We start from the raw sequence: 124,185 nt of genomic DNA, 5'->3' as shown, positions 1-124,185 counted from the left end.
ATGAAATCAAGTGATTATAATAAATGGCTAATTAAGGTATGGATGGATAACCATCAATAAATGAGCAAAGTCGCATCCCTTGGAAAAAGTTTCAAAACAGGCCAATACAATCGGTATGTTGTAGTACTCCAAAATAATAATTAAAAAAAAAACAAAGACAGACCAAACACAATCTGACAATGATAGTATTAATTGGGAAGGGATGATATGCTCAAACGGATTTTACATATTCTGTATCACTTTGCCAGCCTTTCTGTCAAACTAAAGGCGAATTTGCGACCCCACACACTGTTGTCATAGTACCACAGCATAAACCAAACTAGTACAAACCCATTTGATTAAGATGATTTTTTTTCCAGCCATCGCATTTTCACATATGGTTATTTGAATATGAGATGTAATGTGAAGCGTTAGGCCAAAACAGAAGAGGAACAAGATACATCTTCTGTAGTTAAAATATTAGAATTCTAGCAAAGCCGGCAAATTTAGCAGCAATTATGATTAGCACTTTGATACGTCGAGAGTCGATTTTATTTCCTCTCTCTCTTTTAGCAAATTGGGTCACCATCTTTATACAGGTATCTTACCTTCAACATAACTTTACCATTACCGTAAGCATCCAGGTTGTGTTTATTGTCAGTAGTCTTTTGCAATATATAGTCTTGAATAGGTTAAAGTTGATGCCTATATCATGCGCTAAACGTCCAACTCTTCAATCATTGCCAAATTACAAGTCCTATAGATCCAACTCCTATAGATCCTCCGGCTACAAGGAAAGGCCTGAAGTACGTCATTGATTTAAAATGAAGTTTAAGTACGTTTAGGCCAGTCACTTGTCGATCTCCAGTCGGTTCCGGAAAACATTTACCACATTTACTAATTGAAAGAGTTATTTTAGCATTATCAGAATTGAACAGAGGTTGAATCTGGTCATTTTGGGTTGAATATACAAGTACGCCACGATCTTTCGTTTGTTTAAGAGTTTTCGACTCGATCTTTTAGACAGATGTGCAATATCCTAGGTACGCTAACTCTGATATGACTAGATCCCTTGCAGTATGATGGCAGTCACCATGATGCTGAATATTTGTGCATTTCAATCTTGACATTTCTGTGTGAAAAGTACTTTTGTTTCATAATCTTTATGTTATCAGTGTGAATGTTGTAACAGCAGAATAGCCATGTCGAAGCAATTTTATTTCTTATTTGTCTTAGATTGTCTGGCAAATCAGATACAATATAATTATTTCGTGAGTAAGAACATATTTGGTGTTGATTATTAGGCAAATTGTTCCACACCTCAATATTCACAAGACAAGGTCCCCTGTTATTTGGCGTTCAAACGCATTGTGCAATATTCCCTACTTACACTGCATTAATATGTAGTTGCAAAGGTCATTGACTACCATGTTCCCCAATGCCATCTCATTATGATAATTAGTGAGGGCCTATAAATGGCAAGATGATAATAGTAATAAAGAACAGCATTTTTTTTTTTCAGACTGTCACCACGGGCAGAAGTCAGCGAAGAACTATAAATTATGATGAAGTAATGCATAGGCCACAACGTTCAAAGATAAAGTGTGTTTCTTTGATTTTTTTTTTCAAGTTAACTTACAAGTTGAGCAGAATCTTGTGCCGTCATTTTATTGAAATAAAGTTATTGATGATACAAATATTAACATAATATTGATTATAGAGTTCGCAATAATTCATTTGACAAGATGTCAAGCCCGAGTGTCAAAGCTATGAGGGGGGAAAACTCTAAAACCCACACTAACTTTGTCAGACCCGGACATGGAAATTCCTCATTGTTTAATCTGAATTGTTTAAACTCAAGGGCCCGAATTCACGAAGGTGGTACAAATGAAACCATGGAGCGCAAAGTGTCGCATGGAATATTTCGTTATGAAATCAGTCATTTCGTCGATGAAATGATTATTTTGTAACGAAATGACAACATTTTGTAACTAAATAAACATTTCGTCCACGAAATGATAATTTCGTTAACGAAACGGTCATTTTGTCGACGAAATGACCAATTTCGTAAAGAAATATTCCGTGAGACACTTGGCGCTCCACGGTTTTTGTCCATGGTTTAAACCATGGTTTCTTTTGTACCACCTTCGTGAATTCGGGCCATTGAATTTGTAACAGACGACCGGTCACCCCCCCTTTGAAAAATTGAAAGGTCGTCCTCTGCTGTATAGTGGCAAGTATCTGCAGCACGCTCAACTCGCGCGTACGCACATGGATACAACAGGTTGTCCTGATATCTGCCTGCAAAATTTTCAGGGAAGTGATGCTCATTATCATTAGAATGTATAGGCCCATTCCTTGGATGGTATTTTCATCTTGAATTATGTGTAACGTAAATATTTGCGTTAATGCGCAAAATGATGAGTGATCTGGAATCGTTATTATAAACAAGAAATCTTTGTCTTAAAAAAATAATCATTTTTGTGTGTGGTTGAAGTTGTATGTCCTGTGAAATGAGTGAGTCTTTCCACTCAAATTTGAGTGAGTTGTTGCATAAATAGGTGCTTGGTAAGTGACAGGTATAAAAAGTATTAAAAGTGTGTAAATGTGCTTGATTACGTGCCCTAAAGACGAAGAAAATAAGTAAAAAATAGCCAAATGGAATAATGTATTTGCAATTTGTTCCAAAGCGAATTGAATAGGAAATTTCTAGAAAACAAAAGCCCAAATGGTTGTTATGAACATTTCTAGAATTGATGGCTATGTAGCACGAAGCGATTTCAAAGAGACAGAAGAGAGAGAAAAAATGGCGGAGAAAAGAGACAGACATACACAGGCGTAGAGTTTGACCACAAAATAGGCTAAGCGCCATTTTAGAATATCTTAAAGAGATGATACAGTATTGGTGGAGATGAAAATTGGGCTTCAACTTTTTTTGCGAGATACCAAGAAAACACCTATGAAATAGTACACAGCATACCATTTTAAGAGGAATTCAAAGTTTATTTGATGAAAATCGCGTGTGGAATAGATGAAACATCCAAAAACAAAGTAAAACAAAACGATCGTAATAAAATGTGGGTCCCAAATTTTATTACGATCACTCTGTTTTGGATATCTCAGCCATTTCAAAATTAATTTTCATCAAATAAACGTTGAAATCCTCATGGAATTACATGCTGTTTCATATTTCATAAGAGGTTTCTCACTATCTCACCAAAAAATGATGATAACCCGAAGTTACGTCTCAACCAAAACTACACGATCCATTTAAAGTAAGTCCATCATCACAAAAAGCAAAACGAAATCTCTCCAGTGGTACCTCACTTGTCACTTTAACAAGGATATCCCTGAACTATGATTAAATATGTTTTGTATTTACTTGTATTTTCTTTGTGTGTTTTTTTTTTCGCAACTTTAATCGCAGATATCCTATATAACTTAACAGGAGTAGAGTTAACTCATTTTAGGAATTTGAAATAGTCTGATTATGATTGCTACATGTGTAAGTCCAAGACCTAGTTTGATATTGAACGTGATGATTAACCATTTCAGCTTGCCTACGTAAGCACGACAAGTAGAATGAGTGCTACTGATGTCATTGCGCTCGTCCGTGACCAAATCTGTTGAGTGCGCTGTGGCCTTGCTGCGTTTTTGCTGGAAGCGGTGTGCTCCGAGTGACCCGCAACCTCGTGAGCTCGCCCGTATATCCATGCCCCTGGTCGAGTTTCAGCCACATCTTGGAGAAGTGGGGTGAATGTACGCGGATCTCCGCAGGGAGCCTCAACCCGGAAAGTGCTCCTATGTTGTGAAACTTTTCAAACACGTCAAAGTACATATCTCTTATTCCAGGAAAAGCTGACTATTGCATATGGTATCTATGAAGGGTACAGTTTCACGCAAGTAAGTAGCTCCTATATAGGGTGAACATTTCCCATACACAGTAATCTTTAGAACAGAGCTCTAGGAAGACAGCGTTTGACACAGAAATAGAGAAAAATATAGTGTAGGATTGCTAGGGAAAGAAGGGTGCCAAGGCAAACCACGCACATAATGTGACCTTCATGACAAAACGTCGCCAGCGGTGGATTTTTAGATAAGGGCCGATTTTGAAAGAGCAAACTGTATGCTTCAAAGTAACATGTACTTAATACAAAGGGATTTTCTTAACTCAACCTAATAAAGGGACATATGTAAACACTCTGGAAAAACGTGAACTGAGAAGAGACTTTGAAGTTTAGGGTATTATCAATTGCGCATTTCACCCCGATGTGTACTATGCAATGAATGGAATAAAGGACAGGATATAAAGCTCAATGGCAGGCACTATAAAAGGATCATCAAACTAAACTGAAAGTTTGCGTATCATTAAGTACATGATATTCTTGACCGACACTAACTTGCAATTGCATCATCCTTTCAGAAGTTACTAGAGTCGAAAAGTGAAAGTGCTACAAGGATTTCTTATAGTGCTCCTAATTCGCAAATCTGAGAAAGCCTACGTCCGACCGAATATAAGTGTTTTAGAAAAAATGGAAAGAAATAATTTTTTATATTCGCTTTATGATCCCAAAATTTAGAACCCCACATTGAAGAAGAATTGCTCTTTCAGAAAATATCAAAAAAACTAAACATTGATTATGTTTTCATTCATTGGCGAAGGGGTTGTTGAAATCTGTACCATTTAAGATAGCAAGTTATGAGTCAAAAATAAAATCTATCTACGAACAAGAGATAAAATGGACTAATCAATATCAGATTGATGATTGAAGCTTTAGTAAACCTTCAGTCCTGCATTTTCTTTTATACAAGAAATCCTTCTTATTAATCTAAATAGGCCTATAATATTTTCATCGTACTATTCATATTATTCGTTTTTATCTTTTGAATCACGACAGAACGGCGTGGATGGAATCATCGTTTAGAGACATGAGTTCTACATAATATTCTATCTGCATTACAAGAAGTGAAATCCCGGCCAGCTGTATAGAAACACACACACACACACACACACACACACACACACACACACACACACACACACACACACACACACACACACACACACACACACACACACACACACACACACACAAACAAACAAACAACACCCCAGATAGCTTCTAGCGCTGTAAAGTGTACACGCATATTATGTGTCATTACTCATAAACGTATACATACTCACATCTATTTATGTATGATATTATATTATACCTGGCATGTAAGTCTATAGTACATGTATGTGTGTGTGTGTGTGTGTGTGTGTGTGTGTGTGTGTGTGTGTTATGTGGGTCAAATCATGACATCATACAGACAAATTAAAGTGGGAAGTACTTTATTTACAGACTTGCCGTTACAACATGCAAACAAATAACATTGCGGAGCAATCTATTCATAAGACTTTTTATATCATTAAAGTAGATAGGTATCACGGAATAAAAATAAAAAATAAGTAATTGCTAAATCTGTGCTTTCCTTCCAAACAAGCGATGGTCAATATTAAAAATTTTCTTTCCCGATCAAAAAAAAAAATGCCGATTTCCCACTTTAGTGTGTATTTCTTTGAAAATATACATTGTACCTTGCATTGTTCATTTCTCAAGCTCGTTTTATTTGTAATATCAAAGGAATCAAAACATCGGTTGTATACAAGTCTTTACGCCGTGAAACATCAATACAATGTATAATAAGAGCAAAGTAGATAACATGATGAAATTAAGGCCATGTACATTGGTACATCTATTTACAAAACATACACTCCAAAGAAAATATAAAAACTCATCTTTTGAGGGTCTTCTTTCACAGCTTAGACTGATCATCAATGCCTTAGAACTGAAAAATCTTGCGCAAAGTAAATATCATTTAGAAATATGAACGAATGAGCACATCGATTATCATCGTCGGCTGCCCGTACAAAGTGAGGGAGGATATTTTTTGAATATTTGTTTTGTGTGTATGTGTGTGTTTTTCTCTTTTTTTTTTTTTGGGGGGGGGATAATTTCGAATATTTGTTTTTACTTGCATAAACAAAAAGAGTACATCGTTTGCTTTCCGATGATGTACAAGCTGAGTTATGATATTTCACATTCTAGTTGATAGTGCACGCTCTTTTTTCAAAATTTGCAATGAAAATATGGTTTAAAAATGTCCCAAAATTACTTTTTCTTTGTTGTCGTTGGCAATTGACGTCTGTAGTCACACCATTAAGTCTTGGTATAAAGTGGCGTTAAATGATGATATTTACATGAATTCCAATATATCGTAAAAGCAAAGACTCGTATTTAAAATAATGCCATCCTGTTCCTTATCTCTTTCAAGTATTCATGATGACAGTGTAAGCAACATCACATCGTCACAATGGAATGTACTCGAATCTCTGCTCTTTAACAAATTTTAATTTTCCTCTGCTTTCTTCTCTTGCTTTTCCCCATTGCTCTCTCCATTTTTGTCTTCTATCTCTTCTTCTCTTTATCTCTTGATAAACACTTGGAAGTTCCTGCTTCCTCAATTCTTTCAAAAACATCAAAATCGATGTCTTCGACTGAAAATTAAAGGTTTTCCCACTCAATTTCATCAGATTTGCATTCGACTTCATGAATAGGAGTTCAAGTTCAAACGATTTTCGTAAACACTCTGCTCTTGTGGTTCATTTTCATTTGTTGAGCATTTAGTTTCGTTTCATATCATTCTTTTTAAAGTCTATTTCATTCACTTTAGAGATGAATTCATTCTATTAAATTATCTAAGGGAAGTTGTCATTCAATTTCGCGCTACCTAGATATAGACGTTGAATTTCGTCCCAATACTGATTTCAATTTCATTAATACACAAATACCTTCTTTGAACGTTCGAATTCAGTCAACATAAACAAATTCTGTAGTTTTATGCAATTCTCGCCGATTTCCTTCATGTTTAATTCCCCCTTTTTACTGCTTGTAATTACAAAATTTCATGTTTATAATACAAAGCTAAAATTCAAAAAGTTTAATTCAATCATATCTTCATGTTTTTCTTTCTCATTCTTCTTCCAGTTACACTTCATTTGATAATAATATGGATGTATGGTTATAACTAACACAAAATGGCCATAACTCATAACTTTTTGCATCTGAACACCCATTTTAACATTTTGGACCCCACCTCTTGGCAGCTTGAACCCTGCCCGTGTATTTCTCTCGAAATTGAATGATCGCGTCGTTAAACCGAATGCAACTCTGACAAAATTGAACGGGAAAACTTATATCACATCAGTGATTATTATGACAATCTCACGATTGCTGAAGTCATTATACTACTAAATCTATTCAAAAATAACCAAGTAGAATTCTATATACAAAATATGTCTACACTACACAGAATAGTCTTTAACACTGACGGGGAAAGTGTCGTTGCGTGAGTGTGTGAGCTGTTGGTTTTTTTTTTGACATTTAACACAATATTATGCCAAAGTGATATCAAATAAATGTATGTATTCTGATAAATGCATATTCTGGTGATCGTGACCATGGTGACATATAATGATAAAAGCACTTAAACCTAACTCTGATATTGTCCCGCAATATACGCACCTCAGAACACTCTCTGATGTTAACATGATAAGCCATTATTCTTACATGTATATAAGCATACTATTAAAGTAAAATAACCACATAAAAAAGGTGCTACTGGTAGTATCAAGTGTACGTAAACACTGTCGTTAACCTTACTGTTGTTTCTTACTGTTGTTGCGTCGGTCAATGTATAAGCAGCACGCTGGATGATACATTGGGTTTCAGATACATTATCATCTCATTAGATCCTGTCATAGCTGTGGTTACTCATCTCGATGAAGGATTGACTCATTGCAATGATCCACATCGACTTATTCACAACAATGTTTCTCTTTCTAGTATCCAGTTCATTTTGGGTTCTAACGAGTAGAAGCTGTTTCGTTCTTGGAGGTGCGCAGGTTGGTGTTTGACCGCTGCTTCTCCAGACCTGTGGATCTGAGGATGAACTTGAGGAGGCTGGTGGGTTCTGGAATCTCGTCGTACTCAAAGTGCACCATGTAGTGGAAGACCATCTTAAAGTGGGGATGCTTGAAGCTGTAGATGAGGGGGTTAACGCACGAGTTGGCCATGAGCAGGACGCCAGCATACACGTCAGCAACGCTCTTGATGGGAATGGTGAGAGTGATCGGATAAGGGAGGATGCACACAAAGAAGGCGCACACCACGTAAAACAAATTCTTGGTGATCTGAATCTCGCGCTTGTTGGCCTTTCTTTCCTTCGTGTCCAGGGTCGAGTTGTGTCCTTTCTCTTTAACAATTCGAGAGCCGGAGGATCCAGTGTTGTACACCACCTTCAGACGGATGTTATGGCGCCTGACGTGGACGTAGATTGTCGAGTAGCAGACGATTATGACTATGAAGGCCACAAGAAATGTGGCAGCCACGATGTAGTCGTTGATGTAGTAGAGTGGATGTGTATCGTCCCAGAGACACACCTTGTAAGGATGGGAGTATCCGAGGCGACCGATGCCAAGAGACGGAGGCAAGGCGAACGCCATGATCGGGTAGAGCCAAGCGAAGAAGACCATCATGCCCAGCTTGATCGGTGTGTACAGCTGGCGATAATGCGTGCGCGGATTCTTAATCAAATAGGCGCGGTTGAAGGCAATGAGCGCCAGGTTGACGACGGTAGCGCCCAGACACACCATGGTGATCCCACCCGACAGCGTGCAGATACTGTACGACATCGGCCAGCCAGTTCGGCTGAGCATAGACACAGAGTTGAAGGGGAGAAAAAGACAGTTTAGGAAGTCGACGCAGGCGGTGTTGAAGACGAAGGCGTTGGTAGCCGTCTGAAGTTTGCGGGAGAGGTTGACGGCGATGATGACGAGGAGATTTCCTGCCAGGCCGAGGAGCGAGATCGTGATGAACAGGATAGCAATGAAGACCCGCTGTCCGTAGTCGGTGAATTCCCACTCCGTCATGTTCGTTGGAATGGGCGGTATGTTTGACATGTCGCCGTCTGTTGTGGCATTAGACATGGCCGGTCGTCGAGTAAACCAATTCAATACTCTCCAGGATTATACCTGTAGGGACGAGGTTACAAATCAGGATACCGTTATGCCCAAATTTCATTAAAATAACGATGTCTATCATGTCTGCTATCATCATGAGCATTTTATTGAATTACATATCTTTGATATCATACCTTGTAAGGTACAAATATTAAACCGTGCAGGGTAGTGCCACGGAAAATGAAGCGCTTTTTAATTCCACTTCGTTAATTTGTTGGTTGTTTGCTTTGTTTTAGCGAGGGTGGGGATAATTCCTTTGGGATCTTGGGAGACGACAATTTGTAAAACGAGTCTGTTTTCTTCATACCTAATGTAGATTAATAAAAGGTGAATTTCTCAAATGAGAGGCCCAGGGGATCCGAATGCCATTCACACTGAGTAGTCATACAGTATGCCACTTACTGTTACTTTATGTCAAAGTTTAGAGAAAACGTGGAGCACCGACGCGAAGTCCTCAAAGACAAAATGGAATAGAGTTTCAATACGAGAGGAAACGCTTACTTGTATTTCCTTCGAAATCCCCGTTTTACATCATCACATTATCCCATATTATGACTGTGAGATTAAAAGTAAAAAGATTAGCAGACTACAGGTTTCAGGTATGTGGAATAAGTGCCCGGGAATCGGAAAGAGAAAATGGCAACACTTACCAAACTTGGGTCAGCGAATTGTTACCTTTGTGCCGACTCCGAAATCGATTTTAGATAGGAGACCTGAGCGATGCTTCTGGCGTCTCTATCACAAAGTGAAATGTTTTTCGGTCACAGCGCATTTATGACGACCACATCAGAAACTTTTTTCCCATTTTTAATGGAGGGGTTGGCTTTGGCATAAAAAAAAGGACAACTTGAAACAACAATTCTCTCCCTACCAGCAACAGAAAAGTGGCAGAGAATAGACAAGCATGCTATCAAATGTCACTGGAGGAGACAATCGAAGCAAAACTCGGGCTATCATCCGACGGGAGAGAGCTGGTGTTGATTGCAGTGGGGTGAAGGGTACTTGTGATTTGTTTTTCCTTTGCTTAACACCCTTAACAGAATCGAGTTTCGTTTTATGTGTGTGCCATTTCGTATCATTTAAAACTGTTCTTCCTTTGTGTGGAAGGCAGAAGCCTTACTATACTATCGCACACTTTTGCCCGATTTCAATTATGTGGTACTAGTGGTAGTCTAATTCTAGATCATAATAATGTCCATTCATTTGTCGATGGCAAATAAACAAAAGCAGTTCTCAGCCTTTCCTTCATCAGTGTTAGTTTCTTAAACTGAGAATATAGTATATCTCAAATCATGGTTACAGATGAGATACTTTGCAACTGATTGACAAATTGTCCTACATTGACGTAAATAAGCACTGAATTAGTCAGTGTTTCGGAAGTAGCCATGACAAAAATCATGGGCGTACATAGTCGAGCAGGATTCAAACCTACGACCTACAGATCTGCGGACAGGCGTCTTATCCACTACACCACAAAGCTTCCACCCGACAGCCAGTGCTGGTTCTAATCGTTATAGAATGCAGCGGGTACTGCGTAATTATTGAAATTGATGAAATTCTTCCGTAGATTTCATGTTTTTATTGCAACTGATTGACAAATTGCCCTACATCGACGTAAATAAGAATACTGCTAAAAGTAATTACATTTTTATATTTGTAAAATTATTCATAGCATTCCTAAAAACGTGTTTTGTAGGTACATTGTACCTAACTGTATCTCTCAAGGGTCACTACAAAACTATGCTATTTGTTTTCTCTTTTCCCCTTCGCTCACATTAGTGTTTGTTTTGTTCCCTTTTGGTTCACTCCTTCCACTTGCCTTGCTTTTCCACTCCCTGTTTGGAAATTGTTAAGTGAAAGACTGCGTCTGCATGGATTTTTCAGACTGTATGTACTTGATCATGGCTCACTTAATGCAATACTATTACAAAGTATGTCCATAACATCATATATATATATATATATATATATATATATATATATATATATATATAAAGATATACATATAGATATAATTTAATTTATAATTTAATTTTAAAAAGCCGAAAAAGAAAACAAAAGCACATCTTCATCAGTATCACAGAACTTAATCAATCAATGATGATAAACTGAAAGACATAATAAAACTGAAATATACAAATATATAAATACATAAACATGCAAATATATGAAAATATGAATATATAAACATATATATATATATACAGATAAAGATATATATATATATATATATATATATATATATATATATATATATATATATATATATAGTATACACTGTATATCAGACAAACAAACACACACACAATCATAAAGGCAGAAGCGATATTTGGTCAACCATGTCTGAAAGAATGGGAGAGGGACCGAGAGACTTGCAAGCAAAAGTTGGTTGCGTTGTCCTTGTAACTGGGGCTCAGGTTACCACAACAAACTACTCCAGCGGGCTTGGCGGGGACACACACGGCCAGAGAACAGAAGAGTACAGGTTGTGGCATTGATGGTATAAAAATCAGATTTGATAATCACATAACTGACAAGGTACAAAGTACTACAAACGTCATGCTGCTCAGGTTTTATTTCAAACGGAAATAATGTGTCAATTTACTCCCCTTCATTTTTTTTTTTCATTCAAGAAAGAAACAGATATTCACGCTATGGAGGTGTCATTCAATTTCATTTTTATTTGTTTTTGTTTTCTTCATCTTTACTCCCCTTCAGGACTCGTTGACTGTGATCTGGTGGAAAGATACACGTGAAATAAACAAGATAGAATAGTGACATGCTGTAAATTGAAGGGTACACACAACCTTATGCATTATTTCTACTATTCATAGACTTCAAGCTCACTTACACTGATTTGTGTACAAGGAAGAATATACATCTACAAAGGTAGGATTTTATGCAGTAATACAGAAAACTCTCTGCATAATTCATCATATGATTAACAAATTACAACTGAAATCTAGTTTTTCTGGGTGCTCTGTATTATACACAAATCAGTATCAATGAGCTATACATTCAAGTCTTTATTGAAGATGGTATTTTTGTTATAAAGTATCTTATTGGCTATGAAGCTAGCATACTATTAAACTTTAGTGTTTGTTTGTTTCTTCTTTTCCATAGTATAATAATTACGGTGTTCAAGGGATGTATCACAGCCAGGTATCACAGATAACAGTCATTTACATCTTATTTTATTCCTGCAAATACTCGTCACAAAATAGAAGGCCACTTATCATTGAGAGGGATGATGCAAGAATGGTGCCAGGCACGAGCTTGGTACCCTCAAATTTACATCATGAATCTTGCAATGCATATCATTGCTATATCTGTCACATTTATTTTCATCTTGAAATTAAATATTTGTTCATAAAAAAATGTATATTTAATACACAGACTGAGAGGATGCAATGCTAATAATCTCCAGCAAATTTCACTATCAACATGAATTGAGTAGAGCTGTAGGGGAGTGCTCATCACTTCCAAATCACAACCTGAAGATTCAAAATATACTATAAAGGTTGCTTAAGCTTGAAGACATTAATATCTTGTATATTTAGGGGTATTTGCAGAAATTGTAAGATGTACTTCTATTAATATTGCTATGTATTTGGTACACAATCTCACTCTTGAAACAAGAGCACAAGTTCACACATAGTTTCATCTTCCCCTGCTGACTTTGTATTGGAGGTGGAAAAATATGTTTTGCAAAGGGTAATAGACCCATGTCCTTGAACTTTTACATCATGGTTGTTTTTTTCCTTGAACTATAATACAAATGTTGCTGCCATATGAGCTATTGAAAAGTTCTGCAATGAAACAGGACATTGAATAATCAGAATTTGCAAAGATACCATATCTTAGGCTTGAAATAAGAATATTAGGACACTGTCACTTAATTTTATATGATATTTCATTCCAAACACATATTACTTTTTGAGAGTTCAGGTGCTGCCATGGCATATGTCACTTTTGAGTGCAACATGGTTTTGGATAAGTGAGATTTTGATTGCAATCGAACATGTTGCTTAAAAGAAGAAAATGTTGTCACTTACAGCGTATATATATTGTAAGTCACAAAATGCTTTTATGTTGGTGAATTTTGCACAAGCACACATATCCTTTTTTTTTTTGAAGGATTTCATCAATTAATTGATCTGCTACCATGGCAACATCACTGAAACATTTACCTATTGTCAACTTAACAGCAAACAGACTGACTATGATAGTAAAGTTAAATAAGTTAAAAAGAACATATTGGAAGATATTGTGTCAGAGAGAATGAGTTACATTTAACTACATCACTATCAGCACATTCAATTATTATGGATTTTGTAAACTGAGCATATCTACTTAAAAATTCCCACAATGATGTTGCCAAAGCAACTGTTCTATCAGGCACAACTGTAACCTTAACCCTTAAAGACTAGTCAAGAGTATACTCAGGCAGGTGTCTATGAAAAATATGTACTGTATACACCAAGTATTTTGTGAGGTTTTTATTTTTGCGAATTTTATGAGTCAGCTACTATTCGCGAAATTCTCCATCTAAAAACACATAAAAATATTGACTCTAATGCCAATATGAATGTGACGTATGCGTATACATTTCTCTGTTCAGTACAGGACTCCACGATCGCGAATTTAACCACTTGCGAAATTGTCGGGAAGTCCTGATTTGCGAAAATTTAGACTCGCGAAATATATGGCATTATAGCAAAATCAGCTCATCTTCAATGGGTAAAAAACATACATGCAGATTCAGTCAGTCTCGGAGCAATGCGCACTTAGTCGTTCATGGACTGAGTCATTTGTGTTATTGGTTGACACAGAAATGCTCTGTTTTCCTCAATTTCTACAAAGTCATTGCCATAGCAACCACTATGCAATAGAGAAAATATGAGTTTTCATGGCAAACATGAAATAGACATACTCAAACACTTCTTTCATGTTTTTACACTGTTTCATTGTAAATGTGTTAGTTTCTGGAAAGTCAAGCATTACCATGGCAATGGACAAATTCCAGCATTCCAATGACCTTGAATGAGAATAGGATTTTGATTTCTATTGAAAGGCCGACCCAAAATCTTTGAATATATTCACTCTGATTACATTTCACTACTGTAAAATAGGAATAATAATTGTTCCCATGGCAATGGCTGAAGACAGGATATATCAATTTGGCAACAAGCATATTTGTGTTCAGGACCATCAAAATAGGGGAAACAGGACATTGTCAAATTTTACAGAAAGTTTTAAGTATTATTGCAACTCCCTATATACCATTACTAGTGTCATCTTGAAAACACACCAAAAAGTAGTAAGAAACTGTGGAATGAACCCAGATATCCACACAGGGTAATTATAATGACTTCATAACTGCTAAATTGCGTTTCCTCCTTCTACATATCCAATTATTTTTGGGTAATGTTCATCATTCATTGGAGACAGCTGTATTAACCCGTTGAGGACAAGTCCCAAACATACTTGGGCAGGGGTCTATGAAAAATGTGTATTGTAGCAAAATCAGTCCGACTTCAACGGGTTAAAGAAGGCTCTGAAATCACAGGCACTGGGCAACAGAAAAACAGCAACATGACCCTGGGTTATACATTGATGTGCAACTGTTTAAATGAACATGAAAGCCACTGAAGGGATAATACAATTCATCATCACAGAGGTAGAGATGTACACGTATGGCCAGCGTCATGTGAGGGCTTCCTTTACTCGGTCAACAATTGTCGAAACCTCAGCCATGGCTCCAAAACCTGAATGGCAAAGAAAGAGAGAGAGAGAAGAAATACAATACAGATGTACCAAACAAATACAGGATTATGCTCAAGACATGAGGGCAAATGCTATTAGGAACATTTATTCTATCCACATGGAAAACAGTGTGAAATAGTAGGAATGAAAGTGTAAACTGGCAAAGAAGCAGAAAGAATATGAAAGAGACAGCAAAAGACACCAGTTCTTTGTCACATTTAAAGTGTATTGTTGTCCATTTTAAACATGATATTGGCAAAAACTGAAATAATAAATGACATTTCATTGTAAAGGAAAAGTGAGAATGTGAAGAAAGTGGATTTACACCTTGTAAGTTCTGCATGAACTTCTTACATGTGTACATGCTCACCTTGTCTTTTTCATTCCTTTCAAAATGAATGAGAAAAAAACAACACAAGAATGAGTAGAAGTACATCGTATCTTCTATCTGTTCATTCAACAAGCTAGTCATTTCATACCATCAACAACATGAACAAGACATGACCTTTGTGAAAATGAAGGTTTCTTCATTCATTGTTCATGCAGACTTTGATTTTGATGCTTTTGTCTGCATTAACAACAAAAGAAGACTTTAATAGAAGACAACTTATTTTTGGTGGGACAATGTGTATATATTAATTGTATAATGACCAAAAAAAAATGAGAATGAATACCACATTATGATCCAGAGCAGAAGGGGGAAATTTTGCAAGAGTGCTAAAATTATCATCAGGGCTTATTGGACTCTCTTAGGGTCCTGATTACCTTTGGGAGCAGTGATTTAAAAAGTGTTCAAGATATCACATTTGATGCATGTAGGTCTGTTGTACCACAAAACATCTTACCATATGAAATTTTTTGCAATAAGGCAAGGAAATATCAGTATTTTTCTCAATAAACCGTAACTGTAGATGGTTTAGTCTGGAAACATTTTTCATATAACTATTGTTCACATTTTGTATATTCATCAATACTTACCATCTATTTTATTACTTGAAATTTTTACATTGCTTGTTTCTATCCCTAACTCCAACATTTTAGAACTACATTGTATTTTAAAGCACTAATGCTGGGTTTTTGTTTCATATGCAAATGGTAAATTATGTCTTTAACATGAACCAATCAAACAATTTCCCTTCTCAAGCAGCTCAACGGCCTTTACAGCACACAGTCAAAATGTTGAAATACAACGTGGCACTCATAGAAATTTCCCCAACAGATGTCATCCAATATCAAATAATGGCAAGGTGTATTCGTGCATCCTACTGGCACGGCTATTAGAACAGATGCTTAGGGTTGTGTTATATCAAGTAGGATTGTTTTACACATTATTTTTGCCAAGTGCAAGGATACCGGGGCACGTGAACATTCAAGGCTGAAAGCTGAAGTGGCAACGCTGTATCTTTTTATTTTATTCTCCTCCTCGTGGAATTCAATGGCCTCTTGTGAAAGTGATGTAAATGTATGCTGGTCTGTCCCACAGGCAAGAGCATAATATTTCACCTGATTATAATCACGTAGTATACTCCCCAGTACAACTGCCAAGTGTGTATCTTCAGATAGAAGATCTCACACTACATTAACTAGTACCGTAAAACCAGAAATATTCATGGCATAAAATTTGTGCGAATTGGAGCCAATGGTCTTTTTTTTTTTTTTTTTTTTTGCAGCATGAAATTTCGCAAATTGTCACTGGCATTCAATGCATTATGTAAACAAGAACTTCTGCCTGCATTTGATTTTGCAAAGCCTGGCTCCTTGTGAAATTAGCGAAAACTGATTTTTCTTGGGCAGTGAAAGAGCACATGACCATGCTTCCCGCACAAAATAGAGTAGAAATAGGAATTAATATTTACCTTAAAAGATGTCATTACCCGGGTAGTTTCATGACAAACAAGGCTTATGAAATTACATTTATAGTTTCATAAAGTCACTCCACTTCTGTCACACATGGAATAAACATTTTCCAGTGATCCAATAATCTTTCTGAATTTGCATGGATAAATCAACATATATTCAAATTCATGAAATTCTTCCGTCGAGATGTTTTCATTGCAACTGATTGACAAATTGCCCTATACATCGACGTAAATAATAACTGATTTGTCAATCAGTTGCAATGAAAACATCTCGACGGAAGAATTTCATGAATTTGAATAACAAAGCAGTACCCGCTGCATGCTATAAGGATTAGAACCAACACTTGCTGTCGGGCAAAAGCTCGGTGGTCTAGTGGAGATGACGCCTGTCCGGTGATCAAGAGGTCGTAGGTTCGAATCCTGCTCGAGTATGTACGCCATGATTTTTTATCATGGCTACTACTAAAACACTGATCAATTCAGTGCTTATTTACGTTGATGTATAGGGCAATTTGTCAATCAGTTGCAAAGCAACATATAGTTTGGGATATCTTTCCCTTCAACTATTCCACCACACATGAGTCACTTTTATCTCAATGCAATGAAGAAAATAAAAATAGCAAAGCTTCTGATAACAGTTATCCTGCTCTGTACCAGTTGCTTTCTATTAAAGGCATAATTCACCATTTGCAGATGAAACAAAAAACTCAGTATTAATGCTTTAAAATAGTTGTAAAATGTGAGTCAGGGATCGAAACAACCACTGTAAAAATTTGAATCCGTATAATCGATGTTAAAGGGTGTGTACAGTTCTGGTCGGGGTGAGGATTTAGCTTTTAACGTTTTGCGAGATATTCAGAAACCACTCTATGAGATGTCAAAAGAGCATGCAATTCTAAGGGGTATCAAAAGTTTATTTGATGAAAATCTGTTTTGAAGTGGCTGAGATATCCAAAAACAAGGTGAAACAAAGAGATCCTAATAAAGGTGGGGCATGTCGCCTTTTATTATTATCACTTTTGGGGATATCTCAGCCATTTGAAAACCAATTTTCATTAAATAAACGTTGAATCCTTCTTAAAATCACATGCTCTTGCATATTTCATAAGAGGTTTCTCCTTATCTCACTTAGGAATGTTCAAAACATGAATCCCCACCTCAACCACTACTGTACAGTCCCTTTAAGTGTTGTTAAATACACAAAATGTGAACAGTAGTTATAATAAGAATGTTTCCAGACTAAACCGTCTACAGTTACGGTTTATTGAGAAAAACACAGATATCTCCTTATATTTTAGGCTTTATTGCAAAAATTTTATATGGTAGGATGTTTTGTGACACGACAGACCTGCACATGTGCATCAAAGGTGATATCTTGAACATTTTTGAAATCACTGCTCCCAAAGGTAAACAGTACCTTTAAGGTTCCATGACATTTGCATCTTTGACAATAAGACCCCGTTTACAGTGCGAGGCTCGGCTGCGGCTCGGCCGCGGCCGAGCCCAGCCCCGCTTCAGTGTAAACGCGCAAAAGGCCAAATGCGAGGCCAAAATTGGCCTCGCATTTGGCCTCGCTCTGGAGGTGGTCTCGGCCGCGGCCGAGCCGCGGCCGAGCCCGGCCTCTTCTTGGTGTAAACACAAACTGGGCCAAATGCGCGGCCAATTGCGCGGCCAATTGCGCGGCCAATTTTAGTCTGGCTTCCAAACCCTCTGCCTGTATCTTTCGCTATTCAGGATATTAACCCCCTCAACGTCGAAAACTAGTATAGTTTAAGGTGGTTTTGTCCTGCAAAGTATTTTTTCCTTCGGCAAAGGCCTTTGCCCGAACGGCGACTTCGTCGCCACGGAATTCATTTGGCAAAGGGTCTGAAAACCAGACAATACCAAATTGCTTTTGTTTACAAGCAGAGCGCCACTACGACAAAATATTGAAAGGTTTGAATCAAAAGCGCGGCCGAGCCCAGCAGTGTAAACGGACAAAATTGCGAGGCTCAGCCGCGCAATTGAGGCCGAACTCGGCCGCGGCCGAGCCGCGGCCGAGCCCGGCCCCGCACTGTAAACGGGGTCTAAGCCAGTTCGGAGTTAGCTCATGGGCACATTGGTCTGAATGACCTTTCTTTTTTCTCAGTCGGTTAAGGGGCTTTTCACTCGTTTTCAGAGCGACGTAATGCATAAGCTTTACGCAACGATTTATGGTATTCATCAATCCTGCTTAAACAAAGAATGAACTGGCATAGACCAGATGGCCAGAATGATCTGTCAATCAACACTTGGGAAAGCATCCATTTCATTATCTTACATTGAATGTAAGAACAACCTCTTTCTATCGATATTGCCAAATACCACTTTTGCTGTCAGGTGGATGTGCTGGCAAGCAGCATTCATAAGGATTACATGAATAATCATTATACATAATAATACATCACTGACGCTTATCCCAGTGACTTTAAAAACCAACGTGCCTGTTGGTCCGAATGACCTTTTTTCTGCTCATGCGCAGAGTGGAACTCTGAACTGGCTTATTGCTTCCATGAAACATCTGTACGCAAAGCCGAACATAAATTCTACCAACAAACATAACCCTAAGCCTAATCCTAATCCTCATATTAAACTAAACCTAAAACCCTATCACGGCCCTAACTCTCTAACCCAAAGTCCTGGGAGAAAATAAGACCAGAGCAATTGTCACAGGAGCAAATGTCATTTCACTGCTTTCTAAACACTTTGAAGGGATGGTATAGTATTGGTTGAGGCGAGGATTCAGCTTTTGGCTTTTCCATTTTATGAAATGTTCAAGAACATAAATTCTAATCGAATTCAAAGTTTATTTGATAAAAATCAGCTTTGAAATGGATAAGATATCCAAAAACAAAATAAAAAAACAAAACAAAATAAAACAAAGTGACCCTAACAAAAGGTGGACCTTTTATTAGGATCACTTTGTTTTGGATATCTCAGCCATTTCAAAACTGATTTTCATCAAATAAACTTGCGATTCTTCTTAGAATTATATGGTCTTTTATATTTCATAAGAGATTTCTCATTATCTCAAAAAATCATCATAAAAAAACATGAGAAACCAAAAGCCCAATATCAACTGAATCTGTACCATCCCTTTAAAGACATGAATAAAGAAGAGAGATGATTATCAAGACACACTAACCTTTATCACCACAGGCGAGAAGTTTCTCCACGCAGGGAATCTCAGTGTATCCCCATGACGACAGCTCAGCAACCTGTCGGGCCGTAATGGGATGCTGCCACATGTGGGTATTCATGGCGGGACAGAACAGCAGGGGGCGACTCACATCCCACGCCCGCACCACGCAGGTCTGAGGTTTTGACAAAAAGAAAACAACAGCAGCAGTAAGATCAAAAGCTTTCCTCTCTTAAAGGCATAATTTACCATTTGCAGATGAAACAAAAACCCAGCAATAATACTTGAAAATAGTTCCATAATGTGAGTTAGGGATACAAACAAGCAATTAAAAAATTTGAATTAGTATAATCAATGTTCAGTATTGTTCAATACATAAAATGTGAACGATGGTTAAAATAAAAATGTTTCCAGACTATACCATCTACAGTTACGGTTTATTGAGAAAAATAGTGATAACTCCTTATATTTTAGGTTCTATTGCAAAATTCTTATATGGTAAGACGTTTTCTGATACAACTGACCTACGTACACATATGCATCAAATGCGATACCTTGAACATTTTTAAAATCACTGCTCCCAAAGGTAAACAAGACCTTTAAGTGCGATATAGTGTATAAATCAGGATTAAAATCAGGATTAAAACTGAGAAGAGAATTTAACTTTTGGCAATAAAAACTGTTCTTTTTACATACAAGGTACAGCAGATTAATTTTCTCTGTGCACATTATGGGAGACATTGTGTGCATTTACTATGTATGATAAAATATAGTAAAGCAATCAAAAACTTTTAGTTACACTCAGCAATGTCAAAACTCAATGGCCCGAATTCACGAAGGTGGTACAAATGAAACCATGGTTTAAACCATGGACAAAAACCATGGAGTGCCAAGTGTCGCATGGAATATTTCGTTACGAAATCAGTCATTTCGTCGATGAAATCATTATTTTGTGACAAAATGACAACATTTTGTAACTTAATGAACATTTCGTCCACGAAATGATAATTTCGTTAACGAAACGGTCATTTCATCGACGAAATCACCAATTTCGTAACGAAATATTCCGTGCGACACTTGGCGCTCCATGGTTTTTGTCCATGGTTTAAACCATGGTTTCATATGTACCGCCTTCGTGAATTCGGGCCAATATGTCTCAAAAGTGGATTGAAAAGAAAAAAAAAATCTAAAATAATGGCTAAAGAGGGCTTGTGTGACGTCTCTATCTAAGCCAAAATTGAAGAGAAAACTACATCTCCCCATTGAAAATGAAAGGTCTGGTAAAAATTGATAGATTCTAACAAGGCTGATATCATTGATATTAACCCCTTGAGGATGTGCTGACTTTGCTACAGCACACATTTCCCATAGACACCTGCCCGAGTATACTCAGGACACATCTTTAAGGGGTTAGGATGTGATGACAACATACCCAGGCTCTTATAAAGGTAACTGTGATTCAGAGAAGTCCAAGCATACACTGGTGAAATACAGAACTGTCCCAGTCAAAGACTTTTGTAATGACTAGAGATTCTATGAGATTTAGCTTTTAGAAATAGATAACACACTCATTCAGTTTCATTATGTTTTTTTTTATTGTATTGTATTATATTGTATTAGTTTAGTTGTTGTTTTGTTTCCTGTTTCCTGTCTCTATCATAATGTATTGTTGATTTTGTAACGGCGTCTAATCTAAGTTCTGTTTTGATATATATATGTTTCACTCAAAACTGTGATTTTAAATTATATTGTAAAGGAAATCTCCATTTCCAAGCCCTAGGCTTTTGCATGATTTCCTCCTTTGACTCACACATCTATGTAAATATTTTATATGTGATTTTATGAAATGAATAAATTGAAATGAATTGAATTGAATCATCAGAGTAAGTTATGCCACCCTATTATGCAGAGTGAATAAAACTGAGGAAACAATAATCACCATCAAAATTTATGTGGACGTGTTTCTGGAGGAAAGTTGACCTTGATTATAATATTTCCATGAATATATCACTATCAAAAAGAAAAAAAAAATTACAATCATGACTAATGACAGTCATTAAACATCAACAAAACCAGGGACACGAATGTTGTTGTGCTATGGTGGTGGGGAAGAGCTATCAATTTTTACCAGACCTTTCATTCTTAATGAAATGGCATGATGTATAAATGGCAGTGGCTGTCACGGTTAATCAGTACATGCATGACAATGCAACAGCGCCATCTCTTGTCCTCTAGCAGAAAGGTGTGAGCTACTCCCATCTCTGTTGCTCCTAGTTATGGACTTAGTACAAAGAAAAGCACAGAGTACATTGTACTGTGTTGGTAAGGACAGAGTAGCTGATCGTAAGTACACGATAGTTACAGAGATGAAATAACAGCTAGGTAAATACAGAAGGAAAGGTAAAATGGAAAAGCAGAAGAAGGACACAGATAACAGTATCTATGATTAAATCTCAACCCTTACTATCTGAACCTACATGTACTTAACTATGTAATACTATAATTATGATACATACATGTGTGATTTCTACTTTTCATTTTATAAATGACTGATCGAGACGATAAAGAGATAAAAATAATTTTGTGAAAAGGAATTTGTGTATATGAACTGGAGATAAAAATGAAAAAGAAAACAAACCCAAAACAAAGCACTAAGAAAAGGAAAATTACTGAGAGATTGAATTCTGATAAGATTGGTGTGGTAGAATGTAGCATACGTGTGATTAAATATGATATTAAATGGGTTAGTCAAATACTGGTTAGTGATTGGCTAAACACAGTCAAGCGATGGAGGAACATTCATTATGTTTGCCCATGGGCGTACATTTTTTGTTATGTTCTCCCATGGGAAAACATTTTCACGTAACAAATGACAGAAGGCCTAGGACCGTGCGCGCACAGTGAATTTGGCTCTTCGCGAGCGAGCGATCAGAGTGCGCTGTGCTACCTGGTGGTTGACGTTGACGTATTTGACTAACCCATATCACAGATGATGACTTTTGTTGTCAGTAACATGTACCAAACATTCCACCCTCAGGGTTTGAAATGCTATTTTGGGAAGCTATAAGTCCCTCGACTTCGTCTCGGGACTTACAACCTCCCTCAATAGCATTTCAAACCCTTCGGGTGGAACATTCGGTATGTTCCCTCCCCCGCCAGTCATCATCTATATAATGGTACTTTCATCTGTGTCATAGTTTGATATCCTAAAGCTAACCTATCACAACTTCTGGTAACATTCTATGTGTCTTAAGTGCTGATTGGCCTAGAAAACCCTATAACGTTGCACACATTTATATTGAAATACCCGGACACAGGCAGGGTTCACTTTAGGACACTTTGAAACATGCATGTATTCAGTCATTAACCTGTTGAGGATGAGTGCCGAGCAGGGGTCTATGGGAAATGAGTGTTGTGGCAAAATTAGCCCATCTTCAGCGGGTTAACAGCAAATATATCATACTTGGTGATGATGTTGGAAAGGTGACGATTAAAACATTACAGTTCATAAATATTCCAAAGAACTGAAATTGAAGCTGCCTTACAATTGTACGTTCATTCTTCATGTTGCTTCTTTGACATCCTTTTAAACAAGATACATTGTAGAATAACATAAAATGAACCAAACAGAAAGTATTTTGTTGTTGTTGGTTTTGCTGTTGATGTTGTCAGTAACTGATGACAAGGTGGAGGTGAATGCCATGGCAACAACTAATTCATCTCTTGGGACTGAATCAGAGAACCTGCCTGGAGCAATTGGGGATGGATTGGGGGGGGGGGGAGGGGGTCATCTGTAATCATACATTTACATCATCTAAGTCTGGCCTCATTCAGTGCAAGTCTTTCAGGCAATAGAGCTATCCAGTAAACTTCCATGCATTGTATCCAGGCATGTTTGCTCAGGTGCCCAGCGAAAATCAAATTTGTGCAATTCATCTCTCCACCACTCCCATCCCCCATTCTCATCTCTTACTCTCTTTCTCTTCCTGCAAGGAGAACAGAAACCAGAACAATCCAAGGGATGCGGTCCCATGCATTGAACCTGGCAGATATATGTTCAATCAGCATCTGAGCATTTACTCAAACATGACATTAATGGGAATCTAAAAATGATGAGAAGCAGTACAGCATATCAAGTGATCTATGAATACACTCAACAAGCATACCTGAGAGATAGTCTCCTAACATGAGAGAGATGAAAGACTCAGGTATTGTAAAGGTCACCGCTCTCTTTTGATGTATACCTTTCAATTCCTGCTAAATTGTGTGGTCCGAGAATAGCATGACCACAAAATTCTGGCTAAAAATGCCTTCAAGTTTGGCTGAGAGATTTCTAAGAGTACCCATACTTCTTGAATTTAACATTCATTGTTTCATCTCAATATTGAGGACTTCCAGGAAACTGGATTAGCATTCCAGACAAATCGAGAATATCAAATCAACGATGAATGATGAATTTGTGGATAAATGCTAAAAAGACACTGTGACGCATGCATATCATGCTGGTTCAGGTTTTAAGCTTTTGTTCTCATGTATTTAACTATTGCACAGATAACTACTTTCCCTCTATTAAGAAGTAAACATTCCAAGGTTCTTAGGTGGATATAACTTTACAATGGAAATAATGCGGGGGTGGAAAAGAGGGCACACACACGACCTATAACTACCTTTTTTCTATAATAAAGGTTCGTTGAAACATAATATCCTCAAATGCATCCATGAGCATTACTACACTTTCAGTCAATCACGACTAACTTCTTATCTCTCACCCTCATTCTCTTCCCAAGAGAAGAACTGAAACCAGAATAATCCGAGGGATGCGGTCCGATACAATAAACCCTGGCAGAAATATGTTCAATCAGCATCTGAGCATTTACTCAAACATGACATTCATGGGAATCTAAACATGAAGAGAAGCAGAACAGCATATCAAGTGATCTATGAATACACTCAACAAGCATACCTGAGAGATAGTCTCCTAACATGAGAGAGATGAAAGAATCAGGTATTGTAAAGGTCACCGCTCTCTTGATGTATACCTCTCAATTCCTGCTAAATTGTTTGGTCTGAGAATAGCAAGCCCACAAAATTCTGGCTAAAAAATGCCTTCAAGTTTGGCTGAACAAGTTCTACAATACCTATAATTATCTTAAATATAACATTCATTGTTTCATCTCAATATTGAGGACTTCTAGGAGTCTGGATTAATATTCCAGACAACTCGAGAATATCAAATCAATGATAAATGATGAACTTAGTATACGAATGCCAAACAGGCACTGTGATGCATGCAAATATCATGCTGGTTCAGGTTTCAAGCTTTTATCCTATTGTATTTAACTATTGCATGGGTTTCTACTTTCCCTCTATTAAGAATTAAACATTCCGAGGTGGATATGATAGAAATGATGCGGGGGTAGAAAGGAGGGCACACACACGACCTTTAACTACTTTTTTTTTCTTTCAATCATAAAGGTTCATAGGAATACAATATCATCAGATGCATCCATAAGTATTACTACACTTTCAATCAATCATGACTAATTTGGTGGTGGGTGGCTAGTGCTGTCCTGTTTTGAAAACAAATATCCGAGATTTGAGGGGGAGAAAAAATAGGGTGCAAGAGAGGGAAATGAAAATATTGCATCAGTGTACATTAATAGCTGTGCCCGGGGAAATACCATGGAGTCCAAGCTTTAGCTATAGAACTAGTATCTACTGGGTAAGTATCACTTGTTTACACAGTCTTGCTGGCTACTCCCTAAGTCTCATTATTCTATTGTTATTATTGTCGTTAGTATTCTAATTCTTATTCTTATTATTACTATATCATTATTACTACCATCAGTGTTTCTGCATTGGTTTTGTAACATTTACTATCCCAAATCTGGTGCATTCAGATCTTTCTAGTGCCTACTCCTAGTTAAAACAAAAGTTAATAGGTTATCCTCAAGTTTTTGCTAATGTGATCAGGTTATACCAAATTTTAACCTTTTGTAAAGTAAATGAATATATGCAAAGTATGAAATGAATTAAACAAATCACATATTGTTTTCTAACTCTCTTTTTATTATTGTACATCAAGCAATTGTAATTACCTCTCATATACCCCATGCCAACACCTTATAATGATTTCAAATCACATTTTAGGGACTAAGCATCCCGTCCCCCCCCCCCCCCCTGTTTCATCCCAAGCCTCTCACGCAAGAGCATTTTTTATATTTTGAAAGTAAGTTATAGATTTTTCCCAAGTTGTCATACTTTCAAATTTTGCTTTTTGTGTAACCCCTCCAAATCTCTTAGCTCATTGATTACGATAACCCTGTATTACTTCATGATTTGTATCACAAAATTGTGATTTGCACTTTATCGTATTATCATAATTTGTATACCTTTTCTTTGTAAAATTTTACTTGTAAAAAAATTGCATAAACCATATAAATGAAATGAAATAAAAAATTACAATATCTGAAGACAATATTCTATAGTTGCAGTATATAATTATGCAAGAGTTGTTATGTGTAATTTCAAATGAGAGTATTATTTCTAAACCCATTGAGCATGAGCTGATTTTGTTATAAGTCACATTTCCCATAGACACCTGCCCAAGTATACTTGGGACTAGTCTTCAACAGGTTAAACAACAAAGTCAATAAATGATGACACACAATTATACAAAACTATTTTCACTTTTTTTTTTCTGAGCTCACCTCTGGTAAACTATTTGCACATTTTTTTTTTTCTCTGAGGTCACCTCTCCCTGATCACTTATGTCACTTATTCGAAGAAAACTCAGAATACCATAAGTATGAAATCAGATCATCCTCACTAATTCACATTCCAAAACATTAAAAAATCTCATTCCAATGCACAGTGTGCTTTTCTGGTCCCAAGGTGTGGAATAATCTCCCAGCCCATTTAAAATCTGCATCTTCTTTGAGTTTATTTAAATGCCATTATAAATTGTCTTTCTTCTTTTGAAATAATAGACCTTTTTGCCAGTATGATCAAGTTTGTTGATGTTTCTTCTCTTTCTTCAGTAACCTGTACATTATAACAGCATTTCAATACTTGGAATCCACTTTGCATACACTAGTTGTTGCTGTGTCGGGCAGGCCTCGTGCGAGCATTCAGGTTGCCAGGACCAACCTTTGTTAAAATGACATGCATAAGATTTAAATATATCGGTAAGGGTGTTTACTCACAATCCAGTTGGAAACAGCACATTTCACTCATTGTCTTGCTTACATTTGTGCAGAGGTTTCACATTATTAGCATTTATAGATATGTAATGTTTAAAGGACAAGTTCACCTTCATTAACATAAGGATTGAGAGAATGCAGCAATATTATTAGAACATATCACTGAAAGTTTGAGGAAAATTGGACAATCCGTTCAAAAGTTATGAATTTTTGAAGTTTTTGTGCAGTCACCGCTGGATGAGAAGACTACTGCAGTGTATGATGTCATATGCGTACAACAATATAAGGAAAATACAAAGGAGAATTTCTCAAAATTTCATCTTTTGAAAAAAGTACACATTCCCTTGTCTCGTTACTGACATATGTTATGGGTAATATTATTCCCATTGCCTTTAGAAAGAGGCAAGTCAAGTGCTCTTTTATTATGCGAAAAAAAGTGAAAATATGTTGAATTTTCTTTATATTTTCTTTACACTGTTGTATTCATATGACATCACGAGCCTTAGTAGTCTCCTAATCCAGCGGTTCCAACACAAAAGTTTTAAAAATTCATAACTTTTGTATTGATTGTCCAATTTTCCTCAAACTTTCACTGATGTGTTCTACTAATATTGCTGCATTCTCTCAATTCTTATGTTAATGAAGGAGAACTTGTCCTTTAACTTTGATACATGCAACTTTTGCTAGGCTGTAGCTCGTCACATATTTCCATACTTACTGTAGCCCCTCTGTTAGGCTGCAATGCTTCTCTTTGAGGAACATCTCATTTTAATATTGTCATGGGAACTATTATGTTTTTGTTGTTTTTGTGTTTGTGATGTGATGTATTTTGTTAGGCAGCTCACCACAAGCTCTGCTTTTTGAGGTTCAGCCTTCCTTGTACAATCCTATGTATGTGATGTACAACATGAAAAAGATGGAAAATGAATGTTTTACAAACTTGAAACTTGGTAAACTTCTCATGTCCATATTTGCTTGGGACTATATTATTTGCGATTGGTGTCATAAATCACCACAAATTCATGATTTTAATCATCCTTACCCTGGCACCACAGAGATACGAAACGCTGCATAGTGCTAGGGACAATAAAACCAGGTAGGGCTGTATGAAATGATATGATAAAAGACAGGGACCTACCAAGAGGTTATCACAGATGCCGCTGGACACTTTCCCCAGGGTGTTGGCATCCAGGGGTGCAATGACCATCAGGTCCGCCCAGCGTCTCAGCTCTATGTGCAGCACAGGGTCAGACAACTTGTTCCACATCTGGTGACATCAAGCGATAATTATTGACAGGACCCCATTAAAGTAAAAAATACATGTATGCCTTCGCAATCTAATTTGACTCTTCATGTACTGGAGTATTTTATATGCACTGTGCAAATGTTTCTCATTACAAATACATACACAGACACATGTGTTTACGTGTATGTTGATACATGTATGCGGATTTGAATTGATATGTTTATTATATATATATATATATATATAGATAGATAAGTGTGATAATGAAATACAGTTACTGTAGTGTGTGCAAAGAAGAGATACAATTCTCCTGACTTGGATGCCAAGCCACATTCTTATGTACTTTATCAGTCACATTCTGGTGTGTGCTGTGTGTCACATTCTTGTGTGTGCTGTATCAGCACAAATTTGTTACTGAGATTCATGGGAAATTTTATTCCAGGTAGTAAGTTTTTATTGATAATGTTGTCAGTGTTCCAGATTTTCATAGGATGACATGTCAATATTTTTTTTTATGTGCTTTATCAGCCTTATTTTTTTGTTTATTTGACTGTGTTTTGCAACTGTTGTTATATTATAACACTTGGGTTTAAAAAGTTATTTAGATTAGGTATAGAAGAAACAGGTGCAATATTTGATGTCATGGATGTATTTCTTGTTAAGTTTTTTTTTTTACTGTTATTTATATATGAATAAATGACATGTGTGTTGTTATCTTTTGTGCTTTATTTTGAAATGTGTGCTTTATGTATGTGTATCTATGTATGTCACTTGAATCATGAAGACTTTCCATTTTATGGACAATAAAATAAATGAAATGAAATGAAATGAAATAAAAAGAAATGAAATAAAATGAAATGAAGTGATTAATAATACTACGGAACAAGTAGATAAACAAACACACACTCATACAAGACATAGAAGCTACCCATTAAACTGAAGAAAAAAAATGATGAGAATGAGACTCTATAATCTGTAATCTTTGGCCTGTGCTACAGCAAATCATCCACTATTGGAAAAGCGAGAATGTATTTAAGTCAAAACATTGATCTGAGTGTTATCACCCTAGATGTAGTTTTTCCTCCATCTTTTGCCACACATCTCTGTGATCAGGGGGTGTATAAATAACAAGGACTGACTAGGGAGGGATACATACCTGCCATTCATCTTGATCACGATAGATCCGTACGCCCGGGGGCAGCGTCGATTTGTCAAAAAACTTGAGGGCGTTTTCCGTCACCAAAACACGGACCTCCACCTGAAGAGGGAGACACAGGAGAACACGGCGGCTTTTATTTGAACAGTGACTACTGCAATTTCACAGCAAGACAGAATCACATGGTTCTTGCTCAAAGCAATTCTTTAAGATGACGAGTTATCTCCATTTTTGTCCTCGAATAGATTATACAATTTAACACACCGTTGGAGTGTAATCTATGTGACCTCACATCATGAAACAAACTAAAAAGTTGCCAAAGAAGATTGTCAAGTTCAGGTTAAAGATCCTGAAAGCCAAGAATTTCAAGGTTTGAACTCATGACGGTGTGATGTGTTCCCAACCCCTTACAACACCTGAATGAAGATTCACCAGGTACATTTGTATGTTTCTCATGGGAGCAAACAGCATATTTGAAGTAATTAGGGTCTATTGAAACATAGGGACTCACAACAACAGGGGCAGATCCAGGAATTCTGTAAAGGGGAGGTACCTTTACAAAATTAAGGGGGGGGGGGTGCACGTGCCCCCCTCCCCCATCTTTTTATTTTTATTTACAGTGTACTTTGTTTTATCAAAAAATACAGAGGGCGCGCGCACCCGGTGTGCCCTCCTCTGGATCTGTCACTGCACACTATTATTGTCTTGATGAGAAATGGAGCATTAAAAGCCTCTTATGAAATATGAAAGAGCATGTAATTTTAAGAAGGATTCAACGTTTATTTGATGAAAATTGGTTTTCAAATGGCTGAGATATCCCAAAAAGTGCTAATAATAAAAGGCGACATGCCCCAACTTTATTAGGATCTCTTTGTTTCACCTTGTTTTTGGATATCTCAGCCATTTCAAAACCGATTTTCGTCGAATAATCTTTTGATACCCCTTAGAACTGCATGCTCTTTGACATCTCATAGAGTGGTTTCTGAATATCTCGCAAAAATGTTAAAAGCTAAATCTACACCTCGACCAGAACTGTACACACCCTTTAAGAGATTGTCATATCATCCTGCATTCTATTCCTTGATTAATTCAACTTAATCAGCTCTATTGCTAAGTGTGTGGACAAGTTTGGTGGTGTTTTCATGTACGCTTTGATGCATTTAATAGTCTGACAATTGAAGTTCAACCAAAGCAAGACCCATGGTTCTATTAGCACTGTGACAAAGCATTACCACCGTTATACTTGATGCTTCAAAGCTGTAAAAGTGAAAATAGTTCTGTGTAACAGCTACAACAAATCCCTGACTCTCAGCGTTGCCAAGTCGCAAAAGTAGACAGAATTGCATTTTCAGGAAATAATGAGCCCCCCTCCCCCCCCCCAAAAAAAAAAAAAAAAAAAAAAAAATCAACCTTGTTTACCCAAAACGTGTGGTAACTGATTTGAATTCTATTGTAAAACCAACGTGTGACATTTTGTCAGCTTTGTGATGAGCAGTTACCTATACATGTGTGACATAGCTTCTGTACTTCTGTACAAAAGCTTGGAAACTCCTCTGAGAACTCTCTACGTTGTGAAAACACACCATTTGCACACTTTATCAAACAAACTAAAGTTGGCTTCTGATAGAATCACAGTTGTATATATCCCTATACTAAAGCTGTGAACACTTGGGTAAATTAGCGCTTTTCCATAGTGCTGAAAATGCTACCCACTGTTTGCTTTTTGCTGCTGTTTTTTTTTTTTTAACTGTGTTCACAAAATAAAGCACAAAGTAGTCATGAAGAAACCACAGTGCGCACTTTAATAATATACACTTGCATGCAACCATCACCACTTCCGTCGGTAAATCTTCATGGTGTGATAATGCGAAAGCACAGCTGTCACTACACATTAGCTTCCACACAGTGAAACGTCATCTATCCAGAATGCTTGTCGAAGCCTCTATAGAAGCGTTTTCTTTGATTTAGGGATTTTTTTTTTCTGTTTTGAGATTCACTGTATTCCATTATTTTTTTTTTTCTTTTTCTCACTTGATTTGCTTGTCTTTGCTTGATAACAAATCAGATCCAAGCCAACTCCCCTGGTTGCCAATGATAAGAAAATCTGTACTTTGAACTCTCTCGTGGGGAAAGTGGATCCGTGGATTCAATCAGACCAAAATGCCATATTGGAGGACAACTCATTAAACCTTGCGTGTTGAGGAATAAAAGGATGCAACAGCCATGGCAGTGTCAACTTCCCAGCGAATCGGCTGGAATTATTCATGAGTTTAGTTTTTTTTTTTTCTTCTAATTCGTTTGGAATATATCAAGTCTCAATTTGCATTATACATCAAATGATGGGGAATGAATCTCTAGGATTGATTATGCCTTATTCACATCTGGCCTGCCATGTGTCTACTGAACTGCTACCCCCCTTCTCTTGCAGCCTCCGTGTGGAGGCAGGAGGAGGCTGTGAGATGCGTTCGTGGCCTTCACAGGGTTTGTGGCCTTTACAATTCCATTTAGAGGGAAATTATACAAATCTGAAAAATTATAAGACTGTAGATGGCAGACACGTCATACAATGTGCGTGGCACTGCACGGTTCTTGCAAGGAACTCATGCAGAGGCCATTTGGCTGATGGCACAGCATATCCAATGCATGGTCAGCGCTCATCCCGGCTCATTCTTGTGTGGGCTCCACGCAATTTCCAGGCAGGGGCTCCACACAATTTCCATGCAGAAGCTCCATAAATCGCATGATTGATTTGCATTTCATATTAGTGATAGAAAATACATCCATGTGATCACTGCAGGTGGTAACTGCAGAGAACTGGACTGCAATCCAATTAGATAAACTGAGAATCCATCTATCCCTCATTTTAAGGTTGCTATTTTTTTTCTTTTACTAATAACTTGGGTTTTATTCAGATTGGCACATGTAGTAACATGTTTCCTGAAAAGTAAGAAGTTTTGAATTTCATAGAGGTCATTGAATATTCATTCATTGATCATATGGTCATATATTTTGAAAGAAATATCCAATCCCTTCCTTTTTTCAGAGGAAACTGTATTTTACAGTTTTCTAGGCTTTATTTTTTCTGATGTTAGCAGGATAAAATGATGGGTGGGTCACAAGTATGCATCATACACACCCTCGTGCCCTGAGGCAAGAGCAGTGTCAACATCAGGCCGCAATGGTCCGCTACTTCAGTCAAGATTAATTGGGGTCGTTAAGCCTAACAAACTGCATCACGGGGACGAAGATATCACCATCTCTTGGTGCTCATTTATCTGTGCTCTAATGGTGTGGGTCAACTCCTAATTCTGTCCCAGCAATGTCGAGTGAGATTCATCACAGCATTTGTATACATATGTCTGTTTGTCTGTGTGTCTGTGTTGTGTATGTATTTGTGCTTATGTTGATTGCAAAAGACGCCCCAGGAAAACTTTGAGTAAATAAATCTCAGAATCCATTCAACACACGTTGGAGTTCTTTCAGTGTCCCTGTGCCAAAAGAAAAATAATATCTCAACATCATCCTTTATTCTGGTGTATATGTTCAACTTTACACTCACCATTTTTTTTTCCTCTTTAACAAACACATACACATTCTTTTTTTTCTATGTTACAAATATCTATCATTCAAGTGTCCTGAGAACTATGAAGAAAACAGGTGATGCTCAGAGAAATATACAATATGATGTGAGAAAATACTGACATAAGTATTATATGACAGGTCATTCAATCACTTCAAGAGCAGCAGGTACAGTGTGCTTGTGAAATCACGGGGCTGGAGCTTCAAAAAGATGCAGTTCCCATAGCAACCAGAAATCAGGAAGAGTCATAAAAGCATGAGGTATCTTCATGTAGATGTTATCAACTCCGCCATTGGACAATCAACAAACTTGACACGTAATCTGGCGGTGTGAATGATGCAGAGAAAATGAGCCTTAATGACTTTACAATTGCCCGAGCAGATGAGGGCTGGATGATAATAACCTCCAAATGAACCCACCAGAGGCTAGAATCCCATTTGTCCGACAAGGATTTTTATTTTTGCATTTATTATGTGCAGTTACATTGTTTGCATCAATGCACCAGGTAACAAGGAAAGGGGAAACTGCATGTAAGTACGAGTACCAATCAATCTGAACACTGTCTATTTGCTCCTTTTCTCTTCTGTAATCTCTTGTTAAAATGTTTGACAGAGTTTTGATGCAATATCATACAAAGCCTACATCTTACCAATTTCATTTATTTCCTGTCATTTTCAGATTCACCACAAAGAGGCTTACTATACCTGTATATCTGTATTTTGCCTATAGATGAATTTGCTTCTTTTTCTATTCTGTAGGCCTATTCTTGGGTAAGGACTTTTGTTAGAGTTTTGAGCCAATATCAAATGAAGCCTTTATCTCAACAATTTCACTCATTTCCTAACAGATTCACAGATTCATTACTAAAGAGAAAAAAAAAAATGTGGCTTACTATACATTGTACCTGGTAAAAAGCAGCATGACTCGGCAAATTTAATGTGGCACTGGATCACCTTTTGAAAAATTGTCCAAAATCTCTCCTAAAGAAACCAAAAAACAGAAACAAAAATGTATTCCACAAGCCCTTCTGGTATTGTCTTACAGTGTTGTGCAGTATTTGTGTACTTACAAATGTTGGATGAGAGACAGAAAGAGAGAGAGATTCCTATCACTATTGTGTTGGCAGTCAGGACCAAGTGACTCTAGGGACAAAAAAAAAAGGCATCATAGAAAGCTTCTCATTTCATATACAGAAATAATGAAGCAGAGGCTATTTAAAATTCAGCTCTTCTTTTCCTTTTTCTCCCCAGCACTGTATTCTTTTAAAAGAAAAATGCAAATATGCCAGTGGCCTAAACAATCATAGCCTCCACACAACTGGAGTGACAAATTGAGCTAATTGGAATGACAAATTATATCATGTAAGTACATGTGTACCGAAGCGCCCAAGGAAGTTATCCAGAGCGGCATTTATAACTCAAGTCAAAAGATTCTGTCCTAGTGTAAAATGTCCTGAAGGCTTGCCACTCGCAAACAGGCTGTCAGACTTTCATTTGGAAGTGTGCTTCTTTACATCATATCATTTGAACAATTTCTGTTTGCCTTGAGGCATCTATCAGAGGTTGGAAAAAATTGCCATAATTTATACTTTAGAGATAGATATTTCTTGTAATTGATATTGTGTATATGCACCAGTAGCCACTGACTGATAAATGTTAAAATTAGCTCACACTTCCACTAACCATGTTACATTTACTTTGTCAATACGATGTATTAAGTTCAATGCCATTCAATACTTTCTATATATATCTAAACCCATGGAATAGTCAAAATTTTGCTGGAAATTTTCTGGATTTGTCTTTTTATGTATTGTCCTCAATGTGCGTCTCATGGGGGGGGGGGGGGGGAGGTGGAGGGTGGAACAACCGAATGGCCGTAGGGATTCAATTCAAGGCTTTTCTTTGCAGTTACTTTCATGAAGGATACAAGATGTCAGCACTAAATAAATCCATTTGTCAAGTTTTGTGTTGCAACCACACACTGTTTGTTTGTTTGTTTATTTGTCAAATGAGAGGAGATAGTGATGATAGCAGATAATTAATGTACTGTAGATGATACTTGGATCAGAATAAAATGGGACAATAGAGAAAGAAAAGAAAATGCTACATGCTGGTCTGGGCTGGCAAACATGACATGAATTGCTGCTGCTTGGAGGCATGATAGTCCAAACTTGTAGCACTAAGGATTGACACATAATAAAATACATAATTACATAAATACATAGTATTCATTATCATCATCATCATCATCATAGAAATAAAACCAATGATATAAACTAACAACAAAACTCTCTTGTTATTCAACTAAGTCTGACAATAAACCATTTTCTGTAATTGATATGTATCAGTGACAGATGATATACAATGTCTGAAAATTTATCATGCTGGATAAGATGAGTGTATTGCTGCATACTGTACCTTTCAACCTTGAAAAAGGTAAAGACTCTTTTTTTTCAAGTCAAGGAGTCTGAAATGAAAAAGGTGCAATAATTAAAGATTCTAGGGGAAATATCAAACATGTTTTTCTTTATCTGAATGTCAGTTCTTGTTGTTGTATCTTTCTCTATTCTAAGGCCCCCTTCATCCTTCTTACTTCAGCCAGATTTGTAGACTTGTGATGGGATATCAAAGGGAATTGCTGAAAATGGATTGGGAGATTGTGTTTTAGTGCATAGATCAGGAACACAAATCTAAGAATGATGTTTGACTCGAATTCAATTTGCAGATCTGACATCTTTTTTTTTTATCATGCTTTCCAGGCAAAAATTTTCCAAAATAGGTATGTGGTTTCAGTGAATACATGAAAAATAAGAAAAGAAATTGGCACAAATATGAAGAAAACTGCACAATTCCTTATAATATGCAATTCCCTCAGCACAGGGTATAATAATTGGTACCTACGAGCAAAAAAACAAACAAACAAACAAACAAAAATTCAAGGAATTTAAAACAATATATTTATTGATGATTCTATTAAGTATATCTCTATTTTGCATGTTTGTTTTTTCTTTGTTTTTATCATTTTTCTTCCTTTTCTTTTACTTCTCTACTTTTTGCCTTCATTACTGTTTCTCTATGCAACTTTTTTTTTTTCCATTAAGTGTGCTTGCTATATATTGATCAATTTGCTATACATAGAATCCTTTTAGTGGTTAACCTATTGAGGACGAGTTCCAAGTATACTCGGGCAAGTGTCTATGGGAAATGCGTGTTGTAGTAAAATCAAACCATCCTCAACAGGTTAACCTACCCAGCAATTTGGAGCAAGAGACCCAATCATGATACATGGTACATGGAGTGATGGATGAGGTATGAAAGGTGTGTTTTAACACTTGTACATGCAGGCCCTGGACCTGATGCTTAAAGCACTATGGAAATTAAATAGCTACAACCATGATGGTTGAATTGTTCATGGCTGGGTGAGAATCTAATGAAATCCCCAAACCAATATCTAAGGCACACAAACTGAAATCCATAAATGTCTTGAGTTCACAATCTTCATCCAAAACACTTATTTCCCATAATGACCAGACATGTAGCGAGGTGTATCTCTGAGCCTTGTAATACTCAGCCATGGTCAAAACCTTACGATGGCCCACACCTGGCAACAGTCCACACATAGCAACCATCCACACACACATGCCGCATTCTCACTGTGAAAGTTTGATGGTAACAGGTGCGTATTCTAAGTCCTTCTGCTCCAAAGACATTAACCCTGCATTCACATTTGTCCCTGCATGCAGGGATAGTCACCACAAATCTTATTTTTTTTATGACTGACCATCCACACTACTATCTCAACTATCTTGAGTTGCAGGAGAACTCAGGGCTTGGAGTGAGCTCTACCATTTGAACCCAGACTTCGTTCATGCGCACATTTGATGAATACACCTGGGCACTTTCGATTACTCCCAAAGGTTACTCTCCCCTCCAAATTTTGTTCCCAGACCCGACTTGCTTCCCGGGACAGAGGGACAAGTCCCAGCGAGCGTTGACATTGTGGCTTTGCAGGGGAAAGTTCTGCAGAGTGGGACTTTATGAATGCGGGGCAAGACGAGGAGTAACTGATAGGGGCAATATCCCCAAAAGAAATTACATTATATGAGAGTCATTATTACCATCTAGATGGAAGTGGGTACTCCATACAGGATCACTCGACAAATGGGAAAAGTGGAGGCAAATGTTCTACGGATGAGTAAAGCCACGGATAATCTCCATTTTATGGTTGGACATATACAACTGATTAATAACAAAGCAAATCATCCTTTTCCACGTTGCTCTATACTGAGTAGCGCATAAATTTCTCATGTAATGACTGATGTCTAGTCTATGCTGCAAACAAATTCCACCAATTACCCCAGAATTTAAACGCATTTCTGTAAGCACCATCTATAAACGGATATATCTTACCGATGTTCCAGCATATAATTCTGGCCTTAACCATCATGTTGATGGCATTCTCTTGTACTCAGGAAATTCAATTTTTTTGTCTTTGTTTTGCTGTGTTGTAGTTGATTTTTTGTTGTTGATGCAATTTGTTTCATCCTACGTCAGAGAGACACATGGAGTAACCTGCACTGCACTACTTCATAGGTCAGTGTGGCTGGTGTTAGTGTGACTGACTGGATGGTAAGACTTCAGGGAGATCAAAATATGTGTCACAGATGAGTAGATACTCACTATGGATAGAATGATGGAGAGAACGAGAAAGCAGGGAGGCATGGGACAGAGATGACATGGAATTAGGAATAAGGCGGGGGGGGGGGGGTTGAGGAGCAGATAAAGGTGGGGAAAGATGAAGAAAAATATCAAAACAGAGGAGGGAAAGAGAAAAAGAGGGGGAGGGATGAGAGAGGGAGAGGATGAGGAGGGAAGGAAGGAGAAGGACAGGATGGAGTGACAGAAGGGAAAATGGGGGATAGAGAGAGGGAGAGAGGAACAGAGAAACAAAAATGCAGTTATGGTTTAATATTGAGGTCCGTCTAGATTTCATAGCTGGGCAATGTGTCTCCGCCATGTGGTAGCAGCTCTTAAAAACAATCCCAGACAAGGATCATCAAGGGAGTCTGGCTCGCAATTCCCAAATCATCATCTTTGATTACTGGTGTCTCATCTTCCTAATCTCTTGGATCGCCACCACCACTGAACCCCGCTCCCACCCCCTTTCCCATTTTGAGTGGTAACATTGAAGAGAATATGACAGCTGTCAGCTTAAGATGTTTCTTAAGTTTTGCCCTACTCCACATGTACAGGAAAGAAAAACTGCAGAAGCACTCTTGGAGTGTGTGGTTTAAAAGTTCATCCATTTGAATCTGTTTTGTTGAAGGGCAGGGGAGGTGGTATTGTTGGCTATTTGAAGCTTACACTTCAAACATACCTTTGACACATTCAGCTATGAAAACCTGGATTAAACTCTACCCAAATCATGAAACCTTCACTTTGTCCTGACGACTAAATCCCTTTGCAAATCTAGATCCCAATCCTTATTTCCCTGCTGCTACATTTATACACCAAGGAGAAAATGACTCACTGACCTTAGTACCGAAGGTGATTGACAATTGGAAATGGTTATTGTTGACAAGCACCAGTGTTTTGCAGAAACAAGACTTGTTATTGCATGCATTGCACATTCCTCTGCATATGGCATGCAGTGAAAATTTTGTATTTAAACTTTTTTTTTAATTTGTGCTTTCAATCATTTTAGCATATGTATTATTGTGTCTTTATATGAGGTAAATAAAGAAGAAATGAAATGAAATGAAATGATATATGATATGATATGATATGATATGATAAGATTATATGATATAATATTATATGATATGATATGATATGATATGATATGATATGATATGATATGATATATGATATATGATATGAAATACAGTGTATCTACAGGAAGTGTAGTTCTTTTGCTCCCCCAAAGTATGCTATTCAATACATCCATATTAAGCTAGTGTACATTGCTGCAAGAGCAGTGTGACCTTCACCAAAGTTTTGTAATACAATGCAATTCTACATACACTACATTCATCAATCAGTCCAGATTAAATGTACAGATCCTCTGTAGAGAGCATTTCAAAGGTACAACAATATGGAATGTCTTTACTGCACTCAAAAAATGCTTGCTTCTGATCCCACTTGAACTGGCAAAAAAGAAAGAAAAGAAAAAAGAAATCTTGACATGTGATCCAGTACACACAAGATGATACATTTTATGAATTGCATTTCTCTTATTCTGGGCAGGTAAGAAGATTTTTGGCAGACATGAGTGTCCTGATTTTCCTGATTTAAAGTATCATTATGCCCCCCTGACATAATCACATCTCAGATATTACATCAAAGGAATAAAACAAGAGCTGGCACCGCAGCAGCTCTGAGATACAAAGATAAGTTTTGCCATGGAATGCAAGTACTTCAAACCATCATTCTCAATTTTAATGAGAAAAGAAGGAAACAAGGTGTGATTTGGAGCAGCTATCTGGGTCACACTCAAACCTGCCGGCAATGCCATTTTGCTCACTTTTAAAAATTTGATCAGTTAATGAGTTTTGAAAGTTCTTATTGATCTGAACTGGATAAAAGGAGTAAAGAAGCCTTTCATCACAGGCATCAGAAAAAGAGAAGGAGAGGGGAATAGAGTTAAAGGGCACATACTGGGTTGAGAGACAGATTTGAGTGCCCGAGTTGACAAGAAGATTTTATTGCCTGGTATGTGGGTCTGACTCTGTGCCAGAATTAATCAGATAGAAATGTGGCTGTAAAAATAATGATTCAGGTTTTTTTCACTCTGGTCCACTGGGCATATAGGCAAACCGGTCATTGTTTACCCTGACCACATATGAAAAGAGGGTAGATTTTTGAAGATGAAACACACAGAGGTTAGGCATTCAACCAGCGGTCAGATTTATTTTATGTCTGGTTGGCATCACACGGGGGCATGATGGTCTCTTGGCAAGTAATGCTTATGGAAGTGGTATGGGCGGGTGGGGGGGGGGGGGTTAAAGGTCAGATTTGGGGAATAATATGCCAAAAATTTTTTTTCATTTTGATGCACACCATGTCTACATCTATACATAGACTAAAATTTGTACACCACATGCTTGAATGTGGAGGCATTTCTTATATACTCATAGGCCTACCACTTGTGAACACTGGCGCAGAAATGGGCAAATATACACAAAATCTGCCGTGATTACAGACACCAAGGCTGACATATTGAATGCACAAAATCACAGCAACAGAAATACAATAATTCTAGACAACACATTCAATGATACTGATATTAGTAATGATACCAAGATCAGTAATGACCATTCTGCTAATGGTGGGGATGTTACAGTATAATGATACTATCAAAATTCATCTTAGCCACACTGAGAGGTTCACAATCCTTACTGGTGAGTGCATTTTTATTATACATTCTCATCTAGATATAAACAGAAGGGTCATACTATAATTTCCAAAACCTCCAGCTGGTTCCTTACTCATCACTATCTGTGAATTTTTAATACTGAAAGCATAACTTTAGTTCACCTGTAAGCCATCAGAAATTTGCAAAGTTTTAAATGCTGTAGAGTGTATTGTGAACCTCTCACCCCCGACACCAAAACACATACAAATATACAAACAAACAAACAAGACAAAACAGGCACACTACAATCCTGAAATCTTAGCATAACATGGGTTCAACCATAATGCCTAAATGAACCAAATCAAAAGTTGTTCATGCCAGCAAATGCTGTGAGAAAAGAAAGAAATTTCACTCACACCGTGACAGATTCTTAGAGTTTGCATGTTCTTGCTTTCGTTCATGCATGTCACATTTACTACACACACACGCACACACACACACACACACACGCACACACACACACACACACACTCAATTCACAAACACATACAACACACAAACCCATGTGTTCATACAAACACATTATGAATGTACACAGTCACAATGCTGTTCTATGCCCTCTGTGACAAAAATGCCATTTATCATTTTGAAAAGAAGATATGAAATTCATGCATGATTTGAAGACCCAGAGGTGTGATAACTGTAAACACTTTAAGAGGCTAAACCTGGTTGTACAACTTTTGCAACAAATGTAAGTAAACACTATCAAGCAGCAGTATGTCCTATATGCTATCTACTACTGATGTGAAACAACTAGACTATCTTTACAGCAGGATGGAATATTTGCACAACTCCAGGACCCCAGTCTCACTTCCTGACAGTAGTGAAATACAGAGTTTGTTACAGAATAATGCAATAAGACTGCATATTTTTCGATTTACAAGAGCGAACATCAAACAGAGTGAATTTTATAGATAAGAAATCAGGATGGTTTAATACATGCACAAATTATGTCTCTACCTATAGATAGATCATACGGATATATGGAGAGATGTTCCTGACAAATAAACCCTCTCGGACTTGCCACTTCATAATATCATTGATGCTGTAAATGAAAAGTTGCCAATGGGACTCTCAGAGTTAAAGCAAAAAGTGACCATTATGCAGTTTCAAATTGCATTGGTCCTCATTACTGACATATACACATACAGTGTACATGTATAAGAGCTCTGATTGCATAGGGGTATAAAAACTGATATTCATACAATGGTCCTGAAGATTCAAGATGCCTGATACATGTATGATTCAAATGTTAACATTTAGTGAACTTCAATTATGGGAAATTTAATTCAGGTAGGGTGTAGCAAATGAATAATTAGAACTATTGAAAGAGAAGTGTTTTTTGGATGGTATAGATTATTAATATTTCCCAAGTTTGCAAAGTGTGATATTGCTTTAAGTGTCAATCTTAAAGTAAATCCTTTTTTCTAGAGAATGGAGCTTCATCAAATCTGAAGTCAAGTATGGGACATGAAAAACACTTGGCTGAAAAAAAAAATCAAGTGCACCATACAAATCTTTCAACATCAGAACTTGAGCCTAACTGCCTGAAGAATCTTCAGGGTTTGAGCGATGATGATTCACATGTTTTTTGTTTGTTTGTTTGATGCTCTGTCTGCTGTATTTTCAAGAAGCATCTACCTTCAATTTGAAGTACCTGGCATTTACAATTTATCACAGACAAAAGGGATACAAGGCATCCATCTCACCAGCGGGAATGTTCTCATCCATACTGGGTGATCTATGAATGGGACCATTATCCCCTTCCGCATTTCAATCTTCCAAGATGACTTGCACATCTGTGGTGCTCGTCTAGGCATCGTTCCATAACGACCCCTCGTTCCACTGGCAGCGCGGATAATGTTGCTGCCATTCTAGACCCACATCGCCAACGACTTCATTCTTGCATACTTCATGAGATGAATGTGGTATATGTACACCCATTGCATTAATAATACATCTCTGTAACCATTACCCAGTTGTACATCAGCTAAATCTTTTTCATGGGCAACTTCCATGGGCAGATGTTGGTGAGGCATTCAGCCACTTGCATAATGTATGTATTCAGCCAAGTAACGACTAATCGCTATAAATGTCATCATGAAAACACCAGATGATGCCGTAAAAGCCTGGTGTAAAGAGAGGGGAAGGCGTGGTTGGAACACACTCAGACTCCTTGTGGCATGTATAGGGACATGACAGGTAACAGGAAATTTGAGCTGATAAAACCCGCAGATCGATGGAAAATTTGAAGGGCGCTCCACTTGACGGCAACTTCTGCAATCAAGTCATTCAAATAAAAACCAGGGCAAACTGGAATAAGAGTAATAACTGTTTGCCACTTTCACAGGTCCTCAAGTTTATGTCCACTGAGGTTTGTTTTAAGGATGTAAAGCGACAAAATTTCTACTGAAAGATTCACAATTTCCTCATACTCTGAGATAATCTGGAGTGCAAGTGACTGATACTATTGGTATCACTAAAAATCTATAGATGGGGAACTGATGAATATTACCACACCAGAAACCATAAAAAGCAATATTCCGCAAGAACAGAACTAACCGTTACTTGCCAATATAAGTAATAATTTGATGATTTCTATGCAAATTATTCTTGGTGCATGATTCCCTTTGCAAATTCTGGGTCATCCAACCAAATCCTAATCCCCCTTCCCCACAAAAACAAAGAAACAACCACAACAGAATGATGAAAATGCAGCTTCTGAGATGACCATCCACCTCAAGACCTGAGTAATGATATGCCCTTTCACACAGTCACCAATGGTCTCATTTATTTCCAATTTGAATCCCAGCATAAAATCTATATATATTTTTAAGTGTGTGAACATAATATTGTGATTATGAGTAAGATTCAAATTGCACTGTATGCACCAATAAAAGTGTGTCATTTCTAAAATGGTAAATGCCTTCTCCAGAAAAGTCACGATAATGTGCTGTGTGTATAATCAGTCCCATAATGCAAGACGTGTGTTAGACACTTCCGGAATGTCGGGTCAAAGTCAGCAAGTCAAACTCTGTGAACGAGGCATGCGCACTTTATCCTCCTTAGAACTAGTGCATTTTAGGTGGATATCTTTTACCTGTGTATGTGTGAACAAGAGCGAAAACAAAAAAATGCAATTTGATTCACGATTTGAATCAAGCTTTTCCAATGTATGTGCACGGGCACAATAATATCCTTTCTCTGTCTATATCTGTCTACATATGCACACTCATGAAGCAAACATTAATCTATTTTTTACTTTCACCTTTATTTCATTACTTGTTAACCTGTTGAGGACGGTTTGATTTTGCTACGACACACACTTCCCATAGACACTTGCCCGATAAAATGTGACCCGCTACAACAAAAGGATCCGAAAGTCGGGGGAGGACAATTTTCTGAAGGTGACATGATATTATTCTCTTGCTCTTCCACTTTAATTTCATATATAACACGACTCATGAAAGTACTCTGTTGCGGACACATCGATGATTTTATCAGCGCATATCGCGTGGTTTAGGAAATCAGCGTTTCGAGAAAACCGCCTTCAAAGTTTTCCTTCCGACACAGTCATGATCAAGGGGAGGCAAGACAATTTTCACCACTTGACAATAGAAGGTATGCTCTTAGCAACCTCCAAAATGTTCATTCAAGCTTAGCTCCAGCGGTCTACGCACTACCAATCAGTAACCAGGATGCCACGCACTGACCAATAAGATCACTCCCTCATTGCTAGGGGTGGTGTCTAGCTGCGGTGCTAATTCCAAATCTTCGTACACGTTTCTGTTCAGTTGAAAGTCGGAAAATCATGGCCTAGAAAAACGCTATTTTCTTGTCTTTCCTTTGACCATTTCGCTTCGAAATTTCAACAGATGATAGACGATACATTAGACTATAAAATTAAGGGAAAAAACCCCCAGAAAACCAAAAGTTTTGACCGATTTTGATGATCTGACTTCAAACTTGATTTTCTCGGCTCAGCCATCAGCGAATTTAGGATCCTTTTGTTGTAGCCGGTCACATATTAGTACTCGGGAGTCATATCCTCACCGGGTTAATTGTAATGATTTTTGCTTGATCCTGACGTAAGAAAGAAAAGAAGCCACAAGCAGTTTCACCTGTGAGTTGGTTGGTCTGGTTTGTACTCAGTAATAGTTGACATCTTTTTCTTTCTTGTGGGACATGCCTTGACCTGAAAGAACAACCTAGTCTCGCTCCCCTCCCCCCCCCCCCCCCACATATAACAATCACACAAAGAGATGGTGTCGGCATACTTGACTATCTAGGACAACCTTAGTTCAATGCCTAGCTGCTCTGAAATTCCACATCGATGGATGCAGTCTGACAAAGCGGCCAAAAAAGCAGATGAAATCATTGTGAATAGGGCTGACAGAGACAAGAAGACAAGGGAAGACAAGTCAGGCTGTCTGGCATTGACTGTGACGTCCGCGGAGAGCACCTGCTCAAAATTGATCACTCCGCCGACTGGGAGCATACATTCCATCTTCATCAGCTTGCAAATGGCTTCCGTCCCAAGGACATTTTTCTCTCTCTGCATTTTTTTTCTTCTCTCATTTCTCTCTTTCTTACTCATCTAAGTGCAGCAGCTGCTTTCAGATGGAGTAAGAAAAATAATTTCAAGACCAAGTTTTTTTTTCTTTTGCGTTCGCAAAAAAAAGAAAAAAAAGAGAAGACAAAAATCTTCTGTGAAATTTGATAATCACATTGGAGAAAGGGCCCATCACTGTTATGTCGGGGGCAGTTGACGTTGCCTGAAACATTATCCAAGATGATGTATTGGAACCCGGCCTCGAGAGAAGTGGAGGCGGGAGGGTGTACAAGTAGAAAAAAAAAAGAAAAGTGTGGGCATGAAACATACATTTTCTTTATATGCAGTCAAGCAGTGAATAAGACCAGTGCACCTGTTGGTCCCTTTTATCATTTGACGTGAGCTACACAATTTAAAACATTTATGAGTTGCAGCGGAAAGGAAACTAACTTTTTGTTGCAGCCATCATGAATCATCATGCCATTACTCTTTGAGAAGAAATACAATAAATGCACAAGATCAGTTAGAAAAACTAACTTTACACTTTAGAGTAGGATCACAATACTGTTAATACTTGTGAATTAGTTGTGAATGTTTGATAGTAAGAACCAAACAGTATTTGATGTCATTTTACTACATGTTTTTTTTTTTGTTGTTGATTGCATCTAAATGTACCATCAATCATTCAATTTGTGTATGTATGTGTGTGTGTGCATTTGTATGAATATAAAGTTATATAAATGCATTTTTGTATGCTTTTGTTGTCTTTTGTTTTGATTGGGAACTAAGGGGAAAGGAGAAAGGACAGATGATTGTCTGGTAATGGGCTTGGACTTAAATTAAGGGGGAGGGAAGATGTGAATATGGAGGGTTTTTGATAATCTTGGGTAGTTTAAAGGTGCCTGTATATTGTTATGAAGGGTGGCTAGGGAGAATTGTTAAGAGGGATGGGCCTTATTCTAGATACAATATACTTTTATTGGGGGGGGGGGGGGACTTGCTATACTATTGTCATTTTATTTGTTATATTGAAAAATGAAATGTATGTCTCAATTGATATGTTTGTTAAAGGAACTAATGTTACATTGTACAATGATACCAAAGAGAATTGATATTTCTGTAATATATATATATATAAATATATATATCTATATATATATATATATATATATATATATATATATATATATATATATATATATAAAAGCATCATGTAAAATGCACCAGCAAATGGCAAACAACAGACTTTTCATACCTAAAACGCAAGCTCTCAAGAACTCAGACACACTTGATGTGCACATGAATGCAACATGCTGAAAGTCTTGATAATAAGTGCTTTTAGAGCAGTGGACAAACCATCAACATATTTTCTCACTAGCCTTGAGAAACATTTAGACTTTGAGATACAAGGCTGTTCTGCAAGAAAGACAATAATCTTTTGCATTGCAATGAGATCCAGGAAATACTTTAATCTTGAAGTCCACACCACATCTTTTAAAATTTAACTGGTACAAAATTACACAAGGATATCTGAAAGCCATGATGTAAATGCACTCAGAAGAATTACCGGTAGTTATCACTATGAATAAAACAAAAGCTTCTTGACATAAATAAGAGAGAAAATATATGTGGGAGTTATGGCAGAGGAGAGCATTTGGTTTGCCCATGAAAGTAAGATTTCCTCTTAAAAATACACACCAGGACAAAATGAGAAGTAATACCTATTTCATAATATGGTAATATCTGGTCATAAAGTTTCATATTTCTTTTGAAATACCATTTTGCTTACTATTTCTGAAAAATCCAGATTGAAATATTCGGTCAACTCTGTGTAAATCAACTACAATAATTCTAATTACTAAACAAACCTTCACAAAATATATTTCTTGGCCACTTCCCTCAACATTAAACATTGATTTGCATAAAATATGTTACTAGGGAAAATAGAAGAGCTGAAGTCAAAATTTGATGACAACATTTTCACAAACATAAAAGAATTAGGATATGGTGCAGTTTTTCATTTCTATGCTTCAGCCAATATCAGATCCATTTGTGACCGTGCATCACAAAACAAACAAAAAGTCGCACACACTGATTTTGTGTGAGGACTGAAAATAGGTGAAATGGGTCAACCAAGCTGATCTTGACTTTTTCATATTTTCTGGAAAAGCAAGTCTTCTTCTACATTATGCTAAAATTTGGGATCATGAAACGGGCAGGTAAGTGTGTTTTCTAGGAGTTTATCTCAAACATTTTTTGGCAGAATAGTGTGATTAAGTGTGTCTTTAGAGTCCTCTTTTCATTTTTTAGAAACCTTGTACACACTCACCACTTTCAACTCCTATAACATTTGAAAGGATGATGGTACTGCTTTAAAAGTTGGTATTAATTAAGGACAGAGTGTGTTAATAAGGCATGCTTAATTTCAGTTTGATTTGATAATCCCTTCATTGTTGTTACTCCAGCGGTTTACATCCTGTTTTTTGTCCCATTCATCGCACAGCCAGCACGGCTTGGTGAAGATTAAGCGCTTGAATAGACACTGTACTTCAGAGCCTCTTTTCTCAGTTCACTCTTTTCCTGAGTGTGTGCTTTCTTTCGAATATTTAGATAGGTTAGGAGAGTCCATTTGCTTTGAGTTATATATCATTCTACAGCTTTAAGTCTGCTCTTTCAGAATATGACCTTAACTAAGATTTCATGTCTGGCGACTTTTTGTTTGTTTTGTGGTGCAGGGTCACATTTGTTAACTTGTTTGCAATGGTTTTTTTATGAAATAAAGTTTTTGAAGAATTAGGATATGATGCAGTTTCTCACTTTAATATCAGATTCATATATGTAAATCTGTTTTCACATTTTTTTTTACATCACAAGTTTTTGTGATGGGGCTTCATGGGTAAAAGACATCATGAGAAATGGCCATGTTGACATATTCATGGTTTTCCTAACCATACAAATCTTGAAAGTACACTGTATACTTATTTTTTTTTGTCTGCCCATTTTCTTTCTTTTTTTTTTTTAATCTCTTATAAATCAGTGACCTGGTATGAGTTATTCTGTGACTGCAACTATCGAACAACAAGACAGACTGTCAATACTGGGCACAAAGTCCCTGAAGCAGCATGTGTGGTACATGAAACAAAAAAGAAAACATCCTTGGCGAAAGCATAGTCAAGCCTTTATTTGATCGCTGCAGCAGCAATAAACCATTGGGTTTATCCAACTTGGACATGGTCAAAGCATCCTGAAGTCTGCTCTCAATCTAGATGTAGATGCAGTTTTCTTTCTCGGCTTCAACACGCACAGCTCACTCCAGCAAACACAGGTGTGCAAACTCAAAATTGAGGCAGCCTGGCGCAATGATGCCACGTGGAGACTGAAATAGCAACCTGTGCATTCTATTGCACTGCAGTTGGGGGTAATGGTTGTTTTCTACTTTTCTACCTTCACACACAACATGAATATTGCATACATGGGACTAGGGAGAGACGCATTAGCATAAAGATCTAACAAACTGGAGGGAATGAAATCAGGAGAAAGAAGGGAAAAACACTGTCATGCATTCTATAACCAACACAAATGCAAATGTGAGATTCTCAAAGGAGCTCTCTGAGGATCTGATTGGTTTCAAAAATTCAGCCATCAAAAGTTGAAGCAAAACTCCTCAGAATGAAAACAACACTCTAAAGTAAGCTCCGCTGCATCATACTGCCCTCTGCAGTATTAGATGACATGTATTTACTTTTTCTTTTTCTGCAGGACAGATGACTGAAAGCTTTTGGCTCCATTAAGATAACTTTACTGGCTTTACATAAATCAGACAGTTATTGGAACAGAAGTGGAGGAGGGGGTCAAGGGTCATAAAATGGATTAGCAATCAAAGGAGGCAGAGAGTATACATACCAGATGAAAAACAATGCGCAAAAAGGCATCACTCTACGATTCCTTCGGGGAATACAACCTGAGAAGTGAATGCAGTAACCACTACAATCAGTAGATAGAAGCTGAAGAAAGGGGTCCAGGGATTTGTATGCCATGAGCCTAGAGCATTCTGCAGAAAGCAATCAAACATGGACAATCACATGCATCTAAGCTCTACAGAAGCTTCCTAGCAATTCTAAAAATGGGAAAATGCATTCATCACATCAATTTTCCTTCACATGGTTGGGATGATACTGAAGGTAGACAGAATCTGCCAGGACATTTTATTGGGTTAATTCACTAAATTTCAAAACCTACAAAATCATTTCTTTTTGTTTAGCTAACAAGTGAGCAAAGATTTGTTCATGACTTCCTACAATCTACAGCTTATCACTTGTAATCCAGCCTTCATACCTATTATGATTGTTGATGCATGGGGCAAACATTGTGCAAACTATCTGGTTGTTAGGAATATTTTTCTATTTTCCATTCCCAATTCATTGGTAACAGGAACTGCTGTACCACCATTCTAAAACGAGTGAAAAATGTCACTTCTCAAAGGCGATGTGATAAGCACGATTCTGATAGCTAGAATAAACCATAATATGGAATATATACATGACTCTAAGTGGAAGAAGAAACAAGAGTATTTGATTGTTAGAATGAACCAGAATATACCTGTAGAGTCAAAAAGAATTAACTCATGTGCAGTCTAATACACTTGTAAGGAAATAATCAACGTCGGTGAAGGTGATGGGACAAACTATCATTTCCGAGGCGATCTGGATGTAGCTATCTTTCCGAAGCGCAGCTGAGGAAAGATAGCGTACACATTCAGATCGCCAATCTTCCTCGGCGATCTGAATGTGTACGCTATCTTTCCTCAGCTGCGCTTCGGAAAGATAGCTACATCCAGATCGCCTCGGAAATGATAGTTTGTCCCATCGCCTGAAACTACAAGTTGATTATTTGCTTTATATTCCACATCTAGGGTCTTAGATATTACCATTTTATTCCACATCTGAAACCATTTTAGCTGTCCTAGGGTATCCTCAGGGCTTAGGATACGTAGTTTACTTTAGACGTATATGCGCGTAGATGACAAAACAATGAATTTGCTCCCGCACCCCGCGCTCTGCACCGAAATAAAAGTGCGTTGCACTATGGTCTATCACTTGACCCAGGTCAAATGATAGACCACAGTACAACGCACTTTTATTTCGTGCGTACTCAAAATTGTAAGCTATATCTCGAGTTAAGACTGTATGGACTGAAGAGATCAGCGAAACAAAAGGGACTATCAACAAAGAGTGTAACAAACTTTTCTTCTCAGGTGATGTGATGGGCAAAACTATGCTTAATCACATGATCAGCTCTTGACCAATCCTACAGCAAGATTCTTAGTATGTGGAATATAATATAGTCTAATCTTGAAAAAATAACATCTATGGGCAATAGTACATGTTTAATTTACTTTTGTGTGCCCTGACCCACATGTTGTCACCATCTTTACCTCTATCATTTTTGTAATAATAGAGGTAATCCTTTTGTAATGTTAATGCTAGTTTTTGTTTTATGCTTGCAATGCTAATGATATCTTTATGCTATTTATCTAGTTGAATTAAATAATGATTAGGAAAAGAATCAGTCTCAGTTTTGGTCATGATCATGCAAGAAGTGTACACAATGATTCTACACTGTAGACAAAGAAAAATGGTATCATGAATGATTGAAAAAAAAAAATAATATCAATAACAACATTCCTGGTCCTTGTCTAGGTACCGGTTGAGAGAAACAGAGAAGAAAAAAAAAAGTTCTTTCTTTAGCTGCATGATTGGGCCTTGGAAGTGTCCATTTTAGATTTTGGTCAATCAGATATATGCATCTAAAGAGAAACTGTCTGGTATGTGTGGTCAAGATGGTTGATTGTGCAGATGTCATATTTCTGGAAACTAGGCCTATGATGTGTATGTATTTCTGTGTGAATACTAGACACAGAAATATTGTGTGTTATGGCTTTAATATAGGGTTAGAAACTCGTAAACACATAACACGTGGGTGTATGATGAAGGAAAACATTTTGCACATCATGACAGTCCGAAAACAGTCGCGCAGCCATTTGCGTCTGATTTCTTCCGTGTCACCCGCAGGCGGAGATCTTCAATTTCACGCCGCCTTTTGTATCCAGTGCGATGAGTTGATGAGGGGTCCCACCGCTAAGGTAGAGAGATGTCATTTCACTGATGGCTAAAAGAGAATGCTCCTGAAAGAGATCTTTGACAAGGCATTCCTTGATTTGTTTTTTCTCCTTCTGGCTCTCCATTTTCTTCAGATTATGCTGCATATTGTATTCTCTTCTTCTTCTGTTTGTGTGGTTTGCGCCAGAGACATCCCTATAGATAACAACAATCAACACGTGGGCACCGGCAAAGGTCAGTTTGGTTTATGGGTTTGTTTGTTGTGTTTGTTTTTAGTTCTGGTTTTGTAACCTGGCAGAATATTTTTTTTTTATGTGTAGCCTTGTGATGACAATGGCAGAATAAAATCTGTATGATATAGGAATAAAGACATGCGTAATATTATAGTGTACATAAAGACATGTGTGATATTATATAGTACACATGGATTCAGTTACACTGAAGACCTATGCATCAATTTTCTTTTGATTGATTTTGACTTTATTTTCAGTGTTGTACCTTAGCATACCCAAGATAATATCTAACAGCATTTAACATACACTTTCTATCTTTGCCTAGATCCTGGATTGGACTATGAACTACTGGCTGAAATTAAAGATTTAAAAAAAAAAAACTGCAATGAATGCAATCCTCAGTTCCTGGTCTGTATTTGAAAGTGTACTTTACCATAAATTCTTACCTGGTTAGTTTTACACAAAATAATGAAGGGCATATGGGGCAATTTTGGAACAATATCAATTTTCAACTGTATCAAAGTTTCCAAAGTACCATATGTCTCACTAATTTAATAGCAGACACTCTTTCTACACTGATCTAAGAACAAAACTTAGATCTACTTTGCAAACCTGGTTAGAACAGTCTCCTAGTCATAGACATAGCAGCATAAACTAATACAAAATGGAGGGTTTGTCATTGTATTGTACTCTGGAAAAAGAAGAACCCTGCAAGCGAGTCTGTAAGAGACCATATCAAATCTGACAGGCTCACCAAACCAGGGAAGAGATTAAACCACCTTAAGGCGGTTTCTTCGACTCCCATTTCCTCCCCCTTTATTATATTACATGCCAGAATATTGTAAACAGAACAATCATCCTCCAACTTGGACCCATTTCACACTGGCAAAAGATTTTGTTTGTTACATTTTTTTTTCTAATGATTTACCAAGTATTTAAGTTTGATACACCATAGCAAACCGAGAAATTGTTTTTCACTTAAAGGTAGGGGATACCTTTTACAGACCTCCCAAAATGTAGCAAAACATTAAATATGAACCTCAGGGGACTTGCTTAGGCCACTGCTTAGAAATTTGGAAGTCAACAGTTATCTAAAATTAGAATAATGCACAAAACTCAACTACTCAGTAGTTCTGTGTGTCAGCCACACTTAAGCCTTTTTGTTGCATTCTTCTGTATTTGTGATCTATAAACACAAATCTAAAAGTACAAGAGCTGATGTAATAACATATAGAGTGTGTGGTAAGAATGTATATAGAAATGTTTGTAAGTGTTGATGAACTTTCTTCACAAAATATACATGATGGACACACATGCAGTACATGGGTCTGCAAAGGTAGCCTAGTAATGTACTGGAATTTACGGTGAGCCCCGAAAACAATTCAATTCAAAATCTAACCGTCAAAAAAATGTACTAAATGTTACCTTCCACTTTCAATACTTTATGGGAGTTTCTAAAATGATATTCTCTTCAACATACCACTGTATTTATACAACTCTTCATTTAAGGCGTGCAAATGGGATTCCCTACCTTTAACACATTTCTCCAATCATGTTTGGTCAGTCACAGTCTGAAGGTAATTTTTGTTTAAATTCTCCTCAGTTCTGGGTGTGTTTGTAATCAGAATAGTTTGTTTACTAAAAAATGATTGCAGAGGTGGAGATTGCGGCTTGAGTTTGCATTCCATTCTAACATTGGATAGGTGGTGCATAACATATCTATGTAAGTATCATGATACAGGCAAGTATTTTTAGGGTGTGTTCCATTCACAGACCATATTTAAACATTTGTGACACATGTTGTATGGAATGCATATTTGCACATGGAAATTGACAGTTTCTGTGATATATTAGCATTCATGGCTGTTTCTCTTATTACGTATTGAACCATTTTATTCACCTGCTCCCTCCAAATAAGTTTCTTAGCATTCAATCTTAAGAATTCCTTAGCATTCATCACTCATTGCTTCATGTACACGTAGGTAGAGCATTCCTCGGACAAGCTTTGTGATTGCTGACACTGCGTTCAGATGATCCCCCGCTTCACGGAGAATGTCTCGTTTGCCAGGACTTTCCCCGGCAATCCCATCGTGTGAACGCTCGGTGGGACATTCCCCACTCCCCCGGCAATCTTGTCGAGTCCGGCAACAAAATTCTGCTGGGGGACTGACCTTGATCTCTTGCGCAGCTGTTTTCCTCAGAAGTGCGCATGCTTGACATGTTGTTGCGAAGTAGGCAATCAGGCGCTGTACACGTTGCTATCGTATAAATTTGCAACCGCGCGCCCTACAGCGCCACGTACGGTGACCTAACACTCAACTGAAACCACCAGCCGTGATTTTGTCCCCCTTTCAGCGGGGGATTTCAATGCATGTGTGGACAGTCGACCATAAAACTCTCCAAACTGCCCCCGCAAAGCGGGGGATCGTCTGAACGTAGGGTAGGGCAATCTTTGTGAATTCAGCATGCATAATATTGTCATACATTACAGAAATGGTCTAGTGTAAAGGAGACACACCGCAGCATCTAAACAGTTACAACTTTTATGAACAAGATCTTTTTTCAAGTCTGAAACCCATCTGAAGGTCCTAGCTTGATGGGATGAGAGGCTATGCTGTCAATTCAAATCTCCCCCGATCATTAGGACACATCCTAGAAGGCATTATCTCTGCCCACCATGTAGAGGGCACTTCCTGTTTGAATATCACCATTTGATGAACCCCAAAGCAAATGGGTTTCTTCATTTACCAGTCCCCACCCCCTCCCACCCCCTTCTTTTCCTCACCTCCCCTTTACGAGGCAATTTTCATGCAAATTTACTTCAATCCATCAGTTGGTGGGGCGCTCCCAACACACACCCTGGGCATTCATTTATTCCATTTTGCTGCTATCAAAAGATATGTCCGTTTGGGTTTATCTCCGGCAAACAGCTACCCTGGACATCACTGTAAAGTGCACGGAGGTTACATACTTGCTGGACACTGGGCAAAAGGTTATAGAAATGTCAAATGCAACAGTTCCCTCAAGCCCACAGCAAATGGAAAGTTTGAATTGACAAGCTATCAACTGGAGGAGGTGAAATGGTGCACACTCCAGCTCAAATATACAGTTTGTTTCATACGTACACTGTGTAGCTGACGCTCAATCCCTGAAAAACTTTGAGGTTGGATGTCATCTGGAACTTGGTGTGACTAAAATGCAAAAAATTCAAGTCCATTTAATGCACTTTCAGCATGGGAATAGCCTAAACAATGTCAAGCCTGTATCACCAGGAAAGGGAAGAAGTATCAAGCTTTTCATCACAGTCAGATACCCATCAACTGTATTCTTCCCTCATTTTTGCCTGCCCATGCATAATATTTCTTTACCTATCAATCTTGATCTGGTCCTTGTAGCATTTATTGGTAGGGTTAGACAGATTGAATTTGTTACTGCCAAACAAAAGCTAAAGGAAAATATTCACAACAGAAAATGGCCCCCTGTTGATAATGTGATTTAACCCTCTGCATTATACATTTACCTGTCCACAGGTTTGTGTGTGAAATTTGTACACGTTTGACGATCCTTGTTACAGAAAGGGATGAACTATTCATAATAATAGTAGACATTTTTAGAGCGCCTTTTCCACTGGATACAAAGCGCTATTCACAATGTGTTTATTTGCTAGCTACCAGTATTAATGCCTTGTTACCATTACATCAGGTTCTTTGTTTTTGTGTGTTTTCTGTGACATCATTTGGTTTCATGTCAGAATATTGTTTTGCAACGTTACAAGCTTATGAAAACCAGTGAACATTTTTAAAGATAAAAAAACCTTTACTCTTTTATACTTTATGAGCACATAATCATTCAGTCATCCATTTTTTTTTCACATTCTGTATTCATTACTTATTGTAATTCGTGCAATGATACAATTTTCAAACTTTAATCATGTAACCAATCCAATTTCCTTTGCTAAGCTTCAATCACCACTCTAAAAAAATGATTTTCATCTTGTACCATTTCTTCACACATTCTAGGGAAAATCAGCATGATTTTGATTTGTATAGTGAGTCTTGATACTAAGGGTACTGCCATCAGATATTCTGTAAGTGATACAGGCAGGATCTCAGCAAAGCCCCCACCTCAAAATAATATCCATTAGACCTTGGCCCAAGAGATGGTGTCTTTCTGTTGGTAAAAAAAGTATTGAAAATGGGCATCTCTTGCAACAATCAACGCTCCGGACCATTTGCAAAACTCCCCATTACTCTGCATCCCACGGCAATGAGCCGAACATTTCAGAAAGCGACAACGTGAACAAGAGGACAGTTGCGTCTCTGTAATCAATACATTTGTCACATGTCCGATGAAGTAATCTCAAAACCCAACGAATCAGGAGGAGTTGACTGCCTGCAATTTGTCAATGTCTCTTAACTTCCCTAGAAGCAAGTCAGTAGAGGATAAACGATCTCCACACGTGGTCTACTTGCCACAGACAGTATGTATCACAAGAAACATTGTTTGTAATAGTACAGATGCACTGGCAGTAAACTTGCATTTCTTTGAATACAAATCAAACTTTAGCCATCTGTAATAGTACTCCATGGACATGCAAATGGGAAGCGCAGATGCAATTTTATCTTTACAGCAAAGCCGACGAGCCCGATTTGCTAGGAAACACATCTATTGGGATTTCCACAAAATGACTTTTCCCCAAGACGGATAAGTCGCAGTCAAATTCACATTTATGAAGATGCATGTAGGGTATTCATATATATGGTCTGTATTAGTTACTATAATAATTGTCAGAGAGAGAGAAAAAAAAATAAAAGCTCTTTGTAACATCATTCACCAAGATTAAAGATACAGTTCTAAGAAATCTAATTTTACTCAGATTGAAAAAGCAATAGACCAAGAAAATTGCAAATTGAGGTGATTTGTCACAAGAAATAACTTACTTGATATTTGTTTTTAAAAGAATGCTATCTCTATCTTCTCTTCATCAAATACCTCATCCCTTTGCCATCAATACCCATAGCTTTCATCTCCTAAACAACACTGTAAAATTAGAAACTTTTGTGGACTTTTTTTTTTCTTTTTTGCATTTTGGGCAACCAGAAACTAGAGCAAAATAAATAGTCCATGGGCCAAGAGGCGAAAAATTGGTTATTGGTACCATCTCAGGTGGCAATACCTTTTTGGTGTCATTTTGTTTGTTGGGCATAGATATGCTTATCAAGCTATGATAGCATTTCCAAATGAGTAGCTTAGTCCTAATAAATTAATTTTTAACCAATTTGGTCTCGTTTTTATATCCCTGTACTTCTGAATTGAGGCTAACCGCTATAGAAACAAGAGCACGGTCTTCTGTATGTCCATGGAGCTCATGGTATGTCCACAGGTGTTCTGTTGTAAACGCGGTGCGCTTAGTATTTATTCAAGGCGGCGAAGGGAATATCCAAAGGGTGATGCTGTCCAGAGCTGAACGCGGTGCGTTTAGTCTTTATTCAAGACGGCAAAGGGAATATCCAAAGCCTATGATACAGTGTATATCCCTTTATCTAAAAAAAAAAAAAAAAAAAAAAAAAAGCAATTGCCGTATTTTTGATTATTCATCATTTTCCGGTGAAAACGCTGAGGTGAAAACACTAATGCCACGCCAATGTAGCTTTATTTCCATCAAACAATGAACCGGTACACTACAATACGTAATAATAAATACTATTGTAAATGAGCAGAGTGATTTTTGTTTAAAACTGATGTATTTGTTGAGAGGATAGTATAAAAATAGTATAGATAATTCCTTTTATTAGTAACTTTAGATATGATAACGGTACATTGTTTTGTTTTGTTGGTTTTTTTTTTTTTTTGCAGTGTTTACCAGAACTGATATTGTTGTTAATCAGACAAACACACACACACACACATACACACACACACACACACAGACACGGAAACAATTGTCACACAATTGGTCTATGGGCCAAGACCCAAAAAATGGGTTACTGGTACCACCTGAGGTGGCAAGTTCTAGTTGTGCATTTTGAAATGGCATATATCTAAGGAATATTATTTTGCTATAATAGCATTTCCAGAGTAGTAGCTTAGTCATAGATTTCAGCCATCAACCTGACCAATGCCAAATATTTTTGACGCTCTTTGACCAAAGACAGGCAGAGTGTGACCTTTGAAAAAATTCAAGGTTTTTATTAACCAATTCCTCTGAAATTTGGCACATATATTTAGCATATGATGCTCTAAGAAAATGACAACATCAAAATTTCACCAAAACGTCGGATGGGGGTGCACTCAATCAAAATACAATAAAAACAAAGAAAAATGTTCAGATTGATATTCAACTACTTTATTCTAAATCATGAATTGGGTATGTGAGGTAAAACAGGATCCAATTGTGCACTTATCTTATTTTAAATCTGCAAAAACAAAGGAACACATTTTGAGCCTTGTTTTGACAAATTTAGTGCATTTAAAGGGCCAAATCTTGCAAGAAAGTGATGTTTACCACATAAGAAATAGAGACAAAATTAAAGAGGGTGCTATTACAATTGTAATAATTAATGAATATTTCCTTAAAACAAAATTTGTTGTGGTTCTAACTGTATATATGTATTGCTTCGAAGCAGATTATTAGGTGCTATCACAATAACGATATTGTAATGGAGACGCTGCTATAAGATATAGTATTATTCAGGACAAAATATTACCTCGAAAAATTTAAAAACAAAATGCACAGAAAAACAAAACTTGTTTAATCTTATTATCATATTTCATGTGAAGAAATTATATCGAGCCATGCTAGAGACTTTTCCCAATCACACATCATTGGAAAAGTAATAAGAATTATTCACAAATTGATTTTATATGCTGGTTGCAGTAGCAACCAGACTGGGTCAACTCACATAAATCATATTTTGTTTGAAATTTGGAGATCATCAGATAAGAACCTCAGTAACGGATGTATATGGTATAAAAAGGGTGATGTTCGTCTCACCTCCCTTGTATAAAGGGAGCCCCTCACCTTCGGGCTTTTCAAGATGAACATAATATCAACATGTTTGCTTTTTAGATAAAGGGATATACACTGTATCATTAGCTTTGGATATTCCCTTCGCCGTCTTGAATAAAGACTAAGCGCTGTGGACATCATAACCCTTGGATATTCCCTTCGCTGCCTTGAATAAAGACTAAGCGCACCGCGTCTACAACAGAACACCTGTGGACATACAGAAGACAGTGCTCTTCTTTCTATAGCGGTTAGTTTCGATTCAGAAGTAAAGGGATATAACAGCAAAACCAAACGGGTTAAAAATTCATTTATTAGGACTAAGCTACTCATTTGGAAATGCTATCATAGCTTGATAAGCATATCTATGCCCGACAAACAAAATGACACCAAAAAGGTTTTGCCACCTCAGATGGTACCAATATCTGGCCCGGCCCATGGACTAAAAAGCACGCAAATATTTCTGCTTGCTACATTTTCCAGTTAGTTATTGTCTTGATTCCGCGGAATTACATGTAGAAACATGCAAAACTCATCTTTTCCGGCGGAGCACAAAAAAAATTACTTATGCAAAAATATCCGCTTTTCCAGTATGCATGGGAGCTAACAAGAAAGGTGGCTCTAAGTTTGCCAATAATCAGTTCATGATTTTGAAAAAAAAATACTTAATGATATCATAAACATAATTTTTGTGTTGCCATTCATGGCAGTCACACTGTATTCATATTATGTCCATTTCTATAATTTGTAAGTTTAACAGATGTGAAAAAAACTCCTTTAGATTGTAACAGCTTGGTAGGTCAAAGGTTAGGACCTCTGTTGCAGATGATGGTGACACAACATTTTGCTCTTGCGAACATTGCTCCGATTAATTTTCTCCAAGGACTTAGGGTAAGGGCTAGGGTTGTGATAGGGGTTTAGTTTTAGTTTGATGCAAGGATTAGGATTAGGGTTAGGGTTATGTTTGCGGGTAGAATCTATGTTAAGCTGAGTGTACAAATATTTCGTGGGAGCAATTGTCGCAGGAGCACATGTCATGGGATCGCGGATGATACATGTTCCTATTTGGCTTGCAGCTCTAGAGGCAAGACAATAACAAACACGTCCAGCTATATTGATGAGCTGGGAGTGGCGGGCAACGGGTGAGAATAGCAACACATTACTGATGGCAGGATGGCGTGATGTCACCACGCTATTCACTTCATCCTTAAACCTTCATGACCCGCATAAATCTGGATGTGTCAGCCTTCCGTGAAGAAAATCAAAAGTGAGATTGAGACGAGAAAAGTAGAGGTTGAAATGATACTGGCTCACAGAAGTGATTAACGTTTCTCAAAACAGAAACACATATGAACAGCCAGAGAGATTATTGAGCTGGTATTACGGTGATATCAGCAAGATGCTAAGGGCTATTCAGGTATAGAGACAAAAGAAGCAGAAGGGGGGCAGATAATACCTATCAAAGACATCAAATGAAAGGCATTAAGAAGGGAAGATAGAGAAAGACAAGGGATAGAACAAAACAGAGAGAAGGGCAGCAGACAATATTAACCCGTTGAGGACGAGTCCCGAGTATACTCGGGCAGGTGTCTAGGGGAAATGCGTGTTGTAGCAAAATCAGTCCGTCCTCAACGGGTTAAGTGATCAGAGAAGGACATTTTGAGAATATATTATATACTAGAGCACTTTAACCTCTGCACACAGCCAAATGCAATGCCTCTGCTTTTCACTATACAGTGTAATTTGCCATACAAATATGGCCCTTCATTTATGTCTTTCTTGACACTCCTTGATATAGAGGCGCTGCCTTGACGCTTGATAAACAGCAGCAGCGGCTTCAGGGACAGCGCGTCTCAGGTGATGTGTGTCTTTTGCCTGAGACGCGCTGTCTTTGAAGATGTTGTTGTTGTTTATCAAGCGTTTTGATTGTGAGATCATGTTGTTGCCAAATTTTTACCTCCACGAAATAATCCTTATTACTCTAAAATCTCGTTCTTCAAAATAATCCCCTTAATCGAAAAAAAGCTACGACTATAATTTCTAAATCTTTTTAAGATAATAAAGATACCACTACCTTTGGAAATGAATGATGTTCCTAGGTGTACTGAGTTTGTACTTAGCTCTCTTTTGTATCGTCATGTAGGGTAGCCATAATGTGTCCATTTTTATCGCGCGCCTTCGTATCTTGTTATCTACTATCTTTGGTAGAAGTACAGATTTGCGGGCGCGCGCGCTCTGCAGTACTCGCGCGCTATCGGTAAAGGTATGGTAACAATGGTACGGTACGGTAAAAGTTGTGCCAATGGTAAGCCCTCTCTTTGCGTGAGTATTTTCCCAGTAGTCATGTCAGCTTGCAACGGTTTTCAAACAGTAATGCTTGAATGAAAGCAGATCGGTAAAACAATATTTTACCAGTAAGGAACGGTTTTCGCGGTAGAGCATTAAGTTACCTCATAGCGGTAGTGTAGCATACTGTACACATGAATGTATGCCATTTATACATGCATAAAAATTGCTATATGAATGACTGCAGATCTGACACCGTAACAGAACGCCTGATCACATTTATATAATCATATATAATAATATATATATTCACATACATATTCATATATTCATATAATCATATATTCATATATTTATATATTCCTATATTCATAGTATGGACCTGTTGATCATTTGTGATTATTTGTAATTATTTGTAATTATACAGTTACAGACAAGCTTGATTTCACATAGACCATGTACAAAGTACAGCCGGGCCAAAGGCGGGGCCTAAGGCCGGACCCAAGGCCATGGGCCTTAGCCCAGAACCAGGGGCCCAGAGCCCAGTGGGCCCAGGCCCGGGGGCCCGGGGGCCCAGTGGCCCAGGGGCCCAGGGGCTCACGGGGCCCATGGCCGGGCCGAGGCCAGGAGCCTAAGTGCTGGCCCAAGGCAGGGGGCCCAGCCAGGGGCCGCCAGACTGAGACCACTAAGAGTACCAGTCATGACTTGCTGTGATAATGATGTGACAGGCCTGTGCATACACATATGATGTAAATACACTGTACAGGGCTGTGCATATTATGTAAATACACTGTACACTAACTATACACAGCCCAGTCGCTGTATAAATCGCGACAGGGCTGTACCTGAGCAGCCCACAACACAGAGCAAACACAAAGCAAATTCTATGATTGCATTTAGTTTTGATACTTGACATCATTTTTGGTCACCTCAAACGCATCAAAGACAATCTTTATTAATGAGACTTCATACCGTACCTGTTTTCCTGGGGTTATTTGTGGGAATTCTGCGATCTGGGTACTATTCGCAAATCTAACAACATGTGAAAATATCAACTCCTGATCATGTAATGTGCATGTGTACAAATTGTACATTTCTGTGTTCACTGCTGTATTCCATGAACATGAATTCAACAACTACTGATATATCCTGTAATATGAGCTGCCAGGACAAAACTCACATACGCTCTGATTCTGTATTTCATTTTATACATTTTGTCTCTACATAATTGTATTTTTTAAGGAAAAAAGCTTAAAAAATGGAATTTATGTAAATTTATGCAAATTAAGCAAAAGGCATTAATTGTTTTTATTTCTAAATGTGTCCAATAATCTCATTACCCTCGAAAATATCAGGTTCAGCACTTAAATCACTTCAAATGGGTGCACTAGCAGTTCCAAGACCTTTCTTTGGAGTATAATGCCTCTGTAAAACATGTAGTCTGGTAGGAATGGGGGGTCTCCATGCACCCCCCGAACACATTTTTTTAACTTACTTTTTTGCAACCCTTAGGGTGTCTAGTTAATGAATTTTTTTGTTCCCAAGAAAAAATCGTGTCCCATGGGGGTCATTGGCGGCCATCTTGGCAGCCATCTTGGATTTTCAGGGAAAATCATTATTTTCTATAACTTTTGAACTACACAGCATAAAATTAGAAATACAGCATTTCTTCAGGGTAAATGTGACACGAGGAATCGATTGCAATGGTTATTTACATGATTAAAGCAAGTTTGAAACAAGAAAAGCCTAAAAATATGCAAATTTCGGTGTCATTTTCGACGAAAAATACCCAAATAGTTTAACTTTTCAATTACACAACATACAGGGACAAATAAAACAGTACTCTAGAGTTAATACGGCACGAGGAATCGTTTGAGATAGTTATTTACATGATTAAATCAAGTTACATACAAGAAAAGTCCAAAAATGCGAGGAAAACCAATGTCGTTTACTCTAGAAATATTCCCAAGTAGGACATATACATATACATGACAATCTCATACCTCCTAAGAGTAGACTAACTACTTTTTCTTAACAGTCTGGCAGGAACGGGGGGAGGGGTCCAATGCACCCTCCTTTTTGTATCCCTTAGGGTGTCTATTTGATTTTTTTTTTTTGTTTACAAGTAAAAATCATGTCACATGGGGGTCATTGGCAGCCATCTTGGATATGCGAGGAATAGCGTTAATTTCTATAACTTTTGAACTTTCCAACATACAAGGACATGTTAATAATATCTCCAGGGTAAATTTGGCATGAGGAATCGATTGAGATGGTTATTTACATGATTAAAACAAGTATGATACATGAAAAATCCAAAAATGCGAAAAAAACCAGTGTCGTTTACTCTGGAAATTGCCCAAATAATCCATATACATACATGACAATTCTATACCTCATATGATTGACTAACCTCTAAAGTCTTAATAGTCTTGTAGGAATGGGGGATGCCCATGCACCCCTCAGGATGTCTATTTGATTTTTTTTTTTTTTGCTTCCAAGTAAACATGGGGGGGGGGGGGGAGTCATTGGCGGCCATTTTTGATTTGAGAGGAAAGTCAGTAAATTCTGTAACTTTTGAACTTTACAACATACAGAGATAAATATAGCATTTCTTCAGGGTAACTGTGTCATGAGAAATCGATTGAGATGGTTATTTATATGATTAAAGCAAGTTTGATACAAGAAAGGCCGAAATACGAAAAATTTGGTGTCATTACACTGTAGACTACCCCAAATCCGTATACATACATGACAGACTACCTAAAAAAAAATGACTTAGCACTTTGTCTTTAGATCATAGCTCAAATATGGTGTTTTGTATATTAAAAAAAAAGATGCAACATGCAACTCTAAGCATTTTGACGCCTCACTTGTTGAAATCAAATGAAAAATGTAAGCACGATGGCAATTCATATGCAGATACCCCTAAAATAGCAGATCAAAAGAGGTGAACATACACATTTTGATCACAACATGTGAAAGTGACTAATCAACAAAATTCAAACCTAAAATATAATTGAACACTTTTTGTGTGCATCTTTTATTTCATTTAATTTTGTATTTGAAGAGTTTGAGTAAGGGTATTTTTATAAAGGAAATCACTGTGCCAAAATGCTCTGTCGGTTTCACCAATTTAGGTGCCAGATTGTTATCATTAAACTTATTTAAGATTAAGTTAAAAATGGTTCATTCAAACGTATTTGTTTAAAGCCTTCCTGTCTGAAAAAAAAATATGAATTTTACTTGACAGCCAGAAATCCACTCTATATGTATAATTTATATATATGTATATATATATATATATATATATATATATATATATATATATATACATACATAAATTTATATATATATATATATGTATATATATTTGCCGTTTTGGTTTTTCATACATATAAAGTATGGAATTAACGCATATCGAAAAAAGTAAGACAATATGACTTTACTTTGTCTAAAGTATTCTGAATTCTCATCCTGTGCAATCATACAAACCACAGATGCGGTAAGCGATATGTTAGCTTCTGGTTTTACACTACTGTAATTTCCAGTCATCATCAATACGATCATTGTAACTAATATCTGGCTCCTCCTCTTCATCCTCCTCTGTCTACGCAGTAACTTTCTGAAGCAAGTCAATGAGGGAAGGGGAAGGATAGGGCCACTTGGCCATACCGGTATACCGAAGGCTGTCTTCTGCCACCTTTGTCCAGGATGAACGAGGTAGCGCACCAGAAGATTGGCTAGTCAGATCGCTTGAAGATGGCAAGGTGGTACCCGTCGTTCACACATTGAAAGTGTTAAATAAGGTTGCCTCTGCCAGGTGGGAGCAAGGAGAAATCCACCTTGGATTTGGTCATCAGTTGCTCGCCCTGTCCCACCATCTGTTTCAGCATGATGCTGCGAACGCCATTATAATAGACTTCTCCCGGGCCTTGCTATACATTTTAGGCATGTGAATGCTTCAATGTCATCTGTCACCTCTGGCTCCACAGACCACCCATCACCAAGATTTGTGAGGAAAAAACACTCAACTTGGCACATTGTAAAGTCGTATTCTAAGATTTCAGTAGTCTTTAATATGATATGATACTGAGCAACTTATTAGATTTCAGTGAAATACTTCTGAAATCATCATATCAAACAACTCTCACCTGAATGCTATGTGGGTGGCTTTGTAGATTCTTTAGGAGTCCAACTTTTCCCAACCCATGAAGGCACTTTAATTGTTACATCTTCCCCGGTGAAAACATTTATACAGTCCAAGTATTTTGGTACAGTAATGAGCTCCCGTTGATTCTATATGCAAGTTAATTGACATTCACAACCTGGCAATACGTGACCGTCCGTTTATTAAGAAAGATACTACATTGTAAAATGGATTAAGCATGGACCAAGGGGATCAAGAAAATGTGTGTCTGTATTCCTCGCCAAAGCTACCTTGTATCCAAGCTTAGCAGCGCACTTGAGGTAGAGCACGACCCTGGTGTCCGTCTCCTTATACTGGTTAGACAGTCACTCATGGATATTGCACCATTGTCTCCTGGAACATGACATTGTGTAAACAAAAGGAATGTACAACAGAAATCACATTCTCTGAAGCTTAAGTGATTCCTGTTACATTCTTTTTGTTCTCCCAATCATCCCAGGGGACAAAAAGCTCTGTCCATGAGCTGCTGTCTAACCAGGAGAAGGACACCAGGGTAGCGTCCTACCTCGAGTATTCCACTATTAAGCTTGGGTGCAAAGCAGCAGTGGTAAGGAAACCAGACACAGGCATTTTCTTGATCTTCTTGCACCATGCTTACTCCGTCACCCTCACTATATTTCTTGATAAATGGACTGTCGAGCATTGCCAGATTGTGAATGTCGTTGAACTGGCACACGTACAGAATCAAAGGGAGCTGGCTACTGTACCACAATATACTTGGACTACATGTGTTTACAGGGGAAGATGTAACAAGTGCCTTCAAGAGTAGGGGCAAAGTCGGACGACTTTAGAATGTGCCAATGTTTTTATCCCCCACTTAAATCTTGGTGATGGGTGGTCTGTAGAGCCAATAAGAGGTGACAGAAGACACTGGAGCATTCACATGCCTAATGTATGATCAAGTAGGTATGGCTTCTCTCATATAAACCCCCTTGGTATGACCATAAGAGCTGGAGAAGTCTATTTACAGCAGCATCATCCAAAGTAAATGATGGGAGGGGCGAACAAATGACGACAAACTCCAATGTGGATTTCTTCATGATCCCACCTTGCAGAGACAACTTTATCCCACACATTAAATGTGTGACCCTTTGTCTTGCCATCTTAAAGAGAGCTGACCAACCAATCTTCTGATGCTCTATGACCACTTTGAACCTGGGCAAGGATAGCAGAAGATAGCCTTTGTTATGATGGTGCCAGTGTGGTCAAGTGGCCCTTTCTTTCCGACCTCCCTCATTGACTTGCTTCAGACAATTACTGAGGAGATGAAGGAAGATGAAGAAGAGGAGCCAGACATTGATTACAATGATCGTTTTGATGATGACTAGAAATTAAAGAAGTGTGAAATTAAAAGCTGATATATCGCATAACCGCTTCTGTGGTTTGTACAGTTACACAGGATGAGAATTCAGAATACTTTTAGGAAAGTGAAGTCATATTGTGTTTCTTTATTTTTTCAATATACGTTAATTCCGTACTTCATGGAAAGCATATACACATGTCACAGATGTTAAAATATATAGATGATGACTGGCGGCGGAGGGAACATACCCAATATTCCACCCGAAGGGTTTGAAATGCTATTGAGGGAGGCTATAAGTGTGGTGTGGTCCTAGGCCTTAATTCTGTCATTTGTTACGTGAAAATGTTTTCCCATGGAAGAACATTACAAGAATGTTCGCCCATGGGCGAACATAACGAATGTACCTCCATCACGTGACTGTGTTCAGCCAATCACTAATCGGTATTTGACTAACCATTTAAAATATACTACTCAAAAAAAGTTAAGGACCACTTTTTAATGTGTGTATACAATTTTCAAACCGGGTGTTGTATTTCTAGAAATACCCGAATATGGCTGTCTTGAATCTCCTCAAACACCCTGTAACAATTTCACACATGGGTGGTTTCAGTTGTTGCATGATGTCTCTCGCATTATTGCATATCCTGAAAAGTGGGCCCATTGTGAAGTGGTACAAATGTGGACTTAAACCCGATAGAGCACGTCTGGGACATGATGGGGAGGAGTCTCGAGCAGCTCGAAGCCCATCCACTTGGACTGCAGCAGCTGGGTGTGGCTCTGGAGGCTGCATGGGATGCACTGGACGTCAGAGACATCAATCGCCTCATCAGCTCCATGAGACAGCGCTGTGAAGCCGTTATTGCTGCAGGAGGTGGTCACACTCGTTACTGAACTGCCTGAAAGACACTCAGACATTCGTTTTTACCACTTCATGTCGGTAGCTGATACCCCTCGGGGCCCACTTTTCAGGATGTGCAGTGATGCGAGAGACATTGTGCAACAACTGAAACCACCCATGCGTGAAATTGATTACAGCGTGTTTAAGGACATTTAGGACAGTTGTACTGAGGTATTTCCAGAAATAAAACACCTTGTATAAAATCTTTATGTACGTTAAAAAGTGGTCCTTAACTTTTTTTGAGTAGTGTATAATTTTGTCTTTTGAAAGTAGCTTGAATATTGTGTCTTGTATCAGACAACTTTTTACCGAATTCGAAAGAAAACTTAATTCCAATCAATGTGAACTTGAATTGAATATATACAGGATGTAGGCACAAAAGCGATTCATATGCAAATATTTCTAAATTGAAGTAGCAGCAATCCACATTGATTTACAGTCCCTATTCACAGGGTAGATTTTCGGCTGTCAAATGAAAATTGTCTCTTTGTTTTCGGACAATAAGCTTTCAACAAATACATTTGAATTAATTGCTTTTTTAACCTGAGTATAAATCAAAAAGATTTTGGCATCAAAATTTTTTAAATCGGCTCAAGATTTTGGCACAGTGATTGTTTCCTTGAAAAAATCCCAACTCAAACTCGTTTTCATTTCATTCATTCATTCATTCATTCATTTCATTCATTTATTTTTCATTTCCAACAAAAACATATAAATATATTACAGAAATTGAATACAGTACATATATTTCACCATAATACAAAATAAAGGATAAGTTTACAGAAAAATTGTAAGTATACGAAAATGTTGGAAATGGGGAGGAATGCTGAAAAGCTCGGTTTGTAGGATACATTCCCCCCACACGTAATACAAGAAATTATATGATCGATTGACTGATATACATTGAAAATGGATGAAACAGAGAAAAACCTATAATTATGTCAAGACAGTTGAAGAGGTCTACTTATATGCCGTTGATGTTTTAACGCATGTAATTAAACGCTACCATGTGTCATGAATCTTTCAAGATAATGGCCTCCTACGTTCACTTCACTTCACACATGCATGCATGTTCACATGTATGTTTTTTTTTATTTTCATTTCCAATCAATAGTTATACACAGGTAATACACAATGAAACGAAATTGAACGCGCACAAAGAATGTTAAATTACAGTTCAAGTTTTATCTTTGTCCATTAGTCGCTTTCACGTGTTGTGATCAACATCATTATCACGTGTCACCTCCTTTCAAGGGTAGTTGCATATGAATTACCATAGTGCTTAAATTCTTATTCGATTTCACCAAGTGAGGGGATAACAATGCTTGAAATTAATTTTCTCTTCAGATTTTATTTAATGTTTTTGACACAAAACAAAAAAGGCCTATTTGGGCAATGATCAAAAGACAAAGTTGTCAGTCACTTTGTGAGGTGTACAATTTGTCATGTATGTAGCAACTATTTGGGTACTTTTCGGTGTAACCGATATAGAATTTTTCATATTTTGGACGTTTCTTGTACGAGACGTTTTTTAATCATGAAAATAACCATCTCGCTCGATTCCTCATGTCACATTTACCCTGAAGAAATGTTTTATTATTCCTTGTATGTTGGAAAGTTCAAAAGTTACAGAAATTAATGATTTTCCTTGGAAATTCAAGATGGCCGCCAATAACTCCCATGTGACACGATTTTTGCTTGAAACAAAAAAAAAAAATCATCAAATAGACACCCTAAGGGATAGAAAAGGGAGGGTGCATGGGACCCCTCCCCCATTTCTACCAGACTGTTAAGAAAAAGTGGTTAGTCACTCTTTGGTGGTATGAGATTGTCATGTACATGTATATGGACTATTTGGGAATATTTCTGGATTTTTTTTTTTTTGGACTTTTCTTGTATGTAACTTGATCTAATCATGTAAATAACTATCTCAAACGATTCCTCATGCCGTATTAACTCTGGAGTACCGTTTTATTTTTCCCTGTATGTTGTGTAATTGAAAAGTTAAACTATTTGGGTATTTTTCGGTGAAAATGACACCGAAATTTGCATGCCTTTAGGCTTTTCTTATTTCAAACTTGCTTTAATCATGTAAATAACCATTGCAATCGATTCCTCGTGTCAAGTTTACCCTGAAGAAATGCTTTATTTCTAATTTTATGCTGTGTAGTTCAAAAGTTATGGAAATTAATGATTTTCCCTGAAAATCCAAGATGGCTGCCAAGATGGCCGCCAATGACCCCCATGGGACACGATTTTTTCTTGGGAACAAAAAAATTCATTAACTAGACACCCTAACGATTACAAAAAAGTAAGTTAAAAAAATGTGTTCGGGGGGTGCATGGGGACCCCCCATTCCTACCAGACTAATGGAGCTATTGACCCCCTATTCATCGGATGTGCTGAAAATGTATTTTAAGGCATTTCTGGAAGATTTCGCTGTAATTCTTTCCTTATTATCATTTCCTTGTGATTATTTCATTTTTTATATATATTTTGTCTCTAAATAATTGTATTTTTTAAGGAAAAAAGCTTTAAAAATGGAATTTATGTAAATTTATGCAAATTAAGGAAAAGGCATTTTATTTCTAAATGTGTCCAATAATCTCATTACCCTTGAAAATATCAGGTTCAGCACTTAAATCACTTCAAATGGAGAGTTTTATCCAATTTTTTGACAAAAGTCTAGAAGTTGGTGGCCATCTTGGATTTTGGCGGCCATTTTGAGTATTTCTTACTTGTGTGCTTGACACTCGAACCAAAATTGATCTATAGACAATTACCTTTACAATGGTACCAAAAATTAAACTTTTACATCAACTTGAACTGAAAATCAAAAATAACACATGCAAGGCCCCCCACTATATTGACCATTAGCACAGATCACAACTTTTACAATCTCTACAAAAAAGACATATATTTTCCAATTTATTTCAATTTGGACTTATACAAAATACCTATTAGAACTCATGGCAAGATAATGACACTTTAACTAACAGTAACTTTTGATGACCCTTGTTATAGCCTTCACCTTTGTCATGTTAGGCAATTAATAGTTCACTTATTTCTATCCTGACAAAATGATATTACCACTGGACACTCTTAGCTGAAGTTATGACTGTACTATGACTTTTAAACCAAAGTAATATGATCTTTGACCTTGATCCTTACACTACCATTATTCCATGGAATTAACTGTCATAACTTCATTCCTTCCTAGCAAGTCATACAGCCTACTTTAGCAATAATACTGATTTCATAACATAATGAATTAATCAACTATTGTTCTTTAACTTTGACATTGAAGATAAACTTTTAACCCCTCTACACAAAGACAATGCTTACCAATTCATTTCCATTCTCCTCATCATACATTTCTTTTTTTACCATTCAACATCCTTCTAAGCTTTAGTTAAAGCTGAAATGGCACTATCATAAATTTTAGATAGCTTTGCCAACTCTTCAACAAGTGGAATATTTGCAAAAATTCAAAACACACATCATACACTTCATGTGACAAATACAATACAAGTCCTAGTCCAAGGAAAAGAAACCAAAAATGTTTTCCCATTATCGCGGCACCACCTTGGATGTACAAACAGACAGAGATCCTTTAACCCTAACTAGGCCGGAGGGGGGGGGGGGGGCCTCCGAGGCCCCCCCCCTCGACGTTCCGCGCAATGTATCGCTAACGTGAAAAGCTATCGCCGCGACGTTTCATGACTTTTTTCTGTCGAGTCTCCCACATCTTTTGACACCAAATTTGCGATGCCCAGGCGCGCGGTTTCGAAGTTTCGCATAAATATGTACATGCATGTCAGACCAAAAATTGCTCAAAAACGTGAACTCGTGTACAATTTCAATGGAAACTGTGCTTACAGTCAAATTTTTATAAAAGCATGATTATTTTGGGGTTTTATTGATTAAAATCAATTAATAACATATTTTCTTGTTCGGAACAATGTCGCGGACAAGTTTCATCGAAAAAACAATGAAAAACATAAAGTCGAAAAACAAAGAAATACATAAGAAATTCAAAAAACAATAAAATACTTCAGAAATTTTTTCGGATAGCTCAATTTTTTTCTCTTATATTTGCTTAGGACACTAAAAAGAATATTTACACAAAAAAATGTGCCCATTTCAAACTTTATTTAGTGATTTATACCAAATTGTCCGATTCCATGCATCATTATGCATAAATTAGCATAATTTAGCATAAATGACAATTTTCTTAAAATCTAACATCGTAGTACTTTAGATTACACCATAGGCAATGTGTGTGCCAATTTTCGTCGCGATCACACGGTCGACGGCCGAGATCTGGAGGGGGGGCCTCCCCCCCCCCCTCCCCCGGCTCTATGATCTACCTAAATAGCCCGGCCTTGTTAGGGTTAAACTGTTCAGAAGCATAAAAACAGTTTTAATTGTCTCACAGATGTAACAATAAGCCATGAGTCTTACTGCAGGTAACCACAGCAGCAAGAAAGTCTGAGGATAGCCACAAACCTGTTCCATTGCAGCCTGACAAAACTTTGCCACATGACTAGTCATTGACAAGAAACACACCTTGTACTTTCGACATTAAGTACTAAGTAATGTTATCCAACATTATTGTCATCAATGCACCTGCCAGTTAATAAAGTGCAGTGACTACCAGCAGCAAAATACTGCTGTACAACAAAAGTCATAGGCTCACTACTACTGCTATGCACTTTGAAATCTATAGGCAGAGCTTAGTTTAAGTGGCTGAATTTGAAACTATTTGACCCTGAATGTGTTTCATTGGCCAATTGCTATGTATGCTTGAGTGCTTTTCTTTGCCAATCAGCAAAGATGTCTGGAAAATTGTAAATGATTAGAGATGGTATAATCCCTAAAATCTGATCATATGATATGTCAAGCAAATTACTTTTTTTTTAAAGTTGCCATTGCTCAAACCTCTGTATCTTTTATTGTCCATTTAACCCTTCATGTGCTGAAGCACAGATGTCTGGCAACTAATTGTCAATGAATAGATTTAATACCTAAGTAATACCTAGTATCTAATTTTATGATATTTCAGGCAAAAACTACTTAATTTTGAAGTTTTGCCTTCTCTCAAACCTCTGCATCTTTTTCCATTTTAACCCTTTATGTGTCGACGCACAGATTATGTCCGGAAACTAATTGTCAGTGAATAGTGATTACCTAATCCCTAAAATTTCATCTTATAATATTTCAGGCAAATTATTTCAGTAAAGTTGCCTTTGCCTTTGCATCTTTATCTAATTCACCATATTTTTTTGTGTGCCAAAGCACAAAGTGTTAGCTGATTACTTAACTAGCTTTGAACCAACAGTCAGCAATCCATTCAAACTTTACATTTGTTGGTTGAGAACAATAAGGGCACTAAGTTGCCATTAAACCCATAGTGTTCAAGACGACTTAACGCCCTTCTCATTCTCAACAGACGCATTGTAGTTGTAAAGCTAGACAGCCCATTCAGTTGTAGCAGAATGAGTATTAGAACACAAAAAGGCCATGGCGACACAGCAGGGATTACGTGGATTATGTAATCTCTCGATCGTCACTGACGATTAATTTCCAGATATACATTGCATGATCCAATCGGCAAAGAAAGCAATCCAACATGATGCAGGCAAGTCAGCAGATATGGCACAGCAAGGGTTAAAGTCATCATGAGTCAGATTATACGACTCTACATGGGTCATAAACCTCGACATTAATGTCACCGCTTCATGACAGGACATACTGTAAATTTATCAGCAGGAGTCTGGGTGAGCGGCCACAAATGTCGTCCAGGACATCTATATTTTAGTCTCGGTCATTACAAACCAGCATCTGGGAGTCTTTAATGTTTGTGAGAGTCAAACATTGTTGTGACACATTGTCCTATGTCAGTTCAACTCATAAACATTGCAGGGTTAACATGATTTAGGACAAGCAATGTAATTATTTCAGTATTTATCTCACACTAGTCCATTTCAAATTCTGACTCATCTGGCACATATTTTCCCATGAACAACTGGCAAGTGCACATGGTCTCATTTTGTTTGTTTGAATTTCTTTTTTGTTCTGCTAATCCTGAACTGGGTATCTATACACAATTCAATGAATTCTATACAAAACTGGCAAGAGTGCGTTCCTAAATACTGTGTACTAGCCAGAATAGCATTTCTCATTTAAAGGATTACATTATCAACTTGAAATATATGTAAAATGACCATTATGATATCCATGTGGCTGTAATTTGAAAATGATTCAACAGTAACTGGTTTGTACATACAAAGTGTACAGTACTGCTGAGAATGTTTGTTTTCATAACCAGTACCTACAGTATGCATGCCATCAGTCGATAAAAATCCTCAGCAATTAAAGGAAACTTCCAATTCTAAAAGATTTGGTTTGCTTGTCACTTTGTGCTTCATTTTGTACACATCTACAGAAAATATCATGTTAACATCACTTGACTGGAAAACATGGCAGTGCTCACTAGATATTTAATGTATCCCAAAGAATCCATGTTTGGGTGAAGCATTCCTTCAATCAAAGTTGCTATTACATTTGAAAAGGGTTAATACAAATGATTTGTGGGTTTGATGTGCTTTTATGGCTTATTTGTTAGAACCCATGTAAATGCCAGCCAGCATGAAGAAGCACAAACTACATCCAACAACTGTCTCTGGATACAAAAAATAAAAGGGAAAAAAATAAAAGAAGAGGCAAAAGACAAAAAAAAAAAAAGAAAAAAGGAAAAGATACTGAGACGAGCTCCCAGATGTGAAGCCTACATTATGCTCGCAAACATTTGACTTGCTGAAAATTGCCTCTGGGCTCAGTCGAGATCCAGACTGTCTATCACCGGGGCGTTTGTTGGGGCTTGTGGGAAAAGAATTTGTGACAGCACGAATCCCCCGCATGGAAAAGGAGAATGTGAAATGGCAAACGGCAATATGGTACCTGTCCATATCAATCGCAAGCCCTGGGGGCAGTCCAGTCCCGTACATTTGCCACAGACGTCTGTACTTCTGGTATAACCTTTACAGTGTTTTGTTTGTCAATTGGCACACAGGTAAAGCTATGGTGCTTTCTCTACTGAACATAACACATGTCCTGAAATAAAATGTCACATTACAGGGATCATATCATCCCATTTTTGGGGAATTTCATCCTGATATTATGTTGCTTTGTATGAAAAGAGGAAAATCAGAAAAAAATGATCAGTGAAATTTTGAGTAAAGAAATTAAAGGCACGAAAAAAGTTATGAACTACGTAGCTAGACAGATTGGCAATTCAGCATGACATAGATTTTGAGTAGCTCTCCATTCTGTCTATATACAAAAAAAGTCACAAATTTTCATGTTTTTTTTTTCAAAAGAAAAAGTGTCTTCAGATCACTTTTTGGTGTATAATAAGAATAATATGTCCTTGCATGTCTTCCTCAGTGGATAAATTCTGTCTGCATCAAAATACTCAAGAAAAGTGAAAATTTGTCAAATTCTGTAAAACAAATGGAGAGCTGCTCCACATCTACGTCACTGAGAGTTGCCAATAAAATACTCTCTACACTTCACCAGTTCATACCTTTATTGTGTGTGTCTGATTTTTCCTACAAATTTTATCTGATCTACTTCAAAGCAACATGCTGAAAGGAAAGATTTTCTCTGTATATCTGCAGTAACACAAACAGCCACATGAATGTGACTGTTGTACTACAATGCACAGCCATAACGATGAGGAATTTGTCTATTGTAAACCTAGATTGTGGCCACATTTTGGGCTGACGGAATTCACAGGCACGATCTTGGTACAGCAGGGCTACATAGTGAAGAGGACACATTAAGGTTATCTGTCTCTGATATCTGTATGATTTAGTTCATCTCACATATATTAAAATATGCATTTTTTTGGCACATGGAATGCTTCTCTTTTAAACCATTAAAAGAGGATAATTTCATGAATACTGTAAATCCAGAAATTTTTGTGTGCATTAAATTTTTTAGGCACCGAGATTTGCAATTTGTAATCTTTATGCATGTGAAAGTGTTTGTCCACACAATAACTATATTGAATGAGAGTGGCCTTTCGCAAAAAGTTTCTTGCTGTGATTGTTTCTGGTATTAGCACCTCATTTGATTTTGATCTTATTGATAGAGTTACATCTTACAAGTTTGATTAAATTGCTTTTTACTGTACACTGCCATAAATGTGAGAATGATATCCTTGTGAATTAAAACTGGAAAGTTTAATGTGACTGGTTGAATTCGAGATCAATGAATAACAGAATGGAGAACACCTGTCCTCCCTTTTCATGAAAAAGAAAGTGAGCATTATCCAACTTTGGTGATGGCATAAATGGCACATTGTGCTGCAGAAGGCAACTTCTAAATGAATTGTTTATTTTGCTTATTCATATAACATCAGTAAAATGCAGAAATTCTCAAAAATAAAGACAATGCTAAATATTTCCTCCATACAGCAGTATGCCAAACTTCTCATTTATAATGCAAAGTGTTTGGCAGCATACTGGATTATCTCTACATTCTGAGTAAAAGTTTAGAAGAGTGAAGGTATTATGTGATAAGACTTTCTAGGTGTAGAACTACAATTGTACATATGGGTTGATACCAACAGGCCATATAGAATAAGATTGTTGTCAGTTCAGTTCTTCATTCCAGCCAGTTTTTGTGTTTGCTTGATTATGTTTCAAGTGGCAAAATTTGAACTGCATGAGATAGGATATAGAACAAACATACACGACAAGACATTGAATTGCAGTAAAAAGAAAAATAAAAAAATAATACTTGTATACCGTACAAATAATATATTACAAAACAGGAAAATTATACCATAAAATTATTTATATATTTTTTTTATATTAGTTACTTTTATATTATTTTTCAACAATTTGTCATTGTTTCAGGTCTGTGTTTTTCCATTCTCACTGAATATATATTATTCAGCTGCAAAGTAGATAGAAAGGGGGAAAAAAAGACTAACGAATTCATCAGCAATTATTCACAAAAAAAGAAGATAAGATAATCTGGTAATCGAAAGATGGCAATTGATGGATATCCCTCCACTGTGACAATAAGCCCACATGGCTCTGAGGTACCTGACATGGCAATGAATTATGCATCGAAATAGGCTCTCTAGCCATTCGATGTATTCCGTAGTGCCTGGTAGGAAGATAAACAGGTCTCATCCACCATTTATCACTCTAGTTCTATCAAAGACTTTTTATGGCAGTCTTGCTCATTTCGGTGCAAGCCAAGCATTCATCCTCGCCCCCCCCCCCACCAACAAAAAAGAAATAAAGAGAAGGTTCCATAATTCATGAAACTCTTTCCTTCAATGCAAGTCAGTTTATTCACACAAGTATGGAACAACTGCATCCTGTTTCGAGTGCTAGTAGTATAGAGCGTCATTGGTTATTGGGATTCTGTTCTATTTTGATATACTGCTTTGTTTTTCCTATTTCTTGCTGCATAGAAAATGACTTGCAAAAGTGAAAAAAAAAAGTAGATCAATACTGAATGATACTGAGTGCCTTGCTCTTCAATGCTCCAATGCCCGAATTCCCCCGAGATGAAGAAAGAAAATAAATAACTCAGAAATTCTGGAGCACACATTACGAGATGAGCTGGGGGGCTGGTAGTGGGGTGGGTGGGGGGATATTGAGTTGGTAAATGATATGCACTCTGCATTCATCCCAGCTTCCATTATAAGAAAATGGAAATAAATCCATGTGTCATTTTTCAATTCCGCATAATGCATCCCTGATGAGATTGTCTTTTTTTTTCTTCAATTTAGTTTCTTCATCCCAATTTCATACAGAGGCTCTTTCTCTTCAACATTTTTTTTTTCTCCTGACTTGCTTCATCTAATACTTTAATTTTTTTCCCCACAGCTGCACTACAATTTTATCATTTACTGCTGCATACGGCAAAGGGTCAGACTCTTTCTTCATAGCTAATGCCAAGTGTCAAATGGTTTATTTCTACATACACTGCAGCAACTGCATGGAAGTTTGTTGGTAATTCTACAGTCATAGTTAACATGCATGGTTACAATGAATCATCTGCACATATTTTTAAATGTTTGCCTACCTGCTGGTAATTACAAATAGAGCTGCAAGTTGAATGTACAGTGAAGTGTATTAAATACAACTGAACTCTTGTGCCAAACCCAGTCAGGACTACCATTTTTTTTTCTGTGTCTTGAGAGTGAGTTCAGTCTTCTTTCAACATTACTTGTAGATAAAGACAAGATCCTACATGGATGTGAAGCAACAGTGTACAAACATTGCATTACTCAAAACAACTCTGGAGTAGGATGCCTTTTAAAACTTTGGCTAATTTTGTGAAGTATGGTGTTTCACCATGAGTTATGAATTATTACAATTCTGCCCTTGCAAATTAAAATAGAGAGTGATTTCCCCTCCCCGACATTAAAAACATTGATCTACATTTTAATCAAACTGCTGCAATGCTCTCATCTTTCAAAATAATTTATAACAAGATATAAAATTACATTTGATGGCTTGAATTGCACCTAGCACACTGTAGGAGAGAGAATTATAGACTCTGTCAGAATCGGCAAATGGAAACATGGACTTTATCAATATGCTAGCAACTGACTTTCTGTGTTTGTTTTTATTTTTGTTTTTGTTTTTGTAACCTAATAAACCACTCCAACCTAAACATATCATTTGGTTCTAGCTTAGATTGAAAATCAAAAATGCATCAATCAATGAAAGCCCATAATCTAATATTTATGATTACCTCTAATCTTCTATTTCCCCTTCCATCCCCCCCCCCCCCCCCGCCTCCAAAAGGAAAAATAAACAAACTCACAAATAAATTTAAATACAAATAAGAGTATTCTCTAGCTTGAACGGGTACCCACTCCCAGTAATTACTTTCCGAGTTCATCACTTACTCAACGATCCAGCTTGCTCTTTAGCAATTACCAGCGAAGTGGGCCACCCAGACATTGTGCCTTTGGCCAAATTTCTTCAATTAGCTCAGAGTATACACAGATCAGGGCATGTGACATCAAAGACGGATGACATACGAAAAGGACATACATGGTGGAGTATGTAACGTTCATTTTGTTGTTCAACTGTCGTTTGTGGACTTTTTCATTGGTTGTTTTCGTAGTTTTTGCTCTTTTGTGTGTATGCGTGGAGGGGTGGGGGGGGGGGGAATGGGCCATGAACAGTGATGAAGCGATGACAATCTAATCAGTACATGCACTATCATGAAACATGTCTTCGATTAGAATATGAGACTGTGATGTATGTGTCGTACTTGTAAATATACAGTTTTGTCTGCATGGCGACATCTCCCGGTGTCTGGTGTTGTATTTAGTGGAGCTAGATGCCACTGTGTCATAGGATTGAGTCATGACTCATGAATTCGGAAGAAGACACAAACATGTTGACATGAATAAAACATAAATCACATGGCTCTTCCTCCCAGATGCAATAAGTACCAATCCGTCTCCGGAAACGGGACAGGGCGTCAGACAAATGATGAAGAATTCACTTTACCCAGATGTACGTTGACAGTGAATCTGGTTGAGAGCCGAATTGTAATTAGACATGTCCAATTCACACATTGGCTCCTGCTCCATGGCTTTTCTACTGCATCCAGTGTTACTATGGAAACCACACCTATCAAGTCCAATAAACCCCAGTTTCTGTGGTTTCCTGCTGTGTCTTCTTATTATAATTTTTGGCATTCATTATGAGTGTTTCATATCAAGAGAAAATAAAAACTTCCTTTTTCATTTGAGCTCTACCACGGTCATATTTCATTTTTTTTTTTTTTTGTTACAAAATCATTAAGAGCTGCTGTATTTTTTCATTTACAACTGATTTCTAAATCCCGAACACACTTTACAATTTCAAAAGTAATAATTTCTCGGACAAAGTGGACAATTTTGTAGGTTTTCTGATTTTGTGGAGATTCAATGTATTACAGCCAGTTCCATCTAGCCCTTCTCCAATAAACATGATGAGGACAACATGAAAATGTCTGCAGAATTAATGAATTCAAGAAATGGAACATAGTAAACTTGTAGAGATTTATTTTGAACTGAATTCATTTCCCTAAAGTTGTTAACTCTTCATGTGCCACATTATGTGGTGGTATAAACTCCCTGTGTGCCACAGTATTCTGAGACAGCAATGTGGTCATGCTTTATTGTGAAAACATTCTGATTTTCAAATCTATGTAACTTTTATAGACTTTTGTTACACTGAACATGACATAATGAGGAAAGTTGTAAAGAAAATGCCAAGCTTTGCATTGATGTATGAAATTGTATGACAAATCCATGACTGCTTTTCTTTGAAATGACCAGTAGCTACATCAGTGTACAGGCATGACTTTTGCATACAAAACCATGACAGAAACTTCGAATTCACTCACAAATAAATAAAGATACACTGCTTGATAGACACTCATTGCATAAAATGCAAGTTACATGTGACAGAAATGGAATCGCGAGAAATGATTCCATTGTACTGTGACATTTGGCAATTTATCGAATGGTTTTGGCAGGTTTAAAATGCGTTTGAGCAGAAAATTACTGTATGGGAACTCGGCACGCCTTCAACTGAGTTGAGCATGTGAACGTGGCACATAAAGAGTTAAGTGATCTCAGACAGGTTTTATCTCTTCCTACGCCATCCACCATGGCACACCCCAGAGGTTGTGCTGTGTTCTGGGGGACTGTTACAGCACATTTTGGTAAACTGCACATTTTGGTAAATTTACCAAAATGTACAGGACATTGACGGCACATTTTGGTAAATTTCTGCTCCTCCACAATCATCACAAAAACAAATTGTAAGTGCAGTTGGTTTTTGTCCCCACCGAATGAGTTCGGCAGCCTAAAGGTTGTGTCACACCTTTCCAGGCAAGCTATGCGGACTTGTTGCGAGTAAGGTTTTCCCAGCATGCAGGTAAATTATCTCGCCCGTAGTTGCCCGGCGCTGCCCACGCAAGTCCGATTTACCCGCAGCCAAATATTGAGCAGCACCTCACAGGCAACTCCCACGCAGGTACAATATACTTCGCAGTCCCCGTATGCGGTCAGAGCGGCCAAGATAATGACATTCTGTCATTTCTGTTGGACTTCTGCCATTCCTTCAGATGAATTTCTGAGTTGTCAGCCCCCATGCGCCCAGCACGCAGGTCACACAGAATACCCGCAAGAAGAACATAAGTAGCACGCATCCAGCAGGTAAGACACATATGCACAACTTGCGCAAATCCTTGTCCGCCCTCAGAAATTGTACCTGCATTGGAGTTGTCTGCAAGGTGCTGCCGGTAAGGGTCTCCTACTGCTGTTCTGCGTGTACCCCCGCAACTCACTCGGAACATTATTTTGAACATCCTCAAGGCCTTGTCATACCGTATCTGGGGAAGTTTGACTTGCGGGGAAGTTTGACTTGCGGGGAAGAAAATTTGCAACCCGGAGCTCTCCACAGTTGGTCCGCACCTGACAATACCTAGCGCGTATATCTCACCTGTATTTGCCTGGAGGTGCGCATGCAAGTTCGATTTACCCACAGCTAAATTTACAGCATGAACAAAACTTTTTCTGGGTGAGTCGTGGGAATTGCCCACAGAGGTACACGCAGAACGCCAGTAGGAGGCCCTTAGCGGCAGCACCTCGCAGGCAACTCCCACGCATGTATTTCGCAGTCCCCTTATGTGGCCAAATTAATGACATTCTGTGGTACTTCTGCCATTCCTTCAGAGGAATTCCTTCACTGAGTTGTCAGCCCCACACACCTGGCATGCAGGTCACACAGCATACCCACACAAAAAGCAATCGCAGTAGCTTACTCGAGCCTTCAGCTCGGGTGAGCTAAATAAGTGTCTTGCCTGTCTTTACTGCTGCAGTAGGACCATATCACCTTGACTCCTTGACCGTATTATAAATCTCAAGCCCATCCATGGGTTTTTGGTTCAGTTACCAAAATGTGCAGATTGTCCAAAATGTGCAGGCAAATCCACTTTTAACTGCACATTTTGGTAACAGTTGATCCCATCAGGTATATAGATATACTATCAGCACATTTTGGTACATTACCAAAATGTGCAGTTACCAAAATGTGCCATCACATCACAGTGACGGCACATTTTGGTAATTTACCAAAATGTGCGTTAACAGAGACTCTGGAGTATGATTCAACATGAACAGGAAATGGAGAATCGCTACAACTAAAAAGTAGATACCGGTACTGTAAATTAGTACAGGTCATTCATTGTGATAACTTTACAAAATATCTTGTGATAACTGTGTCTGGGGTACAATTTCAGAATACGTGTACCAATCTCTGCCTTCCAATCTCTGCCTTTCCCCTCCTATCCACCCCACCCTTCTCTCTCTTTTTCTCTCAATCATGAACTCTTTGAAAGCTATCTTGGTATATTGGGAAGACTTTCGATTGTAAGCTTTTATAAGCTGAGATACTGGTTGCCTTGGAAACAATTACGGGGGATGACATGGCAGCTTTAAGTGACTGGATGCCTTCAATATCCACCTCATTATCATCAAGGAGGCTTTTTCAATTCAATCCCCTCATATTGGGAACTAGGGCACTTGGTCGGGGGCCCCATTTGAGCGCATACTATCCCCCCTGAACCCATTCCCCCAATACCCTTATTGGATGACTTTTAAAGGCAAAATATTGTATATTATACAACACATGTATGGAATCTTGCTATCTGATTGGAGGGATGCGGGTCACATGACATTCAGAGGAATCAGCTATCAAATGCTCACTCTCAATGGCAGTGCAATAGTTGACTATTGTATGGTAAACCAAGCGAACCGGCAGTGCAACAGACCCTAGGACATACTGAACTTGTGTACATCGTACAGCTCGCTGGCGTTGATGCATGCGCGCACCCGTTTGCCCTGCGCCAGCGCGCAACAGTAACACCAGTCCACGGCCGGCCATGCTGAGGCAAGCTCACTGAACTTCGCGATAGGGGCCATGTGGCCTGCAAGTCTGTATTTTTGCACGCAAATACTGAGAAGGCTGGCCTACTACACAAGTGTATGTTTAGATTAGGCCTATCGTGGCTACGTACCCCTACTCACCGGAGCTTTGTTCTCATCTGTGATGAGGATCTCAGCGCATTGCTAATCATGAGTGAAGTGAAGCAGTAAATACTAAGAAAGTGGTCAAATACAGTATGCTTCAGAGGTAAGCAAACTTACAGTTAACATGTCTCTAGGCCTATAGCTACCAGTAGATAGGGTTTAGTTAGGCCTAACGTTTTTTCTAAAGACCTAACGTTAACCGTTAGAGCCAGTGCAGTACATAGGCCTAGCAGGCGTAGGCCTTTGCTTATTAGTCCTCCGCCTAGATAGGCTTAATGCAGATCTATTTTGGTCTAGACTCTAGACCAGACCTAAAGATTTTGATATCATGTGTTATATTGAACAAATATTCACTGTTTATCATTCACGCGACGGTTCCGAATATTACATTCGGTGCAAGTTTAACCGTTCTATTCAACTCCGCTTTGCGTCGTTGAATAGAACAGTTAAACTTGCACGCTCATGTAATATTCAGCACCATCACACTCATAAACATTGACTATTTGTATAATAATTATGGCAACTGGGGACCATTGTTTGCACTTTTGCCATTTTTTTTTTTCAGTTATAAATGTGGATATCATGAAAGGTGCCAATATAATTCTTTCCTACTTCATCATTAGAAAAGTCTGCAAGTTTGGTGAAAATCCAATCCATTCTTGACTTATTAAGAGATTAAGCTTATTTTATGTCTTATATGACCCAAATGACCTGTGAACTTTGACCCCATCACCCTCAAATTTCATATTTCATATTTCATTATGAGCACAGTCTGTAAGTTTGATTAGAATCTGATAGACTGTTCGTGAGTTACTGGGAGATAAAGCTTAAAATTTTATGTCCTTTATAACCTTTGACATGTGTCCTCATGAGCGCAAATTAAAATGTTTCTTTTCTACTTTATTATGAACACAGTCTGCAAGTTTTGGTGAAAATCTGATCATCTGTTTTTGAGTTATTGGGAAATTAAGCTTATTTCATGTTCTCTATGACCCCATGACTTAGCTTTTGACCCCATAACCCCAAATTTAAGTGTTTCTTTCTTATTTCATTAGGAAAACACCCTGCAAAGTTTGGTGAAAATCCAAACATCAATTCTTCAGTTATTGGGAGATTAAGCTTGTATGTCCTATATGACCCCTATGATCTTTGAGCTTTTACTTCATGGTGGCGAAATTGAATTGTTTCTTTCTAACTTCATTTATTTTAAACACAACCGGCATGTGTGGTAAAAAAAAAAAAAAAAAAAAAAAAAATCCAATCATCAATTCTTGAGTTATTGAAAAATTAAGCTTACTTTATGTCCTTTATGAATCAAATGACCTCTAACCTTTGACCTCATGACCCCCAAATTTAACTGTTTCTCTCTCACCTTGTTACACCCTGAATACACCCTGCAAATCTTGTGAAAATCCATTCAATTCTTCTTTAGTTATCTTGTACATTTAACAGATAGACAAACAGACAAACACACGGATCTGAAAACATAACCTTCAAGCATAATCCCACTGATACACATACTTCACATTTATCTTTGAAAAACTCTATTTTGGCACATATTAATTAACAACATGATAAGGAATGATATGTGGAAATTTGTGTACTAGGCCACAATGTTCTCTTTCAAGGTACCAAAGACAGTGGTGGGAGTTCATACAAACTACCGATGCGCTCATCGAATTAGCTGCGATGCTGATTTTGGAAACATAATCTATTCTATGACATGGAACGGCTAGAGCTGCGTGGGTGGGAGGGGGGTAACTCTCATACTTATGAGAGTTAATGGACATATCACAAATACAATCATACAATGGAGTACAGTCTTACCTTGACCTGTGTCTGACTAGGGGTCTCATAATGGAAATATTTCTACATCTGTCACCAGAAAATTTGATAGAAATATGATTATGGTAATGAGCAGAATGAATCACACCAACAACAACAAAAAAAAAAAATCATTAAAAAAAAACACCTTCTTGAGACAGCTCACACTCAATTTCATTACCACATTCTAAGTCATGACCAACAGAGGAAAAACACTTTGCTTTGTTAGAATATGATGGATAATACATTCAGGCAAAGACAGATGATCTGTCAATTTAATGATTGAATGATCATGTGTTTGGAAACCATCTTCCCTGAGTGGAGAACTACCCAGTAATGCCCACAGCACAGATGTTCTATCTCCTTCTTCTTCTTTTTTTTCTTTTGACAGTTGTTACTTACATACTTTTATGTGTGTGTGTGTGTGTGTGTGTGTGTGTCCCCTTCCTCTTTCTTGAACTCTCTTTCTATGTACATGTATAGCTATAATGCAAGTTACACATGTACAGCAGGGCTCCACACTAACTTTTATTTTTGGTGGCTCAAAGGCAAACATCCGACCTTTTTTGGTGGCCCGATCAGGCCACAAAATTCTTCATTTCTGAAATTTTGGTGGCCCAACGTGCGTTTTTGGTGGCCCCGGGCCACCGGGCCACCAAGCAACCGTTAGTGTCGAGCCCTGTGTACAGTATACCACTTTCAATAATAAATGCACACAAAACCATAATGTACACACAAGCAACAACATTGTAAAAACAGACATTTGTGATAATTAGTCAAATCATAAAGTGATTGAAAGTGTATTCACGAATATGAGTAATATCATACATTATGCAGAGTAGTACATATTGCTATAGATGCTATGTTAATTTCATTGTTGGTCACTCCTACCAATATTTGATAAACACACTCCCATTAATAATGTAACACAAAATACATGTACTTTGAAAGCCACACTAATGAAGGCCATTCACTTGTTTGAATGCCAACTGAAACTTATTAAGTGCATTTCCAACATTTCAAAAGAAAGATCGTGCCGAGAAATCATGCTGAAATCTTGTGAACACTTTTACCGATTCAAGGTATGCACATACTTGGATATTGTCTTATTGGATCAATTTCTATGATAGGCAAACCAGGTATGTCCAGGTAATACTGATTGAAATAATTTGCTTTCATTCTGTTGATGATGAGTGTTTCAGGTGTGATAAAAGCCACTGTCTTGTTCATCCTAATAAATCAATTACTGTGTGTGCCATCTACATTTTGCGAGTAAGATATTTCACAGCTTGGAATTCCCCTTCTTACAAGGCACGCTTCCCTCCCATAACATGCGAATAGTTGAATTTTGAATACCAAAGGATGCAACACCATTTTTTTTTCTGTAAAAGTGGATGTGAGATATCTATCATTTTGTACTTACGTCACCAATGCTCTGCAGTTCTTGGACCAAGAGAGGCAGTTTTATGGCAGCCACACTGCCTGTGCAACCAATCAAAACATGTTTCTCCTTTTCTTCACTTCTTGAGATGTCCTGCAATAATGACGCTTGCTTTTTGGATGCACTCATCCTCCCAATAGGCTTTTCTGGGTTAAATTTAAAGAATAATAGATTATGGCTCACAGGAGAGAGAAAATGAAATACAGAATTTTTCATCCGTACATCTATCGATGAGCTATAAATCAAAGAAAAACGAGACTTCCATAACAGTGAATCTTACGGTACCCACTTACGGTAAACACTTACGGTACTCTGGCCAAGAGCAGTGTGTCAAAGTATGCATACAATTCTTGTGCAAGGAGAAAAGGTAGAACATTGCTTGGTCAAGATCTATCACTGCAATTGAGAAACTGACAGGGCAAATACACTGTAATACACTACAAGTGACTCATATAGATTCTTTGATTGGCTGTCGACACAGCAAGCCTCCTGATGCTGAAGTCTGCAGTGTTTATCATTCATAGGATAGCTTCACTTGCATATATTGCATATATTGCAGTTATACTGTACGAGCTGAAATTTTCGCGTACAGATATTTTCGCGAATTGGTCCTTCGAGGACATTTTCGCGTGTTGTTAATTTCGCGGTTGCGAGGGTCTAACTGAACTTACTTTTTTGTGCGTTGTTATTTTCGCGATTCAAACGCGATTTGCGAAATTCGCGAAAATAAAACCACCGCGAAAATTTCAGCTCGTACAGTAACTTATTGTACCATTCATGCATGGCCATGGCAATCCAGTAATATGGCAACTTCATCCAGCTGCACTATTATGCAAGCAGCACGTAACAGTCTTAGCACACCACAGGATACATAAGTAAGAAGGGGACGGGGCAGCTCAGCCGAGTAGTACCGCACCGTAAGGCTAGACGATGCATTGATTAAGTTTACTGTTGATTTGAAGGATGAGTGCAGCCACACACATGCACTCCAGGCCACTGTCACTGGCACACACAACATCAGAGTGATTTCACTAACGTGACCGCATTGCAGAAAACTTCAATGTCAAACCTCATGCCCACAGAGATGTGCGAACTGTGTGACACTACATCCTACTAGAGTCTAGATCTACTAACGTCAGAGGGTCGACATAGGCTGCATTCTCTCTCGTATCAAACACAACCAGAACGGGGAAACACAGATGTTTATGCATGGGACCGTGATGTTGTTGCCTGAGCAATGTCAACATAACGTATCGTCTGCTACTCGTCTAATGGCTGCTGCAGATGCACATAATGTATCTTTGTTAAACCGAACGATGCTATCGCATTACTTTATCTCACCTGTATTGGCAAATTAAGGACATGCGATGATAAGAATAAACGAGCAACACTTTCTTACCGTATTCTTACTCATGACTGTGCGTACTGTGACACCAATCCGTATTGCATTGATATTGATCAGCTGCAGTGGTTGCGCCAACTCCGTTACGCAAGATCATGATCCTGCAGCTTGCATGCGATGGCTTGAGGCGCACACACAGATCACAGGTGTGTCTTCATCATGGACCTACATGGTCTTCATGGATGTACGAAACTTTCAGGATGACCAAGGCCTAATCCATTTCTGTATCATAATATACATGTATAATTAATACGCCATATCTACTCACGCCAGCTCATTAGTAGAGTGTGTTACGTTGTACTTGGTATGGCCTTTCTTTTTTAAAGAGTGGGTGTCCCCTCCCCCCCCCCCCCCTCCCTCACCCTCCCCCATCTGTCTTTCTGTCTATTTGTCTGTTCGTGTTTTTTTTCTCTCTCTCTCTCTTGTCTTTTTTTGTTTCTTTGGTCTACGTTTGGTTCGTTTGTTTGTTTGTTTGCTTCTTTGCTTGCTTGCTTGCTTGTTTTGAGGTGGAGTGGGGTAGCTTAGTTGCCTATATACTGTTAGTTCGGTTGGTTATGAAATTTAAGAGGGATTCCATTTGGTTGTATGAACTATTCGGCTGGTTATTTAGGTTTCTCACATATTGATCTACTGATTAGTCACCAGCTTACAGTTTCTCAGTTTTTGCCCTCTTTTCTTCTTCTCTTTTTAAATCTATCTTATGAAACACTTCAATTCAAGCTCTTGACATTTGTTTGTCATGTTTGATGTTTCTTTGTTTGTTCAAATTGTAGAAAATAAAGATAAGTTCATTTCACACCCGCTGAATTTTACCACAAAGAACAAAATATGTTTTCAATGACAATAATGGCGATGTTGGTTTATGCCCGTGTGTGTGTGTGTGTTGGGGGGGGGGGGGCGGTGGGCAGCACGGGGATGCAACAGCCTTCTGAAGCTCCGAAAATCACAAGGAATGTGACGTGCACAATGGTAGATAGAAGACAAATTATAAGTCATTGTTTGTTTGTTTGTTTGTTTTTGTGTGTGTGTGTTTAAGACATTTGAGTTTATGTAGAAAACGCACTCAAGGTATGATTGTTACAATATGTGCATCTCAGTATTAAACGTCGACTGCGGTCACATTAAGTATAGGCCCATTATTAGTGTATTGAGAGGTTTTGTTCATTTTTTTTTTCTTGCATATACAACGTTAATGTCATTGATTATGGGTCTTCTTCATTATGCTGTAAAACATGATATATTCGCGGCATGAAATTTTCGCGAATTGAAGCTGACGGCCTTTTTTCACGGCATGAAATTTTTGCGAATCGCCACTGGCATTCAGTGCATACAGTGTTGACAGGAACTTTTGCGTGCATTTTAATTTCGCGTATCTTGGCGCTCGCGAAATTCGCGAAATTAAAATGCACGCGAAAATTCCTCGTTTTACAGAAAAACGTGTTTTAGTCGAGAAATACGGTCTATCCATCAATGGTACACCACATCATACACATAGACGTTCATCATTAATGCAAGAGAATATTAAGTAAAGGGGTGAAGGTTTTGTTAGATAGAGACAAATTGAAGAAAATCCCAATATCATCATTACTGTTACCCTTAAAGGTCTTTTTATACATGTTTATGATAATGATTACAATGATGGTGTCTTTTATCAGTGAAAATGCTCATGAATGATGATAAAGATGAAATGGCAATGAAAGTGCCAATTTGATAGTTGCTATTGTGGTTATTACTAATTTTCTGTCATTTTCGTCATCTTCATCATCATAACTGTTTTAGATCGGACTTGCAGTAGTATAGTGGTAGGAGTTTCTGTTTCATTAACAAAACAAAAAAAAATCTATCTATAAATAATAATAGAGAGACATTAGTTTAATTGTCAGTATCGTAATGCCTTTTTCCCGTTGACTGCAATTTTAGATGCTTACTTCAGATGCGATATTTTATTGTTACCTATATAGCACCTTGTGGAAGAACAGAAAGGGGTGTGTTAGTTACTGAAGTCATTGTTCAGTCTTTTTTTCTACAGCTTACTTTCTTATCATCGTTTGTCGCTTCTTCTTCTTCTTCTTCTTCTTCTTCTATCGCCTTTTAACGATTCGATTGTAATTTCAGCTTGACGACATGGGAATGACTTCTTCACCTTGTCTGCGCCTTCTTTCCCAATTATCGTGACGTTGACATTAAAAACAGGCAAAACAAAAATCCACGAGGTAGAAAGTGATCAGCGGGTCGTGTAATGTCCACATGAGGAAAGACTCAGATGATTAAATTTGAAAGGCGCAATTGTATTAGGGGCAGGGCAGCGGTGGCAAGGTGATCTCGAAGGGTGTCGTAGTGCAATTCTGTCTCGATCACTCCTATAATTATAACGGACAGCTAATGAGAGCGTCAGTTTCAGCCGCTCCCTCCCCGTCACCGCGTCTTTACCGTGGATCTCCGCGTCATCTGTCGGGAGTGACGATCCATTACCGCGTCGGGAAACTTAAAGGAACAATCTTCATTTGGCCGGTCATTTCTCAACTTGAACTCGCCGCTTGTCTATTATTACCCTCCCTCATTTATCGCATAGAGAGAGCTTGTTAAAGTGATGGTGCGCCTTAGGATATTCTACATTGTAAACATCAATCAACGAAGCAATTATTGTTTTCTTTTCCAAGCTGTCGAATGCACTCACAAGGACTTGTCATTTCGGTGTCTTATAACCACAAATATGTTTTGAAATGGCTGTGATATCCCAAAACAAAGCAAAGCTAAGCAATCCTAATAAAAGGTTGGTCCCACCTTTTATTAGGATCGCTTTGTTTTGGATATTTGAGCCATTTCAAAACCAATTTTTATCAAATAATCGTTGTATATTTCTTAGAATTGTGTGCTTTTTCATATTTCATAAGAGGTTTCTCATTATCTCAAATAATTTTCATTAACAAAACGTTGGAAACCTGAAGCCCCATCTCAATCGAAACTGTACCATAAAGAACTTTATAATCCAAAGGATCTGTGTGACCGGGTCCAGTGAAAGATGCTCCGCTTGCAGTACCCAGCATGGTATGCCCATCAGGGATCGTTATACAACACAGAGAGATGCAAGACATAGCGCCGAATCGGAAAAAAGGAGAGGTAAAAAATGGCAAACAGAATTTGGATTCTTGTGATATAACATAAAAATCCAAGTGACAGGCATTACCGCTTACAATGCATTTATAAGTACAAAGATTGGTGTGTGTTTTTTTCGGGATCAAACGTACATGTACCGCAGTGAGATAAACATAGCTCATTATTCCCACAACAGCAAACACTGAAGAAGGGTGATATGCTGAAACCCCACTGCCAAACACAGCTGTTGTTTGACCTGAAATTTCACACATGTGAGCAATACAGAAACCCAAATACAATCTCTTAGACGAATATTTGGTTGACATTTTGAACGGCTTTCGAAAGTCGCTCATATCCAATGAAATGTTTCAAAAATGAGAATCGCTAAGTTATCTCGACACATTGCACAAGCACAACATATAACATACGCGTATGCGAGAGCACGCACACGAATTCATAATAGAGAATTGAACGTGCGCGCGTATATCATTCAAAGTGTTCAAAGGTGGTTTCATTTGCTGATATATTCACTAAAGTATTTTCTTTGTAGGTTTTGTTCATATCGAAAATTTTGAGAGGGAATTATCGTCACCTTATTAATTTTTATTCGGATAAGTCATGTTAGTGATTTCCACAACTTTTAATACAAACAGAAATTGCATTTCATTTTTGTTATTAGATGTTATTAATTATCTGATATTTAATATAAAAAATGAAATGCAATTTCTGTTTGTTTTACATTACTCTTTTTCTACAAGTCAACCTTCGGGGCTTACATTCAAACAAGCTTGCTTTCATGTAGGTCCCGTCATACAACTCTTTGTACATAAAATCCGACTTCGATTTTGACTAGTTATCATTATAATTACTGTGTAAATATTGTGTAACCTATATTTTGGTTTGTTTGTATATTATTGACAAAGGACAAGAACTTGTGCTATAATACTGATATATGAGAGGTACGAAATAAGTTGAAACTTGAAACGTGAAACCTGAGCAAATAGAGGATCTTTCCTTAAAGGGATGGTATAGTATTGGTAGAGATGTGAACTGGGCTTTTAAGATACAAAGAAACCACTTATGAAATAGTACAGAGCATACAATTTTAAGAGGAATTCAAAGTTTATTAGATGGAAATCGGATTTGGAATCATTGAGACATCCAAAAACAAAGTAAAACAAAGCGATCCTAATGAAAGATTGGTCCCGCTTTTTATCAGGAATGCTCTTTTTTTTTCGATATTTCAGCCATTTTAAAACCGATTTTCATCAAATAAATGCTGAATTCCTCTTGGAATTATACATGCTCTTTCATATTTCATGAGAGGTTTCTCATTATCTCACCAAAAAATATTAGAAATCTGAAGGTATAGGTCTCAACCAAAACTATACAATCCCTTTAAAGATGAGAGTCTTTGGGCTGGTCGACATGCGCCAAATGTCTCAAGGAGGAAATAATGGCGGCCGGACTCTCCCCTCCCATCGAGTAAGTGCATGGCCATGTTAAATATTTGTCCCATTTAGGGTTGTTTGCATGAACTGTCTAGTCACCACCCCCCCCCCCCTTCCCTCTGCCCGACCTCATGTGTTCTCTTGTTCCCCTTCTCACTCTGTACGATTTTAGCCTGCAGGTAATCTTTTAAAAGGCTATATCCCTGTTTTCAAAGCCAGTTCAATGCACGTCGAATTTCTGAGGGAGAAGCAGTCATTTATAGTATGCAGCGTGTGGAGAATTTCAGTTGAATCGTCCCGGTTGAGCACTGAAATATCACAACAACAACAACAACAACAACAACAACAACAACAACAACAATAACAACAGCAACTTCAAACTTCAATGTATTTCGTTTGTCAATTACTAAAATGCGATGAGGGTCCTTTCCTCTGCTAATCTAAGCAAATTTTCTTTTTTGATATATTCACCAGTAATTAATGGCATGCTTTCATTGTAATGATCACCTTTAAGTTACCATGTTGAGTTTTAAAAAGAGAAATTAGCTGAATTGCTGTCTATGCTTTTTTGTAGTGTTTCTGTAGTGTTCTGCAAAAATGCTGATGCTCTCCTTGCATCTTGTTTACAGTAATTCATTCATAAAATTATTTAGTTTCCATCTGCAAAAAAAAAGTAAATACATATTTTTTATTTACATATATATATATATATATATATATATATATATATATATATATGTTATATATATTATATATGTATATATATATATATGTATAATGCAATATATATATATATATATATATATATATATATATATATATATATATATATATATAAAATATAGATAGATATATCATTAATGGCCATCCATTATATTTCATATGACATATTTTCTCATAACTTGGAAATAGTTACCAATGATATTCGATGTTGCTCTGATCATTCTCCCATCGTAAATCATGTAGGCCAAATTGCTAAGATGATTACGTGTCCTACTATTGAAAGGAATGGGGGTACTCCAATATCTCACGAATGAACAAAGAAAGAGTAGATGAACGCAAAGGAGAAGCAAAGGAAGATAAAGAAAAGGACAGGTGGAGAGAGCGAAGGGGAGAGGGCACTGGGGGGAGAGAGACTGTACAGTGGACTCCCGTTATAACGAAGTTCTCGGGACCGGCAGTTTTCTTTCATTATATTGAAATTTCGGTATAACCGAACAAATAAACAATTTTAAAAAAATAGAACGGACAATGTAGCGGCCTGAATTTTTACTTCGTTGTAACCGGAATTCGTTATAGCCATTTTCGTTATAACGGGAGTGCACTGAATATACCATGAAATTTCTATTAGGAAATTTTTTGTCTGTTAATTGGAAATGTGGAGAAAAACTACGCCCATGGGGTGGAGAAAGTAAATTGATATAGAATTGAATGATACAATTTCCTTCTAAAAGATGCGACAAAAATTGTAAAAATGTTTTTGAGACAGAGGAGAAACCTACCAGCCCTTAGCCATTGTTGGCCCGACAGATTTGTCAATTAACCTGACTTTGATTCACATGCTCCTGATGACATTTTGAGCGCGGAATCCGCCTCTAAATAAATAGGCATATAATAGAGATATGTGTGTGCACCTGTTCAACTATAACTTTGTCTTATATTCTCTCCTCCCTCTCTCACCCTCTCTCCCTCTCTCTCTCTCTCTCTCTCTCACAGGCATTGTCTTTTATACCCTCTCTCGCTCTCTCCCTCTATTTCATCATCTCTTATACTACATTATTTTCTCTCTTCTTCTTCTTCTTCTTCTTCTTCTTCTTCTTATTTCTCCCTCACTGTCTCTCACACTAACACGGTCTTCATTGCATTTTCTCTCTCCCTCTCTTTTCTCTCACACTGGCACTGTCTTTTACCGTCTCTTTGATCTCTCTCCCTCTCTTTCTCTCTCTCTCTCTCTGTTGTCACCTCACACTCCCGATGACCGGATATAGCCTCACTCGAGTATTCCATTACATGACGTGATCCTGAGACTCGGCAGATAGGTAGATTATTGCAAAATCCTCTGATTTCATTCCGAGAGCTGATACCCAGTTTGATTTCCCTGGATGGCGTGTAGGATTTTCTGCTTAAAGTGGAGGCATTCACCCTTCCGACAGTTGAGTCCTACGTCAACAGATGCAATTTTGTTTTTGTTAAAGGCACAATTTACCATTTTCGCAGATGAAACAAAAAAAAAATCATCAGTGCTTTGAAATAGTTCTAAAATATGAGTTAGGAATAGAAACAACCTCTGTAAAAAATTTGAAATTTTTCCATACTAAATCGTGTACAGTTACAGCTTATTTGAGAAAAATACTGATATCTCCTTATATCCTAGGCTTTATTGCGAACATTTTATATGGTAGGATGTTTTGTGGTACAACAAACCTATACGCACATGCATCAAATGTCAAATGTGATATCCTGAAAATTTTTAGAATCTCTGCTCCAAAAGGTGAATAGGACCTTTTAAGTTTAGATGGCATCTAGCGGCCACCACCCCCTCCCTTCATGAGCTTCTTTCTTTATGTCATCGTTCTAGTAATAAAGTGTTGTCGTAATTATTACTGTGGTATTCAGTTTGGAAATTGTAACAAAGTTTAAGCTATAGCAACTATGCAACGTTTACTTTGTATTTTGTTTCGATGTTTGTAGATGAATGGAATAAATGAATAAAATAGAAAAGAAAAGAATAGAATATAATAGAATAGTAATAGTAATAGAATAGAACAAAATAGATAGAATGGAACTGAAGTGAATTGAATTACATTAAATTGAATTGGGTTGAAATTGGGTTGAATTGAATTGAATTAAATAGTAATTGTATATTATCTCGCTGTGACTTGGATGCTGAAATTACTACAGATTCTAACTTACCTGGGTGGTTGGTATACATATATACTTGCTTTCTTGAAGATGACTGTGTTTAACCGAAGCTTGTTCGTGGAATGTATGACATACTACGTAGAACTGGATGAACAGAACAAAGAAGTGTCAAATACACTAATATTGACTAATTTTCGTATATTAGAGCAGCATTAGAGGAATTCAGATACAGCTTACCTCTCTCTTGTTTGCCAGTTTGCAGGGGAAAATTGACAAGCAATTGATTAGAGTGTTGTAAAAATAATGAAAAACGAAATTCTCACCACTAATCCAGCGTCCATGTTTGTTGAGAACTTCAGATTTTGATTATATGACTACAATTCAATGCTCATATACTGATTTTCTGTAGCTTCCATCAGAATGATGTAGTACTATCTCAGAAAACTTCACAGCATGGCACGGAGACTAAGTGAAAATTGCAGCAGGCGGATGATTGGCATGCCTAGATTTACTTTATCAAATTTGTTGTCTTCTCCAGAGGCCAGAGTCTCTCATTTCATGGACTCTTACGCGCAAAATTTGCTTCGTTCCCAGAGAAGCTAATATAGGTTTACACTTTCACAAAGCTAATCGTCTTCTTATCTGGGTGGAAAGCGGTGTTAACTGTCAAATTGTCTTCTTGATTACCTGGAACAAAATTCTGTCAGTCCCCTTTCCGTTTAAGATCTAACCAGCCCGGCAAAGCGTGCAACTGAATACCACCAACGCCGCTAGTTATCACTTTTGCCACGAGAACTGAGATAATACTCGGCTACAGTGACACCGCAGAACTGACATCATTCTATTCTATGAGAGTTAAACAAATAAAGTGGTTGTAAGAAAATGTTGATGATAGAAAAAACAGAATGAAAATGGAAGTGAATGGAATGAAAGCGACTTCACACGACATTTTAGTTTGAGAGACGGGAGAGGGGTTACTTGACAGACAGAGAAGGGGGGGGGGTTGCAGAGAAACAAGCAAAGAGAAGGGGAAGCCAGCTTTTCGTCCATATTTTCGTAAACGATTTTGCTTTTATGAATTAAAAAGAGGAAAAGAGATGACATTAACAGAGAAAGAGAGAAAAAGACGTTAAATGACCAATGATTATTGATTGATTAATGACAAAACTCAGACGGGGGGGGGGGGGGGGGGAGGGGTTCCAAAACTGATTCGTTAAAATACAGTGGACCTGTCAGTACTATGCGTTTATGGTGGGGGTGCCATTTTCATTTAGACCCCTTCCCCAAAACAAACAAACAGAACAAACCAAAGCCTAATGAGAACAGCCAACGAAACTTACCGAAAGTGCATAACAACAAAGATAATATTATATGGGACTGATCAGATCACAAAGAGCACCCGCGCGCGCACTCACAGGTGCTCACAAGTGCGAGTTGCTTCCTCATCTTATTCCCATATATTGCAAACTAGTCTTTTACTATAATGTAAAACACTCATAAAACAACAACAACAAAGCCCATGCCGTCTACGATATGCGTCTCGTGCGAAACCAGAATCAGTGAAGAGCACAACGTCAGGTAACTGGGCGAAAATGTTCATATTAAGTTTCTATTTGTTAGTCGTTGCCGACCGGGCACACCCCCGTATCTACTCAACTACCGTAACCGTATTCCCCAACAGCCCGTGGCAAAGCCAGATTAACATCTCTATTTCTCGCTTCTGTCTTCCACAGATTTCCAGCTGCCGATGTGCCAAAGGAGGCATACAGGCCAAGCCAACAAATAAACAAACGCACAAGTAAATGAAAAAAAAAAAAAAAACACTTCAGTACGTGGACTTCATATACAATAACACATGCTGCTATTCGACACGTCAAAGGGAGTTTGGTTTGCCAGAACGTTCGGTTCAACAGAGCAAATGAGGAAGGCAAAATATGTTCTTATAATCATCCCTTCAGACATGGAAGGGGACATATTGAATATCAAAACTCGTTTCTCTAGGTTTGATTTTAAACCAGTGACTTTCGTTCGCATTGTTGCTGCTGTCTACACCTATTCGCCATGTTGATGAAAACAGAAATAATTGAGATTAATGGAGTTCATCAAATCAACGCATCATTTTGTTTCTTCATATTAAGATACACACAATTAAGGGACGCGAGATTTATACAAATAAGTAGCTAAGAAGCATTATCAAATTTCAGGTTTTCCCCTTTCATGTTCAGGCGCGGTGGAGCACCCCAATTATCTCGCAGAAATCAATCGGCAGCCGAGCCTCATTTGCATAAAGTAAACAACATGTACTTGCGTAGTTGAGAAAAAGTAAACAACTTCTCAAGCTAATAACAATTTAAGGAAACCTATTTTCGGATTGAAATTGAGTTAGTTTGAATTTGAAAACATGTCCGAATATGCACATATAACATATTAAAGGATTTGACAATGATAAAATGTGAAATTTTAGCGAAAACCTGGCGAGCAAAGTTACCAAAAATATGCCTCGAAAATCATCCTAAAATTCACGAAGTGTGATTGCGGAACCAAAGCGCCATTCAAACAAAGTACACCGAAATTTATTTATCTGCTTGCATTTTAAATGTCATACCGTAATATTCCCGGCCATGGTTGTGTCGGAAAAAAAAAACAGAAGGTGATGTCAAAAATGACACGAACGCAAAGCGTACAGGTCGGTCCCATATCATAATCGCGTGACTGTAGCGTTGCATGTCACAGCACACACAACGCTTTGCTGCATGCAGCGTGCGCGGCAGCAGCTCAGCTGGAGTCACCGCCGTGCGACACTCAGCAAAATTGACTGCGTCACATGCAAACCAACAATGAGCACGAAATCCTGAATCTCACGTACCACGCATGCCCAATATTACGGGAAAAGAAATGACGTCATTTTCAATTGTTTCGCTTACTACAATTTTCTATTCCAAACCCTGTAGAAACATGTTGATTTCTCAAAAAGTACAGGTGGAACCAAGCGAAAACTTTCAACATATATGGATTGAGGCCTGATAAACTTATGTTGCCAATTTCGGACACATTGGAGCCCGGCCATAGTCCAGTCGGAAAAAAACAGAGAGCATGTTTTGCGAGAGGTGATTTTCAAATCGCTTCAATATCTCAAGTTCTAGTGCAGCAAATTTCATAATTTTTTCATCAAAAGGAAGGTTTTTAAAAACTTAGATAGTGTGGGAAGTTTGAGTTTACCAGCGGCACGCATAGCGGCACAAGGAGAAGGTAAAGATTTGACTTTTTCATGCACACAGTTTCGGGCAGCCGTGGATGCTCGTTGGAAATTCAAATAGAACGGGGCGATAATGAGATGCAAATTGGGGTGCTCCACCGCGCCTGTGTTATATACCTTTTACTCTGCAATCGCCCATAAATGTCTATAATCATTTTTATACATGTAAAGAAGATACTAATGCAGTTAGAACAGCACGTCTTAATAAAGTAGCATCAGGGAGACAAAAAAATCATTCTTTTGAGCTCGTTTCGATCACTAATACCCCTTTCAGGTAATCGCGGTTCAATTATCCGCATCCAAATAATGCGGATGAAGTAGTCAAAATCGCGTTCATATATCCCATGAAGTGCGCACTACTTTTACGAGCACCCGTTCATATAATGGTGCGAGTTATTTGTGCGAGTTATTTGTCATGGTTACTGCGCACGCCTCTATAATGACGTAATGTTTCCGGTGAATATCCTCACGTGTATGCACACCTCTCGCGCGCTCAAGCTCAGCAATCAGCGGTTGTGCGGGAAATCGAGTGACCTTTGACCGAACTGTGGAATGTTAGTGCGGATAAGTCGTAAAACGCGTTCATGTATTCTCGATCTACTCCTCATGCTGCAATTATGCGCATAATAGCAGCATAAAAATAATGCGCACTTTTCTACTCCTCTCCCGTTCATGTAATCGAAATTTTACGACTTGTGCTCCTATTATCCGCATCCACGATTACCTGAAAGGGGTATAAGCCTTCGAACTTGTGATGGAGTTACGGACGAGTACTCCCTGAGCATGCAATTGATTGTTGTTGTTTCTTTTTTTTAACAAAACTACGAGACTGCCCACCGCGACACGCTGTGTTTGGCGGAAAATGACGGGAATGCTGGCTATTATGAATGAGGTTTACAGGAAGCCAGTGGTGTTCCCCGATGAATCGCCAGTTGTTGAGCCATGGAACATAAAATATTTAAGTTGAAATCATGAAGGGTGAAGCGTCAAGCTCTTGAGATATAATTTCTTATACAAATACTAGTATATATATATATATATATATATATATATATATATATTATATATATATATATATTATACACCGTTTTACTCACATGTAAACAACTCCATTGACCATTGGACTGAGAACACAGTCAAAGGTAGAATGATAGCATTACAATCTGCCAAGGCTATCAAATATTATGATACGTTTGTAATGACAGCTGTGCAACACGAGGCCATGGAACATGTCCAAAGAATATTGTACTACAATCTATATCTCACCTGTAAACATAAAAGTGATAGAACTATCATACCTAAAATTAAACCTTATCAAATCCTGGTCTGTGTAACCTATCTGCAAACATTAATACACATGTATGGTCATGTGGACACACATATACACTTACACGAACATGCATGTACAAATTTTTCCTCATTTTTTTTTCCGAATGCCGTCAAGTATCAAATTTTTGATGTTGGTGTATTTCGCTCATTAATGCTGCTAGGTCACTTAAGGCCTAAATGGATAGGCCAATATACATGCAAAGTAAAAAAAAAAAAAAAAAAAAAAAAAACATGGAAAGAGTACATACAGACGTATGTTTTATATTGTTGTTTTTTTTTTAGATATGTCGGGTGTGTAAGTGTGTGTCTGGTGAAACGTCTATATCCTCTGAAAAAAAAAAAAAAATCGCCCCTTCCCCCAAGAGGAAAAAATAGACATGAACACATTATGCAAAAACCAACACATGTTCAAGGATACGTCTGTATATTCTATATTCTTTAAGTTCTTTTATGAGATCTTTAAAAATCAATGCCTGCAAACAATGGTATATCTATGCCTATTTGCATGTATGTGAGTGTGTGTGCTTGTGTGTGTGTGTGTGTGTGTGTGTGCGTGTGTGTGTGCGTGTGTGTGCGTGTATGTGTGTGGTGGTTGTGGATGTATGTGTTTGGGGTGGTGGTGGGGGTGTGGGATAGGTTTGAGTGCATCGGGGTTGGTGGGGATGGGGATTTGATTTTCAATGAAATGATTTCATTCTAGTTTTGTATAACGTATTTTTGTTGCTTTTTTTATGTATATACCCTTGAATATATATACCCTTATATACTCGATTTATAATCGAGTTGTTATGTTGAAGAGAGATGATTGGCAGTATAAGTATACCATAGTCAAAGATATATATATTTTTATGTACATGTCAATACTTTCTCGTGAAGAAATGGTCAGTAAGATTTATAATCGAGTTGTTATGTTGAAGGGAGATGATTGGCAGTATAAGTTGGTAATGGATTTGTCTTTTGAATGGCATTTGTGCCGTTTTTATGTTCATGTTACACCCAGAAATGAAATCAATAAAATATCTTTGAAAAACAAAAACAAAAAAGTATATATATATATATATATATATATATATATATATATATATAAATATATATATATATATATATATATATATATATATATATATATATATATATATATATATATATACATATATATATATATATATATATATATATATATATATATATATATATATGATTAAAGCGAAATTTCGTATTCATGACACAGTGCACGAACATACCAAGTTCGTTTGAGATGGACGTGGTTAAATTGGGGCCGTCCCTTTTCTTTCTTTCTTTCTTTTTTACTGTCTTCATGCGACGGAATCAAAAGAAAGAAAAAAAAAATCCCTAGGTACAAGCAGACAAGTGCTCTGTGTATAGACATTTTCATGAACATGTGGACATCCAGGCATAGAGCGGTCATGGATGAGTGTATTCATGCTCGCACGAACGAGGCTATAGTTTGAGGTAAGTAAACCCTGCGAAATGTCGAAACCCTCTAGATCCAGTGTACCGGCCCACTTGACGGCTCCGTGACAGCGCCTTGCCAAGGGCAACATCTGATCTTTGGGAGTCAGCGAAGCCCGGAGAGGATGAGATGACATCAAGAAAGTGGTCGAGGATCAGATGTTTAGAGATCCTTTTCCAGATAGCTGATTCATTTGTAGTTCACTTCCGATGACCTCTATTCCGTCTTTCTTTTCTGTTGTTTCTTGGGCCAGATTGATTTTCAGTCTGAAGCGGTGCAACGTGATGATACTACATGATAACGAAAATTCAGGTTGACACATTATGTACCTTTCAAAAGAAACAGCTCATCCCATGGTTATTCGAGACCATAGCTACAGACAAGAAAGCATTAATTCTGTTCAGGTATCAGAAAATCAGAAAATTAAGACTTCATGTTGCTGGTGAAGTCCACTGGTACAAACTATAAAGTAAGATTCCAAAACTAAAATTCTGCAACGTCATTTCAATTTTCTCGACATTTCTGCAGTCTTTTTCTTCAAGTGTAGTGGGTATAATACCTTGTTCAGCATATAGAAGAGATCTGTACAATACATGTAGAGGTCACATCGTCGTGTCCGCTATATATATATTTTTTTTTTCTTATAGGATATGAGTGCCTAACGCAACCTGGTATGAACTATAGTTGTCCAAATGAGATTTAAAAAATCTAGTCTCAAAACCCGTTCACATAGAGCGTCCCCGTCCTTCTATAAGACTGCATGAGAGTATCTTCATTATATTTTTTTTTTCACGAGTAGTATAGTGCTTCTGTCAGGCTCGATCCCAACTATCATAACGGATGTGTCTTATTCTATTTGTTTGTCCCTACTATCGTCATTACGCGAAGACGTGAATTTAGTATCGACTCAAAAAGCACACTCCCTATATAGGTGTTTACTGTTTCCTCGTTTGGAATGGAACATGATGACGCGATTTCTTTTAATTGAGGTGTAAGTGTGCTTGAGTATACACTGGTGTTTATGCCGTGGCGGATCAATAAACAGCATCCATGCAAGGGGAAAAACTTTATAGCGTCATAAAATGTTATGTATTAAATGCATAGGACTTCGTGTCTAGAATACAAATGTATATATAGTGAACAAAAAGCAGAAAACTGCTTATCCAATAAGAACGAGCCAATGGACTGATGGAGTAGCATTGAGTCAAAATGGGCAGTAGCATTCGATCCTATCAGAATTTTAATCAGAGGTAAATGGCAAACAAAAAAGGAGACATAATATAGCAACCAAATCTATATTTCTTATGGTAAGTGCATTGTATGTACAATTAGCTATTACTTTTGTGGTATAAAATCGCGATATTTTGTGATAACTCACAAAAGCATCATCAGTCAAGGATACGATATCAGTCTCCTCGCTAAGAGAATACGACGATTTAATGCACTAATAATCTCTTCTAGATCATTTGTTCATTAAGCAGTAAGAGGGATGTGGTCTCTCTCACTCTCTCTTCATAAATAGATAAATAAATAAATAAATATATATATATATATATATATATATATATATATATACATACATATATATTCTTTTCTTTTCAAATGCATAACTAGCCCCTGTGCATTTTTTTTTTCACCGAGGTCGAAAGCCTGGGTGAAATATAACATTTGAAGTGTATACTGGCTACATTAGTGCATGGATCAAGAGCTTGTCCCATTTGTTAAAGTAAATAAAATGCATTTACAACATTGATTTGTCTGGATTATATAGGGGGATTTTCCGTGCAAGAATTAAAAAGCATGGTTCACGACTGTGAACTAAAACGAACTCACGTGGTGCGACCGCTCAGAAATCTTTGCTGTAAAAAAACAACAACAAAAGTTTACTATTACAACGTTTGGGTGCATAATATATGAGTGTCAATGTTTCTGCCTTTCAGCGTTAAACATTTCCATTCTTCAACTCAGCTTAGTCGATCTTTTTTTCTTCTTTTTTTTTTGAATTCATTATCGCATTATGTCATATGTAGCCTGGACTCTGCTAAAGCCTAATCTCAGACGTCTTTAATCTCGCTATGAGCAAGGTTTTTCGTCACAACGCATCAGTGTGTTATGGCGGTGAGTTTCACATACACCCCGACCCGTTTGTGTATACAGTTCAGTCTCTCTTTAATGATGAAATGCTCTGCTATTCTACAGGAGGACAACCCACAGGCCGTAGAGGTCATGCAAGACTCGATTTACTTGTCGTTGGCTCACAACCGTGACATTTGACGACCTTGGCTAAAGGAAGTACCCCTGATTTCCCACAGAGCTGGTCGCGCGCTTCCAGTTCAAGGAATAAAAGAATACAGACAAATTAACGTATGAATAGACAAGCGCACCCTGAACCGTCTGGCGAAACGGACAAGTGTAATCAAACGTGATCCCACATGTGACAGATCGTGAAATATATGCAGGAACGACGAGTATGATAAAGAGGAGTGCCTGTCTTGCAAAATTCAGTGAAACAGACATGTGAACGAATTCCGGAAAAAGTCTCAGACATCACCGACGCGCAACACTGCGAAATTTGCAACAATGTTCAATTCATGAGCCTAAAGGTGAGACATTCTGTCTTGCCACGAAGGTCAACAGTGGTGATCTTTATTTTCATCCTTTCATTTAAATGAAACTTTTATGTTGCCATGAACTCAGAATTCCATTAAGAAATGCGTAATTTTAAGAATACAACCTCTGTTTTCTTGAAAATGTTAATAAAATCGAAGATATTACGCCTTGCCATGCTTTCTGGACTAGCAGGGGCAGAGCACAATATGTTTACTTGAGTGTGAAATGTGGTGTGCAAATACATGTACATGTGTGTACGGCTATCTGAATGATGAATATGTGAACATATAAATCAGTTTGCATTCATTCACTTACATATGTATTCCTATTTCATTTTCATTTCCAAACAACATGGGTAACCCAAACGTCAAAATTATGGTCTATTCTTGTAACATAGTATCACGTGAATACTGACATCTGTCCAAAAAAAAAAAATGCTAGCTGAGTTAAACTTTCAAGTTCATGATGATGATGATGATGATGGTGATGATGATGATGATGATGATGATGATGATGATGATGATGATGATGATGACAGCAATAACAACGACAATGATGGTAACAATAATGATGATGGTAACAACTAATATGGTAATCTTATCGATAATGATAATGATAACAATAATCATCAATATTGACAGTGATAACAATGATAATAGAATAGTGGTTATTTCGAGCCCTTTAAGCTGCTCGGACTTAGGACAGTTAGCACAAGCAGTGTATAGAGGTAATGGCAGTTTAGGGCTTTTTAAAGTTTTCCAATGAGGGCCTACTGCTTTCGTCACCCTTCGTCAATGTACATTTAAGTCTTATATGACAACCACCACCTCCCTGTTTGGATTGAACCCAGCATTACAGTACAGAAGATCTGCTTATCTTAGTGCATAAAGAAGAGTTTTGTGATAATGATAACAACAATGATGATTACAGCGGGTTTTTACAACCAACTGATTCATCTCTTTCATATTATACATTCCTTACATTGTAGTTGTAGACAGCAAAGCTTGGCATTATAGATACAAAGTTGGAAAGTAGCCTGCATTGATCCTTCTTTAGTTGGTTGGGCACTGTAAGAATAGACGAGTCGACAAAACAATCACTATAACGTCAGGATCTGATGGGGGACATCGAATGACTAGTTCACTGTTTAATCAACTGTATGATCGATTGGATATAGGGTTGTCCTTGCTTATGATTGCTAAGGTTTTAGTCTTTCATATTCCCAATCATGAAATTTAGTCATTACACTTTCTAATCTGTTGAAAAGCTAAACACTTTGTACATCATGTTTGCGTAAAAGAAGTAGCAGGAATGACCATCAACTTTTCTTTTCTTAATTGTCTTTGAATGTGCTTATGCGCGGTTTCCGGTTATTGGTCTATCAGAGGGTCCAATAATTCATGAAAGTTACGTGAAGACAAAATGCGGTAAAATAATAACCAAGTAAAATCTTGGTTATTAAAATCCATAAGTAGGACTTGTGGTTGTTTTTTTTTTTTCAATCTTTATACGCAAGACACGAAGGCCCTTGGAAGGCTTTTCGCTTAATGAAATCGGTGCTTTGTCGTCTCTTCCTCGGCGCAGTGTCGGGGAAACTTACTCTGAGCAATCCCAGGGGCTGGCCTTGAAACGACAGCCACAGAAATTAGTATTCCATCAATCGATTCAGAGCAGTGTGTTTCAACTCTTCACGTATATAATACACATACACAGATACACACGGGTGGGGCAGTGATATATTGTCGGGTTGTGTCTGCCTATATTGTACGACCTACACGTTCTCATTAGCCAGGACTGGTTTCGTGTGACAAATTCATCTGTGCGTGTTATAGAAGAGTTCCAGCGCCATGTTGCTTGCACGTCTGCAACCCTGGCGCGAGAGAAACTTTAATTTTGTAGAGGAGACAATATTATTCTCGATCTGAGACTTGGGAAAAGAGAGAAATATGCCCCACCTTAAAGGAAGAAGTCACTCTTTTATCAAGTTGATTTGAAATGGAAATAGAAAAATGCCAAACACATTTTGGTAGACGTTCTCGTGAAAACAAGAAATGTAATGAGGAAACTATGGAATATCAAAATTTCACAGGGCAACAATGTTGGTCTCAACCGCAAAAGAATCTCGTAAATGAGGTAGTGGTATCATTTGCCCACAACTCCTAGTTTGTATGTAAACATCAGATATCATAGAACCAATTTTTGTCTTTTAATATTCCAACTATTCAAATTAAAGTGTGACGTCATCACTCATCTAGAAGGATTCGATGAGTGATTGTTTCTTTTCTTATTCATTTCAAAAGAGGATCTGTATGGAAGATTTTTGTGCAGGTCAGTGAGAGGCGACGAATTAGATAATCTTTAACTCATCTGATTTCCAAATTGGTTGTGACCAATGTTACTTCACTGAAAACAGGTGCAACTTTGATATTTCTGAATTTTATTAGGGCCTATATTTTTGCATTTATTGAAGGGAATTTTCGTTGTTCTAACTAATTGCTTATGGGCCTACTCAGTTTCGTATAAGTCAGCTAGAACAAGGCGCAGGGTTGTAGTTAAGCAAAATGGCCAAGAATACAACTGTACGAAGTAAATTCTAACCATGCCGCGCTTGAAAGTAGGTGCTTGCATTGCTCTTTGTCATGTTTGTGAGACGAATTATTTCGCTGGTCCGGCCATAACGCCCCCGTCAAGCCTCCCGCCTAAATGTCCCAGTGGTTTATTCCCTCAAGCGCCTCGTTAGACGTGAAAAATCGAATCGCATTTCTTCGTCCGGCTCTCGAATCCTCGCTGTGTTCATGTTACAGCACGCTCAGCAGGGGGCATTCTTGCACATGGTCCCTGAGGGCGCCACTTAAGGCTGCTTTTTATAGCGCGTGTAAACAGTCATCATTTTCTTAGGCGACAAAAAGTTCACACTGCTCCGGGTGAAGAGTCTTGTCCGTGGAGTCCAACCCCGCCTTGAAGCCTTCCAGCTAACATTAATGCCAAATTCGGGTAAGGAGGGCAAGGAGAGGTCAAGCAAAGGGGGCCGGAGCCAGGCTGGTTTTGAGATGGCGTCACCGAGATCTTCTCTCCAGTCCAACGCACGTTCCAACATTTCGTGCAACGGTCATGGCGGTATAAGGTTGTTTGTGAGCTGTTTCACAAACCACTTGACGACGTATGCACAGACATTGTAAACGTTATTTTCTGATGGATATGATATTATTTTCTTTGAGAGTAATCCTGTTCAAATGAGTGTCTGGCACTGAGTACAGTTTGGTACAAATCTTTTGACATTATTGATTCACATTATAGGCCTATAGTGGTTATATCCATGAATCATCGGCTGGTCGAGCATAAGATTCAAATTCACTTTTCATGTCAATATGGCATCATGACAATGGAGATACATATTGCCTGATAATATAAAGGGAAGTTGATGATCCACAGCATTTGTATAGCGCCATATATCTGTTATGGAAACATTTAAAGGCGCAGACTCCTCCAAGAGAGTTAGCAATTAAATGCCTGGTGAAAAATGAGAGTTTTGAATGAGGCTTTGAAGTGATCCAGTTGTCAATTTCGCGGAAAAAAAGATCGTCAAGAAGAGAGTTCCATAGGCGAAGAGCGATAGAGGAAAATGTCCGGTCTCCGTATTCCGTAAGATGTGTTATGGGCATCTGGAGAGTAAGGCCAGATGAACGAAGGCCAGGGCGAGGCTGTCATCGCTCCACTAGGGAAGACATCCTGGGGTCAGCCCATGAATGGCCTTTAAGTTGAGCAGAAATAGAAAGAAAGATAGATAGATAGATAGATAGAATATGTAGAGATAGATAAATAGAGATAGATCGATCGATCGATAGATAGATAGATAGATAGATAGATAGATAGATAGATAGATAGATAGATAGATAGATAGATAGATAGATAGGCCTCGATAGCGAGAGAGACAAAGTGAGATATATATTTCAATGGAGCGAGATTGCATGAGGGCAACATATCAACAGTCAATACCTCTACCGGTGCTGACAAAACAACAGGAAGACGTAGAGCTATTTGAATGTTTGAGAGATACCTTCAGCCTGTGACGTCACTTGCTGGGGAAGTAATGTGTCATTTCTAAGGGCTGGAGGTCATACGTAATGTCAGTGTCCTGTGTAGAGTCAGGATGAAATTTGTTTTTCTTTAACCTGAGTCTTCTCGTGCGGCTTCAAATTCGATGAACAATGTGAGTGACATTACAGACACATATTTTTGTGTTTTGTTGTTGTCATTGTTGTTGTTGTCGAAGTGGCTTCAGTAAAATTTGTAAGAAGACTGTCTTGTTGACATTCATGAATTTTCTTACTAGTTGTGCGTGCTGTTGTTCCTTCGCTATCAGGGGATGCGTGTATTCAAACTATCCTTCCTGTTTGTTATTATGGCACCTCATTTTTTTTTTTCTGTGTGTGTGTACTGCGCTACATGACGTAAACCAAACATTGAATGTTGACAGGCGCCATCAGGTTTAGTGTTTGGCGAATATCTACTGTGGCGTTGTATCAGTGCTAGACATAGCTCCAAAGGGATTCATGTTATGTGCGTCTCGAGGTATAAATAGCATTTCAGCCAATACACCGCAGATAAAATGCCTCTATATACTACGTATTAAAGCCCACACAAAACCGCGTCGACATGATAGCAAACAAGTGACTGCCTTAATGTAGTTGACTACACAGCCATACACACACAAACATACACACACACACACACACACACAAACAAACAAACAAAAGGAAAGGTATCAAGACAAAAGGGGTTAAGGGGAATAGATCTAAACAAGAATTTTGACTCCCTTTAGGATATTTGTTGTACAATATCGTAAAATGTAAAATGAAAAGCAATGAACTGTCGTGACTCATAACATCGTTATGAGTCAAAACAGTGACAAAAGATGCGTAATACAACAAAGGTTGTTTAATAACACGAAAGACAGAGAAATCGAGGAATGAGAGAAAAAAATATCTATTTAAGTTACCTCGATAGGATTCTTCCATAGTTTTCAAAACATTGTGGAAGATGTATAAAAAAGATGATAACATGTGCAGAAGAATGTGATTTGATGATTTCATGTTGATTTATGAGGAAGGGCATGCCACAGAAAAAAGGATTATGTTGCATGTTTGTCGATACGTCATTCCAGCATTGCCATGGGAAGCTAGCTACCTCCAGCGAACACATTTAATCAGATTACATTCCTTGTTTGCGTAATAGCATTATGGAAAACAGAACTAGCATTTACTTTTGTGTTATCTTAAGGAGGGCACGAAGCATGTTTCCTCTTGGCCTTCGAAAACTGAAAAAAAAACACGCGGAAATTTCTTCTTGTATGTAATTTGCATTCCTAAAGTAATTTCCCCTGTATCGCGGAAAGTATATTAGAAGAAATGTTGCTCCTTTGGAATAATTGTTATTTTCTCCTACGTAATTTGCGTCGCATTGCAACGGTGCCTGCGGTGGAATCATGTACTGAGTATGATTCAGCTGCAGCGAAAGAGAGAGAGAGAGAGAGAGAGTGAGGGAGGGGGGGGGGGGGGAGGGGGAGATGAAATACAAGCAGGCAGGCAGACAGAAAGGACAAGAAAAAGATAACAACTGTCTACAGTAGAAAGGACAAAAAGGCAAAACTGTGAGTGTGTGTCTAAAGCATTGCGCAACCCAAAACATGATCGTTTTTGTTTTACCAAGTATGTATCACGACATCAATTTTCATATCTTTCAACAGATTAGACGCCCTTTTGATACAAACACTGCGATTTTTGAAATCTCATGTAGCTTGTTCAACTGGCATTGGTCGTTTTATTTTGCGTTTGTGTTTATGTTGTCATTGTGATTGTTTCATCCTATTATCACCATTATCATTATCATCATCATTACAGTACTGTTTTCATTATCATAATTGTTATTTACTCCTTTTTATTATTTTTTTTATAGGCCCGACGTCCTACGGGTGCTCAGAGCGACGTTGGGTTTGCATTACAAACGTGAAAAGGCTAGATTCAAGAAAAATTGTTTTAAAGAAATCATCATTATCGTTATCATGAACAAAAACAACAGCATTTTTGCATATTTACCGTTGGAACGCACAATGGGTGGAGCCGGCGGCGCCACCAGTGCCAAGAGCACGTCGTCCGCTGTGGGCTCCGTCCGGTGGGGGCTTGTTGACCTACAATCTCTGACCTGCCAGCCAACGTTCACGCGATGAGTCTAATCACAATCACTTCGCTCAGTATAAGACACGAAAAAATTGTCTCACATCTGCATTTTGATATCATCTTTTTCTTGGAATTTTTGCCTCGTAAAAGCATAAAATTAAATGCAAGAAATTGAGACTCAAATAAGCACGTAAGCGTGTATTCACATACTACTACTGCTTTGTAAGGACTCATTGAAGCTGTATGGTATGTCTTAGTACTCATATTTTATCCCTCAACCTCCTCGATAAAATAAAAGACAATGATGGCAATGACTAATTGTATGTTTTCTTTATATATATATATATATATATATATATATATATATATATATATATATATTGAAAATTGTTAAATAAATCAAATTATCTCTGGTTACCAATAATGATCATTATAGCAATAAATCTCAGATATTATCTAAGCTGATTTGTTTGCATTCTAGCGCGTGTCTCTCTCCCTATACCAGTGATGACGTGGTATAGAAGAATGTCGGTCGACGTGCGACCCGCAGAGAGGAAACCATCATGTGTGGGCACATCAAATTAAATTTTCGTCTCCCACAAAGTTCTTAATGCAATAGCAAACTTCATCGATTGACCCTCACACGTGATTGGGGATATTACTAAAACAGAGAAAAAGGAAAGCATATTAAATTAAGTATTTTTTCCACAATAATGATTCTTGCGTCGAGTTGTTTTCTATTGCAACTGATTGACAGATTGCCCTTCATCGACGTAAATAAACACCGATTATTCAGTGTTTGAATAATGGCCACGATCAAAAAATCATGGGCATTAAAACTCACGTGGGACCCAATCCACGACCTCCTGATTTTAGACATGCGTCATATCCACTAAATGTACTATACAGTGTAGGTTCTTTCCTGAGCTTCCGCCCGATATAGATAGTCAGTGATGAGTCTAATTCCGTATAGTAGCCAGTGATGAGTATAATTCCGTATAGCAGCGGGCAATTTGTAATTTATTCAAATTCATGATTCTTGCATAGAGTCGAGTTTTTTTGAGGGGGGTTTTTGCCATTGAGATTTGGCAGATGACGTCAATGGGACGAACATTTATGTCAGTTTTATATAGTATCTAAAGAAGAACGCTGATAGATTCCATTTTTTACATTTTTTGAATGAGCAACCTTTTTGTATCTAGAAAATAATCTAATGCCACCAATATAAAAAAAAAATAGAAAGCTAATTATATCAACTCAATTACAAAAGTATATTGATCTGAATGGAGAAATATGGTAGAATTAAAAAGCGTGATGATTCATGGCTTCATAAATCCCCCACTGGTTGATACATAAGTATTAGTATATGGAAGAGTGTTGTACAAGTCACGTTTATGGTCGAAAACATTCCCTTTCCTATACATAAAGACGATGATTGTTATAAAAACGCTACAATGAATAAAGATAGGAAGTATATATTCATTTCTTTTTATTTTCGATATTGTCCAAAAAGAAATAAACAAACAAACAAACATTCACTGGTCAATGATATCACCACAGCAACATCTAATGTGAATAGACGGTTTCAACTAGTATAACACAACTTCTTGAAATTATTCTTAACTCCGATATCTTAATGAAACTTTTACGATTCGGTTTATTTGATTTCACTCTTATACAGTCAACTTTGAAAAACCCAACCAACCAACCAACCAACCAACCAAACAAACAAACAAACAAACACACAAACAATCAAACACACAAACAAACAAACAAACAAACAAACAAACAAACAAACAAATAAACAAACCAAAGAGAAGTTGTCTGCAGTTTAAGGAGCGATAAGCGAGACAATGACGTCGTTATCACATTTGATCTGCATGTGGGATTCGACCAGTTGTTTTAGTATCCGAATCATATGAAATTAACGAAATTTCTTATTTTTTTATTCTTCATCCGATTTAAGTAGATATTTTAGGTCCTTGATTTTTGTTTTGATATTTTCATAAAAGTCAATACTTAAGGGAGTTTCTATCAATGTTTATTGTGGCGAAGTGAAATGGAACCAAAAAATCTATACCCATAAGTACTCATGATAAATGTATATATGAGTGTAACGTAACATCACAATGACGAACAATACTGTATGCCTATCAAAGTTCCCCTCAATCAAAACAGATATAGTGCAATTCGAAAAACGAGTTCAAAAAAGTAAAATGACTCCATGCTTGAAAGATCAGATTCCTGTTTTCTCTAAAAGGTGCAATGGGGCTTTCTGCGTGTAGTTCCTCTTAAAAATATATCTGTTGACGCACTGAGCAATGCTCAGCAAAGCTTCCCTCACTGATTACTTGTAATCTTCTGACGAATCATTTGAAGCGAAAGTCGGAGTCTGAGTTTCAGGAAGAGAAGAAGGAGATGAAAACTCGGGGGAGAGTAAAAAGGAGCACAGAAAAATTATGAAAGAAAGAATAAATGGAGGGGAGAAAGGGCATTACTGACCTTTTCAAAAGAAAAGTGCGATACCAGAAACTTTTCTACACTTGGAATGGAGTCGTAATCCTCCTAAGGTTCACTGGGTAGCTTTCAAATACTTAATCCAGTTTCCTAAGTAGTTAAAGCGATCTTGATTTCGTGTAAAAAAAAATAACCACGGGATAAAAGACTGTAAGAAGGGCGGAGGGAGAATGAAGCGTAAGTTCCATTAAAGGGCGACTTTTGATGGTAAATGACAATACGTATATAGTGCCTCTAGGCTTCCTCCAAAGCGAGAGTACACTTCAAGGCATGGAGGGTCAATTATGTATGTCGGGCAGGAAACGTCTAGGACTTCGAATACTCCTCTCTCTCTCTCTCTCTCTCCCTCTCTCTCTCTCTCTCTCTCTCTCTCTTTCTCTTTATCTTTCTTTCTGTCTCTCCCTCTCTCTCATTTCTTGTGTAAGGATGTGCCCCCCATTCATGCCCACTTTTTTTTTTCAATTTTGATATCTCTTAATAGGTCACAACTGAGCAAAATCAGCACACGTAAATACACACAGTCCAATGCAAAACAAGGAGATGCGGGTGTCTCAGGTACCACGGGTACCCTTTAAACAAAATGTTGTTAATATTAGATATGTGTATTGACATGTATGTCATATATACGTATATATATATATATATATATATATATATATATATATATATATATATATACATATATATATATGTATACATACATATATATAGAAATATATACATACATATATATATATATATATATATATATATATATATATATATATATATATATATATATATATGACACGATAGAGAAATGCATTAATTGCCAACTGGTTTTGATTATGTATCAAAATTCCAAATTTTCGGGGGCCTCCCCCTTCGTCAGGGATGAAAATGCTAAACCATGTTCACATCGATATTAACGATGTTATTAATATTATCATTCCTTCTCATATACTAGTACTGCCAAATCGCGGATCAATTGAAATGTTATATATATATATATATATGTGTGTGTGTGTGTGTGTGTGTGTGGTAGGGAGAGAGAGAGTTAAAGTAAACTATCCTTTGCACGAATTTCATACAAGTTTACAATGTTTCGTCTGCCACTCCTTTCTATTTTAATACTGAATATTGGATTTTAACGTTACAAAATTAATATAAACATTATAAAGCGGTATGATTCGCAGACTAAATGATAGAACGTTGATTCTACAAACATATCACTTCACAAAAATACTCTTTATTCTTGTCTATGCTCACTGATTCTCATTTTAGAGTTTAAGTGTTCGGATGTTCTTTTTCTCCGAAATACTAAATTTGACTGATGCATGATTAGAATTATTTTATAAATTTTTTACTCGTCTTGCTCTTGGATTGATAGAAAGTTGGAGTAGTGAAGGCACGCTTTGTGAATTGATAACGATGTGTAAAATTGAGACAGAGACAGACATTGATAAAGACGGGGGAAGGGAGAGAAGGAGAGGCGGTGAATGATAATGAATCTGAAGAACCTGATTATTCTTGACTGTTGGATCTTTTGGATTGCAATGATACGCATGTCCCTAACCATAGGATCGCATACAGATCTCGATAATTCATAACCCCCCCCCAAAAAAAAAAAAAAAAAATAATAATAATGATAATAATAATAAAATGCAGCGATCTATGACGATTATAGCTGCCTCGCTACTAACCAGCGAAGATAATGCCCGCATGCACCCAGTGGACGCAACGCAACGTTTAAGTTGGCCGCGCTTCGACGCACATGCTGATGTTGTCTAGTTGAGGGGGGGGGGGGGGGGTAAGAAAGCTTGCCTGTTTAACCCCATCCGTGCAAGTTCTGTCAGGTCTGGTCCCCGAGTCACCTCTACGGGCTGTTCGAAAATCCCCCAGTGGAACAGGAGCGCGGAGGCGAGCGACAATATTAAGAGCTCTATAGTTGAGGCTTGCGCGATGCTCCACTGGGTTAATTTACGGCGCCGCGCGCAGATGGTGTTCGGTACCGCTTGCTACGATACTCTGTAGCCTCCTGCGATTCGCTGCAAAGGACGGTGTCACTGGCTTTACAGAAGGTCGATATTTGTTTGAGGGTGTGTGTGTGTGTACAGCCTGCGTCTCTCACAAGAGTATCAAGCATCATTCGAGCATCATACACATAACTATTTCTAGCGAAAGAGAGGGACATACCCTCCCTACAAATATACATAACATACATACATATGACATGTATGTATGTGTCAAAATAACTTTTATTTTTGGATGATCCTATCGCCTATGGACATTTGCTTTATATCGGGATTGTATGCATTTCACTAGAATTTGTTCCTTGAAGTAAGACGGCCAAGGGAGATTTCGTGCTGCGTGTGTTCAAATCAAGTCGCATCGAGGTCGCAAACGGGAGAGCCGGGTAACCCCAGGGCGGTGGAGCAGGACCGGACGGGAGGTCGACGGCAGATGTTGAACGGTAGGCTTAATGAACTTTCTAATTGGCGTGTACATACATGATGAGCTTTGCAGCATATACCTCGGCCGTAAGTTACGGCTCCAGTGGCTTCGTTATTGCATGCCACCTACCGACGCATGATTGATGATGTGCACTGGTGTCTTTTTGGAACAAAACCAATCTTCGGTCGACCTATCAGTTTTCATGATCGACTTGAATTACGGAATGGTAACGATACAAAAATACACGAGCAAATAGTATTTACAGAAAAGTAGAATAGATAAAGGAGAAAAGGGGCGAGATAAAGAGAAGGAAATGACTGTCATTAGACGTAGGTTTAAATGTAACAGATTGTACTACATCGAAAAGATTTAGTTGGCGTGCCCTCATCACAAACGCCTGACAGGTGATTCCCCCGTGTTTGTGGCCGTTTAATTATGATGAACTCACCTGTCTCAAGTGGGACTGCAGCTCTTGTGGGAATATCATAGTGTCTTCTCGTTATGCATCCGTTCATATCAGTGCTGTCAATAACTCGACAGCGTGTTGACGCGTGGAATCTGAGCACAAATTTCACCCCCAGTTTCTATTTATAAACGTAACCCCCCTTCCGTTTCTTATTCTATAATGACGTCACGCCATATAGATTGATCGGGGGACGATATCCAACATAACCAAAGAGCTAGATTAATTTTTGTGAAGAGTATCAGCAGATTTCTACATAGACCGACTTTCAATCTGCATTTGGGTTGCCGTAAGAGGGCTGTTTGCTGCGTTTTATAGATTGATCGGGGGACGATATCCAACAAAACCAAAGAGCTAGATTAATTTTTGTGAAGAGTATCAGCAGATTTCTACATAGACCGACTTTCAATCTGTATTTGGGTTGCCGTAAGAGGGCTGTTTGCTGCGTTTTATAGATTGATCGGGGGACGATATCCAACATAACCAAAGAGCTAGATTAATTTTTGTGAAGAGTATCAGCAGATTTCTACATAGACCGACTTTCAATCTGTATTTGGGTTGCCGTAAGAGGACTGTTTGCTGCGGTATTAGAAATGATTTTTGTTTTAATCAAATGGTAATATGAGGCTCATGCTCCATGTCCTTTCTTACCCTAATTTCGTTTTTCTTCCACAAGAATATACTTACCTTAATTCTGTTGCATTTGTTTCAGTCATTTAAAATCATATCTGTATATATTACATCATGTATATGTATATATTTCATTATATTATAATGAAATATATACATATACATGATGTAATATGTATACTTGTACATTATGTATCCATCTATGTTTAATACCAGAATAAATCATGAAAACATACAAGTCACTACAGCCTTAAAGACCATCAAACATGTACATTATTTTGTGTGAGTCTATTGACACACTAGAAATTTCAGCACGACGAAAATTAGCTTGCATAATTGCAATTGCATATGATAGGCACATTGTCCTTTAACCTTGACTGACCGTTATTGAAAATTACACACACAACTGAGATAATTATTATAAACATGCAGTATACGTACACATACAGATCTACCTACTGTTAATGTGAGCAAACACACATATTGCACTAGTAAGCGTGCTTCGATCTGGGTTTCCAACCCCTTATAATGCGGCCTCATGCTGTCGTTCAGTACTTATTAATTCGATCATATCCATTAGGCGGGAAACGATACGGGATTAAATTGCAGTCCGCGCGCTTGCTTCGCGGCAGCCTATGGGATTTTCTGGCAAGCCCTTCTAGTTAAGCCTTAAATATTACAGGCAGTCGAGGAATGTGTAGCCTCAGTAAAGCTTTCAGATTATTTGTCCATTCTTTTTTTTTTCTATCTCTCTCTCTCTCTGCAAGAAGCGTATTTTTGTCTCTGTCAACCATTAAGGATTATTCTGTTAATTCAAGTTTGCATTTTTCAGCTTCCCTGTTACATGCTTACCAGAGGATTATCAAATTTTCGTGAGAACGTGGAGAGCGATTTTTGCAAAACATTAAGCGACACTCGCCATATTGTGTCTGATGAATATAGTTCCTTGCTATGCTTAACGATGCGTAGTTTGGCAGGCGTGATATGTAGGCGTAAGGGACCTTAGAATGTTGAAATTCTACAATAATAACTTCAAATGAGTGTGATAGCAAAGCGACAGCCAGTCAGGTCTGGTCTAAGAATGTTGTTGCATTTTAGCTTTAGTCATCATTTTGTAACAATGATAAAGCTAATAATATCAATAAGTATTAATGATGGTTGAAATTATAATAAATGTGTTTCCAAAGGGCATGATGTATAGTGTTCCTTAGCAACAACTTAGTAAAAGAAATGCATACGCAGTAGGGCAATTAATGTGAACGGTATAGTGGAGAAGTAAGGTAACAATTTGTATGAATTTTTCATAGAAAAGCAACTCATTTTGTATGATTTTACTGGCTCCAATATTGAATTATCGAAAGAAAAAAACAACAACAACTGTTCATTGTTTCGGTTAGTTGCACATGGCTAGTTACAACATGGCTAATGGATAAGGTATCTACACGGTTGTATAGACCGTGTCCTAAATATGAGTGTGGCATGTGTGTGTGTGTGCGTGGGTGTGTCTGTGTTTCCTTTCGTTTCGTTTCGTTTACTTATTTAAGCACGGTAACAAGATTCAGCCAAAGGCTGTTTTCGACATGTCCGTGCACGGATATAAACATATTGAAATATACAATACAATAAGAAAAGAGTGAGAAGAATTGAAAAAAAAAATTATCAAGATAAAACAAACAAATTCATTAAACGTGTGATGATATGGTAATGATACTGGAGTATACAGTATGCTGCTTGTGCTGTGACCAACGGGAAATACATTAAGCACCCTCCACCGGGCTATAGATGATGGGATGGCAAAAGTATGTGCAATCATGGAACATTCTCGAAGATAGACGAGATGGTTATAGGACATAATGTCTATAGGTTTTGAAGTTCACCTGGGCAGCATCATGCTCTAGCACAATGACTTTGCACTAACTTGTAGGCTCAGTCCATCATTAGATAAACTGCGAGACATACCTGATAACCGTATGCATCGTGCTCTCATTCCAACTCTGTGCAAATTTGGAACATACATATCGCATCTGAGTCGCTTTTGATTAATTGTTTTCCTTTACGGGTCAGACTTCATTCTGCCTATATTCGGGCGAATGGAACTACAATATCAGTGAGTTCAAAGATGTAAGTTTCTTGTCTCTGATTTATCGTAATTCTCCACAGAATGCTTCTGTAACCAACAGGAATAAGAGTAGATTAGAAGGAGTGTTAGCTCAAGTCGGAGTGCTGGAGTACATCGATGTCATCAGAGAAAGTTCGACTGGTTGAAGAAATTGATATCGCCTGATGTGGAGAGATGAATCCGCCATTGTGGCGTCATAATGCTAATCCTTCGATTTCATCACGTTCATTTCGTAAGTCATGTATGTCTCTCCACCAGTCTCTCTCTCTCTCTCTCTCTCTGTTTCTGTTTCTGTGTGTGTATGTGTGTGTGTGTGTGTGTGTGTGTGTGTGTGTGTGTCCTCTCTGTTTCACCTTTTCTTTGAGGGATGGATGGAAGAAAGCGGAGGCGATTTGAGTGCTTCCACCTGCAAAATGTAACCTTGCATTCGATTCATTGTGAGCTTCAAAGGATTATAAATGAATACAAACTTGATCCGAAGAAACTCTCCAGTACATATGTATTTTGTTGAGGATTAAAATAAACAAAAAAAAAATCGATTCGCAATTGCCTGTTCTGTTATCATGGAAATTTTGATCTAAAGATGAAGGATTCAAGGAGATGTTCTTATGTTAACGGTTATAATGTTTTGTTGATTTAATGTACAATAGTTTGAAGGTTGTCAAAGGGTTTCACATGACGCTACACAGCAGACCTTACGTATTGTATCATTAACCATCATAGCTGGTCATAAACAATGAATAAACAAACAAACAAACAAAAAACAAAAAACAAGAACAACCCACTGGTAATTGTATACTACCTGCACACTGCATCAATAGCCACTGGCCAATCAGCGCAACAACTATACCAGATACCAGTGTTAGGCCGCCCTTTTAAACAACATCGATTTCATAATGTAAAGCAGATTGAAATCTCAAGGGCAAAGCTCTTATTGAATTATTACCTTTAGAAAAATGACAAGGACAAGGCATGCACTTGATGAACATTCAATACCAGTAGATATGCAATTCGAAGGAAAGAAGCTCTAGGTCTAATATTAATTATGCATTTGCTGCAGCTTAATTTGAGGTAGATAATGATGATTAAAAGTAACGAGGAATGTTCTCTGTACTATAACCTTATAGAGTACATCACGTGATTAGTATAGCCTTGGATATATGATACAGACTTACCGAAAAGCTTTACAGAAAAGCCAGTAATGTTTAAAGGGAAGACTGACACTAGAAATAACTCGTCTAGGTTCTATTATCCCTTCACACGTTTCCTCTAGTCTGTTTGCAGCCCTGTAATGGCTATTGTGATGACGACTTTGCAACTTAGAATCAGGGAATTTCATGTGATAAAAGATGATGATAATAAGGTCCTTTTTATCCAGGATGGCCTCTTCAGTGTTGTCACTGTTCTACCAGAGGGCCCTCCCATTATTATGACACTAGAGTTGCCAGATACCCATTTATACACTTGGGTCGAGAGGGAAATTTGTTGGTAAAAACATCTTGTCCAAGGACGTAAGCACTGGGCGGGAATCGAACTCGGGTCGTCCGATTGGGAGTCGGGAGTCTCATCCAGTATGCCACAGCACCCCTGCTGCCAATGCTTTCGTACTGCCTCACCTGTAACTGCCAGAAGAATATGCGCAAGGAGGAGGAGGAGGAGGAGAAGAAAAGAGAGAGAGAGAGAGAGAGAGAGAGATAAAGATAGAATAACTTTTAGTTCCATTGAGAAAAGTCGATATTCTTTCAGGTGAGAGCCCATAAAGACGTTCAGAGAGTATGTAGATAAAGTGGGATTTTTTCCTGGTGTCCTTTTCATAGTCAGGGACGGAGACACTTAGAAGTCAAGAAGGTTTTACCCAAATAGCATGCAGCTCAGCGAGGCTGAAGATCTTCTTTCAAGTGTTAAATGCACTGATAGTGTTTGTCTTGAACAATCCCATAATACTTATATAGGTAACAGCAAAAGCAAGTGTGTGTGTGTGTGTGCGCGCGCGCGTGTGCGTGTGTATGAAAGCTGCTACCGTCACGTACACTACGTTTAAACTGCTTTACTGCTGCAGATCGCTATGTAATTTTGTCACCCCCCCCCCCTCCATTGCGTCTTTGTGAGCATTATTTAGGGATAATCCCGCATTACAACTCGGTTGCAAATCACTGAGCCTTTAATACCTGGATCGGCGACTGAATAATTTCACGGAAAACTAACCTATTTCGAGATAAAGGTTGCTGGAAGATAAGTCACGAAAACGGAGAATTCCACTGAGGTCCAAGTTAAGCTTTCAATACAGAGTAAAGGGAATCAGAGCCCTATCTTGAACCCATCAGAGATCTGATGGAACCTTGCTATAAAATTATAGAGGATCTTCTAATCATTAACTTGGCCCTTCTGAATTTCGCTGCATGAAAAGTGTAATGAAGAGAGATTACCTATATGCAACTGATTATATCAGTGAATCTACGCGAAATCACAAAACATCTATTCAGAAATTTGCAAATTTGAGAGAGAAACCAAACCTCACTCAGACAGTCATAAAAAGTGTAAACACTTGTAAGCTTTAGTACTTCTGCAATTGAAGTAATCAAAATGTGGACAAGAAAGGGCAGAAATGACAAATTTTTAGGCTGTACATCTACATTACCTACTAACTCTACTCGAGAATTGTGATCCAAACATCACCAAAGCTTATACATAATAGAAATGTTTATTTGGGACTTGATGGTGTTACTTAGGATTCTCTCATATAACATCAACCACTCTTGTTTTTATTTGTCGTGTTTGTGGAGCTCGTTTAAGTTGTACCTGTTTTAACGACAATACCATTGTATGATAGGGGGTGGGGGGGGGGGGCTCCTTTATGTAACCATATATACACACAGACATCTCAGCGGTAGCACCATTATCTATCTCAGAATGATAATAGCGATGAAATTTCGTAAGCCACTCTCCGCTAACTAGTCGCATTAGTAATTCGGAATAACATGGTTCAGGATAATGCAATTAACATGATTGCATGCTCCCAAGGGGTGATCGAACTAAGAAAAGTATGCAAAAGAGAAACACTCAAAGTTAACCCTAAAGGGCTAAACAGAAAACAAAGACTTAGAATCCCCCATTTCACATAGAGTGTATATGACACGTAATATCTCGCAATGAACGTTGATATCCGAATTAAATGTTTCTATCCATGTGGATGTAATCTGAATTATCGAATTTTGTGACATTTTTCTATTCTCACCACAGCTCGAAAATTTGCTGCATAATCTGTCGAAGGAGATGCGCTGATGTTTACTGTTGAAACAAAACTAAAGCAAAACCAAACAGAACATGTTAGTAGAATGAGGGAAAACATTTTAGTAGGATGAGGAATTGGTTAAAGACCTAAGTTGAAGGGCTTCAAGGCCCACTAAGCCGTTCACTATTCAATCCTTTTTTGATGCTTTGATGCGACCAGTTGCCTTGGAGTTTGCTAGCGAAGTGACAGAGGCGGAACTCTGACTTTTCAGAATTTGTGTTTGGATGTGAACGTCGCTCACATCAGAATTTGTGATAAGAAATAGGCCTATTTGATATAATGATAAGACGTTTTGAGGCGACTTCAAGGACGACTTTTCAGGGTTGGCCCTGTTTATCATTCACATCACAATATGTACAGGATAAGGCGACAGCCTAATGACACCTCCATCGCCATTGCCATTAGAACTATCTTTTGCATTCAGGGCAGCCCCATAGAAAAATTTTGCAATGAAAATTGAATGTACACGGCGAACTCTCTCGGTCGGCTATTCTACCTCGTCTTTTTGCTATGCGCGCGAGTCTGCCGCCTTTTCACTGTGTTTAATGTAGCATTCAGCACTTTTGTTACACACAAACGGATTTCGCGCCGAATGTTTTCGCTTCTGACCCCCCCCTTTCTCTCTGTATGTTTATCCCCCCCCCCCCCCACTTCTCTCCCTCTCTTACATTAATCTCGTTTTCGCGTGACAGACCTGCTGTTAGCATGGCGTGCACATGGGAGACGAAACAGCTGTTTCGGCCATGTCGACTATTGACGAGCATGCTGAGAACTCGACGTATGCATTCGAAAAAGCAAAGGGAAAACAAAACATCATGTAAAATCACCCTTGTAATCAATACAGCAAACACACAGTCCCGTGCGCTGCATGGCGTAGGGACTTGTAAGTAGCCCACTCTGCAAGAGAGGAGAGACGCACAATTCTGTAATGAAATGTGTGTCCCAGGCTCCCAGCCCGTCGCCCTCTCCCTTTTTTTTTACGTTTAAATCAAATATGTAGGAAAGAAAAAAATTGATTTTTGGTATATTTATTGTCGACGCGAACCCCAACTCGGAGGTTTGCACAACTTCCGCCTCCTGCGCGTGTTAACCATTACAATTTTGCCGTCGGAGTTTGCTGGAAATCACACGTTGGCGGACTGGCGAAGGTCAAAACATGGCGCTTTATTGAAAGCCGTTATCAACGCGAAAGACTGGCTCAACACCAATGTTGGTAAGTCCGAGTGTTGACTACAAACACAAACATTGGAAAAACACATACACATGAGTTCCCTGTATAGTCTAATAATAGTGTACCTTCTGATGAACGTGCAGAGTTATCCATACATTTCAGCCACTGCCTTTTGAAAAAGTTGCAATACTTGCACGGTTCTGTGCATTCAGACGAGACCGTCAATTTAAACGCTTTGTGCCTCCGTGTTGCGTTTGCATTTTGCACCCTACTCCTGTACAGCCTCCAGTATAGCGCTGAAACTGACTGATACTATATGAAACACACTGCATGTAGTGTATACAAGATGCGTTGGATATTATTAAAGCCGGTATTCACCATTGAAAATGAACATGTGAAAAGTGCGTACAGCCTCTTCAATGTAAAAAGTGTCTCAATCAAGTACAGTAATGAACGACGCTGATCGAACCCCCACCATATATATATATATATATATATATATATATATATATATATATATATATATATATATATATATATATATATATATATATCTATATCTATATTATATATATATATATATATATATATATATATATATATATAATATATATATATATCATATATATATAATATATATATATATATATATATATATATATATATATATATATACAACGTTCACACCAAATATCTGAAGTGCAGCAGAATATAAATGGGGGGGGGGGGGGCGCGGGGGGGGGTAAGACGGCGACAAATACAGTTGCGAACTGGTGACTCTATCTCCGACAAACAATGTGATACAAAATAAAGACACAGAATCTCAGATCGTATTGCACTTATACTGTACGCATTCACTAGCTCCCTATGATGACACTTACAAACGCGCTGACACAATTAAAGGTCGCTATAAAGAGACCGTCCTATGTAAGTAGCAGCGACAGTTTTCGCTCCAAGAGTGCACGGCACAGCATTCTACAAAATAATACATACCAACTATAGTGTAGGATTCCAACCATGTTACGTCTCACTTAATTGCCCTTTTTTTATTTGCTTCAAAATATCTATGCCGCTCTCATTTATTCTACGCCAAAAGCACGATGCAGGCAGTTAACTCCCACGGTCACAGGAAGTTACATGTAGATTGATGGTAATAGAGTCTGCATACGTTTTAGCTGTTTATTTTACTGTAATGAAATAAATTAAAGCAGGTCTATGTAGAAGAGTATAATGTAGGGTACATGGTAGGGTATGCTTCAGTGTGAGTGCCTTTTAGTTTCAAACTTCAATACAGCCAAGGACACTAATTTGCATGAGGGCGTCGTTACGGTACTACACATACTCTTTAAATTTCATTCTTCGTCTGATAGTTGTCGGTTAACCGTGTGACGTAGTTCGCGTTATTTTTGTCCAACGGCATGCATGAGACTTCTCCCCTCCTCCCCCCCCCCCCCCCTCTCTCTCTTCCAGAGTGGTAAACAGTGACACTAAGTGATCCACCTTTACATGTGAGAAAGAAATCGTTGTTTCGTTGTTGTTGTTTTGTTTTTGTCTATCATCAAGCCAAGCCACCATATTCTTTATCGTTACCATATCCTTTAGTTATCCTCGTGATGTATCATCCCGGGGGTATTGATTTTAACCTCATATCCCCATGTTCTAGTTATCGGATCTCGACCATGAATATGGGACAAAGTGATAATGTGACGGTAATCTAACTTTCTTAGTCTGTGAGCTCTTCACATTCGCGGTCTCATCTCAGCAGGTTAGACCCTTCATGTCGTTATCCAAGAGACCCATTTCATAATTTCTTTACACATTATAGTGTGGCAGGTGGAATTTTTGGATGTGAACTGGCACGATGCGATTTAAAGTGACGAATCGAATCTTCTCTCATCCATCCGTGTGAACGACAGTCACTCTAGACGTGATTTCATATGCAGATGTTGTCCTTGATTCTGAATGAGCAATGTGTCACACATTTCCTCTCCGACATGTATAGAGGCTATAATGATGACAGCGAACGGTGTATGATGAAGAAACCATAGTCGTTGCAAGACATGGGGAAAGAGGAAGTGAGTGAGATGGTCGCGGTGATAACTGGAAATCCACTCTATGTACCCGCTGACATTGCGAAGACATTGGCTGACATTGAAAACTGAAGCAGCATCAAGCAAACATATGGCAGAAGCTTCACAAAAAAGAAGGCAACAGATGTATAAAAAAAGAGTGTGAAATTTTGAAGTTAGATTAGAAGTAACGCTGTCATTCTATCTCCCAAGTTTCTCGTTGTCTTGCACACAAATCACAGCTTAACTGCATCTCCTGTGAATATGGAATTGAGAGGAATAATGTTGTATAATCCTTCGCATCACGTGAAAGCGCAGTTGTAATGACCTCGTAAAGAAGATAGTATAAAGGCGAGGGGTTTGTAGTTTCGAAATCGTCCAAAAACGTGGTTGTTTTATTTTTAATGC

The 124,185-nt window shown here is 37.8% G+C and overlaps 2 protein-coding genes across 3 annotated transcripts; both read right to left on the bottom strand.

The window, feature by feature from the left end:
* Positions 1 to 7,888: 7,888 nt before the first annotated feature.
* LOC140230883 (histamine H2 receptor-like) lies at positions 7,889 to 9,010 on the bottom strand. Its single transcript, XM_072311027.1, has one exon. The coding sequence runs from the start codon at positions 9,008 to 9,010 to the stop codon at positions 7,889 to 7,891; it is 1,122 nt and encodes a 373-aa protein (XP_072167128.1).
* Positions 9,011 to 14,737: 5,727 nt separating this feature from the next.
* Positions 14,738 to 86,869, bottom strand: LOC140230798 (phosphopantothenoylcysteine decarboxylase-like). Of its 2 annotated transcripts, XM_072310939.1 has the most exons (7): positions 86,827 to 86,869; positions 85,410 to 85,573; positions 29,430 to 29,531; positions 28,166 to 28,294; positions 19,832 to 20,000; positions 15,180 to 15,195; positions 14,761 to 14,811 (listed from the first exon to the last, which is right to left on the bottom strand). In XM_072310939.1, the coding sequence occupies exons 2-7, from the start codon at positions 85,554 to 85,556 to the stop codon at positions 14,793 to 14,795; spliced, it is 582 nt and encodes a 193-aa protein (XP_072167040.1). In that variant the 5' UTR covers positions 85,557 to 85,573; positions 86,827 to 86,869; the 3' UTR covers positions 14,761 to 14,792. The 2 variants fall into 2 exon arrangements, with proteins under 2 accessions (XP_072167039.1, XP_072167040.1); XM_072310938.1 differs by lacking the exon at positions 15,180 to 15,195 and having other exon boundaries at positions 14,738 to 14,811.
* Between the last annotated feature and the right edge of the window lie 37,316 nt (positions 86,870 to 124,185).

This window comes from Diadema setosum, chromosome 7 (assembly GCF_964275005.1).
Source record: "Diadema setosum chromosome 7, eeDiaSeto1, whole genome shotgun sequence".
NCBI classification, from domain to species: domain Eukaryota; kingdom Metazoa; phylum Echinodermata; class Echinoidea; order Diadematoida; family Diadematidae; genus Diadema; species Diadema setosum.
Note: the sequence above shows the minus strand (reverse complement) of the source record. Positions and strands in the feature narration are given on the sequence as shown.

Excerpts from the sequence above, each read along its gene's own strand:
- LOC140230883 (XM_072311027.1), bottom strand. The coding sequence starts at position 9,010 with ATGTCTAATGCCACAACAGACGGCGACATGTCAAACATACCGCCCATT.
- LOC140230798 (XM_072310938.1), bottom strand. The coding sequence starts at position 85,556 with ATGAGTGCATCCAAAAAGCAAGCGTCATTATTGCAGGACATCTCAAGA. Across the intron at positions 29,532-85,409 it reads AACTGCAGAGCATTGGTGAC|GTGGAGGTCCGTGTTTTGGT; the intron begins GTAAGTACAAAA and ends CTCCCTCTTCAG. Across the intron at positions 28,295-29,429 it reads GTGATCAAGATGAATGGCAG|ATGTGGAACAAGTTGTCTGA; the intron begins GTATGTATCCCT and ends TGATGTCACCAG.